Source organism: Poecile atricapillus, chromosome 2 (assembly GCF_030490865.1).
Source record: "Poecile atricapillus isolate bPoeAtr1 chromosome 2, bPoeAtr1.hap1, whole genome shotgun sequence".
NCBI lineage: Eukaryota > Metazoa > Chordata > Aves > Passeriformes > Paridae > Poecile > Poecile atricapillus.
Window position 1 is genome coordinate 29,900,258 of NC_081250.1, and position 144,179 is coordinate 30,044,436.

At 37.2% G+C, this 144,179-nt stretch overlaps 1 protein-coding gene across 1 annotated transcript; it reads left to right on the forward strand.

Moving 5' to 3' along the window:
- Positions 1-37,039: 37,039 nt before the first annotated feature.
- On the forward strand, positions 37,040-100,153 carry AHR (aryl hydrocarbon receptor). Its single transcript, XM_058831917.1, has 11 exons — positions 37,040-37,554; positions 45,195-45,382; positions 76,841-76,956; positions 80,414-80,503; positions 82,300-82,423; positions 86,626-86,756; positions 87,616-87,818; positions 89,447-89,556; positions 91,994-92,135; positions 92,917-94,186; positions 97,322-100,153. Exons 1-11 carry the CDS (start codon positions 37,499-37,501, stop codon positions 97,475-97,477), a joined length of 2,586 nt encoding a protein of 861 aa, XP_058687900.1. The 5' UTR covers positions 37,040-37,498; the 3' UTR covers positions 97,478-100,153.
- The last annotated feature ends 44,026 nt before the right edge of the window (positions 100,154-144,179 follow it).

Consider the following 144,179-nt stretch of genomic DNA (forward strand, 5'->3'; position numbering starts at 1 on the left):
TACTTTATTTTTAAATTGTTGTTGTTTATTTTGTTATTTAATAACATTGTTTTCTTGTTTATTAAAAAAACTGATGTTCTTCAAATTTTTGTCTTCTTCTACAGTGATAGAAAGAGCTGTCTGAGGAAGGTGAAGGAGATCACTGAGTGATTCCACAAGTGGGTCTAAAGTATTTGTGGGACTTTGTAAAGCATTTCTACGGAGGGTATAACGGACTAAAAAAATGTCTCTTAAATTTCAGATAAACTGATTTCAAATCAAAAAATATAGAATAAATTATTATTATTATAGAATGAATTATCTTTACATACCAGGACATAAAATCTTCAGCAAGTTGTTTTCTTTGGAGGTCTATTGTTCAAGCCTGAAAAATTTCAGTTCAAATATATTGGATTTCATTTCCCCATCCTCTGAGCTGACATATCTGGTGACAAGAATGCCAGTCTCACTGCCAGTGAATAAGATAAGGGAAGTTTGCAGTTCATTGAAAATATTGAAAAAGATCAATTTAATCTATTTTGAATGTAAAACACATTTAAAAATACAATGGAAAAAAAAACAACAAACCAAGCCAAAACCACAAAAAATCAAAAAAGCAAACCAACCAAACCAAACCAAGAATATTTTTACAAACCAGAGAAACACTTTCAAGTATCTCCAATTCTAGCTTATTTCTTGTCGAGATGGTTTCAGAAGTCAAGAAAATATTTTAGTAACACCCCATAAACCTCCTTACACAATTCAAGATTCAGAGTGTACCAAGGTTCAAATAACTGAGATGAACCGATTTAAAAGTTCACAGAAAAGAGATTGGAAGCTCCAGATCCACAGATCTTATCTTTCTCTTCCTGTATGCTTTCTAGCTGACCACTGATAGGTTTAAGCCATAGAACCTAATAAAGATATTAAGAAAACCTATTTTTTTTGCAGGTCATTTTTTTAGAAGCTGACATTTAGGAATCCTAAACAGCAACAAAACAATATTGTGGTTTGATGCTCATGGTTGTAACAATGATGTGATAGGAAGTGGGTGTCAAGTTCCCTTGGTGAGAAATAGGGAATAAATGAGACACTCTGAATCACCAATGAATCACTAATAGACTTCTGCTTCTGGTTTTTTGGCTTTTATTTCCAGACTCTAAAATTATGGCAATTTTAAAATGATGGATGAAGGTGAACACTTCACAACATTCACAAGTGTGTGGCAAGAGTCTGATTGCCATTAGACTTCCTAAGACCATGAAAACAGGAAATTTTAACAGCCAGCATTTATTGTTTCTTTTGGCTGAAGTCAGAGTTAATGACTATTCAGGTTCTTTGTAGAACAAGAGAGGATGAGGGTAGAAGGACAACATCTTCGTGGTGAGCAGCAAAACCACTAAGTTCAGCAGAGTTCAGGGAGTTCTGGATTTCTCTCACAAAATTTACAAGAACTCAGCATCTTTAAGCACACCATGTACTACATATTGTGCTGGAAAATGAACAACAGTAGCTTTTACTGTGAATAAATATATGTATTTTGATAGGCAATAAAAATGAAGTGATAAACTATGCTAATCTGAGAAATTGGGAGCTCCCTCAAATTTAAAACATGATGGCACAATTGAAAGTAAGAAATAAAATTGTCTAGTTAGAGTGTGTGTATGTACACATGTACATACATGGGTTCGTTATCATCAGTATCAGAATGAAATTGTTTTAAACAGAAGTTTCAAAAGCAATGCCAGAGCTCAGATTGTCAGTTTTGAATGGACTGAATCACATGAATTGAAATAACTACCATAAAGGTACACATGAAGTTTATTCTGCATTGATTCTGAATTCCTGTAGGAGTTCAGTGAATAGGACTAGGTCCCGGTTCTGGTGCCTTGGCACACCAGACAGAACCAGACAGAGAGCAGATCCACCAGTGTCAGAATCTTTATTCTCCATTTGCTTTGTTTATTCTGTTCTCCGTGACAAATTACACGCATTGAGCAGGCAGGACCAGGGAGAGCCCAGGCAAATTTTGGTAAAGCAAGCGAAGAAATTTATCCTGCAGGTTTGTCACCTGGGAATTTCTAGATGCATATATGTACAGCAATGTTTATATTTATTGACATTTATTTTTGCTGTAGTTTTGATTTCTGCTGTTAAATGATTTCATTGAATTAGCAATGGTCTGATGCTGTAATCCAGCCAGGTCTCTGTGGTGGCTGTTGCATACATTTCAACACTCCTGAGATTATAGTCCACTGGAGTTACACTAGGAAAATGCTGAAGGAAAAAACCATTAGGATTGTGTAGGACTTTGACAAAGTGACAGTGTAATGGCTGTGATGAAAATGAAGTGTGGCTTTATCGACTCACAACATTATATGCTCTATATTAACGTTTGCATTTCTACTGGGAGAAATTTCCTCAGAAGAGAAGCACTGTGCTGCATGTTGGACTGATTTATATTTTTTTTATCATCTATTTTCCAAAAAACACTTTGTGAAATGTTTGTCTCTGGTTAAAAGAGAATTAACAAATTAAAAACGGATTCTGACTGCCATCTGAGGGCAGAATAAAGAGTAAGTTTAAGTTAATGTGTAGGCCATTATCTTGGGAACAACACCACCATTACTTTTTTTTCTTTTTTTTTTTTTTTATTTTTACATATTCTGGTGCATGTTTTAAATTACAGAAGCACATTCAACTGTGAAAGATCTTGTTGGGTCACTCCATACCCATTTCTTTCTAAGTTGAATTAAATCATAAAACTTAGCTTCCAGCAAAAGCTTTCAAAGCAAGGACATAATGTTCTTAACTATTACTCTTTTCCTGTCTCATGAAATTGTACATACATCCTGCCAACTTGGAAATCAATGTTTTTAAGTAAGTCAAAGTTTTTTTATGTCTTGCATGGAGCTAAGTAGCTTCTTCTTCCATACCTATTATATTCAATAGTGGCCAATAAATCTCTCTGCAGAGGTGAAAATTGAAGCTCAAAACTTCCAAAATATTTTCCCACCTGTAAATATGTACTTGAATGTTGAGACTGTACAGTCAAAAGCACAATATAATCCACATCATGCCAGTTCATAGTGTTGTCAGTAACAATTAGGAAATTTTAATAAAAATATGAGAAACTAGTGGCCCAATTACACCAAGATTGACTCTAAGTTTGACTTGATACAAGGTCCAGTTTGATTTTTGTAGTATCAGACTTATAATAAAACCTGCGTAACCATTTGGAAAACTGAAGTCCATAATTATTTGTAAAGGGCCAGACAACTCTGTGCTTGAAATTACTGACAAAAATGCAGTTGTGTTGTCTCAAAGTTTGAGTAAGAGTGACTATGGTCAACCGACTATATTTTCTCTGATTCCTAATAGATACCACCAGCTATTCAGCATAGCTTTTCATTTCTCACAGGCCTCAGCCACTCTAGAGATTACATCAATGCAGCTTCACTGTGTGCTTTTCATGGACTGCTGAGCTTAGTTCTCCCAAATGCAGGTAATTCTTCCATGCCTATGTTTACTTACTAAATATCCACAGAGCATAAGTAAAATTAGCAAAAAAAAAAAGAATATCTGTTTATGCTGTAGACTCTGTATTTATTTCTGTCAGTAGCTGTATTTCTATCAGTACCCCAGATGTTCCAAAGTATTTGATGTCTAAGAACTATTTCACATTTACTGAGTCATATTAGATGATAGGCTTGTCAAAAGAAAGTTAGGTCATTTGACACATGGAATGATTGGGGTTCTTTTTCAGTCCTTTATACCCTCAGTAGAAGAACAAGATTTCTGTCCAAAATTAACTGCAGAAGGTTTTATAAACTGCCTGTGCATCCAAAGGGATGGAAACTATCTATGGTAATTGGACTGGAATTTCCTCTCCCAGTCTCCAAACATTTTTACTTCTATCTAGTGGCTGTAGAGGAAAGGAAGGACCTGGGTTGGTGGAGTCCCTTCCACCACAGATAAATTTACCACAGGCAAGTAGTTATAATAAGACAGAACTAAACTTCGGCTGTGAGTTAGAAGAGTGATTCCTCATAAAGATAATTCCTGAAACTGCACACAGTGAGTGGAGCGATTGACACTGTCTATCTCAACATGCTTGTAGTCTGTCTGAGCCAAGCTGGGGAGCCCCAATCCACACTGAAGTAAAGTCTCACTGCAGATCAATGGTGAGAAAAATGTTGTAAGTTTGGATAAACAAACCCAAACATATGTATCCAGTGTCTACAGGCTTTCAAATATAGTAATTGCTTATACTGACATTTAAACTTCACAAGTACCAAGTTTCTGCTTTCACAGACAAATGTGACCCCTCTCTAAACCAGACATAGTCTCTTGCAATTATTAAGCAATTATTTTTTTCTCATTTTTTTGGCTTCTACTTCCTTAGTTAAGGAGCAAAATAAAAAGTATACCTTGGGAGTTTAGGAAGTTATTAAGAAGAGAAACTTAGTCAGGAAAGGAACTTCTTGTTTCTCATGGAAGCCAGACTCAGACAGAAGATGTCTTTTTGTCTTCTCCCCAACCACCCCCCCGCTTCCCACATTATATTTCTTTACAGGAATCATAACAGAACATTGCCCTTTTGTTTATCTTCTCCAAAGAAGGTCCTGTGTCTCAATACACAATCTTTTCCAGACAGACGTTTTTATTTTACAGTTTCAACCTCTACAGTTTCACCTGGCCAGCTCCACCTCAGAATTTCATCATTGTCACAAGTGGAGATAATCTGCTATGACTTCATGTTTATAATTCTTTTTGCAAATGAGATAAGCTGTTATAAGCTGAGGACAAACTATTTTCTCTCTACTAGCAGTGAGTCAGTAACCTGTTATAATGCATATGACCATCTTACTGCATGGATTTTCATGAAACTATACAGGGTGTTAGCTTTTTTCTGTGCATCACCTATGTTTTATAGAAGTAGTGAATTCAGAGAGTCCTTCTGGGCTGAAAAATACTATGACTTGATGGTAGAGAAACTCATCTGCAGAAGAGTTTTTTCCTTCTTATTCCTTCTACTTTCCTTCAAGATTGACGTGCAAACTTTCAAACTAAGAACATTCATCTGAAACCATGGACTTACATATTTTACAGATTGACCCTTAAATACTGATTTTGAATCTGTTTTAATTAGTACAGTTGTTGACCAGATGAGAGATAGAAACACAGGGTATTTACATCAGCATTGATAAAGTACTCCAAAGCAACAGAGGCCATAGAGGTGTTTTCAGGAGAGCCTTTAGACTGTAACATACTTAAAGGAAAAAAAAAACTGGTGGAATTCTGTCAATGGATTTGGGGGAGCAAAGGCTGCTTCATATCACTCATGTAATAAAGCAGAGGTCATCTGCCTTAATTTTTTTACTATTAAGTGAAAAAAGAATTAAGAAAATTTATTTAGCCCATACTTTCTGAAGAATGCTAGTATTTTGAAAAGTTGTGGTGTCTGACACAAATGTATTTCTTACACCTGCCATGGTATTTGTAGCTAATTAACATCAGTATTATGTGGCAGATATAGCCCTTGAACCACGCTTCCATAATACTCCACTATGCCTTTGACAAATGGTAGATCATACTAGCAGTAGTGGGAGGCTAGAGAGAAAGAATAGAGAGTGGAGAAGGAGATTTGGCTGGAAGGACAGCTGTGGTAAGGCATGGAGGGGATCCCCAAGAAACCACCTGTTGATTATACTGTGCAGATGTTATGTTGCAAAAATTAAAAAATTGCCAAAGGGAAGAAAAAGAGGAGGAATGACATTTCCTGCAATCATGTGAAGCAGAACAAGCAGAGTCATTTAGGCCATGAATTAATCTTAAGAAAGGGTGGGAACAGAATTACCTGCATTGACTGCTGATCACTGTAGTTAAAGAGCTGAAAGACAAAAAAGTGTTTGCAGTAACAGGTTACAGCCAATGCCTGCATTCAGCTGTCAGTGGGAACATCCTGGGCATTGCCAGGTGCTTCACTGAAAGTCTCAGGCTGGCTTTCACAGTGAAATGATAAACTTCAGTTTCTACTAGTTTTCTCTTTAACTACCCGTTGTATTATACCTCAGGTTCCCTTCTGAGATATGAAAGAAAACAGAGGAACTGGAAAGAATTTTTCTTAAGTTTGAGGGTTTTGGGGATATGTTATGGGGCAATAATGTCAACTCTTATGGAGAGATTGTCAACGATGAAGATTTAGAAACATCTGTAAATAACTTATTCTTCTCTTCTTTTTTTTTTTTTTATTTTTTAACTTTTTAATTCTATTTCCCCACAAGACACTGTGTACTTGTGTCTCTTGGATACATTTGTAAAGCTTGTTGTCTTTTGATATCAGTTCCTATTCTTTATATTTCCCCTTCAGGAATGAAAACTTCTCTTCAAATGAAGAGTCAGTTTTAAAACAACAGAAAAAAAAAAAGAAGCAGGTGGACTACAGGTTTTAGATAAAAAGCAGTATTCTTAAAAGTAATTTGGGTTGTCTGTTTCTGTTGGTCATGTCAAGACCTATTTACTTTACCTGCAGGAGCAATCTGACTGCAGTTATTTCCACACTTTGGGCTGAAGCTCTAGCAAAAGACAAAAGCACAGATGAGTCTATTGCAACTTGCACCTCAAACTTTGTAAAAGGCTCAACAAAGCACTGTATCAATGTGTTCAGCTTTCAGAGAGCAAATTCTTATCTAACAAATACTTCAAATATTAAGAATATAATTACAAAATAGCTAAAACAAAGCACACCGATAAGCTTCCTCTTAAAGATCATAATTGAGTAGTACTATTCTGGAAGATTGTAAAGATGTGATTATAATTTCTTGGTTCTTACTTCCAAGAATTTTGTTTTTTTCTTTTGCCTTCAGTAGAAAAAATCTCCTTTAATGTAAAATACACAATGTTACTTTCTCATTCCAATAGCTAAAACTGTGCCCTGATCAATGAATTGTTTCAAATAATAATTGTGTCATTGAGAAACACATTGCTGGGATGTTTTCTTTAGTAGTGCTAGAACTTCCTCTCATCACAGAGTCTCTTACTTCTCATCAGTCTGGAGACTGCAAACAAATTATCTGTCTTTCATTTTTCTGCTAGAGGGTGGAAAAAAGAATACTAGGGGGGAAAAAAAGAGGCTTAGTAAAAGGTTTTTATGTAAGAGAGTTACAATCTGAGAGAGAGACAAATAACAATTAAAGGAAGACCTTTAAAAAAGCAGAATGGAAAAGGAAGATGAGAAGATATGTTATGCATTATTTACATTTACCTTTGAAGTTTCTACTTTACTTTATAAAATTCTTTAGTTTTTATTAAAAAAAATAGTCTTTATTAAATGTACTTTTGTTACTGTTAACCTTCTGGTCGATGATGAAGTCTCAGGGAAGAATTGTAATTTAGCTGGAGAAGAAGGAAAGGAACATATTAATCTGCTTTTCCTTTCTTTAGAAGTAAATTAGAGAAGTGTGAAATTATGGCATAGGATCTGGTTCCTCTTCCTCAATATAAGCAGGACTAGCCTTCTTATCATTTCATAATAAGGTAGAGCAGGATCTGTCTGAATGATGGTGAAAAGAAGATCGGATAACTTTAATTTTAATTCCTCCATTTCAGGGACTGCCAGATTTTGAATATGAAATTTGTAGATTAAAAGTTTCAGAACTGTCAGATCTTCCCCCCTCTGACCAGCATTTCCAGAATTTGAGAACATTTGCTCGCAGTGGTTGTCCCAGAAAGAGCTACCTTATCAAAGTCTTGCAGGAAAATCTGAGAAGTATGATATGCAGTTAAGTCTGATGAAGGTTGATATTGCCATGATATTGCCATAGGAAGTGGGTAATACTGGACTCTTCAAACTGGAGAGAACTGAACCTGGTCTATCACTCCCCTCCTCATTTGGACAGACAGGGAGAAAATAGGGTGGAAAGAGCTCATGGGTCAAGATAAGGGCAATTTAATAAAGCAAAAGCAAAGGTCATGCATGCAGAAGCACAGGAAACAAAAATATTTTATTCTCTGCTTCCCATCAGAAGTGGATGTCTTGCTACTTCCCAGGAAGCAGGGCTCCAGTACATGTAGTAGCTGCTCCAGAAGAAAAATAATGTAAATAACAGATCACTCTTGACCCCACCCTCCCACACCCCTCCTTTTTTCTTTTAGCTTCTATTGCTGAGAACACACGTGGTACAGAATTTTATTTGGTCAGTTTGGGTCAGCTATCCTGGTCATATTATCTCCCAAGATCATGCCCATGACCAACCCGCTGGTGAGGGGGGAATGTTGGACAGAGCCGATGCTGTGCAAGCTCTTCCCAGCATTACTGCAAACACTGGTGTGTTATCAACACCTTTCCAGCTGTCAGTGCAGAGCACAGCACTGGGGGGGCTGCTATGGGAAAACTAACTCCATCCCAGCCAGAAGAAATACACCTGCTAAGAGACACAACTAAAACACCATGTATGTGTTTATATTAAATCATGTTGATGTATGAATTCATATCAGATCATCACTTAAAAAATCAAAATCATTCCTGAAAGCAGGGACCACAACCCCAACCTTTTGCTGAAGTTGCATCTGAAATAAGCATATGAATTAAAATGAGTTCTATTCACTGTTGCATTCTCAACAACTGTGTTATGTCAAATCTTAAAGAAAAGCATATGCAAAAGGATGTAGACATATGTCAATATGCATTGAGATGAGTATGAATAGAAAAGTAGTTATTTTCTTACCAGAATCATCTGCTAAATTGTTAAGTCTTCAATGGTAAAAAAGAGGAAACAGTCTAATTGCTCTGTGCTTTATATCTTCTTTAACTGCTCCAAGTTTTTTGAGAAAACACTTGCCAGAAACCTGTGGTTTCCTTATGTCTCAGAACTATATTGCTACTTACCTGTATATTTTGGTGAGGTTTCATTTTGATTGTCAGATTGTAGCACTTCTGTGATTCATTTTTACTAAAAGAAATCACCAATTTCCCTCCCTTTAAAATCACTTTCCTGGATGATTAAGAAATGCAGTTTCACACTATTGCAGGACTTCCTGAATTCTCTTCCTTCAAATACTATGTCCTGAAGTTCCTTTAATGTTATTCCCAGAAAGTGACTCATGATTCTTTATTAATTATAGAATAAGTTACCTTCGTGAATGCACTAGAAATGTGTTTTTCTATTCTCACCATAGCTTGAAGGAAATATAATTGTGAAGGCATTATCTCTAACTGATCTCATCCTACTAGTGTAAATGTAACTTTTTATGATTGATTCTTTAAAACTTAGCCAAATTTAAAAAAAAAAAAAAGTTAATGTAGACCTGATTTAATTTCTCTGGGCGACACCTTTAATTGTGTGAATAACTGTAGACATTTAAGGCTAAACACTGATTTCATGAAAAATGAGGACAAAAGCTTTCCTACTGTAGGTTGGCCACTATTTTGCTCTATTCATGCATAAGTCTATTCCTGATACAGCACATTGCCTCTTTATTATTATAGGGTTTTTGCCCTGTAATAATCTGAATGATACTATGCAGGAAGTAACCCACTTTTGTGAGTTAGATGGATGGTTTATCCCAGTGTCAGGAAATAAATGGGAATATTCCAGTGTTAGCTTCAGATATATTCTCTGGTATCATCAAGAGCATGTTTGGAGAAAAACCTTGTGTTTGTATAGAGATGGTAAGTGGAGCAGTTCATATTCTTAGTTATGTTGTGCCCTCTGGCAAGCCTGCCAGGAGAGTGCTGTGCTTGTTTTCTGAAGAGAAACCTCCTCCACATTCCAGCTTGAGCATATCTATTGTTTTCAGACATAAACAGATGTCTTCCTTACCTAAGGGAAGCTCTCATAAAACTGGAAGTAGAACAGAAGAAACTGATGTGAAACCACAACAGTATTTGACCTGTCTGCATGCATTAATAATCTCAACTTTAGCTGAAGGCAGAGTTTTGTTGCATTCAGTTTTATTTATTTGCTTGGTTTCTGCCCTGCAGTATGAAAGAATATTAAAGGATATCAGAATTAATTTAATTTTTAAAATTTCAATTAGGATTTTGTTAATTTCATGCTTATTATGTCATTCAGAGTCTTTAAAAGCAAGATAATTCAGGGTTGCTTAGGAAGAGCTGGGAAAAGGGGGGTAAACATATCCTTCATTCTGCAAATCTGCCCTCTATTTCACAGGCCAAAAATCTCAAAAACTGTGATGAGATCAAACTACAGATCAAACTGGATCAAACTACAGATCCAGAGCAGAGCTTTTTCTAATAATTCTGATAGGGTGAATGAATTTTATTTGCATGAATCTTGTCTGACTGCTAACAAAATGTGTATATTTGGGGAGGTTTAAGTCGATACATTTATCTTCTGTGACAGGCTGATCTGTCTTTTCCAGCCTTATACAAACATCTGTAGGACATTCAGACGTGTTGGAGTTTAGCTGCCTGTGGGAGGTAAGATGATAACCCCAAGTAGGTCAGGTTTCCAGCTCCTTCATGGAGACAAGGCACACCAAACTCACTCTGTGCTTGAGACTCATCTCCTTGAGTGCCTTGTCTCTCCTCACCCATCTATGCCATGGTTACAACACAGACTGTGTGATGACTGTATGATTAAAACAATGCTAATATTGAGTGACTACTAGGAGTATTGAGAAAAACTACTGTGTATTCAAGGACAGCAGGAGAAGCATATCGGTGAAGGGGAAGAAAGGGAAGTGTTGAACACAGTGCAAGAAGAAAGGAAGCAGAGAACTTTGTGAGTGAGGTGCAATGCCCCTAGCAGAGCCCTGTACTGGAGCCAGCCCTACAGCTGCTGGGAAAGCCAGCACAGCAGAGGCTGATCTTGCTCCAGCAAAGCACACTGCAGTGACACTGGGGCTGTGTTTGCTGCTTGTGCCATAGTGCAGAGTAGGCACAGCTGGGTTAGACCTGGGTCAGACATCTCCCTGCAAGGAGATGAGAAACATCCATTTGCAGAAGTAGCAGCTGGAATGCAACAAAGCTTATGTAAAAGTAAAGATGCACAGAAATTAGATTTTTTATTATGTTTTAATTCAGAGGCACCTCATGGTCAGAATAGAATCAGGTCATGACTCCTCAGTCCTGGAATAATGAAACTGTAGTTCTGCAAGAAGGAAAGCATTATAATCTAGAGCATGGTATAGCAAAAAACAAAGTGATGGAAGGATTTGAGAAATGAAATTCAATTCTACTTTTAATTCTCGTAATATTTAAGTGCAAGCAGCCCCTCATACCCATAAAACTCAGTGAGACATAATTTAAAATAAGAGACTAAATACAAACTAAAATTACTCAGAGAATTTGAATCTGTGTCATTCATAAGCAAAATATAGAATTTGATTTGTTCATAAAGCAAGCAAGGTTTCCAGTAGAAATTCTTAAGAATTATAGTTACCACAATAGACTACTATCTTTGATTTTATTTGTTATTTCTGAATGTACATCGTCTTGGTTTCCATGCTATGGTAGTGTGATTCATATCTTGTGGTTAGGATGACTGACTTTTTGTTTTCAAAATTTCTGCTGTGAGAAAACATCTGCTGAAATGTAGATAGTTTGTGATGTGTGGATGAAATATATATTCTTTATAATTTCCTCCAGAAAGAACAGACTCATCACAAGACAAGTAACAACACTATTCTCACAGTTGCATTCTTGGCACATCATCCCCTAATAATATGATCTTATATTTTTTCTATTTAGAAAGAAAGGTGTCATGTGATATTTATAAGTATGTGATTTGCATAATTTCCAGGTTGCAGATGCATGCATTATTCTTACTGCAGGGAAGACTATTTCTATAATTTAACATTTTATATCAAAATTGATATTCCATTAAATCTAATAATTTCTATTACATAGAGCAAAGCGTCCTTACAGTACCAAGAAATACTTGTTCAACTAAAAATTCAGTTTTAAGTCCTAAGAGCAGAGATGTTTCCTTATCCAGCTGCAGTTTATCAGGCTGAAGTGGGAGCTGTCTGTCATGTTACAACCTGAGTGCTCATTGACAGTAGGAGCTCCCTACTGCTGGTGGCATTTCTCAAGATTCTAAAGAGAGTTCATATATTTAAACTGGAAATCCGCACTTTTGCATCCCTATGCTTCTCTGCTCCCTTTCTCAACTGGGGACAACTCCTAGAAGGAGTGGCCTCCTTCAAACCCTTCATGAGATCAAACTTGTGTGAGTTCTCAGAAATAAATAAGTGGTGTGCAAGCTCCAAGCACATTATAAATGTTTCTGTGTATAACTACTGATCATCAGACACCAAGGCCAGAATTTCATCTGCTTTGTTAGGTATCCCAAGCAACTCCACTGCAATAATCAGAACCAGAGGGATAATGCTTCAATATTTGCCACATACATCGCTCTAGATAAATAAGTACTCATACAGTCAACTTACATAGGTAATTTCATACTCAGCCTTCTCTTTTTCCTATTTCTTCAGCCTCACACACTTAACAGAAATTTTTCAGGTCTTCATAATCCCTCCCACCCTGAATGCTTCAGATGTACAAGTTCTCCATGATAAAAATATATCATATGAAACACAATTGAAAATAAATTTTCCCCAATATTGTGATAATGTTTTGCAACATGGGAAAAAGTTACACTTCTTTAACAAGAAGAGAGAGAAAAATGGAATGTCTGAAAATAGTCCTTTATTCATTTAAATAAGTTTTAAAAATCAATGTTACATATAATATCCTTACTATAGAAGAACTCAACCTCACTTCTTAATTATTAAAATTAAACTGCATTCTAGATTTTAGAGAATACGGCCTATTAAAATATGCACATATACCCTGGCTGATTCCTCAAAACATGTGAAAATGTATTCCCACAGCTAAGTAGTTAATGTAACAGATGTTTTATCTCCTTCTAGACTGATTTTTTTTTTCCTTTGGCTGCTTCCTACTGTGAAAAGCAGAAATATGCATTATGTTTGATAAGCAACATGGTATTCAAAGACTGAAGTATTCGGCTGTGATTCTAAGAAACACTATTTTGTCATTGGTTATAACTTTTCTCAGTGGTGTTGTACCATGGTGTTCTCTAACTACTATTCTTTGGATTTCTTTCTTTTTTCACCATTAGAAATGGAGCTCAGTTTTGCACAGTTCATGGGCGTATCCTATATGTTTTCTTGCTACTAGCCAGCAGTAAAAGAATGCTTTTGATTTGAGATGCTTGAAGAAAGCAGTCATAGAGTAAAAGTGGGTGTTCCCCTGTTCTCTGAGATTTTAATAAGCTGAGCTAAGCTTCACAATCATATATTCCTCTTACCTCAATGGGATTGCTCTTTCATGGAAGTGATCAGATGTTCTTAAGTGGGAGGCTCCCTTGGATAGGGAGCTGACAGTCTGATCAGTACAGCATACACTGTGTCTATATGCAACTGTGACCTGATTCAAAGCCCTTTATGGAACTTATGGCACTGGTGACATTTTGAGAAGTCATGTTTCTTTGTTTGCTTCTCATTTTTGTACAAACTAGTCCTGGTTTCAGCTGGGATGTAGTTAATTTTTTTCCCAGTAAATGGTACTGCTTTTTTAACTCAGTGTAAGGATAACGTAGATAATATATCCATATTTAGTTGTTTCTAAATAGTGCTTGCTCCTAGTCAAGGCCTTTCAGTGTCTCATATTCTACTGTTAAGCAGGTGCACAAGAAAGTGGGAGGGACCATAGCCATGACATCTGGCTTGAATCGGCCAAAGGGATATTCTGTACCAGAGAACATCATCCCCAGTACATAAAATGGGGGGAGTTGGCTCAGGGGGGCTGATGGCTGCTCAGGAATTGGTCAGAAACAGGTGAGCAATTGTACTGTACATCCCTTATCTTTCTTTGGTTTTACTTCTCTCTAATTGTTATCTCCCTTTCCATTAGTATTATTACTATTGTATTATTATATTATATTTTATTTCAATTATTAAGATGTTTTTATCTCAACCCACAGATATTAGCTTTTTTCTGATTCTCCTTCCCATCCCACCGCCTGTGGGGGGTGGTGAGAAAACAGCTGTGTGGTACTCAGTTGCTGGCAACATAATGGCTAGCACTCCAGTTATTCCATTTTAAAATATTTTCCTTTTTTTTTTTTGGTAGGTATGGGGCTAGCTGTGATAGAAAATGAATCATTAGTGTCTCTGTGTGAAGACAAAAAGCCTCTTAAACAGAGGACTCCGGAAAAATATAGTGGGAGGAGAAATTACACTGAAGATTTTGTCACCTTCAGAAACAATTGATGTAGTTTCAGATCTGTATTTCACTATTTGGTTGTATCACTGAATACCTGGTATTGAAACAAAAGCATGACTCATTAGCTGTGGTTGGATTTCCGTCATTTTATCTGATTAACAAATGTAAAAAGGTATTGTCTATCAAGTGGTTTAATATCTCTGTGGTATAAATGTCAAGAAATGGTAGAAATTTTCACTTCTGGGCTGATGTATCTGAGTATTTAACTCTGACAAAAATGGTAAGGGAACAAACCCTGTTCTGTTCCCCTGTAAATTAGAGGGATGAGCAGAACACAAGTGTAACACTTAAAGCATTACTGAGTTGCTTTGGTCTGAAATGCATGCAGCCAAATTCACACTACGCAGTGGCAGGGGTGTATAAAAAGGAAAGGAGGGGGGTGTGTCAGCCACCCTTTTAGAGATGTTTTAGAGCCTACCAAGAATGTCAAATTGAAGTGTCAACACCAAAACAAAAGTGCTTTGCTGCAATATAGCAGACCTCAGTGTCAACATGGCATCACTGCAAATCTGCCTTAAAAGATTAACTATTTCTGCTCACTATAGTGTACTTCCACTAAACTATAAATTTTAAAGTAAAAATAATAACCACCCTGCTCCCCCAAAATTATTTTTTTAAACATTGTTTTAAAGAAGGAAACTTTAAAAACAAATGCTATATTTATTTATTAGGTCTGGTACAACTGAGAGCAATAGGAGAGATGAAGGAAGAATTCCCTCAACACTTAGGTAGACTTCACATAAAGGAAGAGGTCTGATATTCCCCCTCAGGAAGCCAATGGAGTCCCCAGTGCAAGGAGCTTCCCTGGGAGCTGAGGCGGGTAAACAAGGTCTCTAGACTATGAAGGATTCTGACTGCAGGAAACATCTCCTGAACCTCAGTGAAGGGTAGTTTCTTTTCTCTGTGAGGTCTGAACAGCTTCTTACCTTTCACCAGGGACCACAGTGCCTTTTAACACAAACTAAACCTGACAACCTGAAAGTAGCAAAAAGCTCTGCTCTCTGAATCTTTTGACCTGGCCCTTTATACTGCAATGTCCCAAGGCAAAATTCCTTATTTCTTTGCCACTAGAAAATGTTTGCATTTCAGAGAGACCTTTGAGTTCCTTCAACCTGTACAGAAGCTGTGGATTTGGGAAATGACTGGACAAGACTATCCCCACATCATCATTCTATTTTGATTTTTTTTGTTTCATGTATATGTGATGCCACTGACTTGTGATCTGACAAAATAGAAATAACACCTTCTCTTTTTGGCAGACAAGTGGACTTCTGGGATGAGCATGAGCATCTGCAGTGCAAACATGCAGGGCGAGGTTGATGTGCTAATGCTCAGAGCCCACGGATGAGTGAAGCAGACATTTTCACGATGAGCTCAAGAAAATGGGTGATCATATGGTTAAAAGACTTACACTAAAATCAGAGGCTGAGCTGAAGAAAGATATAAAATGAGAGGGTGGAAAACTTGTTCCTGCCAAAGGAGCCTTGCAGACTCATTTGGTAAGTGCATCACCTCTTAGAGTGTGGTGGAAGAAGCAACCCAAGCCCAATGTGGCCACAGGACTTACAAAAGCCTGTTGTGGCCCTAGTCACTTGCCTGAAGTCAAGGGCTCTCTAACAGAGATTTAAGAGCACACAATTACAAGCAGGCCAGGCTGTGCAAATTTTCATTGCCTGCAGCTGGGAAAATATAAAGTCATGTTTCCAATTTACAATTTGCTCCTGGCATTGCTGATGATACTTAAGTAATGGTTCTTAGAATAATTTACTCATCATGCTCAGATTTGGCTCAAGACTTTTCTTGTGTTTGTATATATTTAGAGTTGCCCATGTCTTGAGTTTGTTAATTACAGCTTTTGAATCTGTTCACCTTAGAATTGCAGACATCCTTTCATTTAAAATATCAGTAGCAACATAATAAATGAAGAGAGGAAAATAAACATAACTGCCTTTAAGCTGATCCACATAATGTTATATTGGATATCCCATCAAAATTTAAAATGCTTAGAAAAGAGTGATTCTATTATGGCAGTGAAAGCCAAATGCTTTCAGCTTCTTATTGGAAAGAATAATCAAATTGCATCATGTTGCTGCCTTAATCCCATTAGGGTTTAAAGAATATTAGTTTATTCACAGCCTTCTTTCATCTAACACTAGACAAAGCCTTGTATTAAATCATTATTCAGAGCTGCTTTTTTATTTTAGATCCCACTTCCATGTTTCTCACTTGCACTGAAAATGGCCTGTTTTAAGAACTGACAGATCAATATTAGTATTTCTAGAAAATTAAAAGAACATTTTTTTTTACTTGTCATGTAATTAATTATATATTAATAATCTCAGTTGTTTTCACTTTTAAGAGAAATGTGCTTTTAGCTTATCTGCAAACTAAGATAAACAAAACTTTTATATCCTAAGGTTTTGGAAAATTATATTTAGGGTTATATTCAGTCATATACACTTCAGTCATGTTACAAGTCATTGTACCATTGCCCATTTTGTGGTTCACTCTTCTCGAAGAAGCCTCATATTTTATCTTTGACATATTGTTATCAACACAGAATCTTTCTCAGTCCCCAGAAAGCTTTTTTTAAGCTACTTGTTTCCAGTTGCAGATCTTTTCCTACAATATCCTTCCATACTGTACAGAGTAGTACAGTATGGATTCATTCACCAGATGCCAGATGCATGAAGTACTCTTCAGTTGGCTCCTTTCCTCAAAATTACTGATTTCTATGCCAAACTAATTTCTAATTTTTGGACTTCAGAGCTGCTAATTGTGCTGTTACCTCAAAGCAGTTGGTACTGGAAACAGTCCAGGCATCAGTGACTACTGTCACAAAACTTTCAAAAAATTCTCAGTCCCTTTCTCAATCCCTTTCTCATGTATTTTTCCTGGAATTTCTAAGGCTGAGCAACCAAATTTTAGTAGCAGTAGGTAATTTTGGAAGCCAGAACTTGCTGCAGAGCTAGAGTGTGACTTTCATAATATTTGAAACCTACATTTCAACAGCTTCTTCTATATCCTAAGTAACGTTTTTTTATTATTTTTTTCTCAGAAATTATTTAAACATGTATGATACTGTAGGTAAAGTTCATGGAAATTACTTTCTTGGCTACTCTATCAGGCCCTTTAACATTTTATCTCAGAGGATACAAAGTATAAAACTATAGCACAGTTTCCAATTTTCTCCATAGCCAAGGTATCTTACAGGTGACATCTTGAGGGCTGTCCTTCACATTTTAAGTCATAGAATTGAAAAATATGAAGATTGGACTGTTTAGTGCAAAATGCTACACACTACTGACTCTAGAGGACAAACTCTATAGTGCAGGAAAAGATATCAGTATTGTTTTGTTGCATTTGTATATATCTATTACTCTGATGCCTTCAATTACATGATCATGGGTGATCTTATTCCATAGCACTCCATTTATTCTGATCTCTCAATAATTTCATAAGAACGAAGATTTAGGGTTTCTCAAACAACTGTGAATGTTAGAATTTTTACAATCTTCTTCACAGTAAGCTACAATTTATTATATTTTTGTATGTAATAGTGGTAGATATGACAGAAGTATCTTTGGTAGTTTACAAAACTGCATTCAAGTAGGACATTAATACTACTTATTAGTTTTATAGGATTCATCTCCTTTATTCTTATTTAGGCCTTTAAAAAGCCTCTTTTTCCTAACTACTTCGTATCCTACAGCAGATGTTTCGCTGATCCTTTTCTCAGAAAAAGAAGAGAACACAAAAGCAGCTACTCCCCTGGAGCACAATCTGATCCCTTTAAGGGCTTATTTTAAGCCTCCCGTCTGAAGGATTTTGTGGGAAAGCACCTGAGGAGTGAATACTTCTGATTTGCAGGGAGCTGCTTTCTCTTGAGAAGTGTTGATTAGAGCAAGATGTTGGGGAGCTGGCCATCCCTCCCATTGTTCCAGTCACAGGAACAACAGAGAAGGCTGGAATAAAGGCTAAAATATAATATTTGACAGTATTCATTTAGTGAAAAGCCCATACAGAAATCCCATAGGTGATGTACATGCACACCTGTGTTGGGTAAATCATTGAATAATCCTTAAAATAAGGATCAAGGCAGAGGTTGCCAAAACTACTATTGTTCATTTTCCTGTCTGCATTTCAATTCATTTTACAGGAGACTCTTCCTGGTGTAAATTTATTTAGAGTTAACATAGATATCTTATTTTTTATCTGATGCAATGCATTAACATAAAGTTGGATAATCTAATCTATAACCAGGCCTTTCTGTTTCTAAAGAAAATGATCAAATAAAGTTCCTTTAATTTATTTCCTGACTCTTCTGCTTTAGAGTCCAGCTTCCTCAGCACTAACTGGATGGTTACAGGTGTTCAGTCTTCTCCATGCCAGCCCTGCAGGTCAACTGCATCCAGCTGTTTTAGACACAGATGAGAAGAAGAGAATTTACCTGCTCTTTGTATTGTTTCTTATGAAAATACAGAATACTCTTAGGTGATGGCTAAAAAATAATGTCTTCTGTTTTACATGTTACCAGGCCTGACAGATAAGACAAATGACATGCTCATTGAGACATTTCATCTGCTGGAGAGGCTCCTGAGAGTATTTTGAAATCCTTCCCCATCTAGGAATGTAAGTGCACGTGTTGGGATATTGGGCTTTTTTACAATGCTTCTTTTTTCTCAGAGGTCAGTGTTGAATCAGAATGAAGCTACTGTTGTCATTCACAACTTTAGAAAGTTCTCCTGCAAAGATAAAAGATTAATTATTTAGATTCTTAAATCTATAATAAAGATTAATAAATACAAACAGGCCTTAGCAAAAAAGCTCACCAGGAGTTTTGGTGTGAGTTTTTAGGTCTGAGCCAGTATACACACTGATGTTTTCATGTCTGGATTTGAATGTGTGCAAATCCTGAGAGTGTTTGAATCTCAGGTTTGGACCTTAATTTGCCATCTTTGCCCATCTTTCTAAATAGCTTTTTTATCTTCCTGAACCAAATTTGTTTTGTTTTGTTTTGTTTTTTTTTAAATGGCCTTCATGAACCACTTGTGAAGCAATAGTACAGATCTTCTCAAAGTTAAGAAACAACTATAGCTGTAATTTAAAAGTGCACTGAAGTGCACCGTCAATTTTTTTTATTTTTTTACACACTAAATATTGTTTCAATTTCTTGGGAAGCTAATAGACTGCAACATCATTGCTATTCTTGTTACCATTTTTATTATGTTTAAGGGAAAAGGGAAGTAAACCTGAACTGAATGGACTTGTCAGTGCTGTGTTTCTGTGTAGATTTTGTTTGAAAAAGATGAACAAACTCTGAGAATAAAGAAGTCTGACAAAGTCCAGGAAACGCTTTACCTCACTATTCTTCCTCTTTTTATTTTTTCCTCAAATCTTTCTTTGGTTTCCCTTGTTTTGGTAAAAATGATTGAATGTGTCAAGTTGAATAGAGGAATGACTATTTATAGTCCCATTTTTATAAAAAAAAAAATCCACTCCTTGCTGAGTAAAACAGTTAAGAAAACTGAAGTCTTAGAATAATCAGAAGCATTTGTTTGACATGGAAATCTATGTACACGAAATACAGAGGTATTACCATGACTACTGAAGTGGGACAGTGCCTCTTTGAGGAAGAGACGATTTTTCATTATGGTGAAAGCCTTTGCTTCTTTTACCTTAATCCTCAAGAGAGCTGACACCTTTTTGCATGACTTTATCTTTACACCCTTACAATGGTCTTAGGACTGTATTTTAGTTCATGCCTTCATTCAGTACCTCCCCAAGTGTATAAAGCAAAGAGGGACCCCATTTCTCTGCTTCTCTCCCTGGAAGCACCTTGATTCTCAGTATTTCCCCAGTGTATTAAATGTAGTGTCCAATTGTTGCAAAAGAGGAGAGACAGCTGGTGTCCTGCTTGGAGATGAGAAGATGATGAAGCTAGTCACACCACCTAGGCAAATCAAAAGGTTCCCATAGGTTCCTTCTTTTGGGAGTTGTGGGAATCCACAAGTTTTCCCCAAAGCTGGAGACAGTATGAGCTGTATGTATTTTTCAAATGTCAGCTCAGTAAGTTCCATAGCCATGACAAACATACAAATGGGTTTCGCATTTCTGCAAAATAATTCACACACACACAAAATTTTAAGAATACATCATGGCAACAGGTCCTGAAATGCTGAGGTCTATTCAGAACTCTGATATTTTCTCTTGTACAGGACAAAGAAAGCAAGGGGGTTTTTGTTCCTTTGGAGTTTTTTGTTTGTTTTCATTTCATTTTGAAGGCATTTTATGATTAAAAAAAGTCAACAGCAAATACCAGAGGGTGAACTTGAATATATATTGTACCTTTCTTTCTAATAATCCAAATACTATGTCACACTTAGCATAAGAAGCAAGTTTTTTAAAAATGATATTTTAAATAGTTCTGCCAGAGCTGATGTTTTATAGTAGTTGAGGAGAGGGACTCCCGATTTAAGGAAATTTGGATATGAAAGATATTATGAATTCATCTGAATAATAGTATCTATTCTCCAAAATAAATACCTAATTTAATCATATGATATCAATTCAAATATTGATCCTTATGGTTAAACAAAACTTATGGTTAAAAAATCAAAACTATATTTTATATAAAATATTTTTCTATATTTTAAATAAAAAGTTGGCTGCCTTTCCATAGGAGATTTGTCTATATACTCAGAAGTCACCTCAGGTTTAAAAAAATATAAAGAGACCTATTTATACTTTGTCTTTTTATAAGCCACATACCAACTACAGGCACAGCCTTCAGCATTACGATAAAAAGAGTGAGATATGAGGTGTCTTCCTTTCCCCACCTTGCTCCCAGAAAGCATTATTACTCAGAAATTCTCACAGCTGGAAAGAGTGTAAGGAAATATTTGAGGGCAATTATTTTCAAGTAGTTGATAACTCATTTTAATAAAAATATTTCTGAAACTGCATCTGAGCATTTCAGGTGTGTAGAGTGCAGGGCATATTCTGCTATAATGTGGAGTCTTGCAAAACTAAAAAAAAGAGCATCCATGCTTTGTAAATACATTTTTAGTGGCTGGAAAATTCTCTCACACAAATAGTTTTGTGTTGTGCCAGGTGCTGACACCTCTGAAATCTTTCTGGCATAGTTTATGGCTTTGCCTAAGCTGGGATGGTTGCACATGAAGGTTTATACAATGACGATTGCTCTTCGCATTTACAGGACTCTGTACAGTCGTTAGGTTTAGCACTGCTATATAAAGCATTAAGCTTATTACGCCCAGAAGAATTAAATTATACTGAGGCAATTTGATTACTTGTGTCCAAAGGAGGACACAATTGTAATGAGGTAAAAGCTTGAAGTGAATGTTGTTAACAGTAATATTTTGCAATTAAAGAAAAGTATTTCCTTGAGTATTTTCATTAAATCTCTTTTCCCTTTTATTCAGTTCTTTTGCTGTCCCTGTAAAAATGTCTTTTGACTTCTACATGTTTCAAAGTATGAAAGCTGATTGAGCTTTTTAACCTTTTTCCAATGTTTATACACACTACACAAAATATTTATTCACAATTTGTATCAGAAATTCGGGATCTGTTGTATTTCTATCATAATGTTAAATGATATGCATCTTAGTTTAAATTTTTCTTCAAACATCCAGGTCTGCATATGAATTGTGATACAAAAAATACAATAGCACTTAATAATTTCGGTCTGCCAAAATCAGACCTGACGTGAATGGAAGCTGGTTGATATTTCATTAGCTTTAGTTTTAGTTGAAGCAAATGTAAAACATAAATGCCTCATTGTGGTCTGCTAAATGCTGGAAAAGAGAGAAGACTGCTGAATTAATGAAGCAACACTGGGCAAATCAACTGATTCCTGCAGAAGCAAGTTATTCAAAATCAGCCCCTTGCCCTCAGAAGCAAGTAGTGATGCAGTGACAGCACTGCTGTCTCTTGGGCAGCCTTCACATCACAGCTATTTGATAATCATTTTCATCTCAGCACAGTTTAGCATATTTATTCCTCCATAAGTTTTAATTCCGCTTAAGAGAAATGATCCTATCAACATAAAGAGGTCATAAGGATTGCTGCATGATCAGATTAACCTCTCTTCGACTTCATTGTCTCCAAGCTTTAGATCAGTTCTCCTTGGTTTTGGAAACTGTTTGTGTGCTGTTTCCAGACTAGGTTTTTCGAGTTTATTGACATTATACTATATTTATTTAATACTATCAATTGTTTTATTGATAATTAATATTAATATTATTATTAATAATTAATATTCACAGGCTCATTCTCACCATATAGCCTGATTCCATGAGGATAACATTGCCTAGACAGTGTGTTTTAGGTCTTTCTCTCTCTTCATTTTTGTAGCTTTTTATTTTGTAGCTAGTTGGTTGTACCATAAATAAAAAGAATTCACATTCACATTAATAATGATCTCTTTCTTTCTTCACAAACTGAGATGAATAAACAGCTGTTAATAACAATTCTGCTTGCAGAATCAGAGCCATTGGAGCTTCCCTTAAGACTAAAGGATATGGATTTGTGAATCTCAGCTTACTGTCAGAGAAGTTTTTAAATGCTTGCTATGGTGCTTGAAGCAATAGATGTGAATTTCCTGTTGTGGTTGCTTACAACAACCCTATAACCTCATTCATTCTCGTTGCCTCTGTTGAGCTTGAAACGCCTGATTCCTGGAGGCTTTATTCGGAGAACTGAGAGAGAATGTTGACGTTGTTTCCACCCAGGATAAAAATATGGAAAGAAAGAAAACAGGCATGACTTAGGGTTTTGCCTAACCAGGGTTTTTGCAGTATGCTTATGCTTCAGGACCCGCTTAATAGTTTTTTTAATTAGCGCTGTTATCCATATGCTTGATTGAGCCATAAATGCGTAAGAGCAATGATTCCTTAACAACACTTCCCTGGGATCTCTTCTGTTTTGTATTGTTTTCCAGACAGTAAACAACAGCTCTCCAGAAAAAAATTTGGTAACTGAGTATCAATATGTTGCTACTGGGTTTTGATATTGTTATTACCTGTATTGTTGTTAATTGTGTTTGTAGTTGAAATATGATATATAAAAGAATGTACAGTATTCTATGTTAGATTTTAGGCAGGATATTCAATTTAATTCTTACCTTTTAAGGCCTAGGTTCTTAGGATAATTCAAATCTGTTTATTAATTACTATGCAGAATATAAACTGATGTCTATTTATTTAATCAGAAGAGCTTCAAGTGGAATAAATAACACATGGGAAATGTGCTTGAGATTCCATTCATACTCTGAGCCTGAACTGTGTTGTAATCATTGTGCATGGTACTGCATAAACCCATGGCAAAAAGCAAATTTATAACCATTTTGAGTAGAGCTGGATCCAAGAAGTTTATTTATGTATGAGATTCACTTATTTCAGAAAATCCACTCAGCACTAATCCTGACTTTGTTTCAGCTGACTTTGGAAAAAAAAAAAAAAAAAAAAAAAAAGATTGCAGTGCTTTTTAAAATGAAAGTGTTTAGTCCAAAGGCTGGAAACCTTAACCCATGCTCAAATGATGGTATTTTCTTCATTTAGAATAGCATTTCAATTTTATTCATTTAGAATTAACTTGGAGATGTGGAAGTGTTCATTTTTTCTACCAAGTCTGAATTATTGCTGGTTTTTTTCAAGCCAAATAAATAATTTTTCTTATTCTGTCCCACTTTCTTCTTCACCTCTTGAAAAATAAGAGTCTGAACAGGTCTCAACTTACACACTAAACCTGCAATTTTCCATTGTGTTTATGAGTCAGAATGATTTATAGCTACTAATTTCAACCTCTGTGTTTGTCTACTAACACAGTAAGTGTCACTGTAGGTAAAAGTGCATGAAAATATTTTTAGAAGAAGTATTAAAAAAAGTACTTGTTTCAATTACATCTCATATCACTTCCCAAGTATTTTGGACAGGGTTTATACATCCTGAGCATTTTCTTGAAGAATATAATTTAATTTCAGTATGAGAGCAATTAAAGAGGATATTTCTAGTTCTGGATTTTTTGCTTGTTTTTCTCTTGTATTTTCCCCATGCCTTTGAAATAATCAAAGTTGTGTGAGATTCCATGAATGTGTCTTTGTGTAAGATACAGCTGCAGAAGAAACAAAACAGATTCTGATGAAGGATGAGGGAGGTACTTTCAATGACTAATGTGTTTGGCTTTGTATTTTTGCCACTCTGCTCAACAGCAAGGCATTAGATAAAAGAAAGCAATAAAGGAAGACTTTAAAAAGTGAGATACAAAGGTACAATAATGATAGTGGTACAAATTCCCTCTACCTCTTCAAAGCTATAGAGAAAAGTGTTTGACTATTGGGTAGATTGGGATAAGGGTGCTTGTCAGGAATAAAACATAGATAAGTCAGTAATCCCTGATCATGGGAAAGCACAAATATCAAATATCCTGAAAATAGCTGGAAGCTTGAAAAGAAAGGAGAAGCTATCAGAAATGTACCATTGATATCAGTTCAAAACAACATGATGATTTTTTATTTGCTTTCTTTTCAGTGGAGGGATTTGCTTCCAGAGAGGATTTATTTATTTATTACTTTTCCTACAGGCTTTTTACCTTGCAAAAAGTAATATAAATTACTTTGTTTCTAAAACCCTGTGTCAGCACAAACACGCTGTGACAAGTTCCCCCAAGGAAAGTCCTGTAGGGTCCAAATCCCAGCTGAAATTCCTGAGTGAGCCATGCTGAATGTTTGCTACCTGACTGCTGGTCGGAGTGACTAGATTGCAGAATACTTACTTGAAAGGTAGAAAAGCCTGAGGATCTGTACATCTGGCAGTACAGGTGGCTGCTCATCAAACCAAGGAGCACCATCGGAAATTTATTTTGAATCCTATCACTCCTTACAAAAGTATGATGAAATTGGAAAAGTAACCTTCTCTGATTATCTTCTATTGAATTTATATTCATGAATATCTCTTCCTGGACTGCATTTAGACTAACAGTCTTGAGCAGTTTGTAACTGATCCTGCAGGTCAGCTACCTGATGCACAGCACACACTGACTTTCCTCCCTACTGATGTTTTGACTTCCAGTGTAAATTGGAGAACAGGAAATAAAGATAGAGGAAGAGAGAAAATTATATTAATTTCAGCTCTCCTTATTCCACCACGGAATGCAGCCACCACCTGCACCCAGGCTCAGGGTCTATCAGCATCTGCAGTTTGGATGTAATTCCAACAGAAACAGCATGACACCCAGAGCTGAGTAGGACAGCCACTTCTTTTGAACTAGAGTGATTTCTGGGAATGACATAGGTTGGATATTAGATAACCAACACGAAATCCATAGTTTTCTAAAAAGTAATACTATTTTTTTTTCCAATATCACCACTGCAATAGTTTCAGTTACAAAGAACACAAGGCATAGTGTCACCAGATCTCTGTCCTGATTATTTTCCTGAACATCAAGCTTGAAAAAGATTGAGTTGTTTCCATCTGTGTGCCTCAGTACATCTGTTAAGCTAAATAGATTGAAGGGATTGGAAAATACTATCAGACAAAACACTGATTTCTGTGCTTTTTATAGATGGAAATGACCTAGCTACTCAAAGTAATGTTTTATTTCATAAAGAAAACACAGGTGACTTAAAATTCTGAATACTATCCAAAGCTTATTCTGTTATTATCCAAATTAAATTATCAAATTTTATTTCAGAAAACACATATTATGTCTGCTGTTTGGATACATGTAAATATATTATCAGTGTGAAAGAACCTCAAATAAATCAATATATCAAATATTACCAATACTGGATGTTCTCACACCATGTGAACACCAAAAATCTCTATGAAAAGGCTAGTCTTAATAATATTAACTTAACAACAGAAAGGATATCATACTATTACTTTTCCCTTCCCTCCCTCATGACACACTGTGGCTTAAACCAGAAGCATTTATTAATTTATGTAAAATTCTGCTCTGGGTTTGCATATAACTTGGTGGAAGAAATGGTTATTTTATCTGACTCTATGCTAGGCACATATAAATCATTGTAGGACAGCTTGATGCATATATATATATATCTATATATATATTCACACGTGTGTTTATGTATATATATAAATATATATGTATATATATATATATATATATATATATATATATATATATAAAAGATGCAGCTGTAATAAGCTTGCAGAGGATCACAGGAAGTGGTTCTAACCACCACAAGCCTAAACAATCTAGAGCATCATCTTCACATTTAATGTCATTCATCATTCTGTGTGAATTATGTTAGGGCACCAACTACTTAGCTGCTTGTGGATAGAATGTACATAGGTGTTAAAGGAACAAACTCACCAAAGTTAGAGCATCAATAACCACAACAAGAGTAAAATGGCACAAACATATCTGAAATTCTTGTTATTTTCATTTTATGAAAGCAGTTCAAGTGACCTGCAGCTATGATTTTAAGGTAACCATATTTCCTATCATCAGGAACTATATTATTTTAGGCTTAAAATCCTAAACTGGCAGTTTTCTTTATTCTGCTCTGCCTACAATAGAAAAATTTGTGATGAAGGGCAAAAAAACCCACTGAGCTGTGTTTCTTCCATCTGCATAGTTACAGAGAAAACAAGGGGAAAACACACATAGGTGTCTACCAGGCTCTGTCCTGATCAAGATAATTGCCTCATTGTGTTTATTATAAAGGTTGTCATGACTTTGGTTCAAATTTTGGCCTGAAACAATGGAGACCACAAAAATATGTATTTTCTACTTATGGAGAATGTTATGGGAATAACATAAATATTTTGTACAAGGGTAACGACATGTCTTTAACAAATATTATCTAGCCATAACATTCTGACACATGGATTGCTGAAACAATAGTCACTGGGGAGAGGTTCTGACAGGAAGACTAATATCCCAAAGTAAATTTGATTTCAGGTCTCCTTTTAGAAAGACTTTATTTTTTCAGTTTACTGCAGAAGGATCGTGTGATGGGGGAGGTGGAGGTTTCCCTGCGTGTGCCTTTCCCTGAGGGCTTCACTGAGGAAGAATTATTGTAAATTCACAATATGCTCTGCAGAGCCAAAAGACACAAGAAAATTCTATGGGGGCAAGCTGAAGGTTATTCCCATATCATGCCCCCTCTTTGTCCATTTCTTGGACTGGCTAATTCTAAAACATGAGTGAGAAAAGCAACATACCTAGGAAATTAGATAGAGTTTAGATGTCAGCAATGACCCAGATACTGCTGCTCAGATACATGTACTCTGTTAAATTTGTAGAATTCCTTGTATTGCTCTCTGCCACTGTAACTACTGGCATTAAAGCTCTGAGAAATTTCTTTTTAATGTAACAATATATTGATCACTAGCTCTTACAGTGACTTTTCTAAATGAGCTATTACAAGATGACAGCTTCCACACTTCTATGAGCTGCTAGTGGAACTCAATCATTTTCTCTTTTGTCTCTTTTTTCAGATTTTTTTTAATGTCTTCTTTTTGGTTTCAAGCTGCTCCATATCCATTGTTAGTTTTCAATATCCACCTCTTTTAACTATTGGCTTATTGTTATTTCTATATTTCCTTATTTGCTGTGCTTGTTCTCTTTGCTTTTTTCAGTTTTATCTTCCCATTCTGATTTGTGATTGTATTTCTAGAAAAGTACTATAGGAACCCACTTTTAGAAAGTAGGACTTAAACATTTCTGTGACTCTGATAAATTGTCCCAATTGTCCCAAGACTTTTTCTTATTAAACATCTCAAAATTGTATAGAGATGCTTAATTACTTCTATCAGATAAGGAATGAATAACTGCACCATGAATAACACAGTGTTATCTTATTATTTAGCATGCAAAACACCATGCCAGATATCCTCTTCTGATGGAATTAGGGAATTGAATGCAACATAGACTCAATTCACTTCATATTATTGTAACTATTTATATTTTAATAGTTATAGTAGGAATTTTTACCAGGAAACAAGCAAACAAAACAGAAAATACAGAATTTGTCAGAGTTGTTGCATTTCATTCAACCAGATAACTTCAATAACTGAAGTAACCTTCAGCTGCAACTCCTGATTCTTTTAGGCTTGAGGTAGAAACAAATACAGGAATTCTTTCATCTTTGGAAACTCAGTTAGAACATATCACACTGGCCTTGAGACATTATGCAGACCACAGGCCACTTTAAGGCAAGCCTGAAGGCCAGCTGAAAGGTTCAGACAGAACAACATGCAGCTGCTTGTCTTCTTTAACATAGATGAGATCATCTCACCCAATTTCTGTGCTTATTGTTTGGTTTCTTTTCAAATCCTACTCTACTTCAAAATATTGTCCTATGTTCCTTGAAAGGACTATCAACTGCTTTTGAAGGATCATCCATCATGCTGCACATTGCTAGGGAAACCTCACCCTTAACTTTGTAAGCTGAAAGAGCTCAGATTCAAAATTCAGGGAATTTCTATAAAAGGAATCCTGGATGAAAAAGTAATGTTTTCTGGAGTTTTGCTGCCTCTAGGACATCCCTTTTGGTAAGTCTTCCTTACGAAAGAAGCTGTGAACTGGCTATGACATACACCCTCAGAAATAAGCAGTATTTTATACCTCTGAAATTAGCAACTTTTAATCTCCGGCAGATCAGACAACAGATCCATCGACTCTTTAGGTAAAATGGTGAACTTCTAAAGCTTCATGGTATCTTGCTGATGCAATCTATTGTAGAGTCAGGATAATAAGAATATTTGTGCAAAATACTGAAGAAACAGTTCTGACACTATTGTGCTGAGATGATCAGAATTGCTAAGAAAACTGACATAAAAAACTGGTAATGTGCAGGTTTCAAAGCTGGTTTAATCTAGTGCTTTTAGAAGATTAAAGACATAGACTAAAAACAACCACTTCTTTTAAAAGACCTTTTATTGCAAAGAGTGCTCATGATATCTCTTATCGACTCCAGTATTTTATTTGTCCTTTATTTACAATGTTCTATGTATATAATCCAAAATACAAATTATAAATGAGGCAGCATTCCTTAGAAGAAACACAACAGCTTTTTTTTTCACTGGACAGATAGTTTGCTAATTCAGCATCTTCATTATTCAGTATCTTTATTATTGTAAACAGAAAAATATTTAAAGGATGTTCTGAACTGAAAAGAACACACTAGACATTGGTCTGTGGTTCTTTTGTATGTGTATAAAAAAAATAAATTTAAGAGACAGCTTCTGCATAGCTGAGATTGTTAAAATCTTACTTTTCAGACAACACCCGAGGCTCTACTCTGAAGCTGATGCTAGCTAGCTAGTTGGGAAAATGAACATGCAGGTCACTCTAACTGAGGAACTAAACATTTATCTTGCATGCAGGGTACATTGATTAGAAGGCTTTGAGAAGACTCATTACAAGCAAGTGTTAAATACTAAAAGTTAGTCTGTGAGCCAGACAGAATTCAGAGAACCAGAGATAATGAGACTATAAAGATGATATGTAGCTAGCAACAGTTATGGCTTGCTTAGGGATACATGTAAACACAGTCTGGTTAGGACACTTAACAGTATAAATGTGGAAAAAAAATAGAAAGGATAAAGCAAACAATGTATCAAATGGTTTGTGGGTAGTTTTCAGTACACGCATGTTCTCTATGAATGCTAAGAAGAAATAACAAGCTATGACTGCTATTTTCAGAATAAAAGCATTCAAGTTTTTCCCACTGAAAAGATACCTGCTGCTGTTACCCTTTCTCCAGGGTTCTAGTTTATCCTATGTAATGTGGTAGCTCTCAGGATCCATCCTGGCTTTAATTCTTCAAAGGCAGTTGTTCTCCTGCTTTTCTGCCGTAACAGATGCATTGTCTTCTCTCCTCTCTTCACTTCCTCAGGTGGCTCAGTCAGAGGTGAAATAAATATATATATATATATTGCTGGAATGACAGAAAATTGTAGTCACTCTGGATGGGAAAGTATGTTAGATATCTAAATTACAAAGGCTATAAAAATATAAGTGCTCAATGAGAAAAAGTCTCTAGCAGTAAGCCCTGAGCATGTTACCTGGGGAGGTGCTCCTTGTGACAGAAGGCAGTAAATAATGGGTAGGGCAATTAGTTGTTAGGGACGACACAGATTCAGCTCACTATGCTTTAGAGAACTATGGACACAAGGAATGACTGCATTTTGTATCATGTGAATGAAAATAAAACTAACACAGACCACAATTTTGTTCTTAAGCAGGCTATTTCCCGAGCAGGTATTAAAATCACTGTGTTCGGACTTGTTTGTTTGCTCTTCTCTATTATTAATTATATATTATGCTTGTGGAAATCTCTCTGTGTAATTATACAGATCTCATATTAGTTTTACACTTGGTCTTTGGCATTTAGATATCTGTGTATCTATTTACTATTTTTGTTATATTCCTCTCTTTCTATACCCACTTGATTCAATAGGAAGCCCCAGTATAATAAGAAATAATACAATTGCCATTGATACAATACCTGTAGTTCATCTTAGTCATGGTAAGGTTTCATAAAGTTAAATTAAAATGTATGACACCTAAATTTATTTATTAAAATTAGCTCAAGTTTCTTTTCACAGAAATTAAACTCTGGCATGGAAACAGCATTGTCATGTCTAATTTAGATTTCATTTTAGTAACTAGTGTTGCTTTATATATACCCTCTCCTCTTGATGAGAGCAGAAAGAATTTGCAGCCTACTGAGTCAGCCATCATAATTGTGAGCTTGTTTCAGGACTTCTCAAACCACAGGTTTTGTTAAAATTATAAGCCAATTTAGCAACAAAGCCCTGTTAATAATTAGAGTGCAGTAGTGTTTTTAAAGCAGAAGTAAAATGATCAGCTCTCTATGAATTTGCTGTGTGTGTCAGAGGACAGGTCCCAGTGCAACAAGATTGTATTTGTGGTGCAGCTGGATCATATGCTGCCCACATTTGCTGATTGTCATGGTGATTTATTGTTGTGACCAAAACTTTCCTGCTTCTGCATGTTAGTGATTGCAGGCTATTTGGAACATTCATGGCCAAAAGCATCGCAAATGTTTTCCGAGGTTAAATCTGTATTAGTAAATTTAACAAGTGTTGTGGAACTTCCAGACTGTTAAAAGAACCACTGGTAGATGTAAATTGTTAAAGTCATCATTTAGACAGCTTCAGCACGTTCCCATGTGATTCCCAGGGGCAGTTCAGGGGCTAGCACAGGCCAGTGGCTGTTTGCAGTTTGCATGCAATCACCTTAATTTGGAAACTAAGGAAATATAACGGTCAGGGTCTGATTCATTTTGTGCCAGGGAGCCTCAGGGGCAGGGAAGGATCCTGGGAACATAACGTATTGATCCTGGCGGTTTGACTGCAGGAAACATCATACAATATATGCAAACCCAGTATTTTTCTCTTGCTAGAGTTGTAGCTGCAGACCTATCTTTGTATATTCATGTAACAAACATAAATTTATTCCATCAACAAGGAAGGAGGGGAGAAGGAAGGAATGGCTCTATGTCATACTGCTGCCTAACTGCTGGTGTCCTGGTTAAGAGGTTCTCTTGAGTCATCCTCACTTGCCTTGGGAAGAGATGACTTGTTATCACTGACTGCTTTATGTCTTCCAGTACTTGATTGGGAGTGGATTACGTTGGATTAAAATGAGTGGCTCTCTACTTTTCAGGACAAAAACAAAGGTCTTTGGACATAATAATGGAAGCCTATTTTAGCTATAATATAAAATTTACTTTCAATGCTTGTAGGAAAAAGAGGATTGGTGAATGTTTTAGGCAGGCAACTTTCATTTACGTTTCTTGATATATCTGTATAGATATATACAGAATGTTTTGGTTTCAGATTAAAAAAGGGTTCTCTTGAATAAAGAGGCAGTTTCTGTATAAATTTTTTCTCTTCTACTTGTTTCTGCATATGAGAAAAAACCTGAGAATAGTAAGCAATGTACTGACTTTTATACCTTATAATAATATTGTTCCTTTATCCCTGTACTTAGAGGTGCAATATGCTTTTTGGTTTATATATCATAGGATCTGAGCAAAATCATGATTCTGCCTTACAGATTCTTACTATTTTCCCAAACTTTTTCCAAGTCAAAAAAATCTTGAACACAGTCTTTAAATGTGTTTTTCATCTACTCAAGGATTTTTGGGGGCTCTGCTGGAACAATTAAGACTATAGATTATATTGGATTAGTGAAAGTCAATGAATTTAAAAATAATTGAAACACCATTATTACCAAGACTTATCAGCAGGAGCAACTATGTGAGGATTGTATTCTGCCTGTCCAAATATTAATTATGCTTCATATTTTTCATCCTTAATACGGCTCTTCAACTTCTGGAAATGCTCCCCAAGTTAAATATTCAATAGAAACTGTGTGTGATTTTAAACACTAATACATCAGAAGCACCTGCAAGGGTAGAGGGAGTGGGGAAGCAGGTGTCTGGATGGGAGAAAATAAAAAGAATGTGTTGGTTCTGTCCTATGTTGTACAAAAATATGTATAACAAAAGTATGTACAAAAATATAAATAGCAGGCTGGGGGAGGGAGGAGTTTAATGTCAATCCCATTTTCCCATTAAAACTGTAGACAGGTCGTTTGGTAACTGTATATGAGACTTCTGTAATATTAGTCCCATTACTGACTTTCTTTGTTCTCCATATAATTACTTCTGTTTAAGTTTTAAAAAGTGGAGTAGAATCTCCCTCAACAATCCTTTTTTCTCACAGTTTGTATGATCCTTCCAGTCACCAAAGAATCCATACACAGGTGATTCACTGACTCTCATTCATCTCCCACAGATGATTACTTCCCTGAAACGAGTAGGAAGAGACTCATCTGAGATGCCATAGTTATTCCTTCTTAGCAGAACACAGAAAATAACAGTAAAATCAGCAATAGTTCTGTATATCCATAAAACCTGAGATGCATAAATCAGAGTTTTAAATCTCAATCTTCTTTCCATGTCTCCAGGGAAGGAGAAATCACAGATAACCAGCCTAGATTTCTTCTGTGTTATTTGCACTGCAAACAGCCAGAACAAGTCAGCACACAGAATTAAGCTGACGGAAGTAAAATTTTGGCCATGGACAGAAAGAGTAGGATAAAAGCTAGAAATGAGTCAGAGATGACCCTAAGATAACAAGCAGTGTTTATAATTCTTATAAATTCCTCTCAAATGACAAGATTTTTGTTGGTCTCATAGTGACCTTGTGAATCTCCAGCTCTCTTAGGAATTTCTGTCTGCTTAGTAGAAGTCCAATCTTCCAAATAGCCCCTACGTTATGAAATGAGTGAGGGGCCAGGAGACAGAGCTTAGGAGGGAACTGTTCAGGGCAGGAGATGCAGAAATCAGGCAGAATGTGGAACTGTGTGGAACAAAACTATACAGCTCATTTTGGAGTTAGGGCAACAGGTGTGACTGCTGAGAAATGAGAGCTCTGGAAGTTTCAGAGGATGATAACTGCAAGGCATACTGGATACTGGACCTCACACATGCTGGGGATGAGGAAAGGCATAGTTCACTGGATGCACAAATGTATTTTTCTCAAAAATATCATCACTGATTGGCATCACACTTCATATCTATAAGTGCAAAAATGCTGGATTTAAGCATGAGGAGAAAAGTGATTGCCAGTGGTTTGAGAGAATTTATTCCAGGGAGGTGCGTCCTTTAATTCAGACCTGGTAAAACACCTGGGTAGTAGCCTAAAGATAAAATGAGAAGAGATGAGAGTACTATATGCATGAAAGTGATCTCCATAGGAATTAAACCTTTTTAAATCGTCCACATGACATTAACTACAGTCATCCTTTGCAAGACCAAACATGCTGTTAAACATGACAAAACATTAGTTCAAAAAAGAAAAATTATAAAAAGTCAGACAAAAAAACATATTCTGTGAAGGGGATTTTAAGTTTGCTGAATCATGGTTGTATAGTTTTTCTTGTTTTACACTCTATATGAGGCAACATCTCTACTGCACCCAAATTATCAAATAGAAAAAATACTGAGACAGTGCATTAGACAGAGACTGTAAGAACATCAGATGAGAACTGATCTGCAAAAGTTGTGGGTCAGTTTTAGAATTTTTTTATTTAACTGCCTAAAAGACCCCAGTGACATATAAGGACATTCTCCATGTATTCTGCAATTCTCTGTGTGCTGAACATCTGAAATGTCATCTTTGCTGTTAAACAGGTGTCTGCCCATTGGAGTGGATTTCTAACAGGCAGTGGATTGGATTGCAAATGTACAGAAGATACAACTTCTGCCTAGCAGCATAAATTCACCTTACTCTCTATTTCCAAATTAGGGAGCTAACAGTAACCACAGTACCTCACTAGTGTTGTGCAATTCCCATGGCCTCAGAAGGGAATTGGGAGATGAAGTCCATCATGGGAGGCTTCTTCCTTCTTCATGTAACTCCCCGTAGATTCGGAGTTAGCAAATAAGACAGCATGAGTACGGGTGGTCTCTGCTACCTAGGTAACTCAAGAGTTGTGATCTTGAGGCCAATGGAGAATAAGAAGTCTTTGTTCAATCTCAAAGTAAATAAATAAAAGACTGGAAGAAATTAAATTAAAAATTAGAAGAAGAGGAGCCATGAACAATGACTGCAACCTTTCAGCATGAAGATAATGTAAGTGAAGAACGAAAGCAGAGCAGCAATTTATATTGTATGGAGTGATCACAGCCCACTTGTGTTGACAGAGAAAGAAACCAGTGAATAGGAAGAGGCTCAGGAGGAAAAGAGCACTGAAAGGGACTGGGAAGTTTAGGCTGGAAGAAACTCAGTGCTTCCATAGATGGATATGTTTGGAGGGAAGAAAGTGCATGAATTTCCAGTTTCAGCTCTAAAATCAAAAGAAGAAAGGGGCTGGAAAAGAGAAAGAAGACATGCATAGTATTATCCACTTGTTTTTTCTAGGATGCTGATATGTTCTTGTGAAGAGAGAAGAGAGTGAAAAGGAAAGGAAGAGGAAAGAAGCTACCAAAAAGTTGGCATCCTCTACAAAAATGTTAGGTCAGAAAGTCGGGAGACTGTAGACTACAAGGCATTACCTTCATAAGGCATAAAGTCCTCTTACTATATTTTTCCAAAACATCACTTGACAAATCCCTGGCATTTGACAAGCCCACTAGTATCTTTAAGGTTTAGTCAATTTTATCAGCCTATTGTGGCTTCGGTGTACCTTGCCCCTGGCGTAGGTTCGCAGGGAACCAAACCCTAGGAATTAAGCTGATAACCAAGCGCGTGTTATGCTGCCTAATGCCCGCCGCCAGCGCCCGCGGAGGACCCGGCCCGGCGGGACCCGCGGGACCGAAAGGACCGCCCCGGGGGAAGCCTCTGGGCTGCGGGGCGGGCGCCGCGCTTAGCCCTAAGTTTTTGCCGTACGATAATTCCGGGACCACCGCTATCTCCTCCGCCGGGAGAGCGGAGCAGAAATGCCCGTGTAACCCGTAAGCAGCGAAGGAAGGGGCGAGCCTCCCGCGGCGGGTGCGATGCTGACAGCCCGGCCAGCCCCCACGGATGGGCGGCCGGAGCAGCACCACGGACACTGCCCCGGCCTCCCGGCCGCTGGGCGCGGTGGCCGCGGGGGGATCGCGCCGCGGGGCCGGGGCCGAGCCTGCAGCTGCGGCCGCGCTCCGGCGGCGGGGCAGGGCCGTCCCCACGGGGCGCGGGTGCGTCGGAAAGTGAGAAAAGGGGGCTCTTCCCGACTCTCGTCACAGCCGTGACCCCGAACAACCTGTGTTTATACAGGGCGACTCCCGGACTCCCAAGTTTAGCGCTCAGACAAAATTTATTGCGGCTATTCCAGGGAGGGAAGAGGTCTGATGCTTGCGGCAGCGAAAGGGACCGGAGGGAGAGAACGGGCGGGGGAAGCGAGCGGCACCGGGGCTCTCTCATCGGATGGTTTTACTAGCCGACAGTTTGGCAGTAACTTTCCCATGCGGCTCCTTTCATTTGAAACAAGCGTTTAGCCGAAAATGTTAGCGTAATATCTCAGGGATTCATCACCTAATGAAACATGAGCCGCGTCCTCGGTCACAGAGACCCGCCGATCCTCCCGGTGCTTGGCGAGCAACAACCTTGCCCCCAGTGATGCCCTTTCTGTCCCCAGGTGTCCTGCTGTCCTTGTCCCCGGTGGAGCGCGGTGCCTTTCCACTTCTCTCCCAATAACCCCCTATTTTGGGCGGTCGCGTGTTATTTTGGGTTTCCCTGCTGGGGCGACCTGCGACTGTGACGATGTCAGCCCGGCGGAGAGGGGAAGGGGGGGGCGAACGGGTGAGTGGGAGTGACAGACACGGACCTCACGGTGCCACTGAGCTGGTGTCATATGCCTTTCAACCTGAAGGCTGTGATTTATTCCCATCCACCCACCACCTCCCACCCCCCCGATTGTTTTCTGATATTGGGGCTACATGAGTGCTCGGAGCTGACCTTCCTTCTTACCGGCTGCGGGAGCCCCGCTCGCACGGCTCGCCGGCCGCCAGAGGCTCGGGGTTTTTCCCTCTCCCCATCCCCATGCCCATCCAGGAGCGCTCCCGCCGCGCTCCCCCCGCCGCCGCTCCGGTCCTCCCTCTCCTCGCTTGACCTTCCCAACATGGCGGCTCGGCCGCCCCTGCTCCCTCCGCCCGCCGCCGCCGCGAGGGGCCTCCCCGGCGAGGGGGCGGTGGCGGCTGTCAGCCGGGCGGGGCGGGACCCGGCCGGGAGCGGGCGCGGGGCCGGGCCGGGCGCTGCGGGGCGGTCCCGGCGCCGCGCACTCTGACAGGCGCTCGGCCAGCAGACGGCGGCCGCGCCGGGGTGCAGAGCCCGCCGCGCACCCTCCCACCGCCGCAGAGGAGCCGACAGGGAGACGGCGTCGCCTCGGCGGGGAGACGCGGCGCGAGCGGCGCTGGAAAGCCCCGACCGCCCCCGTACCTGTGCCCTCCGGGGGCGGCGAGTGGGTGTAGCCGCCGCCGATCACCTGGGAACCCGCCCCGCAGCGCCTCCGCCTCCCTTCCTCGCCCGCCCGGGGAAGGCGCCGCCGCCACTGCGAGCGAGCGAGCTCCGGGCGGCCGCGGGCAGCCGGACCGGGGCCCGCGGGCGGAGCGAGGCGAGGGCTGCGGCGCCGGTGGGGCTCGCCCGCTCTCGGCAGCCGGGGCGAGGCGGGCAGGAGGGGCGGCGGCCCCCGGCCGGCGGCGCCCGCGGCGCGGGGCGCTAGAGCCGCGGCAGGATGAACCCCAATGTCACCTACGCCAGTCGCAAGCGGCGGAAACCTGTGCAGAAAATGTAAGCGGCCCCGCGGGCGGGCGAGGCAAGGAGGGGAGAGCGAGCGGCGGGCTTCCCGGGGGCGCGCCGTCCTGCCGCGCAGCGCGCCGCGGGGGCCCGGCGGGGGCGGTGCGGTGCAGGGGCGCCGGGAGTGCCGCCGCTTCGGGGTGCCGGCAGCGTTCCTACTGCTTCTAGGGTTTCCCCCCATCCCGAAAAAAAAGAAGAAGGGAGTGTCGGGGCGCGGAGGGTCGGTGGAAGGAGGGAGCGGTGCCGGCAGCGCGGCGCAGCCGGCTGACCTAGATTGGGAGGCATCTGAGGTGACGGCTCCGAGCGGCGGCTGCGCTCGCCCCGCCGGGGTGGGTGATGCCGCTCCCCCTGCGCACCCGCCGGCCCGCTCAGGTGCCTCTGCGGGGAATCGGAAAAGGCTTGGCCGGTTCCCACCGTGTACGGCCTGCCTGGGAGGGCTGAACCCCCGGCTTGAGCCCTCCGGTACCGCATGAGATGCATTTATTTGTGCAGAGCCAAAGAAACCCAAGTGCTGTAGACCAGTCTAAAGAGAAAAGAAAAAAAAAAAAAAAAAGCAAAAAAAAAAAAAAAAAAGCCTGGTTATATGGTGGCTTTCTCTTTTTTTTATATATTTATTTGAAACTGTGGGAACAGCTTAGTGCTGGAGTAATTTTGTATGGTGCACCTGCTTTAGGTTTGCATCCTAGGTTTTATATGCTTCACTAAAGCGTTAGTCTCATGAGAGGGGAAGTTTTTTTAGGCTAGAGGAGATGCTTAACTTGCACTTTCAACTGAAAGTCAAGAATCTATAGGTCATAAAAAGTAGCAAAGGTAAACTACTGAGTAGCAAGAAAAATAAGCAAAGCTCAAAAAATCCCAGTGCATTTCTGTGGGCTACTTCTGCAGATGTAAAACAACATAGTAGGCTACAAAAGCATTAAAGGAGAGAATGAAAAATATTTGATGTAATCATACTGTGAATTATATGTTTTTAGATTTACAGCGGACAACTTGGTCTTGGAGTTAAGGGATTAGCTTGAGTGCTTGTTTCTTTATGGTTGGAGTTGTTAGAATGAATGCATGTACATAGCTTGGGGTTTTTTACCCCACAAATTAGGAAAAAAGTCTAAAAATGCATATATATTTTATTTAATCCCCCTGCTAGAAAATGCATGAATTATGAAAAGACCAGTGCCCACTTTTTTGACCATTCATTTCCAAATACAAATGTAGAGGTACCTAATTAAATTCACACTGTAGATTTGTCTTTTTAAGAATGAAATAGTGTTCGTTCATGAGGAAATTAAATGTATTGGTGGCATTTGTAGCCTACTATGTCTAAAGGCAGGTGGTTCTGATTGTGAAAGGGTGAGCTGTTTCTGCCTTGCTGGTAAGATCGCTTAATGTCTAGCTTCTTATTAAATTTTGGTTAGCCTTGGCTAGAGGATGTGAAACCTTTTTGTTTTACCTTATTGTAGTGTCTATGTAAGTAATCCTTTTCTCTGTAGCTTCTTGTTACGTAAGTTGGCTGAACTGCTGTGATTAGCTGAACTTGAAGCTTTATTACTAGTGGGAACTATTTATCTATTTGCCTTAGACTTTGCCTTAGGATCAGAGAGAGAAGTTTCTTCTCAAAATAGAAGTATTAATGTTAAAACGGTTTGTACACCTGTAATTGAAATAGAGGCTGATTATTAACCCACCTTGCTTAGGTTACTGGAAATTATTTTTATGCAAGACAATTATCTTGCTTTTAACACATTTATCAAGTTCATGTGGTTTTTTGCTTTTTTTTCTCAAAATACCTTACGCTCTTTGGTTGCTGCTTGTGTTGGGCCAGTCTTGGAGAACACTGCTAGTGGATCAGAGGGCTCTGATTTCTCACTTTTAACTACTTACAGACCACACCTTTAGGCCAAAAAACAGTGAGAGAGGCAATAAGCTTTTTTTTAACTGATTGCAGGAGAGAGGATAGAGTTACTTATTGCTGGCTAATAAAGATTTGACGCTACTGTCATTTTAATCTGTTTGAATTCAATTTTTCCTCCCCTCAGTAGAATTCACAGTTATTCAGAAAAAAAAAAAAAGAAAAAGAAAAAGAGAGAAGAAAAAGGTAGAAGTGATACATTATTTGGACTAGTATCTTCAGATAATCTTTAGAAGAGATATGTGTTGATAGTTCCAATGTTTTGTTTGCCATATATGTACCTCTTAATGGAGCATAATAGTTAGTGATCTGTGTAGACAGCTTATAGAAATGGAAGGAGGTCTAAATATAATGCTATAGTTGCCATGGGAAAAAAATTCAGCAGAAGAAATAGTCTTGTTTCAGGTACAAATAACTCATGAAAGCCATGGTCATAACACTATAACAATTTAAGAAACTTCCTCCTTACAACTCCCAGTTTTTACTATGTGCCCTGTAGGGAACTGAATCTGAGAGGGAATCACAGGCTGTTGTCTGACTGTGCCAAGTGCTGAAATGTGCTTTTTTGATACCATTGGGAATTACAGTATTGCAGCTGAAAAATAAAAGCAATTGCAGGGGAACGTAATAGGCAATTGTTCCTGCAATTAATCTTGTTATCTTGTCATGTAAGGGAAGAGGAAAAAAAAAGATGCTAACCATGTGCACTGAAATTGCTTGTAATATGCTACAGAAATTACTTTCCCAGTACCTTGGAGTCTTTCAATTTCCTCCCTCTTTAAGGTTTAAACCCTGCGAGTCCCCCTGGTGGCAGCAGGGCTGGGGGATGTTTCACTCCCCACTGAGGCTTGGGGAGCAGTGTGTGGCCCCTGCTTTCTGTTTTTGTCTTTTTTTCCAAGTCTTCCAACTTCTTTTATCTAGTGACTATTAAGTGAAGTAACATAGTAGCATTGAAGCTGCAGGGAAAAAAATGCAAGTTTTATGGAAGTGAGGTTTACTGCAGATAGATTCTAACATGAGATGAAAGGTCTTATATAAGTACAGCTCCAGCTTGCAGTTTTTATGTCTTTCTGCCAAATAGCTCTGATTTGGTTTTTCTTTTTTTCAGTGTTTGGATAGGAATTGTTTTGTATAACTGGGTAATTGTAATAGACAAGGAATGGGGTGGGGAGTTCTAAATGCTTCATGCTATGCAAAAAGCATAATGATTTGTTTATATAGTAGACTAAATTATAAGAATTATTATAGGGTTTTCTTCTTTGTTATCTTAAATGTATTTGTGACATTAAGTACTCCAGAGTTTTGACTGATTGATCTTTAGTGGTGAGTAATCCTACTAATGTTAGAAAGCAGATCAGAGACATTTTAATTTACAAAAATTTGGAACTATTTATATGTTCATTCAAGGCAAACAAACAAGAAGTGCCAGAATAAGCTTTCAAAAACAAAGTTCATCAGAAAAGAAAAATAATCATTAAAATATTCCTTTGTGTAAAGCAGTATCTGCTACAAAGCAGTTTGCACCTCTTATTTGAAATGGAGGCAGTAAGACTGTTGTCTTACGTAGAATAAACTTCTTATATATATTTGTCAGTCTTGGCGTAGCAGTATGTAGACTGCTACTTAAAAGTCATTTGTTTTAATGTTTGTGGGGTATTTTTGATTGGTTGGTTTTGGTTAATGTTTCTTGCAAAAGAATACTTTTTAGAGAGATCTGCAGCAACTTTACATATAAAAGTAGAATGGTCAGTAGACAGGAACATAATTTTTTGTTGCTTTTTTCCAAGAAGTGTTGGCTTCTTATCTTAGAAAGTTGTGAAATATGTTAAAACTGAGTGTCAGACTTGCATCCTTGATTGGTGTTCTGGATGTTCCTATGGCTCTGGTTGAATCCTTCATGCACCAAACCAACTTGAACTATTTACTACTGGATGACAAACAGTAGCCCAGCATCAGACGAGTAGCATGTCAGTAATTGAGGGTTTTTTTTAGTTAAATAACTTTACCCCTTCAGCAGTTTGAATCTTGACTAGTTTCTGGTAGAAACTCTGTCTCTACTGAAAGAGACACTAGAGACATTGGAAAGGGTCTCTGCCGCTTCAAGATTGGTTGGCAATGGCTTTAAGAGGTTGACAGACTGCAATTCTTATCTCTTGTTTCCAAAGAAATATCAGCTGAATTTTCAGTACTTGTAAATTCAGTGTGGGAAATAAGTGTAAATGCTTAGAAATATTTTTCAGCTGCTAAATTAAATACAGATTTTTTTTTTTTTTCCAGGATTATATTACTTGCTTAGAGTAACTGTTTTTTCATACCTGGCCTCCATTGAGTGAAATCCTATGCATTAGGAAAAGATATGTTATTGCATGTGCTATTAAATATGAGATAAAAAATATTCAAAGCTGAGAAGATTAAATCCATTATTTACAAGATGACTTGTACGTTTTTCTTTATGTCCCTCTTTCCTAAGCAATAAGATAGTTCTGATGAACTAATAATTTAGGGTTTTTAACAAATTAGGTTTTTAAAACAGATCTCTATCTCTAGTGTTCTTCTTGCACATTCTTTTATTCTCTGATTTAATTTCACACTTCAGTCTTGTTACTAAGGTATCATGATTTTCAGTTCTTGGTTGCTGGATTTTCTACTTTTTCCCCAGTGTTTTACCTTATGAACAAGAGAAACTTACGCTCTCTTTGCATTTTCTCAGAAACTGCTAAAATTTCCCTTTAAAATAATACAAATGAGCATATAAATATTGAAACTTAATTTGGCTTTTTGATAATAATTAAGACTCAGGTAATTGTGCACTTCTAAAAATTTAGGGTTAATGTCTATGAAGGTGCATGTGATGAGCATGTGTAGTGAAAACTTCTGATTAAGTATGCTGTAGCAGATCTGTGAAAACAGCTGTCAGCTGGTGTTATGATGGCAAAACCTTTAAAATCGTTACATCAAAAATTAAATGTTCTTGCTTGTCTTGTAGCTGTTGGGTAACAAGGGTTGTAGCTAAGTCCAGAGGTGCTGAGTGTACAGAGACCTCTGGCTTTTAATTAGAGAATTCAGATTTCCTAAGAAAGGTAGAAGATTAAGAATGGAAAGATCAGCTTAAATACGTTCCCTCTGTTAGTATTTTTTTTTTTAATTTTAAATAAAGCACATCAATGGGTTTAATCTTGACATAGCACAAAATTAGCCTTGAAGATAATTTTCTGCATTGAAGCTGGTCTGTCTTTAGCATTGAGGATTTATATAAGTGAGTGGAAAATGGTTAAGTGGCTGCTTATGCCCCTGGCACTTCTGCCCTTCATCACAGAAGGATCCATTTTTATATAATGAATTTAGTTTGGTGACAAAGGGGAAAATTAGGGATAATCGGTGTTTGATTTGGGGAGAGAATATGGCAAGATTTATGATGCAAATACTGGTAACTTAGTATTCAGAGATGCTTTGAGCTAGTTAAAAGTAAGAGAAATTTTTAGAAAGTAAATGTAAAGTAGAAAAATAATCACATCTAAGTGAAAATCTGATGAGATGACTGCAAGTTGAACATAGTTTCAACTAATTGGTCAGTTTGCAAGTTTAAAGCAATGCTGGGGACAGTTGTTAGGATAGAAAAGCCTGTTACTTAGTGCTGATCTATTTTGTAAAGTTTGTGTGTGTGTTAAATGGTTTTGTGGGGTCCTCTGCTTTTCAGAAGCAGACCACTTTGATTTGATAGTAGTTAGCACGTAACTATTACATGCTTAATGTTTGAAATTCATTATTTTGTTTCTACATTTAGAAACAGACTAATACATTAAAAATATTTAAGAAATAACCTTTAATGTTGCTGCTAATGTTTGATGATTTTTAACTTTAAGTTTTTTTTATTTAAGTTTTGCTAATCATATGGCTTGTACAACTTAATTTTCTGCCAGCATAAGAGAATATGAAGCAAACCTTGCTAAATTATTTAAAGTTTAATGTTGAGTTCCCCCACTTGGGAATGCAGTGAACTGCTGGAGCCAAAGTCATCATTTGTGTCCCAAGCACACATCTAACCAAGTAGTTATCCATTTCCGTTAATGATGAACCTATGGTTTTTTTCAAGAGAAAGAATTTTCCTAATTCTTGATTCAACTGTTTTGCCCACTTTCCAAATGTTTTTAGGCTAAAGCACTACTAATTTACAATATTTACTCTGCAGCAAGTTTAACTTTGTCCATCTGGGAAGTAATTTCTGCTGATATATTGTATTTCTGTCTGTTATCGACATTTTGCATTATGGCATCTTTGTATTTCCAGGCTCCGCATAAGGTTCCTTTATTGTGGAAAACGGCAGTTGTAGTGCTGAGGAGCAGGCAGCCAGGCTTAAGTGCAAGTTTTTGACAAGTGACAATTGAATAAACAATGGTTGTAAAAAGAAGGGCTTGAATTTAAACTAACAAGAGTTGTAATTGAAACATAAAGTAAAAGCAAGCTAAAAATAAGAATGTCCACTCAATCAGTACTCATTTGACTGAAAATACGAGATGAAATTACTTTTCTGTATGGCTTGCTTTAAGCAGTGGCAAAAATAACTGTTGGAGCTTTTGCAATTGCTCATCATATAATGATATAAGGATGACAGTTGGGAGCAGGCTAAATGAAATATTGAAGAAATTAGCTGCTGAATGTCTCTGCTTAGTATTTTTGAGTGATGCATCTTGCAGAACCAACTTTTCTGTGAGAGTAGCACAAATTGATAACTGCTGTACATCTCATGTAGAACTGCAGTACTGGAAAAGTGACAGTGAGTCACTCTTTAATTAGAAAACTGTTTAATAAAGAACATAAAATGTACGATGGCTTAGGCAGATAAATTATTTGGTTTCAGCATTGGCTTATAATGACAAGCCAGTTGTAATTTAAATGACTAGGGGTTTAAACCTTTTCCCAGACTTCTGTGTACGTGGGAAGGGATGAATATCCAAGTATCTGGAATTGGAGCTCAGGGTGGCTATGAATGGAAAATAGCAAGTTTACAAAAACTTCATTATGTAATTCATAACACAAAGCTTTTAAAATTGTTCTTTGTTCTGTACAAAGGCATGCTTTTGCTGTGCTGTATTCTAATGAAATGTCTTCAGCTGAGAGATGACTTAAAGGATGAGCTCCCAGTGTTTCCTGCAAAGATTTTACATGCTGGTTGAGCTATATCTCATGGTTTTTAGTATAGTTTTGGATGTCTAGCAAGTTACTAAAACTTTTATTGTACTCAATTAATACTAGCCTGTTCCAAACTGATAAAAATTAAGGACATCTGTGAGGAATTGTTATTGAAGTAAAAAAGTGTACTGTAAAATTTATTTGTACACAAATATTCCTAAAACTTATTGGTATATTTAGAATACTAACATTTGGAAGAATTCAAGTGACATTTAACTGAAAATATAGCAAGCTTTTTATAAAAATTGCTGAATCTCAAAGGTTTCAAATGTTCATTCAAATGTTCAAGTAGACATTGTAGCTGAAGCTGTTTCATTTAAGAGCATGTGTGTTGGAAGGGAGATGAAGCCATTTTTTTTGGTTGTGTTTTTTTTTTAACAATTTTTTCAATTTTTTTTCCAATGGGAAACAAAGTCACTTGGGAAAACATTTTGGTTGTTACAGATTGAGACAATATGTAATGTTAGGCTTGGCAAATATTTGCCTTCATTTTGGAAAGGGAACTGGCATTTATATTGTGCTTGCTTTTCTGCCACAGCGTAAAGCCGTCCCCGGCTGAAGGAGTCAAGTCCAATCCATCCAAGAGACACAGGGACCGCTTGAATGCGGAGCTGGACCGCTTGGCGAGCCTGCTGCCTTTCCCTCAAGATGTTATCGCCAAATTGGATAAGCTGTCTGTGCTCAGGCTTAGCGTCAGTTACCTGAGAGCTAAAAGTTTTTTTGACGGTAAGCACTGGGAATTTATTTGGGTTTGAACTGCTTGTAAAACTCGGTTTATGCCGTATGTTGATTTCAGCTGTTTAAGTACTTAAAACTGTTAAATTTATCTGAATTTTAATGGCACCTCCTGTTGTGTGAATGTATACAATGTGACTGTATAAAGTAAGCTTTCCACTTTCTAGAAACCAAATGTAACTACTTATATTTCACTTAGGTCACCAGTCATTCAAAGCTTTGCATTTGGAAGTAATATTGCCCTTAATGAGTCCTTCAATCCTTTTCATCAGACTGTCAAAGATACCCAAGAGACTTCTCTTTTCCCTCTGAAAATTGCCTTAGTAAAACTATTACTGTTTCAAAATATGTCATATGACTTCCCATCCAGCTGTGTTTTGCTTAATGATGCATCAAAAATGACTTTGCTTTGATATAAAGTAATTGATAGTGCCCCTTCCTACAGTTAAGTACAAAGGTGACTTGTAAAGAATAGAGACAAAATCTTTCCTATGTCCAAGCCCTGGTTAATACAGGACATGAGGCATTAAAACGACAGCTAAGGTTCTCCAGTTATGTGGGCAGGTGTACTCTGACCCCAGTCCTAGCAAGAGTAATAAAGCAGCACTCAGTCTTGTCATGGGGTCAGAAATGTGTGTCCTTGGTCACCTCTGAGCTGGCCAAGGAGTCCTGCTCCTCTCTCTCCTTCACTACCTGAGCTGCTCTGTAGGGTGCGATGCACTGGTTGGCTTTATGCCAGTTCCTTCAAAGGCAGAAACAGTCTGATCCTATTCATTGTAGGGTTAAAGCAAGGAGCTTGTATTCAGTTAATTGTCCTGTTCTTTTACCAGTCACTGAGATTTTACAGTTATTATGTTGAAGAAGAAATCTTATTGATCAGATGTAGCTAAAGAATCTTGATTGCAATGGAGTGGATATTAAGTTTCAAGTTGTTTTTAAACTTTCTTTGACATTTAAATAACCGCTGTCCTCGTCAGTTTAAGATTGTCTCAGCCTTCAAAACATGGATGAAAGGATTCAAAAAACCTGTCTAAAATAGTTCCACTTTTTCCTGCAGGAATACAGAATGTTTATTTTAATTTATTGTATCAACTGGCTTCAGTTTATTACTGCTTATGAATCTATATTCTGTTTTATTTCTTGAATATATCCAAGTGTCTTGATTTCTGTGCTTGTTCAGGGCAATTCTTAGTATGAAGTCTAAGCTCTAAGCCTAGAGCTGGCCAAATATTTCTAGTGGTGCTTTTTTAAAATACAAATATATTCTCCTATCAAATCAGAATTCTCTTGGCACCTCAGTTTCATGAAAATCTTTGCTACATGTTTTCTCAGGTAGACTGCTATAAAAGAAATTATTTTGCTTGTCTGTGTTCTCTTGGTGAATTGAAGAAATTCTGGTCTCAATTAAATGTTTTTTGTTGTGGTTGTTTTAATTATGTTTTCTGAAATAATTCCAAGATTTTTTTTTTCTTACTTGGGATGAAGTGAAAATAGCAAATCTTAATTTCTTATCTCAATTTCTCATGCAATGGAACTGCTTGATTTTTATTCTTCCTGCCTACTCCCCCCCTTTTTGAAGGTCCTGGAATAAAGTTTAAGGCTATGATTTCTATACAGGGAAATAAAGAATTGATACTCTCAGCAGAAGTTGTCTTAATGGGTTTTGTTAGCAGAAAAAGTCTTTTTGCCACTTTTTTCAGGCCTTTGTGCTTGTAGGACTACAGGTTAGTATCAGTCTCCATCTGAGGGCATTTAAAGACCAACATTGATGACTAAAGTGAAGGTAAACAAAAGTAACCAATTTATGACTACCAGACAGAAGAGTGAAAATTAGATCTTTATACTATTTTCGTTGTCTTAAATCACATGGAATGTATTTCAGTAAAATTCACCTTCCAAAAGAAAAATTAGTCCTTGGAAGAACTGAATCAGCAAAAAACCTCTGAAGAGCCCTAGCTTTGATTTTCGTACTCTGTCTATGCAGTGCTTCTCAGAATGGCTGTTTTGCAAGAGTGTTTGGTGTATGCGGAAAAACCTGTAGAGAATAAATCTGACAAATGCAAGAGGGAGCACTGATTGTCACCTTGAGTGCCTAGACTGAGCCAGCGCTCCACTTCATTAACGCAGCATGCTGAAGTAAAGGGAAACGCTAAATGAATAACAGGATGCAAATGGGGGGTGTGTAAATTCCTGCGGAAAGTAAAATATAAACGCGTAATCATATGATCTTGCTTGAAAGGAAACCCAAGTTTTTGCTGTAACAATAGATATTTTTTTTCAAAGAAAGCACTTGCATTTTTCCAAGTTTAAATAATCTAGAGTGAATGTCTCTTTTCTGAAGGTGGAAGTCTGGGGGGAGAAAAAGAACTGTTTCATGGAAGACATCTCAAAAAGTTACATCAGTTGAATAAATGTGCCTCACTTAAATGTCTACAAGGTTTTTTTGGTGTTACTTAAAAGCTAAGTGTGTGCATATATATATATATATATACATATATAAAATATATAAAATCAGAGAACACCACCAAAGAACACTTTTGCTTGACCCTAGTTGTTAAGATGGTAGAATGTTACAGAATGTTCTTTGCAGCTAGAGTTTTTCTATAGTGTCTACTGAAATGGTAGACCTCTGCATGCTTGCCATATTAATATTGCAATAACTATTGCAATATTAATATTGCCACATTTTAGGTTGTAGGAAATAGGTATATGGTGTAAATAGGTGTACGCATTTTACTCTTCCACAACCTCAAAATATCTTAGTGTTGGTGATTGTATTCTGTTAAGCAGTTGCTTTTGATTGTTGTTTTTTGTTAATGAAGTTATTGCACTGCTAAGTGACCCTTTACATACACTATAGCTTAGTGTTATCAGGGTAGTCTCAAATCCACATGATGTCAGCAAGCTTTCTGTATGTCCATGTCAAACACCCTGTCATGCTTTTATATGTACAAATTTGACCTTGACTCAAGAAGGAAATTGTAGTAGTGGATTAAAATAGGGAATCTAAAGTCTGTTTCTTTATAAAGTCTTGTGTGGAAAGTCAAAGCTAAAAAGTGTTTTAGGGTGGTGTCTCTTTTCAGCCACGCACTTCTACCTGCTGTACTGAAGTGGATTAACAGTCCTCAAAGTCAAGCAGGTTAGCTTAAATCACTGCTGGAGTGTTTATTTTGTGCGTGTAAGATACTTTCTGAAAGTGGCTTAAGGCAAGCTTTTTATTTTTAAGAGACTGTGATGAAACAGGCAAGTGTCTGCTGACAATCAGTAAAGACTTTGTGTGTTTTCCTGGTATTATTTCTGTTCATTTTGCTATTAAGTGGCCATGCATGTGTGCATTCAGCAGTGAAAAATATAAAGTAGAATGTGGGACAACAGCTCTTTGTGTGAATGCAGGTTAGTGTGAGCTCAGCATCTGGAGCACAACTGGACAATCATTTAGGCATAGCCTATATCTCCCATGCATACTAAAGGAAAAAGCTCTTTTGCCTCTAGCTTTGGTCCTTATATGATGAATTGATAACCACTTAAATACTTTAGTGTGGTAAAGAAAAGCATTTATAATTTTTCTTCTTGGAATTTTGGTGAAACAGATTAAAGGATTAGAAGTAGAGTTTGTATGACTGATCACCTTTTTCATGTTAGGGGTCATGATTTTTCTTTTTAAAGGTGTACAGAGAATAAAGGAGAGGCTTGCAGAATCTAAAATGAGGTAGCTGTGCTACGTGTGCGTATCAATACATTAGAAACAAAATTCAACATGTTGCTTATTAATTGTCCTTTCATCCATTTCACTAAGAATTCATGTGGTTTAAAGTATGTGGGGTTTTTTTCCCTTCTTGCTTATTGGGCAGTATTGTGAATTTATAGAAGAAAGTTTCCGCTCAAAATTAGTTTAGAATTGGTTTCTTATGTGGGATGCTAGTGATTCTGGCAAGCACAGCAATAACAAAATAATTAAGATTTTTTTTTTTTCCACTGAGTTTGCACTGCCTTTTTTCTTTAACTTTGTAATATAATTAACACACATTCCTTGGCATTGTATGGCTTAAATTTGCAGTGCAGCCATTGTCATTGCATAAAATGTATTTTTTGATAATGTGTTTCTCCTGTCATGCCCACTGTTCTATCATAGTGTATGCTAGAGAGAACAGACTGCATGAGGTTCCTGTTCTTGAGAGTATGGCTAAGATGTAGAAATGGGAAGGACTGGCAAAGTGGGAGAAAATGTATTTATTCTATCACACTGAGAAGGGCAGAAACATATTTCCAGTCTAGCAGATAAAGATAACCTTTCTGCCAAGCATCAGGTGGCAATCTGGAACAGAAACCTGAAAGTGCAAAAGTTATTAAGACACAGCCCAGTAAGACCAGGATAATACAGTAGCTCTGTCCTGACTTTTATTTTAGATAGTTACGATCTTTGCCTGCTGTGTCTGTTTAATACAGTTTTCCTCATGTATTTTTTGAAAGTGTGACTTCCCTTTCATGTTACCTCCTTTCCCTGCTCCTGTCGCTGCATACATAGATACTTGACTCATTGGGAAAAGCTGAAGTCCTGTAGAGCAGCAGAGTTAGGCTGTACTTACTGCTTTGGAGTGTTTATGTGCATGCTGCATAGGAATTTGCTGTTGCCAGCAGCTTCTAGTGGGTCTGGCTAGGATTACTTGATTCATGACTGTCTTGTGCTGTTTTTCTACACCCAAGGTAGAAAATACTCCATAGCTTGGTTGTTCTCTAATTACCTTTTCTGTGTCTGTGCATACCATGCACATTAATTAATTTTCACAGTTTTGAATGAAATTCTTTGAATCTTGTCTGAGAGTTGGAGGAAAAAAAATATTTGGGAAAAGAAACCCTAACCCAAACAAACCAACTCTTTCCTTTTGTACTGTCTTACCCTCCGCCCAAATCCAAAATTAATACACAATGCAAATCTTGGAACTGTATAGTTATTTCAGTATCAGACCATTCAAGTTATTTCCTAATCCATGCTTGTTCTTTCAGTGCTTGTCTCCTTTTTTATTTTTTTTTTTTCTCCAAAGCTCCCCCCTTGCCCCCAATGCCCTGAGATTCACACTGACCATTTGGGACTGTCTGCTACAGACTATTTTAGCCTGTATTTTACGTAACAGAAGATAAGTAGGGATTTAAGCCTTGAAGTCCTAAATTCTGATCTTCAAAAATGATGATTAGAGCCGTGTAGCTGTGACATCACTCTAAATCTCAAAATGTGTATGTTTTCACAATCTTAGCTTTTATTTTTAGGAGTGCTGTGTCACTAAGCATCTGATGCATTTGGATAGCTCTATACCCCCATGGATTGATGGAATTTAATATAACCCTAACTGAACATACAAAATTGAAAGTTCTGTTTATATAACAAAGTAAGAACTTAAAATGTTAATATATTTGTAGTATAAGAGAAGAAACCAGGTCAAACACTAGCAGTTTGTGTTTTTTGGATTTTCTTTTCCTGTTACATTCTGGTGTTTCAATGGTTGATGTTAATCATTGTTAGAACTCCCTTTGCAAGGAAGAGAAATGAAAGGTTATCTCTTCTGTGCCCTATATGTATTATTTAATCAAAGGCATATGAAAAGTCAGTGTAGGAGCCTCTTATGTTCCATAAAGCTGTTGTAAAATTTCTTGAAAACCCTGTCCCAGTATGCAGAGCATTTTTTTTTTTCTCTCTGTAGGCCTTGTTAATAGGTAGATTAGTTTTAAGTATTCTCTTCTGGGCTTTGCTCTGGATTCCTGACTCTTGTTTGCAAGATCAGAGTCTTATCCTGTTCTAACAACATCAGTGTTCTGGAGACTGACACTGTTGTATGACATTCAAACCTAGAAGAGGTAGCAAGATAAAAAGCCTAGCCTCAGGAAAGTACTACTGCTTCTCTGGCCTTGTATATTCCAGGTCTTGTGATTTTTGCTAACATTATTGCTGTACTACAGCACCTAAAGATAATGAGATTTGGAGCTTTTTGGGTTTGTTATCCAAATCACCACTAAATGCTCCCTCCTCCAATGACTGTTTGAGTGGAGAATTATAACTAGAGTTTGTACTGGGCTCTCAACATCTGTCTTCCATGGGCTTCATGATTCATCCATCTGAATTTGTAAAGTATGGTTTGCTTGACTGTGACCTTAGAAATATGTCCTAGTTATTTAAGGCTTCAGTATGAATACACATTAAAAATGTGTACAAATAATCTACTAATACTGGAATAGTTTTTGTTGCTCTCTGTGCTGTTTGTGACTCAGCAGTTTTCCTCCTGTGTATGCTTGCCAATGGGAGAAATGCCCTAATTTTGCCTTATCAGAATACCGATAAAGTCAAACAGGAAATAAGACATGTATGACTGAGCTCTGTAGATGTTTACAGTTCTAGCCAGTTATAACATTGTTTGTTTTTCCTGAGTAAACAAAAACTTCACCTCTGTTAGAACAGTTTCTGCTGTTCATGCGTATGCTGTTCATGCTGTTCTGCTGTTTATGAAAACTTACATGCTTTCATAAACTACTTACTTAGAGAATGATTGCTTTGTGAATTGTTTTGGAGATCCAGCTAGATAACTAGGAGCTAATTCTATTTACTAGAGCTTGGTCATTGTAATTGTTTAATTTATTAGTTACCTCTTTTAAAAGAGGTAAAAAGTAATGAATTTCAAATGTGCTCTCCAAAATTTCAGGTAATGTACTGATAAATGTTTCCTGGGAAAAGTCTCTTGGGAGCTCCTGCTTATCAGTGCTGTGTCCAGTCTGTATGTTTAACAAGGTATTCTGTTAATGATGAAATTTAACCATACTTATCCTAGAAACTTAAATTAACTAAACTGTAAGAACTAGAATGAATAGTTATCTGAGCTGCCTTAAGAAAATAAATAAGAAGAAAATAACTTTGCTGCCTGCCAGCTGTGAACATTAAAGGGGACCTACAAAAAGGAATTAGTTGCCCTTAGTGATGCATGCTAAACTGTTTTTAATTGAACAAAGAGATGCTCATTTTTTTCCACTGAATAATTGCCTTTTGAAATTCAACCCATGTGCCTTTTGAATTGCACAGTACTGCACACTTTATGCATGGCATTGTATAACATCTAATGAGCTGAAATATATACATACTTGGCCCCTCAAGACAAATTCTAACTGATCACATAACGTAGGGATTACTGGAGTAAGTCCACTGCCTGGCTGGTCAAATAGTCTCACTTCCCCATCAAACTCTGTTGCCACATCTTCAGTACAATTCCTGTGGGCCACCAGATGACACTAGCTTTGTGAGTGAATTCACTTTTTCCTCTTGATGTCTCCATCTGAACCACAAACTGAAGGATGATGTCTTTCCTTTATTGATTCTTTTCTTTATGCCGCATTTTTAAATAGGTTGTATTTTACTTATTTGGAACAAAAAATTAGGGTAGCATCCAGTCTCCTCCTTGCTTATACCATTTGTTGTTTGGTTTACTTTTACCAGACAGTGATAAGAGACATGCCTAGGACAAAACAAAGAGTCTTTCTTGCTTGTCCTCACAGCTGCTCTGAATTTTGCTTTGATGCTGTCATGCTGTATATGGTGCTATGTGTAATATCTTACCAGATACCAGACTGTTGATTTGATCACATTAAAGGATGCTGAAATACATCTGGTCTCATACAGCACACTGATCCTAAAGGCTTTTGTTAATATGCTTTCTTGACCTAGTTAATGGGAACTTTGTAGACAGGTGAAGTCTATTAATAGGTCTGATGATCAGTTACCTAATTGTGTGGTTTGTAGCTGATCCTTCAGAAGGAGAGCAATGCCAATATGAATTCCCGGTCAGTATGTCATCAGGTGGCATAAATGCTAATGAGCTATACCTAGTGATGTAGAAGGGAAAAATATTTCCCCCTCTTCATGCACCCCATCATCATTTGAAGGTAGAACTCAAGGCTTAATGAACTCCTGCAGGAAAGGTTTGGGCACCATGACTGAGAGTTTTTAGGAATTAATTAGCCTATGTGTTTCTGAAGTGTCCCCCTTCCTTCTGTTTGTCTTGATCTATATTAGCTGACTGTGAGCCCTGTGCAGGAACCCTTGCAATTCATTACCTTCAGCATTAGGAGCATCAGCTACAGTGCTTCTTGAAACATGGCTGTACTGCTGTGAACAGGCTACTGCCTTAGTTAAGTGAAGAAATTCTTCCTCAGCTTTTATCTGGTGATAATATTTGTCTCATCTATAGGCTAGGGGCAAATCATGCTAACAAACAGACTGCCTTTTATGAAGGGCACCTGGTTTTGTAGACAGCAGGAGACAGGAGAGCAGTTAATATTGTTTCCCTTGACTTTTACAGGGTCTTCAATGTTGTTTTTGTATCACCAAGCTGGTGAGTTAACATCTCTCCAGAGAGTCTTGCCAGTTTTGTCCCAAATGATCCATCCCACTTCCCCCTGTGTACCACCGAGGTCTCACTGTCAATCTCAATGGCAACCTGGGAAGGTCAGGGGGTGACAGAAGTTGATTCTTCTGATCAAATTCTGATTTGTAGGAACTAGAAGTTCCTGCAAAGAACAAGGAAGGAATCATCTTTCAGACCAAGGACATGCATGTGGCTTTTAAAAAAATAAGCCCATGGGCTCTGACAGTGCAATAAGCTGAGAGTAACTCCCATATCCCAAGTAGAGAGAAAACAGTCTTGGTCTGGAAAGGAAACAATCCTCCAAAAGCCCACTTGATTCCTTAGCTATAATTCAGTCATTTCAGAAAGCCTTCTGCTAAATTGATGAGAAGTTACAAATTGATACAGAAGTATAACTTCATCTCTTTTGGTGAAATACATGTTTTCCTCCCTCAATTTAAATAAGAGATATATCTGTTAGAAAGTGCTCATTGATTAATATTTTTATATAGGAAGGGTTAGAATTGAAGGTTCTTGTAAAGAAACCTTCCAAACCGCTTCCATATCCTTTTAATGCGGTAGTTGCAAAACTCCACATTGCCTTTTACTAGTATATAATAAATATAGTATAGAGTAAACTGTCCTCTTTCATGTATGGAATATAATTGACTGCTTCTGTTTTTTCAGTTGAAATGGTAGAGAAATTCCCCAGGCAAAAATCCTATGAAGTTGCTGTTCAGCCATCAGTTCAGTGAAGATAAAGTTAAGGCATTGTTTCAGTTAAAAAAAAAAAAAAAGAAGATAATTTGAGATAATGTTTGAGTACCATGTCCAAGTTTGTGTGAGGTGAGTTCCCTAATGAAATTGATGGATAAGAAAATAGCTGGGAACTGCAAAGGGAATTTAAAATACACTTTCAGTTCCTAGGCTTTATAATAAAGATTAATACAGATGTATAAAAAGGAACTGTTGTTTCAATATGATTTTTTTCTTAAGCAAAGAGTTTAACCATTTCAGAATTAATGGTTTATTAAAAAAAAATTAAAAAATATCTAGGATATTTGCTGTCATTTTTCTAGTTGCTATTAACTTGTCATCTTTTCTACAAACCAAAAGCCTAACAAATAACCGTTTAAACAATATGTAATATTTTATTAGCTTTTGCTTTGTTATAACATATTGAAAAATTGTTATAGGAAGAGAAAGCTCTGATTTTAGGAACCAAAGGCTCAGAAGTAGGAAACTGTTAATCTAGGTTCAACTTCCCATAGATCTCATTCCACAAGGAATTACTTCACTTTCTTCTTTGATTTTTTAATGCCTCACCTCAAAAAAAAATTAGGAAGCCCTTTTTCCTTCCCTTCTTGTGGCTAAAGCAGTATCACATTAATAGGTCTGATGATAAGTTAAAATTTACCAGCAGGCACCTCTTGCTAACCTTTTTTTCTGAAGAAACAAATACCAGGAGAAGCAACTGAATGGGAAATAGCTCAGAAGAAATGTGAATATGCCAGGATATGGTTTTGGTGATTCAGCAGGTGACTGTTGTCTCTGTGATATTAGGGGACAAGACTTCATTGCCTCTAAGTCTTGAAACCGCAAGCAATATACAGTTTGCTATGTGGTTGTTAAGCTTCAGAGCCCAAGTCAGAGATTACAAATTTGAACAACTGTATGTTTCCTGAAATTTCCTTTTCTTTTTTAAGTACAAGGTGAAAGCAAACATGAAGTTTTATTCCTTATGTGTGTTTTAAAAAAAATAAATCTGAACTAAAATTTTACCAGGTGAATAGGTGCAACTGGCTAGCCATAAAAGCACTGCACACTAATTGCTGTTCTGCTGCATTATGCATATATCATATGCAGTCATTCTTGAGGCTCGTTTTTTTCTCAACTCTGCTTTAAGTTGAGGAGAACTACCATTGATGCATTAGAAGCTTAGAAATTCCCATCCAACTTTATCCCTCTCTGACAAAGACATAATAGTTTATTCCTGTTCCTGCATTTACAAGGTCTTGTAACCTTCTGCCCGCTTCTTGCTCTCAAAAATGGCAAACTGCCTTTCAGCTCCCATATAAATCTTATTTTGCCTTCGACATTCTCTCAATCTCGGAGCCTGTTGGGGGTGTTTAGAGCAAGATGCACAGGCATGCTTTTAGGCTTTAAGGGAATGAGCATTTATTGCGTAGTAGTTGCAACTCCTTATGACTCCATTTTTATTTTTCTATTCTTTTTTATTTCATCTTCATTCTCACACCCAAATCAGGAGCAGTGGCTCCTAATGCATGGCGTGGTTTGGAACCATCTGCTATAGGAAGTGCAACTGTTTGTGTGAGCAAAGACTTGAGTCTTCCAAGTGCAGCAACTGAACTCTAATTTTTGTAGGCTCATGCATGTTGACTTAGTGTGGTGTTTCAAGGCTGATTAATTATCATGCTGTGAAATAAGTTCAGTATCAGTCACTTAAGGAAGAAAAATACACAACTTGGTTGTTGGTTTTACCTTCTACTTAAGAAAGCAGGGTTGTTGAGTTAAGTACCGCTTTGTAGCAACTGAGGATATGTCCCCCATTTAAAGGAGACTACTGCATAAACACTTAACATTCCACACTTAATAATGCTGTTAAATCTTTCTTTAAAAAGCAACATTAAAAGGGCTAAAAACATATAAAAACCTGAGTTCAGCTACCTGTGTAGCAGAGCTTGGGTTGGTTTTAATCAGTGTTGTGAGCAATTCAGTGGTGTATAATGGTTTTTCAGATTTTTAACAGCAGATAGTTTATTTATTTTAATCTTTTAATGGTCTTAGGAGAAACACCAATCTAATTCAACAAGCAGTTTAGGGCTTGCTGAGCTATGTTTTGGGAATGGATCAAAAGAAAGTATACTGTGAAAGTTGAGGTAAATCATCCCATACACAATCTGGTTAAACTTCAAGTTCTTGGGTTAGGTGAATGTTTTAAGACAGAGTATGGTACATATGTTAAGCAAATCTAGTAAAATCTAATGTCTTCATCCTGTAAAATGTTTCTAAAACCAGTAAGTGCATTGCTTAAATGTCATTACTTCAGGCAGATTTAAGAATGTCATAACTACTGTTAATACTTTTAAAAGAAGCATATTCTACATGGGTGTGATATGGTTGAGAAAAGGGTTCAAATACTGTACTGTACAACTAATATTTTGCAAAGCATTTTGCTTTAAGCATGCAGCAGGCATTTTTTTATTCATTACTTTTATTCATAATTTTTCTGTAGTTCATAATGCAAATTTACAGTTTGTTAGTAGCAAATTTTATAGACAGTAGGGGCTGTGACTTAAGGAGTGAGATTTAGCCAACATTTTGCACATTTGTCTGGGTGGAAGGAAAAAAGGACATTAAGAGCTCAGGCATTAAACTACTGATTTTCATCTAGCTTTCCATTTTAGTGTGTCTAGCACTAGAATGTGATCTTTCAGACATGATACTTGTAGTATCTCAAAAGTCAAGAGATCTTCAAGAATTTTTTTTTGAGGATAAACTGCTGATATTACAAGATTTGAGTGTTTGAGCTGAATTAGGAGTAGTTCAGAGAACACTGTCAATGATATTTACAATTCCATTTAGTCTGATTTGTATATTTTTAAAACATTTTGAAAACAGTGCTTGCATAGTCAACTCACTTCAGAATCCAAGAGCAAAATAGACATTTGCTTCTCTGAAACTCTGTTGGAAGAAAAGGTTGCTAGTTTCAGTTCAAGATAATTTTGGATGCTTCTGTTGCTGGTTTAATTTTTGCATTAATTTTACATTAATTTAATTTTTGCATTAATGATACAGAAAAGAATATGGGTTGAGAAAATGTTTTAAAAAAAAGGTGGTTAATTGTCTGGACTTTTGAGTGTTATGATGTGCTAGGTGGTTTCCTTCTCAGACACAACTGCTTACTTATGTAAAAGTGCTTGCTGTAATGAGAATAGGCTTAAAAAAGAGCTGGTTTTGCTGGGCAGGCCAAGTAATTAACTTTTGAAAAAAATAAAAAGGCTTGATTGTGACAAAAAAAAATAAATAAATCTGAGTGGGGCTGTGTGTGCAAGCAGATCACCCTTCACCAAATGATTCTGAACTGCCTACTCATCATTGTGTCATTTAGGATATGTTAGAAATCAAAAGTTGGGGCAAACTTTCAAGAAGTCATTAATGCGTGATATGGATTAGTTGTATTTTTGACTTCTTCCTCAATTGTTTTCCCAATAAAATATAGAGTGTAAAAAAAATGGAATCGTATGCAAGACTGGATGAAAATAGAGAACACTTACAAAATCATTAGGATACATATCAGAGAAGTAAATAAGACAGACATCTCATAAAAGAGAGAGAGAAAGCTGTAAAATCACTACACAAACAAGAAGTTTAAAAACATAGTTAAAATAACAAAGAAGGGCATTTTACATTAAGCAATAAGGAAGCTTGGAAAACGGTGGAATATTGAAATAAATGTTATAAGCTATATAGGAAAAAATAATTCAGGCAAACAATTGGATTACTAACAATGAAAAAAATGTAGTGGGTCTTACAGTGCCTCTTGTAACTAAAGAGAAGAAAGCATTAGAGATTCTAATGACAGAATTAGGTTCCACCTCTCATGTGCAAGAATGCTGGTTCAGTCTTACAAGCTTGCTTCTTGCGGGATTTGAATCCATCTGCATTAGACCAAAACAGAAGAATGCAACAAAAAACTTGCACAAATCAAGAAACCGTGGCTGTTTGAGAGGAACCTTAGCAAGTGTCTTCATTCCATGCCTTGCAACTTCACATTACTTTGCCATCATTTTACATTACCTGCAACATCCATACAGTCCATGTTTATATGCTGCAAAGGAGATGTGTTTCATCACATTCCCATTCATTGGATCAAGCTAGCGCTGTGAAATGCATCTCCTCTGTGCAATACTGTGGCTCAAGTGAGCCACTACCTCTATGTACAACGGCATGTTTTTGGAAGGGCTCCCACTCTTGCACTTGAAATAGTGTCTCTCTCCATTAAGAGGCACAAAACTGTCTGCTGTCCTTTTGTGCCTTCCTCTAACTGAGGACACCTGTTAGTGTTATGTTAGTGGACTAAGCTGGTCAGACTAACCTAAATAGCTGAGACTGTCCTTCAGTTATAACCCTTCACCTCATTTTCTCAATTTAAGCTCCTAAGTGTCCTAGAAAAGAATGTAGCTATGTTCATTTTTACCTCTTCCCTCCCATACAGGGAACCCGTATGTAAATTATTTCATAATCTCTTTGAGAAGATTTGTCTGATTCAGGAGCATAAATGAATGGGGAGGGAAGGCAGTATCAAGTGGAAGGCGATAGATTCAGATGATACACTATTAGATGGTTAGAACTTTCAAAAAAGACTACTGCTCTAAACCCATCTGGGAGAAAATGGGTGCAGACTGTTTCAGTGCTGTTTAAAGCTATGTGCTGCCTAAAACTCGTCTGGGTGAAATCATACAGGAAAAGATCTGACTCCCTTTGCATTTGGTAATGGTCCCCAAGCCCACAGTTGCTCCTGTTGATAAAGTGGGTCTTGTTTTCATTCAAGATGAAAATAAAACACAGGAATTTACAATGTATGTAAATATTTTCATACTTGAGGTATCTTTCAAGTATCCTGAAGATTCTTCGTCTGCATTAGCTAACCCCACTCTGTAACCATATTAAAGAAGATGTCAAAGTAGAGACACGTTAAATTAAATGGAAGAGATTTTTGGAGAAATTGCATCAATTTTTTTTTAAATTTTTTTTTTTTTAGGAAAGTACAGCAATGAGATTACACTTACATTTCAGGCTTTTTCCGATATTCTGACTCTGGGTTTCATGATGTCACTGTCTTCTCAGCTACATGATTCTTACAGGGGTCTCTCTAGGACTCCCTGATGGGAATTCCTGCCTTTATAGAGGTGTTTACTGATTTTTATAAGTCATAACCAAGTTCTCTCCTTTCTGGTTGCCTTCTCTGATGAAAGAACCTAGTAGTTGCTATTAAGAACCTTTTTCTCATCAAAAATTTGAACTCAAAAATTTGAAGCTTTCAAGGAACTTTTAAAATGTGAAACATACTGTTTAATGTGCACAGATATACTTCAGGCTTATAGGTACGTGGAAGGTTCTCTGGAAGATATATAGCCGAGATTATTGCTTTCCAAGATATGACACTAGATGATTTAATCTCCCCTAATTAGAAATTTAATACTTAACAGGATGTAGCTCATGTGGGAGCATCTGAGAGATGCTCTGGGAATCAGTTCTGCATTTCAATAGCTTTATGGTTTTCCTTCTGATTTTGATCATTGTAATCAGCAGGAGCCAAAGCACTAAGAAGTTTCCCAAAATGCCACTTTCTTTTGTAAAAATATGAAATAATAGGAAATAATAATAATAAAAAAATCCATCTAATGGGTTATCTACTTCATATACATTATATTAAGGCCACTGAACTATCTTCTTCTTAAGACATTGATAATAGCCTTAAGCAATTTACATTTATATGATAATTGTGTGATTTTTTAGTAACTCAAAAATTAGTCTCAGGTAAATTGTTATCTGATGCAGTAAGTTCAAATATAACATTGCTGCAACATCACCTTTTCTATGTACATCTCTGAAAATAAATGTTGCTGTCTACTTTTTGAATGTGATCATGGACTACATGTTACTCCAATTTAAGTATTCTGTATAAGAAAGTTAATTGCATAAGATAAATGGAACTAAAATGCAAATTATAAATAATTTTATAAAAGCTGATTATTTTTTGTATTTTTATGCCATGCAACAGTGAAAGTTGCAATCAGTTCTTATTCTTTTGTTTATTTTATGAGCAGGATGAATTGCTTATAGCAGAAGCTTTTGCTGTTTTGCTTGCAGAGTGAGTTGATTCCAGATTGGATGTAAAGTATTTGTTGAATTTATTCTGCAAGGCTGGCAGCTATATATTTATGTATGCAAAGTGCAATACTGCTAAATGTTTGGAAAGAAATAGTAGATTTTTATTGGCACTAGGATCTAAGGATGGAAATGCCATTTGGTACATAAAAGCGAAAAACTGTAAATTACTACAGTACTAACTAGACTAAATATCCATAGTTCCTTTCATGAGAAATACATTACTGGATTACATGTAGTTTCTTTTTAATTCACCCCCTAATTATGTCAGTCATGTTTGAGGAGAGAGACAAGTATCAATCAAGTATCAAATCTGCATGAAGAGCAAAAAAATAAATCTGATACATTAGATACTACGTTTTTAATAACTTTTTTTGTTGCTAAAGCTAGAAGTAGACTAGGAAAGCTCATAGAACTATTAACTTTTTATCTTCCCTGCAAAGCCAAGCTGTCTTGGAAAAGGAATGCCTGGCAATTCTGTGTCTGTGATTTTGTGAGACTGAACAAGATCAGTTAAATCTCAGAAGTTGTGTATATCCTTTGTGCAAAACCAACAACAACATAGATAGCACCTGTTATTTTGTCTTGGTACAGCTCAGTACCTTCCTCTGCTGTACATTAGTGTAGTCACCACCAGTCATGTGTCTTTTTAATTTCCTTTTACACTTGAACTTTTCAGTTTAAACATACCTGAGAAACCAGTTATGCTCTTAGCAGGGTGAATTTTATTTTGCTGAGTAGTTTATACATACGTACCACAAAGTTGAAATTGGATAGACTCATTTCACTTCTCCTAAACTGGTCAACTAACATAAATTATGAACTTTTCCAATAACCTTGCACAGCCTTGTTTTAGTTGAATGTTTGGGTCAGAGAGAGTTAAGAACTGGTTATGGAATATTAAAACTTGGAGTGAAAAGATAGTAATGGTAGTTTTCTACTCTTTGTTAAATGTAATGTTTGATCCAGTGACATCTAATAATTGGTCATCAGATTTGCAAATATTTGATGTATGCAAAGGAGGCTTATAAAATTGTGGGGTTGCATCTGTATGTGTTACTGTACATGTTCTGCTAAGCTTTATTTGTGCTCCAGGCTTGCATTAGCTTTTGAGCTCTGCAGCCCTGGCTGAAGCTGAGTGGTGGTGAATGTTGGACTGTGGTGATTTATTACCCACTCTGTTGAAGAAGTATCACTGGGTTTGTTTTATTTGAACGCTGTGAGCTGATGCAACTTAAAGGCAAATATGTTCCCTGGTAAAACTATCCAAGCTGTGGAGCAAACCATGTCTACTCTTGGGTTGGAAAGCAAGCTGGGGGAGCATTTGAGGGCTGTTTCACCTTTCTAAATCAAACTCTTGCCATCTTATTACTTGTGTTTTACTACTAGAATGAGGATCATTCAACTTTATATTCATTTGGAATGCAGATACCTGAAGCTGAGCCGTGGAATTAATAAACTAAATCTAGAATGTGTCTGTATGTAGGCTCTTCTCCAACAGATATGAAAACTGCTTGGAGATGGAAACATAATTATATCCTTTTATAAATGAATGTGATGTATTAAATGTAATGGTAAAATTAAATCCTTAAATTATGATTTGCAGTAGTGTTATAAAAATGGTGACGTGCAAGGCAGTAAGGGGGATGTGTATAGCTTTTGCCAAAAATTCTCATGTTGCTCTTCCTTCTTTTGTACTGTATTGTAAGGTCAGGGAGATTAGTATGAAGTTGTGCCTGGAATCAATCTGAACTTATTTCTACAAAACAATTCATAGCAGCGGTATATTTAAAAAATAAAAAGTTATTATCAGAATATGCCATAATTTATAAAACTAATTAAAACACTCTTGGTGAGTTCAGCATCCTCCTGCACAAAGAGCTGGGATGCAGGAAGGAAGTGGGGTTCCTCTCACTAACAGTCACCATCTGAATCCTGCAGAGAGCTCCCTGTCATCTTTTCATCTGTCCTGTATGCATCTCCCTCACTAACATATTAAAACTAATAATAGATTCTCATTCTGGTTTATCAAAGCTAATCTTTAATTTGATGGATTAATTTTAGAACTAAAGCAAATGTCTTAAATATGGAAGCAAAACTTAGTTTCTATTAAAAGATTAAATATGGTGAATAGTTGCAACTGGATTATTTTATATAACAATATATCTTGTCATTAATGACAGTTGTCAAAGGAACATGTAAGTGTTATTAATAATTTAAATGGCTTAGTAAAGCAGATGGAGTCAATTGAGTGAAATTGTCACTAGAGTATTTCAAGTATTTCTGCACTATTTTAGCTTACATTTTAAATTGTTAAGCTAAATGCATATATTTTTGTAACTGTGTCTTGTGTTTTTTTCTGATGAACATAGTGAAAGAAATAGTTAAAGTAAGTCTTTTTACCTAAGAATCAACTGCACAAGGATAACTTGAGGTGTATTATGGTGAGGAAATGTTTAACTATGAGAAGTAATTTTGCTTTTCTTCTTGGCTAAATCCCAAATATTCTAAGCATATGGAACAATTTAGCAGAAAATACGTAATTATCAAACAGATCTGTCTTTGCCACCTTGAAAATTATTTCTTGTGGCAGGGTAAATGAAACCTCATGTTTAGATTTTATTTCATTTGATCTTTCGCTGCTTTGGCAGCAGAATACAAAAAAATGTGACAGATGGCACCATTAAAACATGAGTTGATTTGTGCTTACTCTAATATGAATCTGAAAATGCTTGATAAAGGCATGGCACAAACTTCTAACTGAAATTTTGAAGCAAAGTACATTTATCTTGGTAACAACATGAACAATCTGTGTAACTGTAAAAACAAATTTAATATCATGCAGGTGTTCACAAGAAAATATGTGCACATTATTCCTTTTATTATAAATAAAACTGCAATCAAATTTTGGCTCTAAGCTTGTTTCTGTTTCTCTTTTCTATGCAGAGGCCAGTATGTGACTGCCAATTCTCTATTGCAGTGTCCACTCTGTGGGCAGATATTGTTACTGATGTTGTAGCCTTACCTATAAAAAACACTTTTTACAACATAAAAAGTGTTCTGTCAAGATTATTTCAGTATGCTCTCTTTTATGTGACTTCTGATTTTTCTTTATTATCTTAATAGATCTAAAGTATTTTGAAAACTGAATTTTCTGGGCTAGATTATGTGTTTCCCATGAAACACTCATCCCATAACAGAGTGGTCCCTTTTCAATGAGGACTGGGTCAGGGGCTGATCTTGTCTTTTTTGGCCAGTGTCTCAGATGGAACATGCGTTCTGATTTGGTCTTTCAGAAAGAAAGTTTTGGGTGGTTTTTTTTTGTTTTTTTGTGGTTTGTTTTGTTTTGTTTTGTTTTTTTTTTTGAGAAACTTTTTATTATTCTTTTCTATATGGTAGATGATTTTCAACAGGAAGAGTAGGTATTACCTGTATCCCCAGCTTTCAGACCTCTTCTGCAGTGGAAAAGGAAGGAATGGGAGCCGCCTGTAGCAGAGGAGTGAATAAAACCTGGGTTTATGTCCTGATACTGCAAAAAAGAGCTACATCATTTTCTTCAGCCCTGTGAAAGAATCAGTGGCTACCAGCTGTCAGAAGAACCTGGATTTATGCCATATGGGGGAAGAGCCAGGAGAAATCCAGTGTCTGCTCCATGTTTAGGGTCAGGGTGAAGTGTGTGCCAAGCCATTCTTACCCATCCAGATGGAGGTACGGCAGCTGTGCATGGTGGGGCTTACAGTGGAACTTAGGAAACATATGGTATTTAAATTAGGAGTTTTCTAAATAGTATATTGGGTATAGAACCCCAAATTTCATGTATCAGGTCCTTTGTATGGATCTGGCTTTGTGGAGTTGTACAGTACTCTGGCCTGTAGCCATATTCATCTCTATTCCAATTGTCCACGTTAAAACAACGTTTCCTGTTACGTAACTGTTTTCAGGAGTCTGGGAGCCAGACAATAGCTGTCTCAACTAAAATGTTAAGAATGTTTTTCAGTTCAGTAGCTACAGTTAATAAATACTGATAAGTATTTTTGTAAAGTTGTAGGCATTCTCATTTCAGCTTTTTTGATGGGACTAAAACAAGTGATGTGGAAGACTTTTATTAAGTTGGACTTAGCTGTCTTTTGTTTCTCCCTTCTGAAGATTTTGGTAGATTCTCTTGAAGCAGTCTTGGAGGAAGTATTGAAGGGTACATTTCTGTAGAGCAGGGTTACTCCATTTATCAAACAGTTTAAAACAACTGAGATTCTCCAGAAGATCTGAGACATGTCATTCAGTTTGTCAGATCAAGTTAGGGTCTTACAAATATCATAGGAACAAAGAAGCTCTAGGGAGTACATATTACAGGAGATGACTGCGTTGGTCCTGTTTAGCATGGCAGAATGCAGGCTAGGGGTTATGATTGCTGTCTGTGAATGTACCAAGCAGGGAAATACCAAAAAGGGAGAAGAGTTGTTGAAGTTAATGGGAAGTGTTACTGCAGGAGGACCTAAACTGGACATGGTGAAATCATCACTGGCAATTTGGAGGATTTCTAGTAAAATAAGCAAAACAAGCCTTACTAGAATGTCAGGGGAGAAAAAAAAAGGAAAAAAGAAAAGAGGAAGAACTAAGTATAATTGAGATTTAATTAAATATTTACTGTCGTGATGTAGTGTGACAACAGTTATTGTCTGAAAATGTTGCTTTGTCCCCTTTAAAACATTGCATCTTCCAACCTGGCTTTTTAATGACATTTCAGGTGCAGTGAAATTTGAACATGCTTCAAAAAGCATTTTGAGAGGAAATGGTAATTACTTATGTACAGCCTTTCCAATGTTGTAGTTTCTTTAGAAATAAGAATTTATGGAATTCCCAAACAAGAAAGGAATGTGTGTGAAATGAAGAGTCAGTGAAAGGGGCCGTTCTTTCTGAGCATCTAGCAAAGTCTCATGTTTACTGTAAGTCTGTTGAACCGAGTTATGTGGAAGCAGATGGAAATCCCTTTTAAATTGTGCTGCAGTATTGTCGACTTCAGAGATACAAGATACTGCAACAACACACCACGGGTACCTATGAGCTCCATGGCCAGGTAGTGTCACAAATCCAGAGGGATCCCTTTTGCTGTCAGGTTCTCAGAACAATCTTTCTACTTCTAGACAGTTTCAAACCAAACAAAATTTCCCCACAGCAGAAGCAGAAAACAAAACAAAACAAACCCTCAACACCCCCAAGCCCTCCCTTCCCCAACCAAAAAAATTCTGCCAGTCCACACAAGCCACATAGTTCTAAAGTATGAAACTGCAACAAGAAACTGAAATCTTGATACTATCCTATCACTCATCTTTCTTTGTGTGTGTGGTTGCCCTCCAGGGCAATCTCATCAAGGCAGGAGCTTTCTGTGTTTTAGGTGTATCTGTGGGTCAATTAAGTGGTGATGTTTAATGAATAGCATTTAAATATCTGTCTTGATTACTGAAGCAGTTTATTAAAAGTGGAATGGAAACATTAAAAATATTAAGAAAACTCTGTGTGCCTTTTGGTTTACTGAAAAGCTTATGCTATGAAAGGGACATATCATTTCTGTATTTAGAATTATTGGGAACAGAACTTTAATTTGAGTTAAGTAACTTAAATAATAAGTAAAATTTTATGTATTAATTTTAGAATCTTAAAAACATAAAATATGTTAAAATATTTTATGGTATTGAAGAAAAGGTTCTGTCTATGAGAACTGGTAGACATACCTGGTACCATATTAATGAAAATACTGTTTTGCTTTAAGTTTACTGTTCATACACATCTGACTCAATTCAGCAGTTGTTTCTGAAAGATGAATAAATTACTTATTCCAGTAGTAAGTTTTTGTTAATACTTGATGTGTCTAGGGTGTGTTTTAATATTTAAAGTTTTAAATGTTTAAAAGTATTCATTATATAAAATCCTCTTATGCTAGAATTATTGGAACGAGCCTTGCAAACTTACACCCATGGTTTGTCTGTGGTTTTATCAGATTGCTTCTATCAGGTTTACTTATGGACAGACTAGAACAGGCCCTCTGTGAAATGAATCCTTGTGGGGCAGAGCAGATGGCAGAGGCAGAGGTTCCTGTTACCCCAGGTCCTCTTCTTCCAGAGTTTGTCTGTGTGCTCCAGTTCCCCTTCTTTAAAGCATTCCTTGCCTTTCTCTTTCCCTCCTCCTTGGGGTTGTAATGAATAAAATATAGTTTTCCTTTGCGTCACAGCCTCACCCTTAGCAACATAAGTTATATAACGCTTGCTGTTGCTATTTCTGTTTTCTGATGCTAGATCAGAAATACAGACCTCTGTCCTGTGCGACCTCCTAAGCACAGTCTTCAATAAAAGCGTCTGGGATAAAATCCAGTCTGACCTTTTTTCCTCTTTTCTTCTTTCTATATAGGAAGCCTCTGAAATTTTTACCTTGTTTGTTTTAGGGGACTATAACCATTCCTACGTCTTTAATTCATAAACTTTATAGTTCAACATAGCAAATCAAAATTGTTGGGGAAGAGGATATTGAAATACTGTGCGATTATAATCTTTGAGCTTTGTGTAATCTAATGTGATTATCATATGGAGCACTGAAATCTCTCCCAATTAGAGAATTTGAACTTCGAAATCTTTACTGCATTTATCCTTTCAGTGCTGGTGGAGCTGAAGTGCTTCTGTTCTGGTTTAATGGTTAAGGAAATGAAGTGTACAATGCCTGTATGATTTCCACCACAACGCACAGGAAGACGATGTCAGAACCACAAAACCATCCCTCCTCTCAACTTTTAGGCATGTTTTCTATAACTTCCTCATTGTCTTCAACCTCTCAGTCTTTCTTGCCTTCCTACCACCCAGCCTGCCCCACTTATATGTTGTAGTGTCTCTTATAATCCTGTATTTACTTGAAAAGTATAATGGTGGCTGTTACTGTGTGAAAAATATAGCCAAGATACAGATTCTGTGCTATTTATTGCCTTCCTCATTTTTGGATGCAGAGTTCTGCTGTCTTAAAGTGCTGCCATGACTGAAGCCGTGGGGAGAGACAGCTGCACTTTTGCAGGCTGTTACAGTTAAAGCATTGTTCTTTTAGGATATTTAACAATGAAGTTTTGGCTATTTCTCCAAAATAACAGTGGAGACACAGTATCTTGTCCAAATTCTGGCTCAGGAAGTTGCTATACATTTAGCCCATCATAAACTCATTAGGTAAGATCTAATTCCTGTCCTGTTTACCTGCTGTTACCTATTCAGCTTTCCATAGGAGACTGAGGTTAGGGTTCATTTCTTCTAAGAAGCTTTTAGTGTCATAAAAATAATGCCAGGTAGAGTTAGAGATGTTTCATACAGGCTTTTCCATGTTTCATGTGCTAGAAAGAAAGAACTTATGTTTTTCTTCATCATATTTAGTATTTACACATGTAGTCATATATTTAGTAGAATAACTTTTCAGTACAACCAGCTGTTAAAAGATATCTCCTTGTTTTATTATAAATGAGTTTTAGGATTTAAATTGTGATCCACTAAGCACACAACTTTGAAAACAAATAAGTTACCAACTTGCTAGTTCACCTTTTGTAACTTCAAGATATTTTGAAAAGTAGGTGATATGGGCTTGTATTTTTTTTTCTATATATGTAATTTAATAATTATTTAAATGAAAAACATTGCAAATTTAAATGAAAATCTTGTTCTTTAGAAGATACATATTCAAATAGTATGTTCAAGTATAAAATATCATAAAGTAAAGGGAATTAAAATACTACACTATAGTATTTCTAGGATATGGTGGTTCATCAACAAAAGCCATAGGGTTTAGAAACTTTTCAAAAGTTTTTTTTTCTGTTTTTGTTTGTTGTTAGTGTTGGTAATTTTATTAAGCAGCAAAATTAGATTTAGACAAAAGATTATTTCTTTTTTTCCCCCGGTAGAACAAATGAGTGTACACATTTACTATCTTATAAGTAATCTTGTGATTCAGAAATGTAATTTCTGGCAAATTTGTGGCTCCCTTTGAGTCTTGGCCAATGAAATTTGATTGAAGTTTAGGTAGAAAAAAAGGTGATACTACAGCCAAGTTTTTGTCAGTTTTATGATTTATAGCTCTGAGCATTGGAAATTTATCCTTGCCATATACCTGGAAACCAAGTACAACTGATCTGAACTCCAGACATGTCAATTTTGAAAGGGCAAGCAACAGACTTCCTTATGCCAAAAATAGCTTTCATGCTACATTATTTAAGCGTATTATTTGATCACAGTTATATTAAAAATAGTATTTTCCACTCTGGACCTTTTTTGTATAGTAGGGGAAACACAAGGTCACTTTAAACCTAAATGGGCTTTGTTAGGTGAATCTGAAATACACATGTACAAAAATCATGGTGCTTGGTACTGAGGAAAATGTTGTGTGCTGCTTTTATTCCTCACATATATTCGTTATATATTGATTGCAATCAAGAGACTATTTTAGACTCCTGCAGTAGTTCAAGTAATGTGTACCACTTCTGTGCTTTTCTCTTGTTGAGTGTAAAATATGTATGAAGACATGTCTGAAGTGTAAGTACAGCTGGGCCCTTGGGAAGTTCTGGAGCTGTACCTTGAGTAATTTCAGTCTAATGCTGACAGAATATTTAGTGGTTTATTTTTGGTTTGTAGGTCTGTTTTTATCCGCAGTCTCTGAAATGTTCAAGTAGGATTCTTAATAGAACCTTAATATTGAAATTTGTTTATCTTGGTTACTCCAACAGTATAAATGTTTCTCCATAGTCTAGCAAATACGTATGGTTATATTGTAGTAGGTGCTTTGGTGGCAGCCACTATTGGTTCCCAACATTTTCTATTGAATCATTTTGTATTAAGGCACATTTAACCTCTGGAATAATCTGCTTTGGAGATGAAAATTTCCTTTTCCTGTTCTTAACCTATTTTTGGGCAAGTCCTATATTTCTTCCTCCATCAAACAGTATTTGGTTTATACTTAAACATCCTTGCAGATGGGTAGACTTGTGCTCTCTCTGCCGTGTCTGATTGTATAGCGGATGAGTATGCACTTTATTTGGTTTGAATTTGGGCTACAAAGAAAGTACTGGATGACTGGAAATGGAGGGGTGCACATGCACAGAACTTGTAGTGCATCCAGTGCAGGTCTGTGGTGCTGCTGGGCTCTGGTTGCAGTCACAAAATCTGCACACCTGCAAATGTTTGATTTCTAGAGATTTGTAGCATCATGAAGCAATCTGTATCTGTACAGCAGTCAGGTTACTGACAAAAGCCCAGGAAATGCCCAGAACCTGACCACTTACCCTCATTCTGTTCTCCTTTTTAAAAAAAAGGGACATAATTTTTCAGGCTTTTTTTTTTTTTTTAATTTTTCCCTCTCTTTTTAAAACTTACTCTGGTAAAAGTATTATTTCTCCTCAGTATCTTTTTTACTTCTTTCACTAACCGTAACCTACTAACATTTCTTTGAAAGTATTCATGGTGGTATGATTTATTCTTTTGTGATAGCTGCTTCATGGCATTTTCTCTCTCTTGAACCATGAATAATTTTTTGGGGCCAAATCAAGAAATAACTGTCTTCTGTGGCTTATAGGTTCTTTCAGTAACTTTTCCTAAATATGTAGACACATTTATATGTTTCCACATTAGCTGAAAAAATGTTTATGGATCAATGTACCATGTTTTCTGAGGCTGAAGGTTGGTTGTTACTAGTTTTTAAACTATATTTGGCTTTTTTTTTTTGGAAAGTAAAGGCTTCTGTGTATGTTTTATTGGTAATTTTTTTGCTTTAAAATATATTTTTTGAAAGCTGTTCCAGCACTGTCATAATTGGGTGCATTCATTGATGCTTAATGGAGAAAAATATATCCTTTTTTGCTAGTCACTACCAAATATATAATTTCATCCTCATTTTCCTTATATTTACAAAATCCGGTTATTCAACTTCCATGACTACTTTTGTAAGGTGTTTTCTTCTGATACTGCTCTGAAATCTTCTGATGTTGCTCTGCTCATCAGAAAAGTGATGTATTTTTTACATTTTTATTAATGTATTTACATTTTGGAGTTGCAGTAGAACACATGTTGCTATACATTGCTCCATCCATGCAGTTTACTGTAATTTTGGAGCTGTACTGAAGTTTACCAGGAAGACTGCTCTTAAATTATTTCATCTTCAGATGTCTAAGGAAGAAGATCTGCCGTAAATCTATCTTGACAATTATTCAGAATAATAAGTGAAAAAGTAAGAAATGAAAAATATAAGGATGTCACACACAGTGAAAACTTTTCCCCACCTATATATAACGTGTTTTGCTTGTAAGTGCAGCCTACACAGAAGTCAGTCTTGCCTCATGTAACATAACTATGACTTTAGAACTAGTTATGATAATTCTAAATTTTATTTTCTCTTGTATCTCTGAATACAGAGCAATCCTTCACAAGTTTTATTACTAAAATGTAGTTTTTGCTATCTAGAAGTGTAGCTATTTACAAAATAAGAATTCGATGCCTCTTTTATCTTCCTAGAAGAATAATTAATTGCATTTTTCCCTTGTGTTACTTAATTCCATAAACATTTTTGCCTTGACAATGTCAGAGATCACAGGTGCAAAATGTTTTATATAATCTTAAGTAATGGAAATAGATAAGGCTGCATGTAGATACATGGGTATGTATATATAATACTTTCTCCCACTTAAAATGGATCTTTCACCAGTATAAACAGTTTGGCTTAAGTTAATGATTTAGGCAAGAGTTTAATATTAAACTACTGTTTCCTCAGTAGTGCCCTCCTTGTCTCGTGTTAGCTGGTGACCTTTGTGTTGAAGCTTAGGATTTCTTGCTGGAGCAAGACCACCCGCTCAAGAGAACGGTTGTTTTTGTACAGTAATCTAGACCAGACAAGTAGAAATTTATAAATCTACTGAAAAGGTTTTGAAATGGTCTCAATTGTCTCTGACTGCAAACTTTGACCTGTTTGGCCGGATCTTGGAAACTGTGCCAAGATTTGATTTAAAGCAGTTCTGGGAAGCTCTTTAAGATTAAATTCCAGGACTGCATGACTGATGTGCTAGTGATACACTTGTGATATTAGACAAATATTACTTCAATACAGTTTTAGGCTTGAACAGATCATTCACCTAAAATATTTTCTGATTCAAAGAAATTTATTACATCTCAATATGATTTGAAAAGGTCTGTTTAAAATTTGGCATTGTAATATCCTGTTCCCTACACCTCTTGGTAGTGAGCTACCCTGACTCTAAAAAAATTTGCTATGCTTTTTCTTTGGGGAAGAAGAGGTAGGAACAGGAAAAGGTTCTAAACACATCGTACTTTGGTGTGGTTTCCATGAAACTTTTCAGCCAGCAGTTGCTGAAATGGTTTTATTCAGCACTCTAATAACATGTGGCTGGATTAGATGAATTTTGAGATGGAAACCTAAATAATATATTTTTTCACTCCTTTGATAATAAGAGACATTTGGTGTGCAAATGCTCGGGTTTCAGTGGAGAAAAATCTCTCCAGAATTCACAGCTGAGCACCAGCAAATGTGCATTTAGGTCAGAAAAGCTTCTTTATTCACTCAACACATAAAAAAAAAACCCTTTTATTTGTTTTTCTCATTTACTATGTTCTTTCTGATGACTTGAAAATAAAATCTACTTTCTTCCAAATTTAGTAGTTTCTAGATTTGAGGAAAACAGTATAATAAACTTGGTTTGGGTGAGTTGAGTATTGACAGTGTCCTGATGCCCACTGATGGATGCTACTCTGTTGTTCTGTGGTCAGACAACTGATTATTACATAAGATATTAGTCACATTGAGGTTAAAGGTATTTTTATTAGATTTGTTGTTACTGATATTTTTTTGGAATATTTGTATAAGTGTTTTAGTGTGTCACTTCTTTCATGAATAGGGGAAGTGGAACAGTTTTTGAATGCCTTTGTCTTGAAGTAATGTAACTATATATTTTATTCTTAAAGTGATAGTAAATTAAGCAGTTCAAGTATGTGTGTGTTAAATCAGGCTTCTGCATGAAGACTCATCAGAAACTTGGCTAGATAGTTGCTAACATATGTACCTTATTATGAATTCTCTCCACTTTATTAACTTTGCAACAATTAGTACAGGTAGGGCCCTCTCAAGTACATCAGAGTGTTTGCTCTTGTTCCGTGACGTTTTTGTGATTCTCTGCCCTTGTAACTTCTGGCAAAGAGAATAAGGAATCATCATTCACAGGGCTGCTATTGAAGGTGCTCTGGTAGCTACAGATGGCTGCCTGGTCATTGATTTTGTGAGCAGAAGTGGAAATAGTGGAAATAGTGGAGCTGGGACTTCAGAGGAGCTGCCTGCCAAGTGAGGAAGTCATGGCAGAGGTTCTTATTGAGAACAGCAGTGAAAGCCTGGAAGGAAGAGGACACTGGTTGTGGTTTGAAGCTTGAGGGGAAGATACCTACCAAGTATAAACCCTAGAGATCAGGTGTTTGAAGGTGAAAAAAACGTTTTTCACTTTGGACTAGAGTCTCTCTGGAGGGACAGCATTTATATTAAATGAGATGGTAGATAGACTTATTTTTTCAATAATTTTCCTCAGATTACCTCCTGAATATCTCAGCAGGTAACTAATGAAATTAATCTATTATGAATTATTAGTTGATTCAGCAAGCTGCTTATAACTCAGGCAGTTTCTTATACTGATTGTTGGTTGGAAAGAAGGAAGATCACCTAATACCTGTTGTCCTTATGTATTGAAAATAATTTTTTAATGAATACTTACATGGTTTTAAAATGAAAGGTGGCTTTTGGCAATAGTTAGAACTCAATTGCTAGAACTCTGTTTCAGACTTGAAGTAGTATGTCAAACACTTTTTTCCCCTCCACTCTGTATTGTTAGTCTAACAAAGTACACTACATCTCCATATTATCTCTTATCACCTGAATGTAACAGTTAAGGTTAGAGATAAGAAGCTGGTAAATACTGATGTAAGCATTGTTACTTAATTTATCATTGTAGATGTAATGTAAAAGCAACTGTCTTCTATATTTGCTGGCTTGGGTGTTAAAGAATTTCACAACCATAAAACAAATGTATCAGAAAATATATATATATATATTTGTGTCTAGAAAAATCTATTAAATGTCACTATCTAGTTGTCTTTGAGATTCATCTTGGACTTCAAATGAGGGAAGTCTAGGCAATGGAAATGATGCTTATTATTGGATTTAGGATTGAACGACAATCATTAACCTACTTGGAAAGCAGGTATTTACAATCCAACCCTCCTACTAAAATTGTGTAACAGATGTTTTTTGGTTTGGGGTTTTTTGTTTGTTTGCTCATTTGATTTGGGTTTTTTTTTACAAGTATAAGCAAATTTGTGTCATTTTTGATGCTTTACAATTATTAGTGGGAAATTCTGAGAAGTCATTTGATAGTGAGTATATTCTAGAATATGCGTACAAATTTTTTTCTCTTTACCTGTGGGAGTATTCATGTTTTAATTTCCTGTGTAGGAAAATTAAGAGGGGATAGCTCACAACGAATTCTGTTTAATTCAGATATTCAAAGACTATAGAATAATGAACTATTGAGATTATTTTGTCTGATGACATGAGTAAAATGGACTATGAGAACTAGCAGACCACACATGGTTGATTTTAAACCAGGTGGTGTTGACTGTAATATTACTTTTGGATGAGTTATGCTTTTAAAGATTTAGTTCTCCTTTCCATTAGCTATTATTATATCTCTAGCTGGTATTTCTGAGGCCACATCATTGTGTGGCTAAGTCTGTTCAGAACTGCTGCTTAGCAAGGTGGTCCTCCCATCCTGTAAGGCTCTGTGTTTCTGGTAGCCTTCAATTTGACAGTATAGAAGCACACATTACAAGTGTGCATCCTGGTATCTGGGGTTGTTCAGTGCTAGGGACTTGGGTGGCTTGTAATATGCACTAATAGACCTGTGATTTATCTGTCAGAACAAGGTAAATTTGGATTTATTCCCTTTTTTTTTTTTTTTTTTTAGGAGTTATATACTAAATTATGGATATACAGCTCTAATTTCCACTGTATCTTCTGTATCTTCTGTTTTCACGAATCCAGATTGTTGGCAATTTTCCATGTGCCTTACTTGTAAACAGCTTCCGTCCACTTTCTGATCTCTGCAAAAGCTGTAGATTCCAATTCAGGAAAATGTTTAACTTCACATGTACCTATTGTGCACCTTGAAACTTAGGAGGAATATAGCCACCAATGCATTGGCTACATTTGAGCTCCGAAGCTCTGGTAGATTTTATCTCTTAGATGGTATTCTATCCTATTAGACATTATAAAAGAAAAAACACATTTGTATTTACTGACATATAGTATTTTGCACAATGGCAAGGGTGATTAGGCATCTTTACTTGCAGCTTTCACAGCTAAATGTGGACTTTCTCAATAATCATACATTATAAATTTCAAAACGTTTTCTTCTACTACCTGTTGGCTTCAGGGGTGTTTAGTGAATATTCTATATATCCTTTAGAAATAATGCTAGAAAAAAAGTTGGCTATGTAACCTCTTTACATGAATTTGTCACTGTGCCTCTCTGTGGCCTTTTGCAGGACATTTTGGGCACCTTGTAGGAAGAACAACAGCATTAGGTTTTTTATTTCAAAGCAGACCTTTAGATACGTTCTGATCTGATTAATCAGGTAATATCTCTTTAGAACACATTTTTCCTCTGTGGTGTCTTTGAGGTATATTTTAATGAAAACTGTCTGGCTTGAAAGTTCTCAGCTGCCATGATAGCTTAGAAAACCAGGAAATGCATAATTTGTCTTTCAGTTAATAATAGTGTAAAATATCATTTAATATAATTTAAAAGTGAGTGAACAGAAGTTCTTCAGGATTCTTGACTAAAGTTCTAAAAAATGGAGAAAATAAAAGTTTTCAGCAGGTTGAAAACTCATTCAAAATTTAGGCTGACTATCTCACCATTGTGAAAAACTTGTATTTTATAGAAGTGCAGTTGTTTTTATAGGTTTTATCCTAGTATATTTCATAAATCACAAAAATATTTTTTACATTGTATTCTATTTGTACTATTATAGAATTCCCTTGCTTTGCAGCACAGAAATTTTGGGGTTGGGAGTTAGTGGCTTTTAGTTTTATGGTAAAGGTTTAATGTACAATTGCTCAAGTAATTCTAAGCAGTTTAGACACTACAGACCTACTCAGATTAATTTCTGATTTGAAGACTTCTTTTTTTTTCCCCCTCTTTTTTAGAGCAGTGGAAAGTAGGTAAATTCTGAGTTAGGGTGATCTTTGACTATATAGTTTTATTTGACAGCATCTTGTTTATTAGAAGGATGCAGAGATGTGAATGGCTTATGGGAGCTTCTTAGCAATACGGTATGATTCTTCATTTCTTAGTCACTGGGTAATTTTTTCTCTCAATTACATATATTTATGATCTGAATAATGATGATTCATTGTTATAGTATTTTATCTGTACTTGGAAAGAGTGCCTAGTTGTTTAAAAAGTTAAAATTTAACTATGACAGAAAATACCCACACCTTTTTGTTTGAAGTACCTTTCTTTGTTTTGTTGGGATCTTTTATTATATAGCATGCATTTAGGGTTCATGTTTCTTTCCTTCCTTTCCCTGAAGGGAGCTTTAGGTGTTGAGCAGGCTTACCTCTCTGATGAACCATAGTTTGACATCTGAAATTAGGTGGGATAAGAATAAGTGCAGGTGTTTTCCCGCCTTAACACAGCATTGCTATCATTAGAGGAGGATGGCCTATGAAAATAAAAGGGCCCTTTCTTTGTCACAAGAGTGACAAACTAGAAGTGGGTCTTATTGTGAAAAGAGGGAGAAGAAGGTATAACATAATGAGACTTGGGTTGATTGCAATAATAATGATTTTGTTGTGAACTTATTATATATAGAAATGAGAAGGATGACAAAATTGGGGGGTGCACTCTAAAGGTAAGGAAAGGGTTTGACATGGAAACAAAAATCTTTAATTAGATTGAATTTATAATATATATATAAATATATATATTTAAATCCATTTTTTTCTTACACTAAATAGCAGATCATTACCTAAATTTCTAGTGAGCCTTTCAAAGATTGCTTAACTTTTTTTTTTCTTTTCTTCGTTCTAGTTGCATTAAAATCATCTAGCTCTACCAGACCAGAAAGAAATGGCGTTCAGGAAACCTCTAGAACAGGAAAGTGTGGAGAAGGGATGCAGATCCTGGAAGGAGAACTCCTTTTGCAGGTATGTTTTGCAATAGACATATTGTACAAAGATTTAAATAAAAAACCCCCAAACACCTATATGTAACATACAAGATGCTCAGTGATGAGATAGAAAAGATTTTCTTATTGTGAAATTCTTTTCTCATTTTCTTTAGGGCAATATTAATCAGCTCTTGGATTTTCTTTGGTATTAGGGACTTTAGAGTGGATGTTAGACTATGGGCTCCTCTTCAATGTTTCTAAATAATTTATTAGGGGGACCCCATCTCTGTATCCGTTTTTAATAAAGATGTTAATATAGAAGAACAGTTTTTATAAGGACCAGATAAATTTGGTGACTAGTTGTTGGAAAGAAACAATTTCTCCTTCAAACACCTTGGGCTTGCTGAAATATCTTTTTTTCGCAGTGGTTTGAAAGAACTCAGCATACATGTAGATTCAGGAGAAATTTTAAAATACTTTGAATAACTTTTATATGAACTAATGGAAAATATTAATTGAAGTATGGGCTTTGTTTTTTTTTTTTAAATTGTCCATCCTGTTTTAATATCCTAGAGTGTCAAAGCATATGGATAAATATATACTACCAAGTCCAGATTAAACTCAAGAAATTAAAAATATAGGTATTGCAATTTTCTAGCTAGTTTCACAAAATAGATTTTATGGAGACCTGCAGCTCCATTTGAAGTGTGTTGGTAGTCTGTCTTCTACGCAGGTTGCACTCTGATGTATCTATCAAAAGTGGCAAATCATTCAGTCAGAGTCAATTGTTTGCTTAGAACAAAATGAATTTCAGTGTTCAAAGATTAGAAATTAAAATAGGTTCTAAGAATCCCACAAAACAATTATTTTAAGTTGATGCTAATTGAAAATTGTTTTCTAACCAACTAAAAAAAACTAGGACATGTATTTTATTTTCTAAACTTAATAAAGTATGACAAAGAACTGTTGTGTAGTTGCTGCCAGTGAACAGCTTTCTTTTAAACAGAAAAAAGCCTAAAAAGCAGAAATATATGGTTTATATTGAAAGCATCTAATTAATCTGAAATATAAGGGATTTTTAATTACTTCTGAGTGGAAGTTATATGAGGGAACTTTTTTCCAGTATGAAAATTAAGTGGGTGATATATCTATTGCTGAAAATTCTCCCCCTCTTGGGAAGTAAGTAAATTAACTGCACTTCTTTAATGAATTTGTTTCGTAAATATTTTATATATTTGAAAAAATTTATGAGAATGAATATGCAGATGGCATTTTCCTAGGTTGTGAGAGTCACGAGGTTATAAGTCATGAGTGTGATGAAATTAGGGATTTTCTGTAAGATAGTGAGAATCAGTAAGTTGTAAATATTGATAAAGTCCTTCCCTTACACTACTGCTCAGAAGTGTTTTGCATTATGCAGGTGAATAAATTATAACTGATGATGAACGTTTTCCTTTTATTGTCTCCCTACCTTTTTTCGTTTTGCTAAGGTGATATTTGCTTTTATTTGTCAGTTGCTTGTGCTTGCTTGCTAACAAATAGAAAATTGTCTTTAATTTCCAATACAGAAACTGTCTTGCCAATCCAATATATTGTGGAAGCAGAGATCAAATATATAAATGTGCCTTCCTTAAAAGCAAGCTAAATTTCTTTTAAAAATATTTAAAATATTTTAAATTCTTATTTAAAATACAAAATCTATTACAGCCCAAGCAAGTTTATGATAAAAAGTGCAAGACAAATGATGATCTCTAAGACGTTTTTAAGACCTAATTCTCAACAGTAATGAACAAATTTGAAATTACCTTTTTTATTAGGAGCATTGAGAGTAATTTTTAGAGCACAAATATAATTTTCAGTTCTCCAGAATAATAAACTCACTGAGAAATTTCATTACGTGTTTTTGGATAATTCTTTTTGGATTGCATTTTGCAAAAATCTCCATCAGAACTCATCTCCCACTTATTGATATGTTCAGATATATGCATTTTACAGAATTTGTGGCTTAAATAATGCATATGGCTATCTCAGTAACAATCCTGGTTTGAGGTGAACTGTATACCAGGGCCAATGTGCAAAATGTGATTGAATTCCAGGTACAGAAGGTGTAGGTAGCTCTGTATGAAATGGACCAGAATAACCAATTTTAACATTTGAGACAAAGTTAGAGGCTGTGCAGCTTGCAGATTTTTTATGTCAACCAGCTGAGGTGAAATGCCCTGCAGAACAGGTCAGCAGAGGACACAAGCACCTGCCACTGCGGCATTCTGCTCCCATGAAATTACTGCAAGCTTCATTAAAACCAAAGATTCTGTGTAACCACTTGAGATTTCTTGGATTGACTATTCTATTAAAATTCAGATTATTATTGATTTTTTTAGCTCATTCTTTATTCACATAAAATTTACTAAACTTATAAGGATCTTTTATAGAGCTAACACCTGTTTATGAGAGTAGATTAAATAATATCTACACATTAAATTGGAGTGGTTCACGGCATTTAAAGACCAGTCATTTAATCAGATATTTCATTTATGTATTAGTACTTTGTTGCAGCAAGATATAGGATATCCTTCACTTACTTTACATTTTCTGTGTATAATAATTCTGCATAAATAAAAAGATTTTTTAAAAAAAGTTGTTTGAGTTTGCTGGCCAAATTTGCCTTTGAATGCAGCTGAGGAGATTAAGTGGTACAATATACTCAGTCCAGTCCCTGGAGACTGCCTTTTGTTAAATCTTGACTGAAATCCATAGAAGTAAATCGGCACCTTTCAGATGAGCTGCCAAGTCACAAATGTACTGTTTGCTATCACAACAATTGCCATGGACCATATTGATTGGGAGCTCAGATAAATGCCCTTTGCGTGACTTTGAGTGTGGAGCCGCCTGGTCTGCTGCTCCACAGAGGGGGAAATCTCTTCAAAAACATTGTTTACTTGCAACAGTCCACTTTTGCAGAGGTTTTCTATTTTAAGTAAACTATAAAATGTTTTCTTGGACTTTATAGGGGATCTTAATAGCTTGATTTCCTGTCCACAGTGGCCTGACTGCACTATGTATAGATTGGATTTTGGGACTGGGTTTGTGACATGGCTGTCATTTGTGCTGTGGGCAGCTGGGGATATCCAAGGCTTGAGCCAAACAAGCATTGTGAACTGTGGTTAATATTAAACAAACTTACAGTTCTTCATACTACTTTCCCTCGTCATGTACAATCAAGAGTTTTTAAAAATCATCAACACAGTTTGTCTTCTCCACTGAATAATAAAACAAAGTTTCTTTGTTTTTGTTAGATCCAGTTTTCTTCATTTTAACACATACGCTGTAGAGAGATGCAATGAGGAATCCTTCTGTTTGTGCTGTTAGATAATGGTGTGCTTCTCCATGCTTCACATTTTATTGGTGGACTACAGTATAGGTAGACCTAGAGCAACAATAATTATGTGGAATTCTGTCTCTGGAGCTGACAGATTGCTGTGTTTCTTCCCCAGGCATTAAATGGATTTGTGTTAGTTGTTACAGCAGATGCTCTGGTTTTTTACGTTTCCTCTACTATCCAAGACTACTTGGGATTCCAACAAGTAAGTTTATTTATTCAGTTTTTTTCAGAAGTTTTGCCTAATTTCAGGGAATGTCAGTGTTCATATTTAGGGTCTTACTTTATTTTTTTTTTTTTTTTTTTTGGTAATAAAAATCTGAGGTACTTTAGGTTGAATTACTTTGAAACCATATTGCTTTTCTACCAGCTTTCATAGCCAGGATGTCAGGCCAAGCATAACACGAATATAATTTCCAAAGTTGAGTTAGGCAAGATAGGAAATTTTCACACTTAATTATTCTTTACTGGAATGTTTGAAATTTATACTGTGGTGTTACCCAGTTTATGATGCTGAGTGAGGCATAATTCAATGGGAAGGTAATTATTTTAATAGAAACCTTTCATGAAAAACTATTTCCATATGCCTTGAGATCTATAAGTATCAAGTGATTGATTTTGGTATTTTTAGAATTTGTTCTCTTGCTCATGTATATTTATTTAATTACGAATTTCAAAACAAGTATTTGTTTTTTACTGTTTATGGTGCAGATCACACATGGCTGACTTCACTGGGCTTGAAAACCAGGTGCCAAAGTACTAAAGGCTGAGGCATAGCAGGCAAATTCTGTCTTTGTTAAAAACTCCTGGGATTACTTTATGTGAAGATGATAGAATGAAGATGATAGTTATAGTTCTCAATGTATATCCGTGGATACTGCATACTGATAGATTCAGCTGCTGTCTAAAAAATAGTGAAAAACCTTGCTTGGTTTGCAGTTTCAGGTAACTGATAAGAGATTGGGGAAAATTTGTGTAAAAGAAAATATTTCAAAAAGCCCCCACTGTTATTCCTGGGGTTACATATTCCTTCAGTGTTGGGGAATGAAAAAAGAAAAAAGCTTGGGAAACAAATTTGGCATAACATTCATGAAGTAATGCCAGTAAATCGAGTGCATGGTATAGAAGTAAAGTTTTAAAGTTACAAAGATTAGCATTTCTGGCAATTTATTCTGGAAAATATTGATTGTTTTATGATATTCATCATAGCAAAATTTGACGCAGGCTTCTGCTTTTGCTAGTTGATCTCAATTTGCGTTACATCTATGTTTTATTTAAATATTTTCTATTAATATAATGGTTGGGTTTTTGAAACATGCTGAAAACGGGGATCTTAACTCTTCTCAGTCAGCTGAGTCTTTTCTTTAATATTTTGAGTGGTTTTTCCCCCTTAAATTCCTCTAAGCACTGATCCTTGCTCTTGAGCCTTTTCCATTTAGATCACATTCCTAACCACACAATTGGTAGTGGAATAAGGGCTTAATAATTACATGTTTTAGCACATCCTTAAGTGACAAAGCTTTCAGGCAAGCAAATCCACTGTTTATAATCTGCTTGGTTTATTTTTGGGAGTTTGGTTCAGGGTCTTTAGTTCCTTTTGTATTCCTGTAGCACGTATAGTAGGACAAGTACTAGCTGGCAAGTACTTTATTTACCAGCATATAAAACTAAATAATTTAAACAATACCTAAGCATGGTATTTCCAGGCCTTCTTAGGTAAAAGCAGTTAAAAAAAGAGTTGACATAATGTAACCTTTTTTTCTAAGGCAATATTTTTGTTGTTTCCCATGTTTACAGTCATATGTGTAACTGAGCTGTTCTCCCTGCTGCTAAAAATTGTTTCATGAAGCTTTCCGACCTGCACGTGATTTTATTGTGTGTCCCTGAGCAAAATGAATTTTGCTGTATCCATAACAGCTTTGTCAATCAGACAACTTGTATCACATTGTCGTATCATTTTCTTCTTGTTGTTCTTTCTCACCTTTCTCCTTTTGTTCCTAGTCGGATATTATACACCAGAGTGTATTTGAATTGATTCACACAGAAGACAGACCTGAGTTTCAACGACAGCTACATTGGGCATTAAATCCTGCCCAGTCAGATGATTCTGGACCAAGTGTACAAGGTGAGAACAGAATTTACTGTTTGCCTGTTGGATTTTTTTTTTTTTTGTGGGGTTTTGTTTTGTTTTTTGAGTTTTTTTAATTTGTCTATGTAAAAAAGTTGAGATAATTTTAGATGAACAAAGGAATAAATACTATCTTTCAAATTGCCTTGAATTTTATAGACATATTTAGCCAACAGTGAGAATTACTATTTTTTGCACTTTAAATAAGCGCTTTTATTCATAGCACAGCAGCATTAAAATACTAACTATACTTTAAATTGGAAGACTTTAATTTGGAGTCTTGGAAGACTTTAATTTGGAGTCTAAGTGACAATGTTTCTTAGACTGATTAGTCTAAGAATGTGCTAGTTAGAGTGTTACTATAGGGAATAGTGCATTCATTGCCACATAGACTTGTACTTCTCTTGGAGATAAAAAGGGAAGAGAAATAAAAGATTAAATAGATGAACCTTTAAGATCAAGTAGTATGCATGCTGGAGCAGAGTTGTCACATGTTACTGGCTGATGCTTAAGTGAGCTGCTATATTGAGAAACAACTAAGGAGAATCACACTGCACGTGTATCAGAGCAAAGATGTGTGGGTGCAGGTAGCTGTGTGTCATACAGGAAACATGTGCCTGCATCATAATGACAACAAAGCCATCGAGACAACTGCTCCGTTTTAATGCTCCCTTTGCACGACACTTGCTTAAACATGTAGGTAAAATCTTCTGTTACTGTGACTTGATTATAGGGGATTTATTAATCATAAAAGGTATATTCTTCTTAATAAACTTTAAAGTAACTTAATTTTTTTAAAAAATAGAGTATGGAAATGCCATGATTTGATAGAGAAAATTTACTGTGTTTGTAACACACTTCAGTATATTTGAGTTTTTCATTTAGCATCAACATTATATCATCTCTAGATCAATCTCCACAGGTCTGCTGCACAGCTAGCTAATAGTAGAGGTCAGTACAGCAAAGAGTATGGTTCTCACAAACCAGGTTTTCATCCTGTTTGCTTTAGAGTGAAGTTGTGTCCTATGGAACTTAAGCAAGTGCATATGAATTTAGAAAAGGTTGTTTGAAAAGTATGACACTAGGTTGGATTGGCCTGAGATTTGACTGAATGACAGGAAGAGCTGAGCAGGATTAGAAACAATTCTTTGTTTTGTATCTTGTGTTTCTATCTTGCAAAACCTGCTAATTGTGCCCCATTACTGAAAGCATTCAGGGATGCTAGGTGGATGGGACTTTCAGGAACTTGGTCTAGTGAAAAGTGTCCCTGTCCATGGCACAGGGGTTGCAATTAGGTGATCTCCAAGGTCCCTTCTATCCCAAACCATTCTATGATCCCATGATGTCTTTTGAGCCTCAAGTAGCATCAAATGTTTGGATGTTGAGGATTTTTGAACTGAATTCAGATATATAGCAAAGGATAATGCTGTGACTGTAAGGATCCCCTCCATTTTTGCTAATTTAATCTATTAATGTTTAAATACATTCAGCTATCATTATGCAAATACTTATACTATAATTTTGCTCAGGCACAGATTCCATCCTGGGTCTGGGAACTGATTCTGCTTCAGTTAGCCTGGACTGGTTATTTCTCACTCAGTACTCTGGTATGCTGCTAAAACCACTGGTTTCCTCAGCTGTTACTGTGCTTCCCAGGCATGCCTCCTGGTCCTTGTCTTGTTCCCAGAGAAATTTGCAAAATTCTGATTTTTCAGTCCCAAATATCTGCTTTGGGGCATTAAGTCTGGATTATCTTTTGAACTTCACATGTTGCACAACCATATGGTCTTGAGTTTAAAGACAAGCACTTAATGCACTGCATGCTCTGCACATTGCTCCATGGTATTGATGAGATCCAGTGTGATCTTCGTGAGGGATATGGACTCTGACTCCTGGAGTGTTAACTGCTAGTTTTGCTCTAGGGATTGTAGATGCTCTGTAAGAGTCTTTGCCTTCTTACATTGAGTCACTTCAAGATCCTGGCAGTAAAACCTCCCTGCCTTCTGTCTGCCTGGAAAAGTACAGCAGTGTTGCTTTCACAAGTGTAGGAGGCTCAGTTTGGAAGCCCATTACCTCCTGTTTTGAGTTCTGTTCCCCTCCTTTCACCACAGCTTTGCTCGCTCTTGGGAGCTGCATTTTACTATTAAACTTGACAAACTCCACAAGATCCATCTGGACTTGCTGAACCTTCAAATTTCAGCTCTGTACTTACCAAAAGAATAACACTGAGTTTCTCCTGTGGCAGAAATGCTGAAGGACACACCTACCAGTGCCAAGGATGTCAGCAGAAACCCTGGCACTGATTATTGGGTACTAGATCTGCACCCAGTCAGAGCTGGCATTTTTGAAATATTATTTAGGATTTGCAAGCTGTTTCTTTCTGTTTCATAATCATTGCTTCTTCAGAGAGCTTCAAGAAGCACTGTCTCAGAAGTGTTGAAAAATCTCACCATCAATTAAGCAATTTATAATAAAAAAAATCTGCAGCAGTAGCAAGTGAGGAAGTTTGCTTTGTCTGTTGAGAACCATCCATATGACAAGTGTGGGAATTTCTTATTTTCTGATTTCAAAGTTATATGGTAACTGTCTTAGACTACAAATACCTGAGTTTGCCTGTGGGATCTGCTCATTATGGTGACTGGCCAATTCAGTTCTTCAGATGGCTGTAATTTCAGATTATCCCTTTTCATCACACTATTAGCTAGGACAGAAAAAGGTTTCTTTTTCTCCATAACTTGAATTTTATTCAGCAAAAATTGACCTTGCATAGTGGTTTTTTTAGGGAAAAAAGGTATCTCCTGATTTTATCTGAAAAGCTGGATAACTCAGCATGCTTGTAGGATTTGGATAGCCTTAGGTTGCAAGGCATTTTGGTAAGACATCAACAATCTCATTTAGCTCCAATTCAGTCCCTTGTATTCATAGGAGATTGAATTGAACTGGCTTTTGGTAATGATTTGTTTACCTTTGTGTTTGTTTTGCCAGTGTTCTAACCTCTGAGCCTATCTGTAAGTTTTTCCAGCTGTTCATGAGACAAAATTATATTTGAGAAAATATGATGTGGTGTGTTAAGTGACACGCTCTCCCTCACCTGATCTCCATGTCTGGAAGGTCAATATGGGTTCTTAAAATCTGTGTTATTATTTTGTCCATACTTGATAATAGGTCCTCTAAGAGTACATGGACTATTTTTTAAATTAAAGGGTATTTATAATAAAATGTCTTTCTAAGCTGGATATTTCTCAATTTTCTGCGTGTATGAATTCCTGGGGAATGACTGTTTTTTTTAATCTGTATTGCAAACAAGATTGCTGTGCTAAATTTGCTGTGAGTAGTAATTCTCTGGTATCTCTGTATATGTAGTCTTATGTAGAACATATGTAGTCTATCAGAAGTTTATTGGTTTACCTTCTGGTTTTACTTTCCAAATGTTTAAGTCTGTTTTGTAAATACCACTTAGCAGCAAATGTCCTGACAAGGTGGAAGGATACCATGTTATTATTCTAGTTAACAATCATGGTTTTGAGTTTTTTTCAAAACAAACAACTGTCCAAACACAAGTACTCCAGGTATACCTGGAGAGGTAACTACGGTGTTCTGATTGGCAGAGCCCAGAAATATTTTCATTATATAGTAGGGTGATTTTGTTATCATTGGAGAAAAATGCTGATTTTTTTGTGGTTGTTTCCTGAAGTTGCTGATTTTTATTTATTGCTACTGCTTTCATCTCTTTGTCTGGAAAATAAGTTTCACAGTTAATATCATTAATGTGTTTTTAAATACTCAGTTCCTGTATTTGATCCTGCTTTGACTTTTTTGTCGTTGTAGGAACATGAGTGTGTTCTCTGCTGAGAACTCTGCTCTTTGCAACTGGTCCAGAGTCTAGGCTGTTGACAAACATAATGAATAAATTAAAAACCCAAACAAACAAAAGCCCCAAAGAATAAAAAAGCACTTAAAAATAAATTACATTCAGTTTTCAAATACCATTGCCTGTAAAACATAATCCCATCAGAAGAATTGATGCTTAACCTCAGTGTTGCAATCATTATATGTTCTGAGGATGTTTCCAGTTTACGTTGTTCTTGCTCAGATCATGACCTAACGCTTTGTTTATGAGACGGAAGATCGTTTGTTATAGATAGCCTTCACTAGGTGTTCTTCTAAAAATAATCCATATAAATAATCCTTTCCTGCAGGAGATAATGGCTTTTCACAGCCAGCAACCTATTATAACCCAGACCAACTTCCTCCGGAGAATTCTTCCTTTATGGAAAGGAATTTCATCTGCAGGTTACGATGTCTCCTGGATAATTCATCTGGATTCCTGGTGAGTATGGAGTTACATAAATCTTCCAGATATGCTTAAAAGTTGGAAATCTGCATTATCTTAACAAGAGGTGCAGCAACTTAATATATTTGTTAAGTCTCCAAAGATATCTGAGCTGCTTGAACCACAAAGTTTCAGTTAGTGACACTGAATGTCTCCCCCTTAAGATGTTGTCACAACCAGCTGCAAGTTCTCTCATTTCTCATGGCCCGGATTCCTTAGTGAAATGTAAATAAGCAACTGGTTTTGTTAAGTGCTGTGTAGGTCAAAATGCATTACAAGAGTATTTTCTTGTATCAAGTTGAGTATCTTGAGGTGCAATAAGTTATAGTAATTAAGAGTACTGTTTTTAATTAAGAGTATTGTTTTTACTTTTTGGAAAAGTTTGTGCTTGCCCTTTTAATGCATTTTTTGTTAGTAGATTATTTTGATTTTAAAACAAGTATGGGTTTATCACCCTCTTTGTGATATCTTACAAAATAGAATTTTTTAAAATTGCAAAACTGAACATAAAAATTTGCAAGAGAAATAATGATGTAATTATATGCATGTATGTTCATTAGAATATTAGAAGCCACAGTTGATATTTGATACTATGTGTTTAATCTGCAAAAAAAAAACCCAAAAAACCAATCTTCCCATTAATTAATTTTTCAGTAAGTAGGTATTGAAGTGACACATTCAGGGGTATAGCAACAGTGTTCTGTACTTGCTAGCTAACTTTTATGTATGCCATCCTGTAAAGCTTGAGTCTCATGGATCTTCAAAAGAATGAAAAATACATGTTTTACATCATACCAAAAAATCTTCCTTTTAAATATCTCCAGCATATAACAATTACTTTTTTCCTCATCCTAAGGCTATGAATTTTCAAGGACGATTGAAGTTTCTCCACGGGCAAAACAAGAAAGGGAAGGATGGTGCTGCTTTGTCTCCTCAGCTTGCACTGTTTGCAGTAGCTACTCCCCTGCAGCCGCCATCTATCCTTGAGATACGGACCAAGAACTTCATCTTCAGAACTAAACACAAGCTGGATTTCACACCTACTGGCTGTGATGCAAAGTAGGTGTAAATTATTCTGTGTAATTGTCTAATGCTGATGAAATAGGTTTCAAGTAGGTATTTGAAATCTAAAGCAGGCTACTCTTTTGGTATGTAAACTGTTTCAGTGATGGTTGTTAGAAGCTGTTAAGGTTTTTCTCTCCAGACCTGCTATGAAGCAAAGAGAAATGGATTTGCCACAGACTATTTCCTTGAAATGGCATACTGCTCTCTGACTCTGTTAGAAAAACAAAGCAAAAACCCGCAAAACCAACACAAAATAGAAAAAACAAAAGACAGCATGCTAATGTGTTAGGGAAGAAGAAAAGTTCCATGCTAAATCTGGTTTGAAATTTGGTTTTAGAACTGATAGAACAAGTGTTTAATTTCATTCTACATTTCTCCTTCAGTTCAAATAGGTGTAAAATACAAAAGAATTTTTTTTCTTAAAAATAAGTTAAATACTTTTTTATACTATGACTTTTACCCATTTTCAAACCCATTTCCAAATTATTTTCCCTATGTAAAATTTGGAAACACTACTCCAATACTAGATCAAAGTAATGTTACTATGCTTCAACGTGGCAAGAAGCCCATTAGGATGCTTTTTTATCAAAATAAAAATTTCTGGCCTCCCTGCTTCTCTTCTCCCTCCTATTTTTGACTGACGATGCTTTCATTTTCATTCAAGTCTCTCATATGGGTTTCCATGCCTGCTTACAGATTAGAATTGAATTACTTGGTATTTTGTCTACTGAGAGACTAAAATGGTTTATTTCTCTAAGCTGATACAAGTAAAAATTTACAAAATGTTAACACAAGTGTTTCTTTCCTCTTTTTGATATTTTTATTCACTTGAAATGCTCAGTTTTTGTCATATTTTACAGTTTTATGTATATTGTTCCCCATCCCTTCTTTCCCTTCTTTTTTACCTTTAGTCTTTGAATCTCCATTTCTTTGTTTCAAAGAAACAAAGTTTAGTTCTCTTTTTGACTATGTTGTTTTATCATGTATCGCATAGAGATCACATGAATTGTGTTAAGTGTTTCATCTCCCCAGTCCCTAGTAAAGTACTCTAATTTTAGCTGCCAGGGTCAAGTATGACTCCTGCTAGTGGTCCTCTGAGTCATATCTCATTTAAATGCAAACACAGGGGTCCCAAACCACTCAAAAGGGATGTAGTTCTGAGCTACATCTGCGTTCAAACTTTAAGCTAGTAAAAATTCTAATGTAGGTAACAAGTTTTAGGTAACTAAATTTAAACCCCTACTTAACTCTACACACAAGCACCTAAGAAACAGGGCTAAGAAAACTGTGTCTTTGGAATTAATGGGAGCCACCTGCTAGGAGTGAATATGTTGAGTAGTATGGAATTGAGAGTCCAGCTGTAGGCATCCACTTTTTTTTTTATGATCTAATGGTTTTGTTAACCCAGTCCTAGTCACTGAAGGGAACCTGGCAGACTAGTTAAAATTTTATGACTCGTTGACTAATTTTTATTAGCTGATCTGCTTCCACATACAATTGATATAGCAACAAAATGTAGTTAGCACTTGCATCTGAAATGTTCTAGCCATAATGAACTTGCTTGACATTCATTCTGAGTTGGTTCACCAGCAGGGTTGCAATTTTTTGGTTTTACCTTCCAGAGGAAAGATTGTCCTGGGATACACCGAAGCAGAGCTGTGTATGAGAGGAACAGGATACCAGTTTATTCATGCAGCTGATATGCTTTATTGTGCTGAAAACCACATACGAAGTAAGTTTCATTCCCTAAGAAAGGCTGAAAAATCAAAGCATGGAGTATTTTTTCAGTATGAATGCAATGTGAACTATAGAAAAAAAGGAGGTTGTTAACAAAAAGAACACTCATTCATATTCATTTCATATGTTCTGTCTGTCCTTCAAAAACTTACACTGGTTGAAGAAATGTTTAATATTCCTATTTAAACCCTTTTAGGATAAATAGTCCAGTCTCTGTCACATCTTTCTCTTATCACTTCCTTCTCTGCTCAACCTAACTTCTGCTATTTCAACAACTTTCTTTGGGCAAGGGGTCTATCAAAGATAGCTTTCCTGTTAGCAAGTTAAGTAAAGCATTTCCTTTTGATATTGGTGTAAGATTTTTACCAGAAATTAATCTCTGATTTAACATGCTGGCATCCAAACATTTCTGGGTTTGATTCTTGGCAGCTTGAGTTAGTTTAAGTAACAATTATGGAGAGAAGTTTCAGAATACTATGGTACTTCTTTTCTAATGACTTATCTTAAAAAGTTGTTTGTTTTTTTTTTTCTTTTATCCCCTCATAGACAATTGGATTATGCCTCTCAGAAGGTTTTAATCAACCTATTTAAGCATATTTTCTGTTTCAGGTGTAGCTCAGTTACTGTTGCTTATCAGTGGATTTGTTTCTTTCCTAAAGAAAAACAAATAATGGTTCCAGAGTAGATTAAGATAAAGAAAAGAAGTTTTGTAGCAAAGATTTTTGGTTAGATTCTTAGACTTTCCTAATACATTTTATTTAATTTTTTATGTCTAGAAATGCAGGGATTTGGGGCAATTGTATTCCTCCCACCCCTCACCTCTGTGAATCACATATTTAAGAATCATCTTTAAAATCCACATTCATCACACAACCTTCACTTAGAACAACAAAACCAGCCAGAAATGAACTAAAGCTCCCCACACAAAAACCAAGACAACTTTATCACTACACAAAACAAAATTTGATAATTTACACAAAATACACTGGCTGTCCCTTCACCACAATTACAACAAAACTTTCCCATGATAGGTCTACTCTCTAACATTGTTCAGTACTCATTTTGCCTGTTACCTCTACTAGTTACTATCCTTATCTCAAAATCCTCACGATCCTGGGTTTTGGCACCAAAATGACTGTAGTGGGTTCACCCTGGCTGCATTGTAGGTACCCACCAAAGCCTCTCACCAGGCACCCACCAAAGCCTCTCTATCTCTGCCCTCCACAACTGGACAAGAGAGAAAAAATATACTGAAGGGTTCATGGGTTGAGATAAGGACCAGGAGAGATCAATCACCAAATACTGTCACAGGCAAAACAGACTTCATCTGGGCATATTAATTGAATTGATTACTAACAAAACCAGAGCGGGATAATGAGAAGTAAAATAAGGCCTTAAAAACACCTTCCATGAGAAAACCTGCTCCAGCATGGGCTCCTCTCTCCATGGGTCTGCAAGGGTCTGCCAGGAGCCTGTTCCAGCACTGGCCTCCCGTGGGTTCACAGCCTCCTCTAAGGCATGCACCTGCTCCAGCAGGGGTCTCCTCTATGGACTGCAAGTGGATCTCTGCATCCCCATGGTTCTGCTTGGGCAGATCCATTCACCGTGGTCTGCACCACGGGCTGCAGGGGAATCTCAGCTCTGGCATCTCCTGCCCTTCCTTCCTCATTGACCTTGGTGTCTGCAGAGTTGTTCCTCTCACATATTCTCAACTCACTCTTCTCTTGCCACAATTATATCTGCACAATAATTTTTTTTTTTCCTTAAATGTTATGACAGAGGCATTACCATAATTTCTAATTGTCCCAGTCTTGCCCAGCACCATGTCCACCTTGGAGATGTTCTACTGGAAATGGAAGAAGCTTCTAGCAGCTTCTCACAGAAGCCACCCCTGTAGCCCTCCCTGTCACTACCAAAACCTGGCCATACGAACTCAGTACAGCAATATACCATAAAAAATTGAGTATGTTTATCAAGCATTGTTAGCGGTAGTTGGAATGAAACGTAAGATTTTTAAGTACCTCTGCATAAACCAGTCAAAATATGAAAGAATTGGATTCAGAATTAATGTGTTTTCTAATTGTTGAAGTGATAGTCACTTTTTGAAGGTAAGAGAGACTTGGGCTTTTGTCATTTACATATTCTAGTATTTATTAATTTCTGTTATTGAAGAAATAATGGACAAAGCCATATAGAATGCTGTCAATCTATAGCAGATATCTTGCAGTTTTGACTTCTATAAATTAGAGTAAATTAGACATCTTGAAGTGATCGGTCATCCTGATGCACTGGGAATGCATTAGTGCCACATTGAATTGGGTAATTGAGGACATAAGTTTTGTAAAATTTCTCTACAGAAGGGATTCCTTTCATAGCATACAGATTTTCATGATTTTGTTTGCTGGACAGTAAACAGTATGCTTATTCTTTAGTGATGAAGACAGGTGAGAGTGGAATGACTGTATTTAGGCTTCTAACCAAAGAAAATCGATGGGCCTGGGTACAGGCAAATGCACGTCTTGTCTACAAAAATGGAAGACCAGATTACATCATTGCCACACAGAGACCTCTTACGTAAGTCATCATTTCATAAAGTAGCGTGCTTCACAAACTGAAAGCTAGCTTGAAGCTGTTCATATTCACAAAGGAATTTCTGTTTTTAAAGTATTACTCTTTATATTCCAGATTCCCAAAAGTCTTTCAGTTTGCTAACAAACATATGAAGAATTCTGATATTTCAGAACTTGTGGCATAGTCCTTTTGTATAAAACTTTAGATATATTGGTTTCTTATAAAGAACAAGATCAGCAGCAGAAGCATGAAGTTATTCCATCCACTGTATTCAATCCCAGTGAGCAAAAACTGAGAAATCCAGCTGCAGTTGTGTAGAAGGAATAACAAAGAAATTCAGTCCTGAATTTTAGTGCTGAACTAAGTTCTGCATAATATGGAATTCAGCCTTGTTAAATACGTTAAGTAATTTTTGCTAAGGACTCTGTAAAGTGGAGAAAAAGAGATACTTCAAATATTGCTTTACTTGCTATACCAAGAAAAGCTTAATGCATGGAACAAAGCCCACTTATTTTCATTTCAGTCCATAATGCACAGAAAATAGTGTATGCTATCTAGATTTAATTACAAATGTAATATGTAAATGTGGCATTACAGTCATAAGCTCCTTATTTCATAATCTGCCTCTTGGTTTAACTCAGCCAAGTTGAGCTGGAATAGGTAGGAATTCGAAAAATGCCTACAAATAGAAGAGTTTATTTTTTATGTTAATTCCAGGGGACAAAAAGATTAGAGTAACTGTTTAGTACTGCAGTACCGTGCTATATATCTGATTTATTTTCAGAGATGAAGAAGGGGCAGAACATCTACGGAAGCGTAACATGAAGTTGCCCTTCATGTTTGCCACTGGTGAGGCTGTGTTGTATGAGGTGTCTTTCCCTATGTCGAGCCTTATGGACCCCTCTCAACCGAAGAGTAAAAGCACAGTGGGAAAAGGAGCCAAAGCAACGCTACACGATGATTCTGTGGATCCAAACTCCCTCCTAGGTGTCATGTTAAGGCAAGATGAGTCTGTTTATCTCTGCCCTCCAGCATCACATAAACTTTCTTTTGAGCGGAACTTCTTTGCAGACAGTAGGGATGAACTGGGTGGTGTTGTTAGCAGTGGCTGGACAGACAATCTCCTGCCTGCTGGAAATCACAACATTCTCAAACGGGAGCTGATGGAGTGTTCCCAGGACAGTGTTCCACTTCCTGAAGACAGTGCAGCACTCTTTCAGGATAACAAAACCAGTGATCTGTACAGCATCATGAAAAATCTGGGTATTGACTTTGAAGATCTAAAGTGTATTCAGCAGGATGAGGAGTTTTTTAAAACTGAATTATCCGATGTGGATGATATTGGGGACATCAACATAACTGACGAAATCCTGACTTATGTTCAGGATTCCTTAAATAAATCTGACTTCTTATATTCAGACTGTAACCAGCAGCAGCCCTTGGTCCAGAATGAAGGTTGCATGGTACAGCAGGACTTAGATCCACATCAACTTCATCAGCACCAGAAACAGCTTGTGGAACAGCAACAACAGCAGCAGCAGCAACAGCAGCTCTGTCAAAAGATGAAACATATGCAAGTCAACGGGATGTTCACAAACTGGAGCTCTGGCATGCCTCTTAGCTGCTCACAGCAGCAGCCCCAGCAATACGTGTTCCCTGGCATGCATGCCAGCACATCTGAGTTCTCTTACAAATCAGAAGTTAACACTTCCCCTTATGAGTGTAGGCAAGACTTTGTTCCTTACAAGCAACCCACAGCGATGATGCCACAGCTTTCTAATTTTGCCCAAATGGATTTTCCTGCAGCGGGTTTTGATGGATCGACCTATTCTGCTTCTTCCAACTTCGAGGATTTTCTCAGCTGTTTGCAGCAAGTCCCTGAGAACCTTGAGTGTGGGATAAACTCTGAGTCGGTTCTGCTCACTCCTCAAACTTGCTATGCAGGCGCTGTTTCTATGTACCCATGCACACAGGAGGCACAGCCCAGCTGCGTGGATCAAATGCAATATGATCCCATGATGACGAATCAACAACAACAAACGTTGGGGAACAAGGTATGGTAAACAGCACTGCTGCATTGCTTGCATTTTGAATCGAGTTTATATTGTTTTGGGTGACTGTTGTGGGGCAGTTTGTCATGAATGAATTGCTGAGTTTGAGATGGATGGGTTAGCAGTGTGTGGATGTCTTTGTTTTATTTGTTCATTAGAGTGAAGAGAGTTGGACTTGATCAAGTTTACCTATACTGTACATGCGGTTTGATAGCTCTCTGGCAGTCTTAATCTAGACTGAATGAAGTAGTCTGGGGTACTATACCAGCAATTTTCCTAATAGGAGCAGAAGAAAAGTAGATTGGTCTAAGTCTTGGAATTTGCTAATAGACCCTTTAGAGAGGAGTTGAGTGTGCTTGGTACACTCATTTTCATTAAATATGTTGTAAGGATAAAAAAAAAAAATATTGTTTTTGAAGTGTGAGTATTGTCTAGCTACTCAGATTCCTCAATGATTTTAGGATTAGTTGTTACTGAAAAAAAAAAGTTATATATTGCTATAAGTGAAAGACAGCTTGTTGCTCAAGCTGCTGTCTAAATTAATTCCTGAAGGAAAAAGGATTGGAAAAAGTTATAATCACAGGAAGCTAAGCTGGTCCTTTTTCACCAAGGAGAGTGCTCAATAAATGCCATAGAAGAGAAGTTCCTGGCTGTAACACAAACTACAGTTGTAAACACTGTTCTTCATTGGTAAAATTAACTTGGAAATAAAATTCAATTACTAGTTCCTGATTCTGAATAACCTTTCTTGAAGTACTTTCTGTTGTATCTTTTATTTCTGTTAACACTGCTAAAGTACAGAGCCACAATTTTTTTGGTTTTGTTTTATCTCAATGAGTTAATGTTCTGAAGTACTGATCCTGCAAATGCTTATGCACATGCATAAGCATTTGCAGAATTAAAGTATTAATTGGCATTTAACCTATGCAAGACAAAGGTAAGGAATGCAATTAGAGCATATCCATTTTTTCACATGCTTAATACAAGTACAAAACATTCCCTTTTTAAAATTGCTTCACTGCTGAAAAGATGCAATTGCAGAATTGCAGAAATTTACCTAAAATATAGCACAGTTCAGCAATATGAATGGCTTCTCCCTGAGTGCCCAGTTGAAATTGCATGAAGTGACTTTGAGAAACTGCACTGTGCAAACATGAGCATGGCTTGGCTGTGCCTTGCCTGGCTGTGCTTGGTGCTCAGCCTTTCAGAGTGCTTCTTAATAGGGTGGCAGAGCAGCTCCAGGGCCATCCAAGTTTGTCTTTATAATAACAAAGAATTACTCTTTTCACAAAAGCTGTACTAATGTGATGCATCCGTTTTGAACAGCCATTGCATTTCAAAGCAACTCCATTTCTTTATTTTTAATGGCTAGTTTCAATTGCATTTATTTTGCAGATTATTTTGTTGTTACACCTCCTTAAAAATTTTTATGACCCCTATTTTTTAATTTTTTTCCTTGCATTTTCTTCACCTCTGTTTATGGAAAGCTTAATGACCAAGACAGCACCTCTGAAAAAATTTTGTCTATTGCTTCATATTTACTAGAAGGCTGAGCTGCAATAATAATTAGACAGTTTGTTGTTGTAAAAAAAATGAACAAAGGCTACTTTGTGAAAAATTGTCCTTACTTAATTTGTTCAGAGGCAAATTCAGCCCCTCTTGTTCGGGTGTTCCTGTGCTGCATGGGACTGAGTAGCACTGGCTAAGCAGAAGCCTCGTGTGACTAAGCAGATAGGTTAGAGCTGTCTGAGCCCACATTCACACAGCCAAACCAAAGTAGGGCAGTCTTGGTGGCTGGGTTTAGCACACTGACATCCCTGACAGTGGTTAGAGTCCAGAGAGAGGACAGATGTTGCTATACAAGCCATGACTGGTATCTTTTCAGACTTCCAACTCTCATTGATTTCTATGTGAAAAGACTACAGAATTAGAAAGTCAGAAGGGTCTATTGTGGTCACATGCCGTGACTTTCTGCCTATCTTGTAATTGTGGTAGGAGCATAGCCAGTGTAGGCTAAAATCACTTTCAGTGATGGAGAAGGACAGAAAGGCCTGTGAACATCTAGCTGCTTGTTTAGGATCAGTATTCCTTTATCAAGCAGGAGAAACCTTTCTAAGTACTTGATTCTATGTTGAGAGCGTTCTTAAAAAATTTAATGTGTGGCTATCTTATTAATGAAGAATATTGAAATAACCTGCTTCTGTAAGAAATAATCCTTATGTCTGCTCTTAAAAGTGTGTCAGGTTTGATTAAAAACATAATTCACATGGTTTTGTTGTTAAAAAGTTAGAAGAATTGTGCACATTTAGTCAAATTTCAATGTTTGCATAAATGGAAAAAAGAAAAACTAATACACAGCATAATTTGATAGATGAATGGATGAATGAATGTATAAGACATGTTCTTAAAGACCAACCTTGAAGGAATGAGTACTTAGGATATAAGCTACTCCTAAAGAGATGATGGAAATGTTTAAAATACTTTATTGCATTTTCTTTGCATGACTGAATGGAGTATTTTGTAGATAAAGTCCATAGCATGACAGGAAGCATTACATTAGGTGATTAAAATAATCCTATGAACAATTATGTTAAGACTGATGAAAGCCATTCATTGCTTTTACTTGGCACTGTCAATATAAGGACTGCCAAAAAGCCCACCCTGCAACATTTCAGCCAGTGGATTGCATACAGTATGCTTCAGCTTATGGACAGGACTGCTTGTGCATTCCTGGAGGAGCTGTTATGTCTGGATCCCACTGCAGGCATGGAAAGATGTAAATAGGTTGCTTTTAAAATGTAACAGCTGGATGTGGCAAACAGGCGTTCTCAGACTGTACTTTCTAGAAATGGAAACTCTATTGCATTTTAGATAATAGAATTATTTCTTCACTTAGCCAGAAGTAGGGCTCCCATTGACTTCAGTATGGTAAGATTTAGTGATGATTCAGTCCCTATTTTAATGCAAATTAAATTCTCATTAATCATAATTTAAAAACCTATTAAAGCTAATCGATTTTAAGATTTTTAAGTATTTTAAGGTTATTTCATCCAATGTGTCTCTAGGAGGATTTTTAAACACTTATGAGTTAATTGGTTTCCTATACTAACCATTTATATTCTCTTTCTTTCCTGCCAGTTCCAAAATGGTTTCAATGGAGGAAATGTTAATGAATCATATCCCTCTCAGTTAGATGTGATCAGTAATGCACAGACTGCTACACATCTTCAGCCTCTTCATCATCCAAAAGAACCCAGATCCTTCTCAGATTTGGCATCTAGTGGATTTATGTGATTCAGATCTAGAGCTCCATCTGTGATTTTGTCTGGGTGTCAGGTTGCTCTGAGGAAAAGCTTGATAAATCTCTCTTTGAGCGTTAGACTTTACCAGCTAAATTACATTTTGAGAATATGAGGTTGGTTGCACTATATATAGGTGGATATGTAATTCAAGACCTGGCTTTTTGGAATGACAGGTGGAATTAAATCTTCCAATTAAAAGTAAGCATGTGCTGTTTTCCACCAGGCTGACTGTGTCCTTGCAGTATGGATTGCGTACATACTACAGACTATGCCATGCTATACAACATAAGATAAGGCAAATGGTTTTGTTGTTTAGAAAAATAATTGGGCACTTTACAAATAGCATTGATGGCACAAGGAAGGTGATTTCACACGTGGATTATTTCCAGACTTTATTTTTTAAAAACTATTAAAAAGCTCTAAATTCATGAGACTCAAAAGCACTTAATTTTGATGCATACTAAGCTCTGTAATCACTTATTTTATATTTGAATCCTTTTGTTTTAAGTCTCCATTTCTAGCACTTTAATAGAAGGCTTAATACAAGGATATGATATGCAACTTCAGGTTTTCTATGAAACAGACCCCTTGCATTCCTCCTTTTCATGTCAACCTTAAGTGCCTCACAATTTAGCTACCTTGTTTCTGATGGGAGCTTATTTTAGAAAAACTCACAGTAAATGTCATCTCCAGTATGTGAACTTTTAGCTAACATCAACAGTGCTACTGGCTGTCTTTTTTTCTTTCCGTTTAACAATTATTTGTTTAGAGAGTGACTTAATTCATCTGTGGATTTGTTACACTATTATCAGGAGTTGTTAATGTTCTGAATTTAGTTCAGCTAAAGAATTTGAGTTTTTACTGCTTTTCTGCTTTCTTCAGGTAATACAGGGTATATTAAAAAAACAGATTTTGCTGAGGGGGAGGAGCAGATCCTCAGGATTAGTTTAGATTATTAATGCTGAAAAACATGTGCCTTATCTTGTGTTAAAACGCTCATAATGTTCTTTAGAAATAATACAAGGCTGCTCTATGCAAATATTTTCATTAAAATGGATATTGAAAAGGATTGCATTTTCAATAAAGGGGGTAAAAGAGTTTCAATAGTGATTGGCATTGACATTATTTTGGCTGCAATTTTCAGTGTTAATAGTGGGGAAAGGGTCAGTTTGGTTTTAGTTGTATCCCTGGCAAATTGCACTGCACAGTACAGAAAGAATATTGTTCTTGTGTACATTGATCAATTTGGAAAGCTTTGTGCAAAATGCTAAATTGGGGAAAGGAAAAAAAAATCATTAGAGAAGTTCTATTTGCAATAGGTTTTATTTTCAGGAAAAAACCCAAACTAAACATATCCACTAAACATGCTGGGGTTTTGTTTTGCTTTTATGTGAGGACTGTAAAATTGCAGACACCAATGTTTGGTGCAAAATAATAATCTAGGTGAAAAATACAGAAATGTGTATATGTTCAAAATATTTCATGCTCTTCTGTGTTGTATAGTTCATATATAATAAAATGTCTTTGTAAAATATTTTAAACAGTTAATTTTAAAGTATTACATCGTTATATATTAAGAACAATTTTATTACATTTGTTATATATAATGTAAAATGGCAATTTAGCCAGTTTGTTTGAAACAGGCAAAAGTAAATTGGCTCCCTCCAGATAGTTGTTTATATTGTTTAATAAAGGACAATCACTTAAAATTAGAATCCTTTCATAGCTGAAACATGCTTTCTTTGAAGAAGAGTATATTTTCTTCCGTTCTGTGTGATGTGATACATTAGGCTAAACTTCTAACTCAGTTACAACTTTTCAGATTGATAAATTCAGCAGTTCTTTTAAGTGAAATTAGTGTATATGAAAGGGACATTAAGGAAGTTATTATTCAGAAAAAGCCCATAAAGACATTGTGGGCTTTATTATAAGGTCGGGGTTTTTTGTTTGGGTTTTTTTTCCCGTGGTTCAGATTTTGTTTTCAGCACAAGGCAATAGTAACAAATTCACTTATTATAATTTGAATTAATCCTTGTTTCTGTCTTTTTTTTATTGATGTTTTAAGCCAATATCCGAAATGTCTTCCATATCTAGCTAGTGTGTCATGTTTGCATTTGAACTGGAAAATTAGAAAAATGTTGTAAAACCAGAAGGTTGAAAGGGATAATTTATGTGTTCCATCTTACAAACCATTATATATCCTGTTTATGAATTTAGTTAAACCAAATACATGTTGTCCTATCACTAAGTGCCAAGGACGCAGTACTACAACAGTGCTGCTCTACTTAATGTAAACAAGTTAGTTGTTTATATGCATATCAGCGTATTTTGTGCATTATCTTATGTGTACAACGTTGACTGTATTAGTGCACTCTTGATCTGCACCAAACTGTACCTACAGTGCACAGGTGTTTCTGAATTGGATCTCTATTAGCCCTTCAGGTCTGTTATAAGTAAGATTATAACCCAGTGTTAGTCAGTATTACAGTCCATTTTTGTACAAGTTTTCTTACCTTGTTTTTCTTTCCGGTTCTCTCTCCTTGGCTATGCCTGCACATACCATGCAATACACCTCTTGCGTTAAGGTATGGTTCTCTAGCGCTCTTGCTCATCTCCACTAAAGTTTGTAAGACATAATACATGGTAATAAAATATTCACTTGAATGTAGCTGAAATGTATGTTCTTTTACTACAAAAAATGTTTGATTTCAGCAGTATACAAAAAAATACGTTATCATATGGTTACTAATATCTTTTGAGAGCTTGTCATCTAAAATAGTTTACAAAACTTGTTATTTACGTCACTGTGGACTTTGCACTTCTCTGAATATTAGATGCAAATGTATATAATTTAGAGTGGTGAACAAATGTGTATTTGTCCATGGAATTAGTATTTTATACTTGCATGAAAATGAGTTTATAAATAAACTTTGTAAATAGCAAGCCACAATTAGTACTTGGAAGGCTCTTATATTCATTGCTTAGTTACAGTAAATTCACAGTCGAACAGTACTGAGGCAGAAACAGGTTTCTGTGTTGGTGCTGCTGAAAAGAAGCATGTTCTCTTTTGTGATCTGTAGCTGGCCATTGGTACTTACATTACATTGGTATTTGCTATTTATTACTAGTTCGTAGAGACATTCAGTTAAGAAAACAGTTTCTTTCTAATAATATTTGCTAATATTACTGTTTCCTGTGTACTCTGTTGGCTTTGCATGATAATCTTTTAAATTGTTTGTAATGCTAAGTCAAATGTTTCACTGTAATTCCCTATGCAGTTTACCCAATTTACAATATTTCTGTTTAGTGCCATGATGGACAATAATTTAATTGGCTGGAACTACACAATTGTCCTGTAAAATGTATTAAGACAAATGTCTTATCCGGAATCAATACTAGGCTATGAACTCTGTATGTCAGTCCTATTGTTTGCTCTCCTTGCACTGCACGAAAGACATGCTAAGGTACGAGTATAATTCAACAAGACTGCAAATCTATAAGATAACATCTGGAAATAATCAAGCAATAATATAAGCAACACTGGCCATCCTTTTCTTTGTAGTCTGTTGCATTTGTTAAAAGTACACTTTCAAGCCACATATCAACCTGTTTCCAGAAGCATAGGACCTTACTGTCCAGATTTGTTTGAAGGAAGGAGATACTTTCTTCTGGAGAATGACATTTTCATTCTAATTTATGAATTTTTTTCTTCTTTGTCGTAATTCAACATGAAAGTTAACAACCAGAGTGATACAAAACCAGTGGAAGGGCACTGCATCAAAAGCTCAGGCAATTTGTTGGTAGAAGTCATCTTACTCAAGGCTCTGTCAGAGGGAAGCTTTTCCAAATAGCTGTTTTGGAGATCTAGTGAGGAGCCATGTCTTCCACTCGCACACTTAAACTGAGAGCTGTTTTATTCTCACGTGATTTTGTTTATCTGAGAACTGACTTTTTAAGTAGTTACTTCTCCTATCTAGAGTAAGAGCCTCATTCTACTTCTAATATTTTTATTGTCATTGATTAATTTAGCAAATTATCTTCCTGCCTTCATTCCTCTCTGCCCAGGCATCCTTCCTTACTAGCTGATGCTTGTACTTCTCACTAAGTAATACAAGACCAAAACATCTTTAGATGTCCAAAATATAAGTTGACATCTAAAACTAAAAGTGAAAATCCCCCCATTGTATATTTTGCACAATCTAAACATGTCATTTCCAGCATGGGGCACTGTTCAGTTTCACCCATTTCATTCCAGTTCCCTCCAGGCAGCACTGCTCGCTTTGACTGCTTATCAGTGAATCTGAGCCAGGTCTGCAGAGGTCTTTCACTCTAGCAAGTTCTGCTGCATTGATTTTTCTGATGAACCCACATTCTATAAATCCTCCTATCTCTTGAAGTTTGTCTTCCTGACAAGTGAAGAACTGTAATATTAAGGCATCAGTATCTAAGTGAAAAAATTTCAAAGATTCAACCAAATATGTGAAATCAAGGATGCAATCAATCTTATGAGATAATAAGTTTTCTTCTTAATAACCTGACTTTTCAATGTCCAATACATAATGTTACTACTATTAAATAAAGCTATATACACTTAATATCCAAAGTAGGCAGTCTTTGAGAAAAGGAGAGGTCCCTCAGCCTTAAACATTTTTATTATTTATGCTGAAGCTAACGGGCTCTTATCTTCTCTTGAATCTGGCCTGGATAAAAATAAAAGTATAAGCAACACTGCTTATAACTTTAATTAGTTACTAAATTAACTTCAAAATTAATAACTTCAACAGATATTTTAACACATTTTGAAGGCTGTATGTGATCACAGTCATCTGAATGTCTGAAATCTATAAAAGAAAGTCTGAGAAGTTTCATTATTAAAAAAATAAATTATAAAAACAGTAGAGGATGCCTGAGGGATGTTTGGACTAACTGGAATCCTTCATGCTGCATAATAGAAATAATAATAATAAATGTGAAAGTTCCTCTTCTTCTTACAGAATGTAAATTTTTGATCAATTTTTCTACTTTTTGCTGGTTATGGACAGTCAGACTTCCCACATCACAGAGTAGTGGGCATCTCTATTCATGGTATGAACCAGAAGGACTTGACTCCTTGTTAGTAAAAGTAAGAGGTAAATTAGAAGAAACAATGAAATTAATTTGTGACACCCATCAGTGAAGTTTTGAGGGGGAGGTGTAGGCAGAGAAAGGATGGTGTCGCTGTCAGTGGGCTTGAAAGATGTTTGAAGGTATTTTATTTTCTAATTTCTAAATCATAATCCGTGCTTTTTTAAAGAGCAAAATTTAAATCAGAGTCGTTACTTTTCTGCCTTGATTATTCCATAACTGCTCAGGTCCTGGCAATACTAAGCTACTTGGCTACCAGACCCTCAAAGTTGCATGTCAGGTGTTTTCTGCCTCTCTGTGGGGCCCAAACCACTAAATGTTTTCAGAACATACCAAGAAAATTTGTCCAACAGAAAGCAGCCAGAAAGTGTGTCAAAAGGAGAAAATGTGCAAGCAAGACAAGTTAGCTCAATCCTCTACCTTGTTGGAGTTTGTTTGTGAAAGAAATGGTCTCCATAGTGGTTCATAGGATATCCTGAAATGAAAAAGTCTATCCTTTTAAGTCATTCCACTTGGAACAAATAGTTCATCAGGGAGAGCAAGATCCTTTGGTGTAGGATCTAGGACATGCACTTAAGACAATTGGATTCTTTAGGAGGAGGTGCTAAATCCTCAAGATAGTCTATGGCCCAGCAATTAGGACATCATTCAGCTCTTCATCACATCTTTTTCTTTCTCTTGAAGGGAGAAATATAACCAATTTTGGATGGAGGTTTAGACATAAAATCTTGCAAACAAAATAAAAAACCTCACGACCTTCATACTTGGTTTTACATTTGCAGTAGATGAAGGATCTCTGCAGCTAAGTATGTTACAAATGGCAAAGAGTTTATTCTCTTTGATTTTAGCTGTCCACACTGACATACATGTTCTTTTAAAGCATAAATATTGAAAGTTCTCATCAACATTATGATCATAATTGTCTCTCAGACATTTTTCTACAGAAGGTGCAAGTTGCACTTCATAAATGGAACAGTAGTGTAAATGCAGAATGGCTTTCTGCCAGTGGAGCTCCAAATACAATGCCAAGAGCTGATCAGAACTTTACAGTACTGCCAATCGCTATAAAAAAATGGAAAAGTCCTTTGTCTGCAGAAGTACCTAAAATTACTGAACAAAATGGTGTAGCATTTGTGAATCCCTGGTGGGTGGTGGTAGCAGTGCTGTGTAACGTGCACATGCACGCACACAGAAGCAGCCTGTGATCATGAAGGCACATGATCGTGTGCCAAAGAATGTTTTAATTATACTGGCATCTAATCAAAACTTGAAAGGCTAATAAGAGCCTGTGACACCTCGTTCAGTATAAAGAAGGATCTGCGTTAAACTTCAGACCTAGACTTATAATCAGTACATAAATTTTTATGAACTTAGCTTTATGGCTCAAATCTACTTTCAGTCCCTCAATAGTTCTTAATAAAATAAATAAAAGGGAGTTCTTAGGCAAAGAAAAGCTTTCCTAACTTTGTATTTCAATGTTAATATTGCAAAGTAAAATAACAATCATAGACCCTTCAGAGCAAGAATATTATTATTATTATTAAGCAGCAAAAATGTGGAAATGATCAGTTTAAAGAATGTAGATAAACCTCATCAAATGCCTTTAAGCTCTGGCTTTTTCCCTCAAATATAACTGTGTGAACTGACTTTGTCAAGTTTGTTCCATTCCTTCCTTTTTTTGCAGATATCTAAAACCAGCATTTAAAATGTTTCTGGCTACAGATGGGAAAAATACCAGTTTTCTGACTCAGCTGTGACTTCAAAACTTGTGGAAGTTCAAAGTGCTTTGAAGTCAGCATGCCCATTGCTAGGATCTGGACAAAAGATCCAGATCTGAGTGGATGCATCATTGGAAAATTTTTCTTTGTTTTTATTTATTTTTAGAACTAGAGTATTTTTGTATTAATGGACTCACCTATCCTGAGGTCATATAAATTTTACAGAACCTGCTCCAATAGATACAAGTAGAATGAGACCAATTTGAGCTTATTGTTTAGATATTATCAGTGTAGTATTTATTCTCTGCTGCCTCTGAATGAGGACAACTGTGTAGCTTCTGCAGTAAGGGCTGAACCACACTGTGAGAATGTCTTGAAATCACTTTGACAGATGGCAAAGGCAGGTGAAGAATTTAGCCTGTGGGAGTCTGTAGAGCAAGAACAGTTGCTCCATGGCTGGAGCAGTTGCCTGTTTCGTCAGGGATCAAGGTATCCAAACTGCAGCAGAACTGCACAGTAGCTGAAGTCACTAATAGGATATACAAAGGACAAATATGGCTCAGAATTGCTGCCAAGACTCTTAACTCCTGTACAGGCACTGCAGGGAGATCCGCAGTGCTAAGTGCTCTTCACACCACAGGGCCCAGAGCCAACTGTAAGCTCCTAGACCAGACTTGTCTGACTGGTGACTCCCTCTTATGCAACAGCCTTGTGGTTCTAGGACAAGCCTTCTGCTAGGCATCAGGAAGGACTGCATTCAAATGTGGATTGTCGCAACAAACACACCGGCAGAGCTTCCACCCAGGAACTTGGAGTAACTGATCTGAATTATTCGATGTTCCAAATGAGCTGGCTCCCATGCATGCAGACCCAGATCACCTAGCACTTGTTATTTAAAGGGGAAGGGGGAGGGGGGTGAGAAAGAAAATTCCAATAAGTAGGTTAAACAGGATGATTTATAACACTTAATGCCTAAAGCAAATACCACACTATTTTAGAATCTGTTTTCCTCTGATGTGGCAATTGCCAGGACAACTCTCGTCCACTTTGAGACACCACTTAAGCAGCAGCCCTCAATTGATAAAATCTATTGGGTAACATGACCCAATTTGAACAGCTGCTAAGTTGCTTATCTGCTTTTTGTAGCTCTTCCAAACTTTGCTACCATTCTTTGCAACTTCTCATTGCTCTCCTTTCCTTGCTCTGGCAGCTGCTATCTTTACCCGTGGCATGTTGGTGAGTGGTGCCTGCTACAGCAGCTCAGAGCACTGAAAATAACACAGATAATTAACATACATGTTTATGTGTGTTAGCTGAAACAGCTTTTCCTCCTTTGCAGCATAAAGAAAATTGTTGCATTTCAGCTGTCTATGCTGCTTTAGAGGAGAGATTTGATTTTTTAATTTTTTTTTAGTCCTTAACCATCAGCCTTACACCAGACTTGGCAAGTAGAATACCTGTCTTGGGACTGTCCCTTGTCATCACTCTTCCTCTTCTGCCCCCTGTATACTGAGAACACGGCAATAGTTCTGCTCTCTCTTTTCCAGTTGCTTCTGAGTCATGTCTTCCCTCAAAGCAATCTTTCTCAACATTTTGGGCTGTCAATCTTCATGCAGCCCCGAGTCAGTTCTGCCCACAAGAAATCAAGCCACTGCCAGCAGTGAGGTAGGTAGCAAATCTCTGGCTAAGATAAACATACCCAGCCAGGTATTACAGCCCACTCATGTTCCCTTGTCACTCCCCACATTAGAGGAATAAAACTTGTACATACTTCTTCCACCAAGTACGCCTTTGGAGCCTTTTATAACTTCCTAGTTGTAACCTTAAACTTGAGAAGCACTTCTTTAAAAATTACATGCAATAAATGATGAAGGACCCTCTTTCCATCCCTCAAGAGCTAGTATTTGACCTTTCATTTACCATACTATATTTTTAGTGGTATAATTTCAGATACAATTATCTACACTCAGGTTCCTAAATCATGCATGAAATGCTTTTTCACTGCCACATTAACAACTAGCTGCTCAGCTTGCTGGAATTAGAAACCAGATATGTTGTTCTATTTACAATAAAAACTCAGACTGTGGTTTTGGTGTAGATTGCTATAATAAAGACGAAAGGTCCCTTTGGTGTTCTTTAATTTATGACACACTGTAAAATGTCCAGGCACATTTTGCCTAGTAGCAGAGGAGAAAAAATAGTAACTCTTGGCTGGAGATTAAAAAAGTCTCACACACCATTAATGTATTTTGAGATCCTGCACATTTGGGAGCAAATCAGCTACTTATCTGCTTCTGGGATCGTACTCATTTGTAACCACAGTGCAGGCTCTGTGGCTTTCAAGATTTTTTTTGTTAGTCTGCCTAAATAAAATCATTCACATCAGATGAATGTCAGTACAGTGCCATTAAGATCACATTAAAGAGATCTTTAGGCTAACATTTTTGTAGGATAAATTGCATCCTGTTCTGATTTTTTTGACTCTTAGTGTCTCAAAGCCTGCTTTTTATCTACTAGAAACTAAAAATAGTCAAGTGCTGTGAATTACAGCTATATTGTGCTCTTTACCCTGCCCACGAAAAATCTTGTCATCGTTCTGCTGAGTATTTCCTGGGGAGCTGCATAACCAACTATGACCTATAGCTTTCTATAGCTTGTCATCAAACTGTTCAATCTCTGCTTATCAGTCAGGAACCCTCAAAATGGCTACTTCACTGCAGAGCTTGTAGTAGAAGTACACAATCTGATTAACTTCAATCAACTGCATCAGTAAACAGAAACATTGCTAATGGATCACAGAATGATACAAAGACCTCATCTCTCCTTGCACTGACAGAACAGGATTCCTCACTGTAGAAAAGCTTCATCTGTCTGACTAGGGTGGTTGTGGTGCCTCCTATTCTTGCAGGAACCCAGCAGGCCTGTAAAAGCCTCTTCCTGTGAGAAGGATTTCCCTTCATTTGTCCTATATTTTTCTCCTCTTCATTTCTTCCTTCTAGTCTCTATATAGTTATCTCAAGAAACTTCTTTCCAGAGAGGCACACAATGATGTATTTCTTGATGATTACCCTTAGTTAATTTGAACAGTATGTATTCAGGGAATGGTGTTTCCATACACCACTGTAGTGGTTTAGATTTACTAATTTCGCTTTCCCAGCCAATACACTAAATAAATGTCATGGTTTTAAGGCAGTAACTAAAAAATTACTAGAAAACTTACTTATTTCTTGCTGTGAGATATGGATTAGAACAAGAGTAAAACAGGCTTAAAACTTAAAAGGAATAAAGAAAGTTTATTAACAAAACTACAAGAATAAGAACACCAGAATAAACCTCCAGAAAACCCTTTTATCCCCCACTACCCACCATTCCCTTGTTCACATGACAACATAGAGACAAAAAACTTTGGAACTTTGGTGTTTAAAATAGTCTCAATTCCTGCCAGAGTCTTTTCATCAGTCTTTGTAGAGAAACAGAAGTCTTCTTCTGCTAATCTATGGAGTTTCTCACAAGAAAACTATTTCTGTTATAGTTTTCTATTTCTCTGATGCAAGCTGCCTGGAAATCTGTCATCAGTTCACTCCTCTTATTTCACATTGCTCTGAGGTGTGTATGGGCCATGAGTCTAGGGATGTCATTTTTAAGGATGAGTTATTCAAAGGCAAAAGTTCTCTTCATCTGTCTCTGTGAGCTTCGTTGGAAAACAGTTTTCTCATTGCCTCAAGCGGCCTCAAATCTTTGCCTCACTCTGTTCCAGCACCTCACTGTATCAAAATTACTCTACTTTTTGCTCAAAATCCACACTTTGAACACTCTATTCCTCCCAATATACTCTGTCATGAATTAAAGGAGTTTTTTCAGAACACTATTGTCCATCTCTATAGCTTTAACAGAAAAATATTTCAGCTTATAAAGCATCTCCTTATTGTCTCTTCTCCATCAAAAACTTAACTCTTTTCTTCACTGTCTTTGATGGTTTTATGATGTCTTCTTCATGTTGATTGTCTCTCTCTCTCTATCTCTCTGGGAAAAAGGAGTAATCTGTATGTTTTATCTAAATAGTAAAAGAATTAAAGTCTTGGAAAAGCTGCAAGAGTTCATGGTGTCAGGTTTCAGTCCAGCAGCAGAAACTCAAAACTAAGTCAGGCCGGCCGGCTCTGTTTCTCCCTCCCCCACCGCCCTCTGCGGCCTTGTCCGGCCTGGAGGGGGGGGAGGCGGCCGAGACAGAGGCTTGTTACCTTTTCAGAAGCTGGAAACACAAAGACAGCAAGAGAGCCCTGGCTTTACATCTTAAGGTGGTGTTCACAGGTTGATCTCACTTTTCAATGGTCAAAACTGCTGTCAATTCTTAGAAATGACCGATAACTGATCAAGAGAAAAGACTCCCATCAGCCACGAGCAGCTTCAACTTCCTTAGCTCTCAAAACTATCGTAAAAGTAAAGTCACCTCATGACAACCATGCTATAAATAATTTGTATGAAGAGAAAAGTAAAAAGAAATAGAATGATCCAGCAGAAATTGCAGGTGACCTGCTATTATATTTTCTTGACAAAATAATTCTTCAATAAAAACCTCCCCTTGTAACACAAGCCCATTGTTTTTATTGTGTTTTGAAATCCTTTTCTTTCAACAAGCTGGGTTTTTCGAGGGTTGGGGTTTTTAGGAGTTTGGGGTTTTTGGTTTTGTTTTTTTTTTGTTAGTTTTTACTTCCTCAAAGTGAATGTAGTCCATTACATCAGCGCTGGACTAAGAGACATTAGTTGAATTGATCATGTTATTAGAGGCATACATATATGGGAAAATCTCTTGCCTCCTTTATAGGAGGTAATTCCTTATGGATGCCAGATTTATATTGGTTTGATTTTGCTAAACATTATGTTGAAAACTCATGTCAAATGCCTATCCCATGTCTCTTTCTCCACCACTAAGAATTCCTTGTTTTCTTCATACTTTGGAAGAGTTGACAAGTCTGCATTTCCCAAACAATTGAGATAAAAAGGTAAAGGAGATCTGTTCTGACTGAAGAGGATGCAATAGGGAGCTACTAGATAAAACTGTGGAAGAAAGACCAAAATATTAAGGAAGCTTGGGAAGTAATAGGACATCCAGTGATGGTCCCTTGGGGGTTAGTCAGAGGTGCCATTGTGTCGGACACTCAGACCTGGACTGAGCTAGCTGGTACTCTGCAAACAATTAATATGACTTACTGGATTTCTCCCTTCTTATATTCGTGACTCTGCTAGGTCCATGACTGGGGCCTTTCATTCTGTGGGAAAAATATGTGTGCACAGCTCAAGAGGGGGTGCTTGCTTGAGTGCTTTTAAAGGGCTCATAGCTGCCTGCAAAATAGCTTTTTCTTTTTCATTTCATGTGTTTCGAAATTCATAAAAAAACATTGGAAATTACTCACAGAAACATTTCAAAATCCATCCAGAAGAATTGGAAATGGAAGGTGTTTACTCCCTAGCTGACAGCCTTTGTGTGTCATATCTCAGCCTGCAACAGGTGTTCTCAGCTATCATCAAGATGCTTTCACAGCAGCTGAACATACATATTCCTTTGGTTAGGATATTCTTTTACCTTATGGAACTTGTCAAATTGCAGCATAAGTTATCTGAGCTTCTTTGCAAAAACTTGGGGAAATCCTATATTTGCCACTTCTAAGTATTTCTGACAATGTTTTTTGGAATCCTTTTGGCCTGTGGGAGAAACAAACAAAAAGATAAGTATAGATTTACCCACTCACTTTCTGTCTTACCCTCTATTCCTGTCAGTGTCTGTACCCTGACTGTTCTTCCTCACCTGGAGGCTCAGTCACAGTGGATTTAGTTCAGTCTGCAAAGTAAGAAAATTACCTTGTTTAAAGTTGACAGGTGAGTTTAGAAGTGGCCTACCTTACTTAGGAACTCTGTGCCTTAGGATAGAGATCACTTTTGCCTGTTCATGTAGAAAAATACAGAACATATTTGCAAAAATAACTGTACAGTCCCTATACACCTAAAATAATGCTGGCAGTCTGTGGCTCTGAATATCACCTCTGGATCTCCTAACATTTTCCCATCCCAGTAGGCATGGTTACTGCCTCTGAAGCTGGAGATGATTGACATTCATGCAAAACAGAGTAAAGCTCTTATATCTATAGCTTGGAAAACACTGACGGTGAGGTTTTTTTAGCCTTAGTTTTCTGACCTGTGATAAAACTATTCTGGCATCAAAGAAGGGAAGGTGGGAAATAATAACAATAGACCAAAACCACAGATCTTTCCACATTTTAGTCCTGCCACTAATTGGCAGATGTTTTTCATAAATGACGATATACAATTTGAAGAGGTTGAGGCAATAGAACAAAAATGTACTTTATTTTCTAAACACCTATGGAAGATTATCTTTTCTATAGGTGGAGAAATCAGCTTTTGTGTTTCTTTTTTTGTCTTGCATCCTTTCTATTTTATTTTTCCTCAGCCACTCAGCCTCTCCTCAGCATCTGTGTAATTTTAAAGAATGTAATCCTTGCCCTTCACTGAGAAATTGAAACCTTTGCAATCTACTGACACAGCAATTAGCAATCTACTGACACAGTCTTACTGGTATGCATCTTTTTCTCCTAGCTCAGCGATAATGTCATCTATTTTGCTCTTAACTCAGAGTAATGAAAACTGACTATTTGAAATACTTCACTGTTGGAAATGGAAGAAATCTGTTACCAGATGTAATGCTAGATGTAGCTTTATTCTGTATTTTCCAGAATATCAAAAGCATGACTAAGGTATAAGATCAAGATCAGCCATTTAATTATTCTGGGTATACACAGCTAGTGGTTACACAAATAAACCTTGAAATTCTGAACTCTTAAATTCAATCTCCTATGCACGCTGATAAATGACACACTGGAAGATATTCAAGGGCAGAAACACAGACATCTAGTGCCATTTAAGCTATAGGCTATCCAAACTATCTACATAAGCAATTCCACAATTTTTACAGAAGCAGCTGGTAGACCATGGGAGATTGGTGCCTATTCCAGGTATAGGAATGACCACCACATTGGAGTATCTGCATGTTGTTGAGAAGCACTTAGGAGGAAAAAAGTTAATAAATAATTACATTCCTTTTACATTCTGGCATGATCAGCATGTGGATTTGTTTAACATATTAATAGGCAATCAGTTTGATTTACATACCATCTCACAGACATGGAAATCAGGAAGGCAAAACTGAATGTAGCAATTTCTTTTCTTTCTAATACACCCCCAGGACACAGTCCTTTTGTGCTCATAACTGGTCAATGTTGTTGCAATAAAACTTCTTAAAATTGGAAAGACTTAATTGTATCATTCCAGTATCTGGAATGCAGAAGCAACTTATATTTTTATGTTCAAGAAACTGCCAATCTCCTCTCACTAAGGAAAATGCAGAACTTATGTCCAAATGTGACCCCATGACAGCATGTCTGTTTTGGCCTCTGGTGCTCAGCCTTCAATATAAACTCATTCTATCAATTATCCGACACATTCAGCTAGGTTGCATCCTGCCTGTAAGTATTCTGTGAGCAGAAGTCCTTGGGAATCATCCATTTGTCACTGCCAGTGGCATCTTGCCTGTTGCACTCTCTGTGACAGGGGATCTGAAAGTCAACCAGAAGGCTTTTACAGTGACGGGGATGCCGGCTGTCTGCCAGTACCAGTGGGTGTTACAGCAATCAGTGCAGGCTGCCTTAGGCAGGCATGAAAGCCAGATATTGCAATCCCAGCACTTGAGCCCCGCTGGAACTGCTGGCACTCAGCTTAGTTTTCTATGCTTACTCTTTTTTCTTCAGATCTCAGGCCTGGTGAGGAGGAAGAACGTTTTTTAAGAGGTATTTTAAAGCTGACTGTGATCCCTTAAGAATATGTCTTGCATGTTTCTGGGTAGCATCAACTAGCTAGGACAGTGCTGGATATTTTTCACAGATGATGCATGCATCCACTTCTCCAATAAAAGCTCTGCCATAACTGTTCCACTCTTATCTCCTGTTTCTCATTCTGAAGGGACTTTCTGTTTGCAGATGAGGTAATTGGCTAAAGACAAGCTTGCTGACCAGGCCAAAACTTCTGTGGACGATTCTTCACAGTTTTACAAACTAACTGATCTATGACTCAAAATATTCCAAGAACTATGAGAAAAGACTCACCTGGGACATGTGCAGAATGCAAACTCTCATATAAGCTGTTGCAAGTGATTAAATCATTCAGACTATCTATCCAAGAGGAGACTTTGCTCTAAATAAAGCTAAAATATGAGTAGAGAGGTTTCAAAGAGTGTACTGAGAATCTCTGCTATGAAGTGAATAAGGCCAAGAACTGTCTTTTACTGAGGTCTGGGCTGATAGGAGAGGGAATCAGGCAGGGATAGATAGATAGATAGATAGATAGATAGATAGATAGATAGATAGATAGATAGATAGATAGATAGATAGATAGATTCATACATACATGCAAACATACATACACAAATACATAGATATGCAGGAAACAAATTACCACTGAAATCACCTTGGTAGAATAGTTGCAGTAAGAAACAACAAGAACAAAAAAATTTGTATGTTATAGAGTTCTAATCTTTAGAAAATCGTCCTATCACTTCTTCCAATAAATCTGCTCTTTTATAGATTTCCTCCTGGCCAAATGACTGTATTGTCAATAAAAGAGGTATTTTATTTTTAAAACACATGCAATTTACTTGATGCTTTAAATTGCCTTTGAAAAAGTTAGTTAGGCTTCAAAGAAGCACATTTCAATTATCCCACACCCATGAGGTGAATAATAACTTCACTTTCTCTGAAAAGCAGTGGTACAGCATTTTTCTTTGGCTTTTTGCCAAATGCAGAGGCATTCATTAAGGTTTTACTGCATTTTTCTTTATAAACACTGTCTGATTTACCTGAAATATCAACTGATCTTTTCCAAAAAGGTAATTTACTTGAAGGTTTTTTTTCCGTACAACATACTTCACTTGGAGATGACTGTCATTTGAAGTCATAGAGACACTGACCACTTGTGCCAGACTCTAAACATTGCAGAACACTGTAAATATGTTCTGACATCTGGTTCCCAACAGATGTCAGGTATGGTCAGGTCTTCAGACTCCTTTTTTGTATTTAGTGCAATTATAGCATAATATTTTGCTTTATACTTACCTCTGTGTTTATCATTATTCACTATGTTTAATTGGATTCTGCTCTATGCTTAGAGCCACTGAATTACATTGAGGAAAAAAAGAATATACACAATGTCACATTAGACAAAGTGTTAGCATGATTTCACTTAGTTTCATAGTCTTCTTTTAGATATCAAAAAGGGAACTAGACTGTATGGTCACTTCCTCTGCTTACTGCAGTGGAAGAAGGGTACTTTGTCCACAAACAGGAAAACTGGAGGCTTAGTGTATAACATGATCCTTGTGGGCCCCTTCCAAGTTGAGAAAGTCTATGGTTCTATGATTCCCTGCATCCAAATAATTTTCAGTCCCAGGGTAAAATGTAAAATGTAAATGTAAACTAGTTTGGGGTCCCATTACTTGTATTGCATTTTTTGCTATACATTTTCTGGTTTTTCTGTCTTTATAAATATGTCAAAATAGAATCAAAGAAATGTAACTTCTTTTATGTACTCACAGAAGAGCTCCAGTCCATTCTTCCCTGACGCAGTCAGGCGCAGTCATAGAAGCTTGGATGGACCTTTCTGATTTGAGCATGGAGAATGAGTGGGGTCCCATGGAAGAGGTTACTTTTTCCACTTTTATTGCCTTTGCAGTGGCAGATTTTGTTCCAAAGTGATCCATTCACTTCCTCCCATAAGTATGGCTGGATCATGATGGAAATGGAGAACCTGCACTTTTGGTTGCTCAGTTGTGAAGCCCTGAGTCATGTAATGGGGCAGGGGAGATTACCCCAGTGATAAAATGTAACTCCTCACTAGATTCCCTGCTTAAATATGCGTCCTTTCACTTAATTAGAGTTAAGAAAAAAAGTCTTCATATTCTATTTATGCAGACCTCAGCATATGAGACTACTTTACTGAGCACTTAAAACTTCTTTTGATTTACAGATTCATGGATGAATCAGAATGATCTGTGCCAGCTCATCTGCATGACCATTATTTAGTTCTGTCTTCACTCACACAACTGAAAAAGTTAAACAGAAACAACAGCAGAGTGAAAGAGTGTGGAGTCAGCACCAGCCTAATTTTAGAATCTGCTTGTGAGCCTGATGTCAGTACTTCAATTATTATTATCAGCAAAGATCTCAACCTACAGTCAAGTGAAGTCTGGAGAGTGATTCAGACACTGGAGTCTGGTCTCATGTAAACAGAAATGCTCCCTGATATCAGCTGAGCAGGACTTCCAGGTCACCAACACTAGATCTCTTGGTGGTAAAGGAATATGCACAAAGGTATCAAGAACCACTGCATTTTTCTGATAGTTAGAACAAATTTTCTAATTAGTGGCCTAACTGTGGCTGGGCAATGATCATATATCCTCCAAAGCAGGGGAATCTAGATCTCACAGTGATGGAACAACAAGACCTAAGGGCCTTCTCCTCACACCATGCAGTCCCATAATCCCAGGTCTGTTCTGTTTTGGCTACTACTAATGTTTCATGCTCTTACCTGACTTTTGTTCTGGATGAGCCCCTGCTGTAGAACAATTGCCTGGCCCTGCATGGAGCAAGCATACAATCTTCATCAAAACAGTGGAAAACCACACTGTTGACTTCTTTTACTTTCACCTTGTTGCTTCATCCTTTGAACCTTCTTTGTGCTGGCCGGTGACCATAATGTCCATGTATGTCACTTTATGCTGTAGATAATATTTACACAATTATGTAACTTGTGTAACATGATCATCATCACATCTATGCTGTTTTTCTGACAGCTCCAGATAGTTAGATTTACTTCTGTGTAAAAACAAGTTACTGACTTCTTTTGGAAAACACTTGTGAACACCAGGCTTTTTTGCTTGTTTTGGGGTTTTAAATTTTGTTATGGAAGTCCCATTCCAGAAATCAACCTGACAACTTTTCCTAAACCCAGCTATTTGTAAACCCTAGAAAAGCTTTCTGTCTTAATTTATTCTTGAAAATCTGAAGTTCTGTAAATTTTTTCCTTTGTGTTTTAACTAATAACTTTCTTGTGAGAAAAAAAACCACAGAACACATCCAACACTTTTCATGATGCAGAAGATAAGTATATCTTCCAAACATAGTAAGTCTTTTACTATTTTAGTATCTCTAAAGCAGGAATAAAGTGAAAGTTTTGAATCGATCTTTTCAGTGACAGCTGAAGATGGCCAGCTGTCAAAATGGACACTAAAATAAAGGGAACATGACCAAGACCATTCTGAAACATTCTTTAAATGTGCATTTTTGCAGTTATTCTGTTTCATTCTCTTTGTGTTTTCATACCTTGAAATATTATACTGGTTGTTATATTCTTAAAGAAGATACTTGAAGAATGGTTCACAGTCCATTTATTGTTATTCTGTACAGAGATGTGATGAAATCTATGTACTCTGCACTGCAGGTATAATGCAAAGCAGATGGTTTTTCCTCAAGCAATGAGTACATTAAAATCAAAACTATAATACAATGTATATAGTGCTTCTAGATTAAAGCTCTTGCATGCCAGATTTGTAGCTTTGATTCTTCCTGATTTTAGCGCTTAGTAGGATTTATCCCAGTGATTCTGCCCTTGGGCCAAAGTGAATCAGCTTTTATCTAGGATGATCATATATTGGCTAAGCCTTGTAGCTTTTATTTTAATAAACACGTAACTTTAACCTACCATTACATGTACATAAAACATTACAATTCAAGCTTGCACACAACACTATGGAAAATCAGACTCCATTAGAGTTCAAAATGTGGTTCATTTGCAGCAAGAATAGTTCTAATTTGTGTCCTTTTAGTTTTTCTGATTGCCTTTTAGTCAGCTTTCTTATAATCAAATTCATGCTTGCCGAAGGTTAAGCTTATTGTGGGTACAATAAAAAGCATCTTCAGCATCTTAACCTTGGAGCCTCACCCCACTCCCCCTTGGTCATCAGGGCACATGGTGTGACACAGACAAAAGCAAAAGGGCAAGCTGAAGTCCGCTCTAGAACATTCTGATTTTCTCAGCACATGGGAAAATCTTGCAGGGTCATATTCAGACTGAAGTTGGAGGGCAGAGGGTCATAATCAGTCCTTTCCACAAGTGATGTTTTTCGGTAATTTTTTGAAAGCATCCTGAGATCTGTGGGAATACAGGCTTGTTTTGTTTGGGAAGATATCTACAGAAACTGAAGCTAGAAGAGAATGAGTATCAGACATGCAGTCCAAAAATTTAACTGATTAGTTCCAGAACAATTAGAAAATAATTTCCTCCCCGCTCCAAACTGATTTTATATATATATATTTTTGTCTAGACTACTCAAATAGTCAGGCTGAGTATGATCTGCACTCTCTCTGTGGCATATTTTACTGAGGCAGGAGTCCTGTATCTGTTTGCACAGGGATGTGCACTGCTCCTGCCCTTCAGCCATTCCTCTCTTTGCCACCAGCTTTATAGATCTGCTTAGATTCACTACAGAGTCATTTCCAAAACTGAAACATCAGTTCCTCAAGGAGACTACCTCAAAACATTGTGCAAAACAGATACACTTTCATTCATACAAACAAATTAGAAGGTGTTTCCCTCCTGCCTTTTTCTCCTGCATGCAAAGCAGAGGCCTATTTATCATTTCCTGTAAGTCTGGCAGCTCTTGACTCAGAGCAAAATAATTTACACTAATAAAGAAACAAAACTGGGTTTTCTCTCTAAATATAGTGTGGATTTTTTCCTGACTGGTTCAAATTCAGACAGAAGCAGTATAAGGTTGTCACTGAGTGTTAATACAACTCTTACAAAAGACCAGCCAACAAAAGGAGTGATGAAGGTGAAGAGAAATGAAGAGAAAGCAGAGTTTTCTTACACTTTGCACTTTGATGTTAAGATCATGCAGCATGTGTCTTAGAGTAAGCACATTTCCTGCACCCTCTGAAGATGCTCAGCAGGTCTGCAGCAGGTTTGTAGCAAGTGTCAACTCGTCAAATAAAAAAAAGTCCAAGTATTTGAAGCTATTTGTATATTTTACATGTTAATTTAGCTTGGGTGACTTTAATACTGTTTGTTCCTTCAGACATTCCCACAGCAAGCTCTCCCAACCTGTCCTTCAGGTGAATATTCCCAGGCGTGAGATCAAAATTCACAGTCCCGAATGCTGAATTCCTGCTGATGTTTTGAGACAGCCCACAAAGCCCCTGATAAAGAGTGGGAGCTGAACTGGTACATGGCAGTGAATCTGGTGCTTCATTTCACCAAGAAAACAGAGCAGTAGATCTTAATCCAGGACAATAAAACTTTTGGGTTACTACTGAATCTGTCCTGCCTCCAGCCAGAAACAAAAAGAGAAAAGATGCTGTCTTGCAGTACTTATCTACTGAAACCTTCCAGCTCTGGATTGAAATATGATAGGTTTTAATCACCACGTTGAACTTGTTTACTCCACCACAATTAATGCAATGAGAATGCATTTGCACAGCAAATTGTTTGATCATTATTTCATTTTAAACGGGGGATATGAAATTACTGCAGTGCAGGTACTCCCTTTTTTTTATTGAAGAGCTTATTGTTCTCCATGAGATTAACTATGACACTCCCATATTTTGTCAACATTTTCTTCTCCAGTTGGAAAGTGGTGTTTTCTGTGACTGCTAAGAATTCCATTAATCTACATTGGGCATTTAGTTTCAAAGGAATAATAACAGCTAGGGTAAATGACTGATATCTGTCTGCATTAATAAATCCCATGTCTGATGTTATTTTAGCCAAAAGGTATTATCTTTCTAATGTATGGAGTTCACGTCACACAGAAATTTCCCCTGAATTTTAAAATTGAAGATAAAATGTGGGATTTTCTATTTTGATCTTGTTTGGAGGGTTTTGGTTTTTTTTTGTGCCATGTACAGTTTCTTTACAAAAAATTCAGAAATATGAATTTTGGACATAATTATCTGCTTATTTTAAAACTATACTACATAATAAATATTTTTCTACTTTTGAAAATTTCAACAACTGTTGAAATTAGCTCACTCATTCTTCCTACATGAGAATAATTTTTGAAAGAAAAAAATCAAAACAGAGATAAATACAAAGTAAAGTTCTCAATATAAGAAGAAAAAAAAATGGAAAGCATGCTTGTTATAGAGGTTACAGTTGAGAATATGATGGTCTGATTTTAAGTGGTGGGTATGCCTTTTCTCATTCAGATTGATATAAATCAAAGGTAATCACTGTGTAAACAAGGATATTCTAGAGAGGAATAAAGCTCAATTTATATTAGCCATTTTTATGTTATACATATATATCTATGTATATGTCTATAAATATATCTATATAGTCGCTGCTGTCATTTTGCTGAAAAACATTCATGGAGGTTATTTTCATTTTATCCCACCACACGGGCCATGTAATGGTTCTGTGGGTTTTCATTTGGAAATACGCTGTGGTTTAGTGCTGAGCTCACTTACTCTTTGTTTAAATTCCCTTTTCATTTTTTCACTATGTAGTTATACATATATTTGAATTATAGAACAGTTTCGTTATGGTGGCTTCTATACTCAGGGAATACAAGGATAAATAAAGTTCTAAATAAAATAAAACCATATGCCAAGTATGAATGCTTTGAACCTTTGCAACAACTGAGGAAGTGAAATGTGAATTCTTTCTTGTGAAAACATTTGGGGAAAGCATGAAATCTGGGAACTGGCTGGGTCCTTCACCCTGTTTGTTTACCAGAGCAAACACATAATTGCAACAGGGTATGCAATGCACTGTTGTGCATTACCTATGGGCCCCTTCACAAAGAAGACTTTCAGGAAAGAAGTAATAAAGAAAAAAAAAAAATATAAGTCTACAGTTCACACATAAAATCATCATTTTCTTATGGAAACTGAAGTTTGCCCCACAGTTTTGGTGAAGAGCAGCTGTTGTCACTGAGACTGGAAGATCATGGAAGGATCCTGACTGCAGCCCTAGAGAAAAATGGAAGATGTTTGGGAAATAATCTGAGGCAGACCAGCCACAGGTGTGGTGCCTGGCCAGAGCCAGGAAAGAGCCTAGAGATGGAGACTGAGAGAAAAACCTGGGTTTGGACAAGTGCTCACAGGACTGACTGGGACCTGTCAGGATGGGACCAGACCTGCAGGTCAAAAAAGGAAGGGTTGGTTTAGGGGCCAGGTGAAAGGTTGGAGTCAACAAGAGGTGAAACAAACGAAGATAAACAGACAGAGAAGAAAGACCCATTTTAGAAAGAGCAGGGATTACTCTGTGTGCCAGTTAATGTGTCCCAAGTGTGGCAGATCCAGACCCTGGATTCACACTGGGGGTCTCAAGCAGAATTTGAGTGGTGAATGCAGCACTGAGGCACCAAATATGAGCACACAGCTGCTGCAGAAGCCTGCAGACACATAAACACCAGAGATGCTTTCCTCTTTTGCCACATTTCCCTGGGGCCAGGGTTCACATCTCAGCACATCACCAGAACAGGCCCATTTCTGACAGGGCTGAGCAGCTGGGAGCTGAGGATACAGGCACTCCTCTTCTTAAATCCCAGACGGGCCATGGTTGGAGAGGCATTTGCAAAGCACGCTGAATGCACTGGTGACTGACACGTCCCTTTGAACACTGCCACAGCAGAGGGGCCCCTTGGCAGCACTCTCTTGCTCACTGATGGGGCTAAAGCACTTACCCAAGCTGCAGAAAAGCACCTCTGTTTCCCCAGCAGTTTTCTTCAGGATCTGGGAACCCAGCCTAGACCTACACTTATCCTTCCTAGTCAGGCCAGCAGGAAAACTATGTTTCCTGGAAAAGGTGCTGGGAATAAATTTGCATCCAGTTTGTAGGAGTATGTGAGCTCAGCAATTGTAGAAGTAAGTGGTGGACTCACCTGGACCAGAGTCATAGAATCACAGAATCACTAGGTTGGAAGTGACCTCCAAGATCATCTGGCAGCCCTAACACCTCAACTAAACCATGGCACCAAGTGCTACATCCAGTATTTTTTTTAACACATCCAGAGATGGTGACTCTACCATCACCCCATGGAGACCATTCCAATACTTTATCACCCTTTTGGCAAAAGACTTTTTCCTAATATCCAACCTATATTTCCCTTGGTGCAGCTTAAGACTGTCCTCTCATTCTGTCATTTGCTACCTGGAGAAAGAGACCAACCCTGCCTGACTGCAAACACCTTTCAGGAGCTGTAGAGTGTGATAAGGGCAGCCAGTGTGTGGTGCAGATCTGGACGTCTACACCATGGTGGAGACAAGGAGGAGGATTGTGAAATAGAGGATGAAGCAGCCTGGTAGCATGGCCTGCAAGCACTGCTGCAGGTCATCTTCTCTGCAGTCTGCCAGGGTTCTGCTGGCCCCCATGCACAGCCCAGGCCCTCCCACCCCGGTGCAGGTGCCAGGGTGCTGGAAGATAGATTAACATAAAAAAGGAGGCCTTTAGTAAGTCAGAGCATAGCTGTGTTGGCAGGGGCAGACCTTGGCAGGGAAAGCAAGGGTGTGGTTGTGTGCCCTACCTGCTATTGTGTCCCATACAGGCCAGTTCCTACTGTTATGTATTTTTGCAGTAAAAGCACCAGGTAAATCTGACTGGCACTTTGCACAAGGTTGATTTGTACCTTCAGCCTTTAAGACTAATTTGCTTTTTTATCTCTTTTATATTGATTTTACTCCCTTCAGTGGCATGCCATAAATGAGAGCATCCTAATATTTATTATACCCCCATATCTTTGTTATACATCAATGCATGGCTACAGGTAACAGAAGGCAATAAAAAAGGAATAGTGTGAGAACCATTGTGTTTAGAATCACTGCAATAGCTGCTTGATTATGTTATAAAGTACATGCTTTATTTCACCACATATAAATGCAGTCTGTATTTCACCATCTGTTGTGGTCTTTAAAAACCTGTATCCTCAGGCTGATTCCTCCATCTCTGAATCTCTGTACATGTCTTGGATCAGGCTTTTTTCTCATGGCCAGACTTCTCTCCATGTGCCACATGCCTGCAGGTATGCCCCAGGCATACCTGGATCCCACAATCTGGGGTGCTTGCCCCAGCATGCTTGGGGTTGAACAGTGCCAGGCATAGCCAGGCAAGGTGCCTGGGAGACATGGATGTGGTGAGGGGAGGCTGGCACCTGGGCACCACTCAGCCCCTGCTCACTGTCATGACTCTCTTGGAGATAGTATTTTTCCACTAGAAAAATATTTCTCTGCTTCCTATCAGCTCACATATTGGACCATACAAAATGGAAGATCTTCTCTTTGACAAGCACTTTAATAAGTTAGTTATTTATTTACTTGTACTTCTATCAGCCTCTCTGTCCTGAGGTAAAAGTGAACAGGAAAAGAATTTTTTTATCCCTTTTAAAACCTGTTAATTATGTTCAAGCTACTTTTCCCCTGATAGTGATATAGAAGTGGGAGGTAAAAAGGATGAAAAAGACACTGAGATGGACTTAAACAGTAGTTTGCCATTTTATTTGTAAAAGGGAGAAAACACAGAAATCTCTGTGAAACTTTCCTCAAACTAAATTTATGTATTTATATTAGGAATTACCACTGGGACCATGCTGTGAAATCAGGAGATCTGGCCCATGGACACTTGACAGAGTTTGCATCTCTGCTGCAGCCTTTGGATAGAAACATTTTATTTTTGCCCTAATAATCTTTGAAATCTCACCACACTTGGCTTCATTTTCAGCAAAATAAAGGAGTCTCCCCGTTGCCACCCAGCACAGTGGGTGCAGGAGCAATCCTGATTTAAAGATGAGAAGTAATTACAACACAACTGTAAGAGCTGAAAGTACTGGTGAGAACAATGCATACAATCCATCAACACTCCACTGGCAGCCTCAGGCCAGCTTTCAGGTCTCCAGGTAAAGCAGGACTCTGGTACAACTCTGTCAGCCCCAGTGTCCTTATGTGAAAAGCTACTCGACAGACTTCTCAATTTCAATTAAAAGTTAAACACCACCTTTATCCTGATACTCATATTTCTCTGTACATTCAGTATCCTCAAAAAAATAGTCTAAGCCATAAACATTGTGATCCTTCTCAATATAAAACCTAATTCTGTTGTTGCTATTTCAATCCCATAGATTCAACACCCATCACACACTGCTGACATAATTTCCTGTCTAATTCCTTTTCTTTATTCACCTATATCTCCATTTACTACTTCTGTATGTGTCTTGGCATTAGACAGTACACACAATAGAAAGAAAAGACTATGGAATTCCATTCTCTTATATTTATTCAATAAGTTTCAGAAAGAGAAATACTTCTAAAAGTAAGAAACCTTGCTTAAGGAAAGGTAAAATGAATAAAGATTCAGTTAGCAAGTAAAAAATCAAAACCTGCCACAATAATCCATAAAAACCAACAACTTCTGGGGCGGTGTAATATATTTTTATTGTATTTACTATGGTATAACACATAACTCTTTTAATACCATAGGAATGACTCAAATTAAACTGAGTGGAGAGTCCACCTACACTTTCTAAGGGTCTTTAAAAAGGTACATAAAAGCCTATCTGTATGAGATGTCTGTAATCCATTGACAAAACAAAAATACAGTGAAAGTGTGTGCCTGTGAGAAACACTGTATACGCTCTGCAAGCAGCTTCCAAACCACAATATCTTAGCAGCTTTCAGTTTCCAAAACAAAAAGCAATAAACTATATAATACACTGTTACACTGCCAAAATAGTTTTAACCATGGTTTATGGTTAGATAAGCACAAATGCAGCCAAAATCAATAAGGTTTGGGAGTTTTTCTGTGTGTGTATATACTTTAGAACAACCATATGCATTTTTGTCTTATCCAGGAGGAATTATTGGTGTACTCTAGTGCACCATGAGTAGGGTTTACAGCCAAAAACATAGTCCATTAAGTATTGCGACTAAACTAGTTCTGTTTTGGCTATTAGGTTTTGTTTTGTGGGTTTTTTTTCATCTCAAGAAAAATAATAGGGCTAGCCAGTTTCTCATTTGAAGCATGTCAAAGATTTATTACTTGGTTTGAAAGTAAATGGAAAGAGAGAGGTGTCAGTTCAATTTGAAACATAAGCTGAAGGGAAAGTGTGTATATTAACCATTCTGGGGATTGCCAAGTGTGATCTAAATATGTGTCTAAAACACTGGTTGTGCCTATTTGTTCTTTCAATAGGTAACACAGACCAGACCAGATCATAAGGTGCTCCTGCTAGCAGATCCTTGTCATCTGGACCAGAGCTCCAAGCTAATGGTCTATAATTATTAGTTACAGCTAAAAATAGTCCCTTTTCATGGGAGAATGTGGGCTGAATGATACCATAAGTTTACATATGACATCCTAGTGAACCTAAGCACTAAATTTAATACAGTAAGCAATGCATTGCACAGCTTGCCCACCTCAAAAATTTTTATACTAAATGGCAGTGGGAAGACTCATCCCACACTCCTGCCTCTAATCACCAAATTTATTCTCCCATGGAAGTAATCTTCCCTCTCTACTTCAGATCCTCATTTTTAACTGAAATGTTGCCTGACCTTGAACTTGCCTAAACAATGTCTCTTCTTGGCTATCCAGGATTCAGAGGAGCAGTTGGAAGAGCACCTTTGTTCTTTTAGTCTTGTCCATACACATTCATTGCTAGCAATCATCAGGTTCCCAACCTTGCATCTCTGCTCACTGCCCTGGCCAGCACAGTTTAGGAGAACAGTGTTTTAGATCTTTAATGGCACCACAAACTGGTGTGCAGAAGGTTGTTGCAGTAACATTTCAGATAGAAACACTGCAGATTGATTTTCTAAAATTGGCTAAAATTGATATTAAGAAACACATTATTTTTTAAGTACCAGGACATAGGATTGCACAGTGCCATGCTTTTAGCTGAAAGCAACACTTCAAGGGGAAGCTTGAGGATTCACAAGGTCATGTCAAGTGAAAAAGGAAAATTGAAGGCCTTTCTATTATACACTCCTTCAGGTTTAAACTACTTATTCTCTCATTTTCATCTCATCCCAAGGTTTTGTTGAGGATGTTCTTGGTGGATGGGAGAAACATCAGTAACATGTTCTGAACTGATACTATTACCGTATTACTAAGGTGGCAGAAGCTGACATGTTCACCCACTGACCATTACCTTGAGGTTTCATCTTTGCTGTCCTCGTTATGCTCATATCCATGATTTATTAAGGCAGCATGATGTGAAAGAAGGAGCTTTTCCCTGACACAGGATATTTCTTCATGTTGCCATGCCTGGAATTTCTGTTACTGGGTGGTGGCTGGAGGTCCAGAAAGTCAATGCTACATGCAGGTCATGCACTTCTCATATTCTTGCCTACAACAGAAGTCTCAGGTCAAAACTTAACCAATAGTTAGCACTACAATCTGTAAGGAGGTAACTCTGTAACAAAACATCTTTTAGTCATAATATAAATAAGCTTTAGGAGCTTTAGGTGTCTACATTCCACTGCAAGATGGGTCTTTAATTCCCCTAAGTTCTTCAAAAATCCTAGGCTTTGTTCATGCAGTAATTGACATCATCACTATCCTTCAAAACTTTGCAACCAACTAAGCCACTTAATTCTGGAATTAGCTCTCAATAATGCAAATGAAGACAGTAGAAAACCTGATCACATTTAAATCTGGGCCATGTGATAAATTCACAAATGATCTTTAATTGTTTATCAGAAGACTGCTCCTGGATTTCTTGGAAATGGTATCCAGTTATTAGCAGTAAGCATTAATTTCCCACAAAAATTATCTGAGTTTAAAAGCCAAAATGTTGGTTTTTAGGAACAAGCACAATGTGGTTCCAATAAATTTTATGTTCTTTAAAATTGCTTGATCTCAGACTTGGTATTGCAAGTCCTAGAAATAACTACACATTTGAATCTCCTTCTTTAACTATTAAAGCATGGGAAAATTCAAACACTTATAAATTTTTATTTATTTAATCCTTCTGTTTTCTTAAGAATAATAAATGGTATTTATGGGTCCAAGGAAATCAGTACCTATTGGGTACCTACATTAAAGTTCTCTGAATTAAGATGTTATAAATTCCTAATGCAGACAAAAAGGTGTAAATATTGACATTCACCAGCTGGACAAGCTGGGACCTAGCCCTCCTTTATTTTACAGTAAAACCTGTATGCATACACTCACAATGTGGAGCCCCATGCAGAATTACAGAAAGTAATATTTTACACAGTCTAGCAGTCTAGTTCACTTCTTCCAGGCAAATCCATAAGTTCATTTGGAAAACACATGGAAAATTGTCCAGAACTAATTACCAATTGCATTTGTAATGGAGTTTTGAATTCTGTAGAATGGAAATATTTGTAGCCTTTTGCTCAGTCACAGGGTTTTTGTGTGTGACAGCTTTTGCATTGTCTACTTACCATGTGTCAAGTGCTTGATCAATATGAAAAAGCAAAATTTCTCATATCTTTGACAAACTAGGCAGATTTTGTTATTCTGGAACTGCTGATGTAAGAGAAATATTATAAATTCAAAGGATGGAGTATAGTTGACATAAAGAAATGGGGAAATTTAGAAAAAAAATCTGCTTTTTGTACGGACTTCCATATGGGGACACTTCAAGGAAAAAGGACAAACCAGTTAGTGATCACAGCAGGTTTAGTATTGCTTTTTATGGCCTGGAAGAGGGTGATGCTGATTTGCTGAAGGGGTTTGACTCCCTGAACGTGAAGAGAATTCCTAATTTCTGGATGACTTTCCACAGATAGCTATGAACATCATATTGTATGCAAATAAAAACCAAATAGACATAAAGATCTTGAAAATTATGCAAACAAATATAGACAGAATATTCTTGTTCCAAAGTTTATCCTAGGGCTCCAGATGACAAAAACATTGAAACATTTGTTTCAAAAGGATTAAAATTATCATGAATTCTGCTCAAGCATCAACATGCACCATGTTGCTATTGTTTTTTCTATCAATCCCTGCACAAAGTCAAGGAGAGGTCACAGTCACTGCTTATTTATCTACTCGTATATTTTTGGACGTAAAGAAGAGGATGGGAAAGGGATTGTGAAAAAAATGGCAAAGAGTGATACAGACAAATGGAGCAAAGGGGTAGCTAATTTGCCATTGAAAGAACAAGAGTATGAGTTTAGAGAAAGGCTGTAAAGACACCACGAGCAAGAGGAATTCTGAGGTTCCTGAAATTTGTGGGATTTTTTTGTTCTGCCTCTTCACATGGATTGCTAGCTGTTTTCTGCAATTAACTGAAATTTGTTCCTCTTCACATCTGATAGAGTTTCTAACTCCTGACTCAAAAGTGTTAATGTTTTAGCCTGTCTGGTGGATCAGGACTGAATTTCTGCTGCATCCCACCTAAATAAGTTAGATTTCAGAAAGTCCACAGGGTCTCATGAAGTGCAGCTGGGGCAAGGAGATGAACAGATGGGCAGCAGACAACAAGGAAGAGTTTGTTGCATAGATCAAAGTACTCAGAGTGGCAGCTAACTCCAAGTTATTATGACCCTTTGGTATGAAAGAGGGAGGTTTTAACAAGTGTTTGAGGCACCATTTGCAAAGAGTTTAAGTGTGTTTAACTTACAATGCTGAAGTCACACTAGAATCAACAACATTTAAGTGTATCTCTTTGCATATGCAATATATGTTGTGAATATTTTGAAAACATGGATGTTCCTGTGCCTATAAAAAATCTAGCATGGGAAACAATATATCCCAACTACACTGAGTAAGGTTATCCTTGAAAGTTTCTTTTTTGAGATTTACTTTCATGGGAAGAAACATCAAATACATAATCAAACATAGCTATGAGAACACATAATAAAACTTTGTGTGAATGGAAATGAAACATGATTTCTCATAAATATCTGTGCTTCTGAAAAAAGTCTCTATACCGTGTGAAAAGGGTCACGTCATTTTTATATCCCTACAAATCTTCATTTCCTACAGGCAGTCATTGATTGATGATCCATAAAGAGGGCTTTTTTCATGTTTTCAGAGAGATGAAATATTTTCCCTGAGGAAACTTCTGGGCACCATAATGTCTTCAGGGAAGCCTTAAAGATTAATTTCCACTTGGTGGCAAATATACCATGAAGGCTCTGTGACCAGCTAACAAGTGATGCTGCCATTGCTGGAGAGGAACAGGTGGACAACACACAGCTGATTTGATGAATTTAAATAAGCATGCTGCAGACAGGCATTCCTCTGCAAAAGAATCATAGGCCAGCTATACCAGATAGGCCTGAAGTGATGTGAGCATTCTTCAAGCCAAATTTAAGAAGTCCCTACTTCACATCTGCACTACTGATGTGTCTCTCACCGCCTCAATTTCTGCCTACTCCCCATCCCAAGTCCACCTTCCTCAAACCATTTTAGTCATATACCATTTCTAAACTCTTTATACACCTGTGCTCTTTATACACCTGTGACATAATTTTATTTTTTCTGTCCAATCACGATCTTCAAGCCCGTCTTGAGGTTCAAAACAGTGCAAATACAGACTCAAAACTGTTTCCGTGGGCAGGCTATGACAGAAGAATTTACTAGGAGGAGGACTGAATGAAGGAGGCTAAATAATCCAGGAGCGCTCAAACATGAGACCTATGCAGCCATTTAAACTGCTTGAGCTTTAGCCCTGCTTTTTGTCAGCATTTCAGTTTTATCACAGAACAGATGCTTATTTTTTGTTGCATCTTCCATATTCTCTCAGTTTTGAGCATTTCACAATTAACTCCATCCATGACAAAAAAGTCCTGACAGAATTCAGAGCATGGGAGACAGATGTAAATGAGCAGCATTGCTTTGACCAGCTGTATCTGGCTGAACCTCAGCAGCATGCTGCCTGTCAAACTCTGCCATTAAAAGACAAAACCCTCACATCTTGTGAGCTGGTGTGTGTGTTTGTGTGTGCTGCAGAGGCCTGAGCTGGAATAGAGATCATGCTAAATGGGGAAGAATTGAGCCTGTGGTGGAGCAGCTGCTGCAACTCAGCACAGCTTCATTTAGATTTTTCCCCCTCCCACAGCAAATGCTAAATCTACCCTGCTAAAGAGGAGTTCAAACCATGAAGATATCCTGCACAGAAGAGGATTATAAAGCCCTGTGATGAGCCTGGAATGAAATTAAATATAGCTTGTGAAATAAATGTACTTTTCTTACTCTGCCCTGGGAGGTACCATGAAGGAGATTTTGCCTCTCAAAGCAGCAAGTGTAATCTCTCATGGATAGATCCCAAAATGTACACTAAATGTGTGACAAATTTAGATGACTGTTAAAAAGGAATGTGCTTGCCTTGTCTGGGGTCTTTTTTTTTGTTTTTGGGGCAAGGGGAATGTGTGTGTGCATGTGAGTATATGTGTAGGAAAAGGAGGGCTCAGCCAGTCGATCAGATTTCATTAGGTTTCTAACTGCCAGCTTTAGGCTAGTGGTTTTGGAATATTACTTGGGATCATTTCAAGTATTTTCAGCTTTGAAAAGCAAGTTGTTGTAGTTTCTAATTAAAGGAGAGTAAAAAAAGGCCTCTTTGTCAGTTAATAAATAATGGTCATTGACACTTCAGTTCAAAAAAACAGGAAACTCTGGAGCTTTCCTTTCTCCCATCTCAGCTAAGGGCTCTTGGCAAGAGACAGTGTCCCCAGCAGAGGACCACCTGCAGCTCAGGAGCAGCCAAGATCTCAAGCTGAGATAGAGGAATTTTTTACATGACCATGATGTCCACTTCCACTCCAGGCCATCTTGAGACCAGATGCATCCAGCTACAGAAGTGGTGGGTGCCAGATTTACAGTATAAAACACCTTCTTTTAGCATTACTCAGTCTAAGGGATCCCTGGCTGCTTATTTTATCCCTCATAATATTAAAAAAGAATATGGATCCTGCCAAGTTTAGTAGTTTCATGTAAAGCAATGACAAATAACCTTAAATGGTAAATTCTCTAGGAGCTCTCTTATGTCTGCAAAGTACCACGAACACTCCTGCTGAAATGTCCATATTTTTATACATGTATATAGCATCATCTCAAGGATAGGGAAAAGGTATACTTAGCATTTCTTCTTGCCTCATTCATTCACTTTTTTCACCCTGTTGTGATAATTCTTATCCTTGCCATAAACCATCAAAATTATTTCATGCAGCTGTTTTAGTATTCTCAGAAACTTTGGAAAATATTTTGATATCTTCTCGAAATACATGGAGTTTGAGATCATACCCATTTAGTGTTCAATCAAAGCTTCAGATAAGACTCTTCCTGGGATTAGTCAAGGGAATAGGATGTTGATAGGACTTAGGTATCTGTTATGCTAGTGCTACACATTGTCCTAGAAATCATTCTATGCAGATGACTGGAAGTTTTATGTGTAGAGATCTTCAGACATTATAGGTGAAATTAAAACCTAGCTCCAAAATTAATCATGGCTAAAGAACACCACACTCATTGCTGTTTCTGTGCCTTATGTGAGTGTAAGGATGGCCAAGAACAGCTAAGCTGAACCTTGTACGTCAATATGAGAAAGGTGGGTTGGTAAAAATTCCTCTGGCCTCTCAGAAACTTTTGTTCTTGATTCTGTTTCTGTGATATTGATCCAAAAAATTTTGGAAGGGTCCCTTCACAGAAGTTTTACATGACATCAGCCTTCCCTGTGACCAGCTCAAAAAACAACTGTAAGAGTTATATATGGAAACAATAAAGACCTACTGTTTTTATGGAAGTGTAATGCCATCCAAATAAAATCCACCATCTATGGAAACTTTCATTAAAAACATAACTCTTAAAAACTCACTATTAGTAATCCAAAAGAAAGAACCCTTGTCTTCTAACGTAAGTGAGAGTCCTGTAATGTCAAGTTTATCAGAGAAAAAAAAAGAGCTATTCACAAACTCATCAGAGAGAAATCTGCATGTGAAGATAATGAAGGACAGATGTTATCTCATCTCAGATAAAGATGAGATGCTGAGCTTAGGATTTTGTGCAATAGAGGCTCAAGAATAAGTGTTTTATGCATCATATGCCACCGAATATATATATATATTTTCATTATATTTGGTATTATGCCTGCACTTTACAGGGGACACAGAACTCCTTGGGCAAGATCAAGCTTTCCATCAGCTGATAACAATGTGATAAACTGTCCTCACTCTATTTTTCTCTGTCTGAACGGCTTTCAGTTCCCTGTGCCCAATCCTCTGCCAGTTCCAGAGCACGTACCCCTGTGTGAAGAAATACTGAGGTAACTTAGTCCCAGCTCTAAAGGGCTACAGATGTTGTAGAAGAGGCTCTGACAACTTCTAGGACAGCAGAAAAGTCTGATCCCTCATGCATGCCTTGTGTCTGTCCACTGTATTTAAACTACTCTTTTAAACACATGGAAAATTAAGCCAAATTTATCAGACATATCTCAGTATATGTACAAAAATATGATTGCTGAATGATTGCTTTTTCTCAGGTGGCTGTGAAAAATCTTGGAATAGCCTATCAATAGCCAAATACCCTTTGAGAAATATTTTTAAGGTAATGAGTTAATTCAACAAAGAGGCAACAGCATAAATGGTAGAGTTCTATCATGAGTAAGGATTTGGCTATAAAGCAAGAATAAATAGTCAGCTTTCAAAATGTAAGGTGATTATTAATGACTATTTTTAATAAATTAAAAAAAACACTAGACTGTATAAAAAATGTGTCCCAGTATAATTAATCTAGATCACAATTAAACTTTCCAACTGAGAATCAAAGATGGCTTGCATTCACTTTAAATTGGTAACTTGCTTTTTTTTTTTTTAATGTTTTTTAATTATTTTATTGAAACAAATGTTTTTGTTTTAGTTTGATGGAGTAAATAGAATGTCCACCTGATTTTAGATCTCATAAACCATTATCTTTCATGCTTTTCAGTGCCCAGTCCTGCTAAGAACATGGCTCTGACATATCATCTGCTGATATTATTTTTTACTTTTTTTATACTGGTGGGGAACCCTGTGAAAGGGTCTTTGAAACATTTAAGAGGGCTTTAGATAACTAAGTTACAGCATATGGCTATCATGTAAGCCTTCAGTGCTTACATGATATGTACAGGGTGTTTGAAAGGTAATACTTTGTACCTGCTGTAATTGCTTGTTCTTGCAGATTGCAGAGTAATCCAAAAAGAATTCCATAGTCACTCTACATTAGCATAGAACAGGAGAGGTTGTAATGTGCACATTCCTTCTGTGATAACACAGGCATAACAAAAAATTAAGTAGGTGTGTTTATTTCCCACAATACAGGCTGGTTGTTTCAAAGCTGAGACATCAGACATACCTGTGGAATGCAACCCTGGAATAGCAAGTACAGCAAGTTCAGACAGGTACAGATAATAGCAAAATATTTTTTCTGCATTTCAGGTGCAACAGCTGAAAGCTGAATGTTGACACTACCCAGTTCTTTTCAAATCTGTTACAGAACAAACCTGAAATATATTTTGGCTTGAACAAGGTATTGTCAGTTTTAATAGTTTGGGGAAGCCAGAGTGGAGTGTGTATAATTTATCTGCATTTACTTTAACATATGTTAATTTATGAGTTCATTTGTTTAATCTGTGTGTGGTATTTTATCAAAAACTAATCTTTTTTTTCATAAATAACTTCTTAGTTCTTATTATCTTATTCTTCAAAGTTCTTACATTTGCTTATGGAAGAGAAATAGGATTTATTTGAGGAGAATGAATCATTGTTAGCTTTGTTCACTGATGTTGTACATTTATCAACTTTAAAAGTTCCACGTCAGATTCTCAGAAAGATTAGGTGTAACCTGCTATTGATTCTTAATTTATTAATTAGAAAATGTTAGTTTGATGTATCCCTTGGCAATAGTCTTCCTTGTGATATATTTACAGATCATAAAACAAACACAAACCAGGAAGCAAAATAATGAAATCAAAACCAATTTCATGGGTGAAATCCCACCAGCAACTCAGCTGCAAAAAATAATTCAGTTAATTGCATGCTTACAATTTACTCCATCCCAAAACATTTTATGCTTTGAAGGATGACTAACAATCATATTCAGAGAAAGACACTTCCTCAGCCATATTTGCAATATGCACACAGAACAAAACCTTCATGGACACAGGAGATGAGCTTGCAGGTGTGCCATGAACAGCACACTGTCTTTGCCATCCCTTATTTTTCCAGTGATCACCATAGAAGATGCAAGACACACTGCCATAAATGATGGGTCATCAAATTGTTTTGGGAAGAACTCGATTGCACTGGTTCAAGTGTACTGCTGTCTTTCCTCTGTACTGTGGTGGGGAGCTTCCTTGGGGCAAGATACAAGAGACCAATTCCTCTCTTCAAATACAGGGAATGAGAAACAGCAAATGAAACAGGGACATAATATCCTGGGAGAGTTTACCTGGGCTGAGTTGAAGGTTTTATATGGAATATTATTTAGGAGACATCAGTTTGTTATGGGAATGTGAAGGGATAGGAACAGGAGAGGAAACTGTGAATAATAGTCCTGAGGAATCCAAATTATTTTCACTAGATTTATCAAGTGCAAGAAATTCTGGAAGTCTCACTTCATTTCTTAAAATCCAGCCTTCTAAAATGAGGATATTGCAAGTGTACCAATCTGATACTGGTTAACCATAACATTGTTAACAATTACCTCATACCTCAAATCTTTGCCAAGGGTTTCTATTTGCACAGAAAAAGGATGGCAGCACCCACAGTTCTCGCTTCAGGCAAAGCCTCTCAGGTTGTTCTCCATGTTTTTAATCTTTCTAAATGCAGTCCTTTTTATAAGGTTCCCTGGTTTCATTATTTCCATATGTTTTCTCCTTGGCTTTTTGCACAATTGCCCAAAGTTTCAGGGCTGGGTTCTGTGACAGGTGGGCTGTGCCCACCCCCTGGCCTGGGGCCCACGAGATCTTTCCCTGTCTCTACCCCACCAAGGAGGCAGCGTCACCCTTGCTGTTCCCACAACCTTCAAAGAGCCCCTAGAGCCATCACCCTCCCTCCTGTTTGGCCTGAGCACATATGGAAATGGATCCCAGTTGCACAAATGGGAAATTCTCCACAGCCAGATTAGTGCCAGGCAATTGATAGAGTGCACTTAAATATCTGAAGCCAGGAGGCTCAGAAAAAAACACCCAGATATATGTGAGGTAACTTACGTTGGCCAGCAGGGAATTTCCAGGCAAGAGCAGGGTTTAGCTCCTTCTTAAAATGTAGTTCTTCAGATTTTTGAATAGGGGGGAAGAGGATTCTGTTAACATATATTTCACAGCTACAAATCAACTCCAGAAGTAGAGTAGATGCAAAAGTGATTTTAAAAAAAGCCAAAAGAGGAAGTCTGTTTTCCCAGCTGAATTCAAAGCAGTGAATCCTAAAATTCAAGTCCCCATTTGATTTCAAGTTTAAATTTGATTTAGAGCATGGCCTTGAAGCAAAATTGTTTTCCTCCAGAAGAGCTACTTTACGCTTAGAATAAGCTGAGCAAATTTTTGTGTTTGTTGAAGGTGATCCACTTGACACACACATTAGTAGCCATATGAGCAGAGATTGTGATATAAATATAGTAATTTTCACACTCTAAGCTCAATGAATAATTAAGTATTTTTGCACAGTAGGACAAGAGAGACTGAGAGGATATCAGAACTGAATACCTCTAGCTTTGCTTTGCATTGGTTAGATGACCTAGGTTTAAATGCTATACACAGATCAGACAGAGGAAAGATCTATAGCTGGATATCCCACCCTGTCTAAGCCCTCCCAGCATTGATTTTTCAGTGGTGAATGACAGAAGACATGGACGTGAATCAGTGTGCTTTGTTTGAAAAGAACCACCTAAAGCAGTTGAGATGGAAAGCAAACCAAAATATTTCTGTAACATGCTAGAGCTTGGTCATGAGTTACACAGTAATCTTATGATATCAAGATTTAAACAGAAATATGCATAAACTTAGGTCCTGGAAATTGTGAATATCAAAGGCAAGTCAGGGAGGACTATGAGGTGAATGGACAGAAAGGTAAGTTTAATCAATCTTTTCAAACTTTCCCACATGGAATGTAACAAAAAAAGACGTCTTGATTTACACTCATGTTCTCTAGTGACAAATTAACACTGAAACAACTAAAAAAAGCTATGGCAAAGATTCTTTGTACATTTCGATGAAGAAAATTCTCAACAGGTTTATAGAAAGGCTGGATCTGCTCATTTGAATTCTTTGGCTGCTCTATAGTAAAACTAAAAACACACAGTTTATCTTGAAAAACCACAACATTAAAAGCTAGATAACTCAGAAGTTAGAAAATAGACTTAAGACTATATGACAACAATCTAGCTTTTCATGCATATGCATCAAGATAGGACCCCAGACAACCCTTGGCCCGCCTTATGCTCAGGATGGATAGTAAGTAGGTTTATAAAAATTAGTTCCTTCTATGTGTTGAATGTTTGGTTCCCAGTGTTTTTACTCTAAACAGTTTAAATGCTAGTCAAGATAGAATTGATTTTTTCCCCTTGTTTTTTTCTGTACTCCTTAGGACCACTGTGCCTGTTTGGGACACTTCTGTATATTTCCCAGCTCAGAGGAAGCAGGAACACACAAGGGGTTCTGTGCCTCTAAGTCTCAACTGACAGGATATGTGAGGATCTGGACTTCAGCAGAGCTGTTTCACTGCCATCCTGTACACTTGACAAGTCATCAGGTCTTGGAAACAATTAAATTAGTTAGTTAAAATCCCTATTGCCATATATACACAGTGGGGATGTGTGTGTTTTAAATTATTCTTTTTCATGATTCACTTGGCATCCTTAATAACATCACAGCTCAGTAATTTTCTAGCTTGCTTGTTTTTGTCGTGGTTTTGAACCAGTAATTAACAAAAAGGGGAAAAAAAGAATTATTTATTTTTTGCTGTGAGATATGGATTAAAACAAGAGCAAACCAGGCATAAAACTTAAAAGGAATAAAGAAAGTTTATTGACAAACTACAAGAATAAGAACAACAGAATAAACTTTTAGAAAAAACCTTTTCATTTCTCACTGCTCACCATTCTTTTGTTCACATGACAACAGAGACAAAAACTTTAGAATTTTGATGGTTTAAACAGTCCTAACTCTTTCTATAGTCTTTTCCTCAGTTTCTGTAGAGAAACAGAAGTTCCTTTCTGTTAATTTATGGAGTTTCTCACAAGAAAACTATTTTTGTTATAGTTTTCCGTTTCTTTGATATCAGCTGCCCAGAGCTGCTGTTATCAGAGCCCACCCCTCCCATTCCACATCACTCTGAAATGTGTTATAGGTCATTAGTTTGGGGATAGCATTTTTAAGGATAAGTTATTCAAAGGCAAAAAGTATTCTTCATCTGTTTCTGTGAGCTTCACTAGAAAACAGTTTTCTCATTGCCTCTCAAGGCTTCAAATCTCCCAGCACTTCACTATACCACAATTACTCTACTTTTTACTCAGATTTACACTTTGAACACTCTATTCCTCCCCATACTCTATCATGAATTAAAGGAGTTCTTTTCAGGACTTCATTGTCCATCCCCATAGTTTTAACAGAAAGATACTTCAGTTTAATTAAAGCATCTTCTTAATTCTCTACCTTTCTTGAAGTTTCTTTTCTTTCTTGCCACTAGTAGTTTATAAAGTCTCTTTTCATGTTGATCATTCTCTTTTTCTCTCTCTGGATAAAAAGATTAATCCGCAAGTCTCATCTGGATAAGAAAGAGTTAAAATCTTGCCCAAGCTTTTGTACATGGTTCGGTGATCTCTGCTGAACAGGAGCTGGAGCTGTCTGTGATGAAAAGTTCCTCATAGCTGCTCTGGAAAGCATGGTCACCGTCTCTGCTTGCAGCAGGCTTAGAGCTCTTCTCCTTCTTTACTCGGCAGTTTCTGGTAAATTCCATCACGGCAAAACCTGCAGCCAAGCCAGGAACCGGCCTGGCCTAGCTTGGCTCGGAGCAAGCTCCCGCAGGCCCCATCTCCCGGCCGGGAGACGAGAGATGCGGCAGGCCCAGCCCGGCCCCCTCCCAGCCGCGTGGCCTGGGCAGGGAACCGGAGGCCAGCCGGAGCTCTGCCACCTTTCACAGCCAAGCAACAAAGAGAACAACAGAATTCTGGTTGTACACTTTAAGGTGGGGTTCACAAGTTGATTCCACTTTTCAATGGCTAAAACTGCTGTCAATTCTCAGCAATGACCGATAATTGGTCAGGAGAAAAGACTCCCGGCAGTCCCCAGCAACTTTAACTTTCTTAAAGGTAAAGTAACCCCATGACAGTTTTTCAGGACGAAACTTTGAGACACAATAACTCCATGCAGCACTGCAGGCTGGAGGAAGAGTGGTTGGAAAGCTGCTCGGTAGAGAAGGACCTGGGGATGCTGGTAGAGAGAAGATGAACACGAGCCAGTGTGTGCCCCGGTGGCCAAGATGGCAAAACCAGGAATTCTTGTACCAGGAATAGTGTGGTCAGGAGGACTGGGAAAATGATTCTTCCCCTGTACTCAGCACTGGTGAGGCCACACCTCAAGTGCTGAGTCCAGTTCTGGGCCCTCTGTTCAGGAAGGACATTGAGGTGCTGAAGCATGTCCAGGCAAGGGCAACGAAGCTGGGGAAGGTCTGAAGCACAGGTCTGAGGATAAGCAGCTGGGGGAATTTGGGTTGTTTAGCCTGGAGAAAAGAAGGCTCAGGAGTGACCTTATCACTCTCTACAACTGCCTGAAAAGAGGTGTATCCAGCTGGTGGTTGGCCTATTCTCTCAGGTAAGCAGCAATAGGATGAGAGGACATTAAGTAGCACTAGAGAAGGTTTTGGTTGGATATTGGGAAGAATTTTTTCACAGAGTGACTGGACATTGGAGTGGCCTGCCCAAGGAGGTGGTGGAGTCACCATCCCTGAAGATGTTTAAGGAAAGACTGGATGTGGCACTCAGTGCTGTGGTCTAGTTGGCAAGGTGGTGTTCAATCATAGGTTGGGCTAGACAACCTTAGAGGTCTTTTCCATCCTAATTTATTCTGTGATTCTTTGATTATGTGTTATAGCAGATTCAAGATGATGCCTTCCTTTAGTTATTTGAGAGTCATTTTAGGACAATTTTCAACACCAAGGTCCCTCAAAAAGAAGGGTCTCTATGTTTTCTTTTGGGTAATAATGCTTTTACAATTGGCTGTTCCATGGTGCTGACTATGGCAATGGGGACAGACTGTTTGATTCACAGAATCATAGAATGTTTTGATTTGGAGGGGCACCTTGAAATCATCGAGTTCAGCTCTTCTGGTGTGAGCAGGGACACCTTCAACCAGACCAGGTTGCTCAAAGCCCATCCAACCTGGCCTTGAACACTTTCAGGGATGGGGCATCCACAACTTCTCTAGTCAACCTGTTCTTGGGCCTCACCACAATCACAGTGAAGAATTTTTCCTAATAGCTAATCTAAACTTACTCTTTGTACATGAGAAGCCCAAATTTTTTTCTCCATCTTTATGAAGGTATTTGGGTTTACAAAGATTAAAAAAGAATAGCTGGATTGTGTGGTGCATCTCATTTAAAAACAGAAGTTTGTTCATGCTTCTTTAGAGTTCTCTCAATAAAAAACATAAAAAGACTTGTTTCCTCAGAGCCGAAGAACTCAGAGTACAGCTGGAGTAGCATTGTGGGTCTTTATATCTCCTCTGTTCCTGTTTTTAATACATGATCAAAATTAGGACAAAAGCACAGTAAATACTCCTTGGCAAATTATTTTAGCTTGTGGAGTGACAGTGTGGTCTGAAGAAGGGATGACAGTGTGGCTTAACCAGAGGTGGTTTCTCATTATATTTCTCTCTGTCTTCTGGCCTGAACTCAGGAATCACAGAGTGTGTAGGAGTTATTGGGATGGGTTTGGAAGATTTCAGTGTTATTTTCTTCAGGTTAATGAGTTTGCCTATTAACTCAACTTTTCCTGTGGAAAATCTTGTGCCAGTGATTTACAGAATAGACAGTAAGTGAAGGGACAGATTAAAATAAATATGTTAACTGTTTGTTATGCACCTGTGCTATCTTTTCCCACTATAATTAATGCTTTCATAATGGAAACGATGGCCAGACTCACACAGGAGAAGATCAGTCCCCTGCTTTCATGTAAGGAGAAAGTCAGGTGCACACAGGTTTCAAGAACAGCCTGTCGCCAGCCTCAAGTCTCAGCTCTGCGCTGGCAGATTTGTTGGCACACAATTTGGTTTCCATTTATTGTGAATTCTGTCTTCTGTGTCCTACAGAGTATCAGAAGGATCAGCCTAAAGCATTGACAACTGCAACCAGTTGGTTTCTGCATCTGACTGAAGTCACTCTGAGGGCTGAGTTCTTTCTTCCTTTCCTCCACCAAAGCCCTGAACACTTGGAAGTGGTTTACCATCCTTACAGGTGCCTTCCTGAGAGCTGCCATGGGACAGATGGGAAAGAACATTTGAGGATCTTTGCCTACAAGCCCTGTTGATTATCTGTGTTCAGTATGAATCACTCCTTAGTGCTGCAAATTAATGACAACTAAAGCTAGAGTGCTGTGTATTCTTACCTCTTGCTATTTATATCTAATGAAAATTCAAGCCATGTTTCCTTGCAAATGGACAGAGAATGCAAAACTGAGTCAGCACGTGAGACTGCAACAATTGTGGGTTACAAAAGTTTTGGGAAGCTGGTCTTAATCTGTAATTTTCCTCATAGTAATTCAAATTATTTTTCTAAGTAAATTCAGTGACCTTTTTGTGGCAACACTTGTGTTGCTATGGCAAGGCTTATATTAATATTAAAATGTGCTCTCAGACCACATGCCTCCACTGAGACATACAAACACTTGAAGGTGGGAAATCTTCCAAGATATTCTTTCTACACAGTTAGGAAAAGGAATGTGTGGTTAATCATTGTTTTACTCAGAAGCAAGAAAGGAGAGATACATTTGTATCTTATGTATGCACCATTCCTCAACATCAGAGAGAAGTAAGGCCCAAAACTTCATAGAGTTGTTTGTAAGTATTACAAAAACATTTGAATATACAAACGGTTTGACAGGAATTTTTCATAATCATGGTTGTCTATGTTTACTCTCAAAAGAGGAAATCATGACCTAGCTCAAAAATATGTATTTTCAATATCAGTTATAACTGAGAAACTCAGGTGACCTCACTGGCTTGCAGAACTTCTGGAGGTGTGTCAAAAAGCCTATGAAAGCAGAAGATTAAAAAAAAAACTCATAACATTTTTATAATAAGTTATAGAAGGCTCTTTGCAGTATTTCAGGATCAAATGCTGGTTTTTTAACCCTTTCTGTCTTTCCACATATAGGAAGAAACATTTTTTCAGCACTACAGCTCTTAATCTGAACATTTTCTACACTCTGGTTTCTTTAGTTTGCATGAATGTCAGTCAATACATGTGATTTTGTTCATCTGAAAACACATTTCATTTATGATATGAATAAAGGGTTAAAAAAATACTTGTTTCAGTTAATTGTTTTTGAGAGCCACAAAACCTGATTTTGAGTTTGTCCTATAAACGTATCTCTGGGTACTGCCCAGACCAGTGGTGTGATGGATGGCAAACACTTCTGTATTTATTGTGGCACAGTGCCCAGCCTTTATACTGTCTGCTTCCTCCTCTTTGCAGCCCATGAGGTCTTCAGTTATTTTTCAAAATTGCAGTCCTCAAATAATACCGGAATTCCAGACTATAGCTGAGACATACATGTCTCCAACATACCCTCTTTTTTTTATGAAAAATGTCAGTCTCTGCCTAATGAGCCCAAGAAAGCTATAATTAGCAGAAAGCCTCTTTATACCCCTAATAACAGAATGGTCAATTGTAAATCAGTAGATGAGGTCATTATTTTCAATCAGACTCTTCCATCAAACACCAAAATTTCATAGCTAAGAAAGCAGAGACTTCTTACAAACCACTAATCCCCATTCATTTCATAAGTAGCTTAGCAGAGTTCACATGAACGTATGAATCACTCTGTTTATCTTTTTTTATTAATTTATTTTATAACTGTTCCAAAGAAAACTCTTTCATAAGAACAATTTATAGTGTAGTAAATTTCCCAGCATAGGTTCATGCTGTTGCAAAATTAAGATTTCTGTTTTCTTCTTTTCTTCTTGTTTTTGAGGAAGTGAATATTTGGATTGTGAATATTTCAGTCCCATTAATAATAAAGTTCAGAACCACTTAGGCTAATTCAATGAACAATCAAGCAATTTTATGAACCAGAAGTTTCTGCAGACATATGTTTGAGTGGAGACAGATGCAGATAGAGGGAACAAACCTATTTGGTGTTTAGGTGTTTAGCCAGTTCTAATATGGAGAGAGGATTTTTTCTTAACTCTTACATTATTGGGTGAGATGGATTTTCTTCAAGAGTTCACTCAAAATGTCTTTCATCTATAGCACACTGAGAATTGAAACTCTTTTTAAGAGCCAGAGCAGAAGCAACAGAGCCAGTGATTAGTGTGATCCATCTGTGATGCATGGAGAGCAAACAGGTCCGTGATAATAGTGCTGTTCCCGCATTTACCCCATCCTTGAGATTTCAAATAGAAAGGCCTACTGGCATCATCTGCTGCATTGGTTTCTGTTATACCTTGGTAAGAATTGAAGTGAAATAGAAGAAACAAAGGTTTAAAAGTTAGTGAGAGACAATATCAATGAAAGAGAAAGGAGGGTGAAATCTGCTGGAGGTTTTATGCCTAGAGAGTGCATGTCAGCACAAAAAATATCCCTGTAACAGCATTAACATCAGAGTTTAAGCCACTTCTGAAACAATTATTTTTGGTTACCTAAAGATTGTGAGGAGTAAAAATGCTTTTTATAACTTACAAGGAGATTCAGTGTGAGATAATTACTTCTAATTTGTGTGTGGGGTGCAGTTTTGCATCAGGATTTTGTATTGATGATTAATAATAGTGTTATTAAAAAAAATTAATTAGAATTATTCTTGCTGTCTGGTAAACACTATTGGACTTAAATGAATTTCATTGTACTTTTCTATTGCTGTAATGGTGGAGGAAGCAAACTTACAAAATTTGTTTTAAATAAGAACAAAAATAAAAGTAATATGCAGCAGCTCTAAACTTTCACTTAAGAGCTATTTTTAAATTATATACAAAACATCTGTTATAGATATTAAAATATCTGTGACTGTCTCCCAGATGTGAAATAATGTTTATCAAAGGATGGAACAAAAAGCAGTTATCACTGAAGTAGGTCAAGAGGGAGGTCTCTGGATTACACAGTCCTACCAGAGCTTCACAATAGGCAACGGGTTATGAAACAAACACGTGGTCATAGTCAACATAACTTTATTTGCCTTATGAATAGGGTACTTAACAGGACACATCACTGACTGAGACAAGCTGGGATTCAGAGAAGTACACTGTAAATAACAAGCAGCCTTATCCATACAATTTGTGTTATGAGTATGTTTAACTTAAAGAGTATCTGTCACGTTGAGACAGAGATTAATTGTTGTGCTTAGGCACAGCTCTGTCTTGAGTTACACCTTCCCTGAAGGAGTTTGGATGTTAAAATGCTTCCCAAGACTCCGGAGCTTGTAGTGTGAACTTGGAGAGTGCACCAGCTGCAAGAATGTTATTTTTCCCTCTTATTGGGCTGGTCCCTTCTCAGTGACACCATCAACATCTTCTCTGAGCAGAAACCAGTAGACCCCAAGACTGAGCACAGCTCCTTCTTTATAGCCACGCTAACCTATGTCACCCTTTCTACAAAGGTTTTCTCTTATAATTTGGGCTTCCAGCCATGTCTTTAAACTGCCTGTGTATCCTGTCCTCTAGAATTGACTCTTGCCCTTTATTTCCTGATTTACTGATGCATCCGTTTCTTCTGTGCTGCTTTTGTGAACTTTCAAGTTATACAGTATATGTAGTTTTCTCATACTGTGTGTGCAGACATTTATTTTACTACCATTATTACAGAGTTTATTTCTCACAATAAGTGGATGTCAGAAGTTTGAGAGGCCCACTGCATCGGAGACATTTTGGTATCCTGAGATCATCCTTATTCAATCTTTTCCTGTTCATAAGATAGTGCAGACTTGGGTCATCAACTGACCGTTAAGCTCACAAACCTTTCATAATGTATTGGGGGTCCCAAAAGTCATGTGAAGCTGTAAAAATGTCATGGTTTCAATGTAAACTTTGCTGATCTTGAAATCAAATGTAAAAGCTAAATGAAAATATCAGGAGTGATGAGGTGAAGGCTCCCTTTGCCAAAGTTAAAGAAAGAGCTTGTGGCATTGAGAGGGAAACTTCTGACCATGTATTGCTTAGTAGTGTGCCACAATAATGAAGAATATTAGAATGTTGCATTCCAAACAAAACCACTTTGATCGTTGCTTGCAAGCAGAGATATTATGTGTCCAGACACATAAATTTGAGGTTGTTCTAGAATTCCAGTTATACTCCTCCAAAATTTCTCAGTCTGCATTGCAAGTATCTAAATTCAAGAGTCAGCCTCCTGGGATTGCTCACTATTTGACAGTTTCACATAAATTGAATATTCAAATGCCTCTTTGCAGTAAGGTAGTTTATAATGAAATGTCTAAGTGATATAAATAAAAAAGATGAGAGAAAAGTAGTTATAAACTGCCCATCTGATGGATTAATAGATAATGTGCTCATTTTTTCAGTCTGGGGTTTCAAGCTTTACTACTTCCACCTGTGTTGCCAGGGCTTTTGATTTGAATGAATTTCATTACAACGTGGTATCTTTAGTCCTACTTCCCACTCCATGATTTGGCAGAGCAGGATGGTTAGGTATTGCTGGTATATTGAAGCAGCAAGTAGAGCCGGTTTTGATGTCTGAACAAGTCTGCTTTGGCAGAAGGCCAGAAAAAAAAGGAAGGAAACAAACTCATGACCTCCAGGCAATTGCTGGCATCTCTTTGGGGAGGCTGCTGGATCATGATAGCAAAAAAAAGTAATCAGTGTAGATTGTGGCATCTTGACTCTGAGAAAAAAATATATTTTCCATTTATTAAATTGTTTCATATATAACAAGAATTCAGTTATACTTCTAAATAGACTTATAAAATAAGCCTTGATACATAAAGCAGACATCATCTATATGCCAATACTTCCCATGCAGTGATCTTTTGATCCAGAGATCTGAATAGAAGTACAGGGTACTGCTTCAAATCAAAATGCATGCTGCTTTTTCTTATACAAATGTTGACCTTTTAAAGATGACTGCTGGACTGTGAAAATACATTCTTGCAAAACAGAATCTGTGTACCTTTGCATATAATTAGATAAGCCAAACTCATATTTGCCCAAGGAGAAAAAAATGAATTCCCAAAAATGCCCTCCCTCCCTGATTCAAATGAGTCATATGATTTCTAGCAACATCCTGGTTTTATTCAATGTTCCGTCTGTGTTGACTGAGGTACCAAGAGGTCAAGTGACTTCAAGGGTGGCTTTCTCATAAAGGCAGATCCAGCAGCTGTCTAATGGAGAAAACATAAAAGCAGTGTAATATTGGTTGACACTGGAGCATTTAAATAACTGCGGGCTGGGAGGAGATGGCATTTTCCCATGTCCCTGGAGCAGCCAAGGCTTTACAGAAGCTGCTAGTGAGATGACTACAAGGAGTGGGCTTCTCACCGAGCTGGCAGCAGGGGTTTTGCATTCCCTACCACTGATCTGTGATCTCTAGGCAATGCAGTTATGGCCGTAAATATTTACCTGGCCTTGACCTA

Excerpts from the sequence above, each read along its gene's own strand:
- AHR (XM_058831917.1), top strand. The coding sequence starts at position 37,499 with ATGAACCCCAATGTCACCTACGCCAGTCGCAAGCGGCGGAAACCTGTG. Across the intron at positions 86,757-87,615 it reads ATAATTCATCTGGATTCCTG|GCTATGAATTTTCAAGGACG; the intron begins GTGAGTATGGAG and ends CCTCATCCTAAG. Across the intron at positions 92,136-92,916 it reads GCCACACAGAGACCTCTTAC|AGATGAAGAAGGGGCAGAAC; the intron begins GTAAGTCATCAT and ends ATTTATTTTCAG.